This window comes from Artemia sp. Qi Xiang Cuo, chromosome 11 (genome assembly GCF_049724085.1).
Source record: "Artemia sp. Qi Xiang Cuo chromosome 11, ASM4972408v1, whole genome shotgun sequence".
Classification (NCBI taxonomy): domain Eukaryota; kingdom Metazoa; phylum Arthropoda; class Branchiopoda; order Anostraca; family Artemiidae; genus Artemia; species Artemia sp. Qi Xiang Cuo.
The window spans coordinates 26868094-27012272 of record NC_142804.1 but is presented as its reverse complement, the minus strand read 5'-3'; the positions used below and the strand labels follow the sequence as shown (position 1 = coordinate 27012272).

Genomic DNA, 144179 nt, shown 5'->3' with positions numbered 1-144179 from the left:
GGGTTTGTAGAAGTTCGAAAGATTTGTGTTCGAAAAAAATTAAATCAAGAGTAGTAATGCCTTTGGTAGTGGCGACCTTTACAATTTGATTTAGATTAAGAGCATTACAGGCAGATTCAAGTTGTAAATCATTTGCGTCACCCATGAGGGAAATTCCTTCATTTGGGTATTTTGATGGTACAAAGTCAGCACTTGTATGGGATTATTCAATAAAATTTGTTTTGTCAGTGGATCTCTGATTAGAAGAGTAATAAGAAATACACAGGACAATTAAACTGAAAGGACACGGCAAGACTTTAGGTCAAACACACACCCACATTATCTCATCAAGAGGAGCAAGACACGGAATTGAAATTTCACTTGGGTATAAGTCATTAAGGACAAAGAACAGAATTCTGCCACCTTTCTTACCCAGAGGGTAGTTTTCTGGTCTGAGTCTAATAAACTGTGAAAATGGTTTATTCTTAACATGAGAAAATTTTGAGCTTGTACTTTAGTAATAGCAATTGTTTCTGAGCTATATCATAGGTAGCGCAATCGCGCTGCCTAAGTAAAGAACGATGTTGGCAAAATGTATTTTTTTTCCTTTAGACCAGGGCACTTCGTATCGAATGAATGGTCGTAGAAACTTCGAAAAGGGCTCTTTCGATTGGAAATTGGAGTGGCTTGCGCCCTTTTAATAGTCGAAAGTAATTGGAAGGCAGCTAAAACCCCTTCCACGCCCACCATTTCCTCAAACACATTGAATCAAAATTTTGAGACAGCCATTTTGGTTAGCGTAGCTGATTTCCTGATAGAAATTATGTTTTTGAGGAGGAAACTCCCCCACAGCCCTTAGGGCAAGGGTTGTAAGTTATGCCCTGGGGGCTTATAAGGTTTTTATAGAAAGCGTTGTCGTAGAAACTTAAAAAAAGCCGGATTAATTTGAAAATTAAAGGGCTAGTGCCCTTTTTAATAGTCGAAAATGATTGGAGGGCAACTAACCCCCCTCTCACGCCCGCCTTTTCCCCAAACACATCCAATCAAAATTTTTAGATAGCCATTTTATTCAACGTAGTTGAAAGTTCTGGAAATTAGGTCTTTGAGAATGACAATTCCCCCATAGCGCTCAGGGCAAGGGCGGTAAGTTATGCCCTCAAAACCCCTTAGCTTTCCTAAGGCCAGAACATAATTTGCCCTTTACTAAAAAAATACAAATGAATGTGCATTGTCCATTTAATATATATATATACTGATATTTATTAATCAAAATGTTAATATTATTTGATTTATAAGTTATAAAAGTAAAAATATTTATACTTTTTCAGTAAAGGACAAATTATGTTCTGGCCTTGGGAAGGCATAGAGGTTTTGAGCCCTACTCATGTTAATTTCTACTCGTTTTGAGTTTGACTCGGTTATTTATAGTAATTTCTGTTCGTTTTGGGTTTCATTTATTTATCGATGCGGATTTGTGGTAGTTTCACACTTGGTAGATTATTTGATTTTATTTTTGCTCATTTTTGGGTTAATGCAGTTCTTTACTTTTCTTTGAAAAACTTATTTTGTAGAAAAAGTATTTCTAATTAATATTTTAGAAAGGTTGTCTAATTCATCAGGTTTTTCAAAGTTAAGGCTCTCAGCATTGCTCAACAAAAATGTGGGGAATTGAAAACGATTTGTGAAGCTACCGTTTATACACTTTATTTTTTTTTCATATCAGACATGAGGTCAAGAGTTCTAGTGGGATTCCTGTCAGGGGCTAAGCTCGTGTAGTCAGAACAAGGGGCTGGGAGATCATATACATATTTTTTATATGCAAGGGTATTTAATTGAGCAGGCACTAGCGGAAAATCTAGCGATGGTCTAAAAAATAATTACTATAATTAGTAGAATAAATGTAGCTTCTGGGCAGCTCAGTTTTGTGAAACCTACTACGACTCTTCATGGGCAATTTAATGTGAGCTTTTTCACAACCAAAGCACCTTCCACTTGAATTTTTTTTTAGATATCAACATGAGGATATTTACACAAATTATTTGTACAACGGCTAAAAACATAAAATTTACAAATGTGTAGATATTTACAATTACTAGACTTCTATTGTCTAAAACGCTAAAGCACACATTAGGTTGATTACACCTGAAATCACTGAGCTCATTTTTCGGAGTATTTCATTGCACTGGTAGAGAATTACCACTTCCAAGTTCGATTTCGTTATCAATTTTTGACAATAATAAAGATGTGTCATTAACACTGGATTTCAAGAATAAATTATCTTCAGTTAAAACAAGGTCAGTAGGAATAGTTTGCATAACCGTTCTAATCGCTTGAGAAAATTCTGACGAAGGAAGTTCACTAGCACTTGCTTGATTACATTTGGTGACGTTTTCTGGCTCAAAGGGTTTGACAGTAGTTTCTACGCAACTTGTAGAATTTCGATAATGGCTATCTAGAGCAGAAGTATCAGGTAAAAGAGGAACTCTAGGGGGTGTAGGGGATTTTAGTGCATGTATAGCATCAACAATTGGCAGATGAAAAACGACTTTTAACTTTTCGATTTCATTGTTCTTGAAAAAATCACTTTTCTGGCTCTTGTAAAGATCAGATAAGCTACCATAAATCAATTTGAGATTAAGAATCTGTTTCTTGAGATTGACGATTTCTGCGTCTTATTTTAAAGCAATCTTCAGAGGTCCGGGGCTCAAAGATACTGGCCTTTTTGCATTGCTTATCAATTCATGTCTACTAGAATAAGATTTATGTGGGGTAGTTTGGAATTGATGGTAAGTGGTTATTTTTGCAGAATCAATCGATACAGGAGAATCACTGATGTCATTACTCGAAACACAAGGTACGATTGGGTAGTTTACAATACCAATTGGCACGATCGCTTCAAGTTGATTATCGTTGGAAATGAGTTGATTTTTCCTCATTAGAAACAAGGTGGGATTTAATAGCCTCGATTGGTTGGACCACTTCTGGCTGATTATCGATTATATTAATCTAGTCATTTTCAATCATTGATGATCGGTATTGTACGCATAACCAATTAGGGCTTTTAAGACGATTACTTTTTGTCATGCCAGCACAAGCTGGGTGCAACCAAGCATAGCACATAGAACACTGGAATGATCCAGTTCCATATTTTCTGTACCATTGGTTACAAGGATGGGACATTCTAGCCTAAGGAACAAAAACAAGACATAGACCTTGGACTGGGAGCTTAGCTTTAACTAAAACCTGGTTGCCTAAGCCAGGATTAGCATTGGTATTTGCTAGAGAAAAGTTCACAAGTCTGATCTCGCGTCTTCACTTAAAAATCACAAGCGTCATTTCTTAAAAACACAAGACGTCTTGACGGGTCAAGATCAACCCGTCAAATAAGTAACGGCATTTTTCCTTGATTGCGTAGTCAGCTTAATTCACGGATGGTAACTGCGGAGTTTTATGGATGACTCATCTGGCTAAAAGGTATCATTCCAAGATCATTCCTTTAGGGAGAGAGACGGAATTGGGGGAGTTTGATCTTTATGGTCCCTAGGGCCAAATAGTGTGGCACTTTTATACCAAAGGGAAAGTACACTTGTCAGAAAACCGTAACGGTTGTGTAAACCGCCAGAGACGGGACAAGCAGAGAACCGTGGCCCGTAGAAGTTACGTTGGCCTCTGGGGTACCGCCAGATTACTCTGATGGCATTAGAGGTTTTCCACAATATCTGGTGGCAACCGTCGCCTTCCCTTCCAATTAAGTGGTATCGAATAAAGGAGCTATCAACAGCCCTGGTAGCAAAAGGACGAGCGTTTCCGAAGATACGGGTGGATGTAACTTAGAAGTAGTATGCTATAAGAAATTTCTTGCACGAGAAGACAGATTTGAAAGACTGCGAAGTTAAAATTAGATGAGCCAGGCTCCTACCTAGGAATGACGCATTGTATGAAAAAGGATATTTTTGATGAAACGGGGCTTGGGCCTAAGTTAATTAAACATAAAATTTGAGAAAATTATAAAAAATAGACCGTTTTCGCTAGAATAGTCAGACAATTGTAAGATTTTGGGAATAAAAAGAAATGTTGTGAAATTAATTGAGTTTGGAAATTTCAGTGGAAGAATCTCTCCGCATTGGAAAGTATTACCGGGCTTAAGAACGAATAAGAGGAAGTGAAAATTGGGTTATTATTTGAGTAAATTGGCGGACTTTGATATAATCTTCAGTGGTGAAGGCTATAAGATTATCGAAGACGGCAAATTAGGAAAAAATATCCAGTTTTGCGCGAACATTTAATAAGGAAGGTGATAGACACCTATCCTATTGAGTATTCGGCCTAAGAGGAGAGTACAGTTGGAGTACCAGTATCCGGGGTGGATGCGTGATTTGTTTTGCAGGGTAGTTCCCCTGTTTGAGTTTTAGTCCAGCTAATACACTAGTGGAATATTCGCGCGGTTATTCAAATTACCTTCTTGTCCAACCCCTGTTGTTCACTTTTCGGGGATATATTTCACCCGTGTAGAATTTGTTTGCTGTGAAAGAAATTGATATTCTCTAATGAAGTCCAGATATTCCGGTTATTTGAAAAATTGTTGAATATTATTACGCGGAGCTGATAATTCACAATAGTAATTGAAGGCCATATTTTTTGCATGTGGCAATTGTTGAACTTGCCACGATTGACTAATTAATTAAGAGATAATAGAATCAGGAAGAAGCGAACCCATTAAAATGAGAGAACAAGAAATAGAAACAGAGGAGGTAATACAGGAAGAAAAATTATTACATGAAAATAAGAGGAAAACAAAACCAACGCACCCCTCAGATGCTATGCGAAATGAAGGGGAGTTGCTGGTAAAAGAAAATACGGATATAGAACGAACAGGTATAGAAAATGAATTAAAAAGAAATAATGTCAGAAGGAATAAAAGTAGCCCAAATAGAAGGAGCAGAGTAGAATCGAGATCCAGTAGGGGTTCACGAAAAAGTAGTCATGTAGATATGACATAGGCTAATATCCATTAAATTTGATGAGAGAAATAAATAAAGAAAGAGAAAAGGAGGAGGCTGATAGAATATCCAGGGAACGAAAAGAGAAGGATGAAAGAAAAGAAAGGGAAGAAAGAGAAGAGGTAGCCGAGAGAGAGCACCGATAATATATGGAAAAAATGCAGTCTGAGAAAGAGGAAATTAGAAAGAATAAAAAAGTGGACGAAAGGGTTAGAGAAGCCTATAAAGAAACATTCATGAAAGAAAAGAAACGTAGAGATGCGTCAGAAAGAGGAAAAAAGGCCCATATTACTTACTTAGACTTAGGTCTTCCCATGCCGGCTGGCGCATGAGAGAACAACCGTGCCTCTACATGACGATCACTCTTGTGCTTTTGACCAAAGTTCTTCGAGCGACGATCTCAAAAGCACAACATCCTTCTCAAGGCATTTTCTTACTATTGTCTTCTGTCGCCCACGTCTTCAGATGCCAGAAGGAACCCAACACCACACATCGTGGGGTAAGCGGCCCTCACCCATCTGCGCCATGTGACCCCAATATTGCCATCGGTTAGTCAATATCGATTACGAGTGGCTGCTTTGTCTTTCACGTATAGAGGCGTTGGTTAGATTATCAGTCCAATGGATACCAAGGATACGCCGAAGACAGATGTTTTCAAAACCCCGGATTCGCTTTTCCAGCTGCATAGTCAACGCCCAAGATTTGCAGCCGTACATTTGTACGGAGAGGACGTTACTATTTTAAAGCCGGCGCTTGAGCTGTAGGGAGTATGCTGGATTCCTTCCCACATTTCTTAGTTTATTGAAGGCGCTTCCTGCGCATTTAATCTGTGTGGTAATTTCCCGCTCAAGGCTACCATCATATTTAATGACACTACCAAGGTACTTGAACTCTTCAACCTCCTCTAGTACATCAGATCCAATTTTAAGCGGTGAGGCATGTAGGTTATTGACGCTGTTTCGCATGACTTTTTTTTCCGTGTACTGATTGACAGACCAACTCGTCCAGCCATACTGGAGAGTACAGCTATATTATTCTTTAGCTCCTCTCTATAATGAGATAGGAGGGTTATATCATCAACAAAATCGCCGTCATAGAATGTGCGGTTTAGGTTCAGCTGAATTCCACCTCTGAAGTTACATTTTCGAAGTACGTAGTCGATGAGAATAGCAAACAACACTGGGGAGATGATACATCCTTCGCGAAAACCTGACTTCACACTGAACCCTTCGGTAGGGTCCCCAGCATCAGTCCCTACAGCACATAACTGATTCTCGTATAGCCTGACAATCATACAAACAATTTTGTTTGGGAATCCATAATACCGAAGTATTTTCATAGTGAGTCTCTGTGGACCGAATCAAACACTTTCAAAAAGTCAATGAAAGCAACAATAATCTCAGTCTGCCATTCGTTTGCTTCTTCTATGAGTACCCTCAGACTGAATATCAAATCAGCGCACGATCTCCCTGGTCGAAACCCATGTTGCTCATCTCTTGATATTTTGTCGACTTTTGACTGAATAAGGTTCTGTAGTACTTGGCAGAAAATCTTACTCCCTACAGACTGCAGATTGATACCTCGCCAGTTATTACAGTAGGTTGTTCTGCCTTTCTGAAAGAGCTTGACGATAACCCATTCCTTCCAATCGGTGGGAATATTTTCAGTTTCCCATATCTGAGAAATAACCTCGTGAAGGGGCTCGGCAATGAGTTCAGCTCCATATTTCAAGAGTTCAGGCTGTAAGCCATCAACTCCTGCAGCCTTTTCATTCTTGATCTTATGCAATATTGTCATGACTTCAAGCAGGCTTATATCTTCTTCGCTTATGTCAAGTTGGAGGAACGGTAGCTCAGCAGGAGGGGATACAGGGTTTGTAGGTGGTGGAAAGTTTAGTACCTCATTGAAGTATTCCTTCCATCTCTTATCAATGTCTTCCTTTTTTTTAAGGAGTTGGACAGCCTTACTTTCAATCATAGGTGCCAGCTTTCTTAAATCTCCAGTTATTTGCTTTGGGATACGATAGACTGTTCGACTGTCGCCCTTACTGGCGGCTGCCTCTGCTTCAGCCGCCTTTGTCTCAAGAAAGAGCCGTTTCTCAGTTCTGGTAGACCACTTAATGGCCTTGTGAGCTCCTTTATATTTATATTTCAAAAAATCTTTTTACTCGACAGTGGACTCATTCTCGCATGATTCCAACATGATTTTGGTTTCTTTTCGGTCATTCATAAATTTCAAGATTTGTTGCTGATCCACAGCTCATTTTTCTTTTTTGCATACACTATTTTCTTCGGCGGCAACCCGCACACATTGTACAATAGAATCCCATCTCTTGTTTACTGTTGCAGTTGTGTCTTCAGTTGAAAGAATTACGAACCTGTTAGCAAGATTCATACAGTACGGTTGTCAAAGATTCTTTTTCTGGAGCTTCCGGACGTCAAAGGACTTGATAGGTTTTTTACGTCTCTTCACGGTCTTCAGCTTGAGTTTGAAACTGGCAATCACCAGTTGGTATTCAGAGTATGTATCTGCGCCACGGTAAGTTCGCACATCCCCCAGCGATCGTCTATGACACTTTTTCACCAATATGTGGTCAATCTGGCTTCTTGTAACACCATCAGGAGAAGTCCAAGTATGTTTGTGTACTTCACGGTGGGTAACCATGATCCACCTACTATCAGGCTTCGGCTGGCACACTTATCCACCAAACGCACTCCAGTATCATTGATAACACCCAGACCATGGCGTCCTAGCACATCAGGCGCAAAACTGTTATCACTGCCAACTTTGGCATTAAAATCGCCGCACACAACTGATACATTGTACTCAGGTACTGTATTGAGTATGTCATTCAAATCACTATAGAAACTGTCCTTGGTGTCCCCACCAGACTCATTTGTGGGGTTATAGGCTGCAAAGACGGTAAGTTTAGACTGGGAGCTTTCAAAACGAGCCTTAAGAATTCTTTCATTCATAGGTACAAATTCCAACATCGACCTCTTTGCTTGTTTACTGACGACTAGGGCAACGCAGGCTTTACGTCTCTTCTCTTTACCTGAGAAGAACACTTCATAGTTGTCAACATATGTTGAACCAGCGCCAGTCAGCCTGGCTTCAGAAATAGCTGCTATTTCAATCTTATATGATTGGAGAATCCTAATCAGCCCTCTAGACGACCTGGTTGTGTGTCAGGATTAGCAGTCCTGAAATTCCAAAAAGCAAGACGAAAAGGTTCATTGGCCGTCAAAAATCGTGTCCGGGGACGGTCAGCAGTAGTTACCAGATAAATCAAATTAGGTCCGAGGCTTTTCGTTGTGGGTTCAAAAATCATCTAAAATTTTCACAGGGATAGGGGATTAGCCTATCGCCCAACCCTCCTCCTTTCCTGGCTTGGGACAGGCTGCTCACCGAGCCCCGAAAGGCAAGTGTCCTAACAGGCGGAGTTAAAATATAAAGCCCATATGGAGGCTTTTGAGAGAGATCAACCGCAAAATTTCAGGTTTACGGATGTATGGAGACCGACTAACCTAAGAAACGTTAACTCTAGATCAAATACTCGTTCCAAGATATTCAGCAACCAAGATCTTCTAGAAATAATCTTGTCTAAAGGCATTAATGATAGCCATAGGGAGGTTTTGATTAAAAAATAGAACAATTCAACGCAAATAGTAAGGCAGAATATATTGCTTTCAAAGACCCGGTCGGCAAACGTTCCAATGATTCAGGGTCATATTTACTGTTTAAGAAAATATAAGGAGGATAGACCGATTGTTCTTAAACGTCAACAGATTATTGAAGATCTATATATATATATATATATATATATATATATATATATATATATATATATATATATATATATATATATATATATATATATATATATATATATATGTATATATACATATATATATATATATATATATATATATATATATATATATATATATATATATATATATATATATATATATATATATATATATATATATATATATATATAGCGCAAATTATGTTCTGATCTTGAGAAGGTATAGGGGTTATTACCCCTACTCATGTTCATTTTTGCCTGTTTTGAGTTTGACTCAGCTATTTATTTTAATTTCTGTTCGTTTTGAGTTTCATTTATTTATTGATTGTTATTTGTAGTAATTTGATTCTTGGAAGATTATTTGACTTTATTTCTGGTTATTCTTGGGTTAATGAAGCTCTATACCTTTCTTTGAAAAACTTGTCTTGTGGAAAAAGTTTTTTAAATTAATTTGAATAAGGACTGGATCTCTAAAAACCAATTTAGATTTGTTCAAGGTAAATCAGCTGTACATGTCCTGGAAAAGCTCTTCACAACAGTGGAAGAAAATAATAAGATGAAGAAATTAACATTTTGCCTTCTCTTTGATATTAAAAGTGCCTTTGACAACGCATGGCATCCCCGGATTTAAAAAAAATATTAGAATTAGGCCGTCCTACTCCTCTAGTTATTTTGATTAGAAGTTATCTATCAGATCGATCAAATTCTTCTGTTGACGAAACTGATAATATAACGCATATCCTTCAAGAATCGTGCCTGCAAGAGAGTCATTCTATCTCCGTTTTTGTGGTCTATTAGTTTTGATGATTTGCTTCGTTCAGAGTTACCGGAAGATTATACAATACAAGCGTATGTTGATGATATCTATGCAACAATATCTTCTAAAGATCTGAATTTCCTACATCACACAAATAAAAGGGTATTTACACTATTAAGAAAATGGGCAGATGAAAATAAATTAAATTTTGATGTTAATAAATGCGAAGCTATTATCTTCACGAAGAAAAGAGAAATTGCACAGGTTAAACTTCGGTTTTTAAACCATAGAATACCATAAGTGATAAAGTAAGATACTTGGGCTTAATTATGGATAGAAAACTATTTTGGAATGACTATGTTGAAAGTAAAGTAAAAGCCGCCAGACCATATTCGAGAAAACTGTGAGGTTGCCGCCAGAACCACTTTGGGTCTTAAACCATTAGCCTTAAGAAATTTATATAAAGCTGCTATTGAATCCACCATTTTATAGGCAATACCTGTATGGTTGTCAGCGTTAAATAAAAAGAAAATTGTAAACAAAGTTAGTAGGGCCGTTTTTTAACTCATCAATGTGCTAAGATCTTACATCTTTTGTCAGAAAACGCTTAAAAGTGAAATCTGTTCTCTTCTCTCATCATTGTTGTATATGGCAGAAAGATGGCGACTTTCACGGATTTTGCTAACATCAGTGAGCTGTAAGATCTTAGAACAAAGATGAGTTAAAAAACAATAATCTTTGCAGAAAGGTGTAAAATCTTAGTGCTAAAAAACGGGATTAGTATTTGTCCAAAGAATTTCTATGGTTTTTTTGCAAAAAAAATTTTATATACGATTTTCAGAATTGGAATTTTGGATGGAGATTGCTGAGCAGGGTTGCCAACTTGCACACTTTTCGTGTGAAATGCACTCTTTTTTTCATTGCACTCTTCCACACCACGGACCGGATTTGCACTCTTTTTGCCCATTATTTGCTCTTTGCACTCTTTTTTGCACACTTTTATGAAATGATGATAGAAAAAGTTTTAAGCGAAATAAAAAATAAAAATTAAACAATTTAAGTGCAAAAGATAGAACAATTAGCAAGTATGATCTTTGCTATCTATGCATAGGCCGTCCTCAAGGCGTCTTTCTCGTTTTTTTCACCATTTAACAAGAAATAAGATCAAAGCATAGATAACCAGTGAAAACGTCGTAAATTCAAATCAAGTTTCATAGAAGGACGTTGAAAGCTGTTGGGCACAACCGTTCTTCTTGGAAATGGAAAAGTGGTTATGAAACATGAAGTAAGGCGATGTAGAAGCAACAACCAAAATAAACCTACTAAAGTCTAATCTCAAACTGATAAAGTTCTGCAAAGACTTTAGGCCTGTGCACCATTTTAAAGCGTGAATGACCCATATCTTCTTGTGATAGCCATTTTTTCTGAAATAAACATCTCATCTTACCAGCCAGGGGTCAAAGAATTAGATTTAGATAGGACCCATACTATCAAAATGATAAAAAAGGGTAAATTAGGAAAATCTGGGGTAGCCTAAAATGGGTGTTTAGACTTTAGACACTTTTTGCTATCTTGGAAAGCAGTTGAGTTAGGTGAATGACACTTTCAGAAATGAATCCAGGGCCAAAACTATTCGAACCAATTAAAAATGACAACAAATAATGGGCAAATATTGAACAGTTTATATTTTTGATCTATGCATAAAGTGAACATACCACTCGATGCCTTTTCTTTTGCTCTTTCCGAATATAATAATCGTTTTTGGGGCAAATTCACTTCACTCCACCCAAATATACCAATTCAGGGTACATATTTGCATATTGGGATGGGGGTGAAGTTCTTACTTACCTCTATAGTCAGAATTGCTTCCTGAATCCAAATTTAACATTCCTTTGCGTCAGAAATGAACTTTACAAGTCCTCCCCCCTCTAATGAGTAAATATATACCCTAGGGGTTGGGAGTAAAGTGAATTTACGCCAAAAGCAATTAGTATATTTGGAAAGAACATAAGAAAAGGCATCGAGTGGTATCTTTACTTTATTCATAGGCCAATAATATGAACTGCTCAATATTCACGAAAAAATGAGCAATATAGTACCAAAAATACAGGTATACTAAAAAATGATCCTTTCTGTGGATGCTTTAATTATGCGGGCCTATCTTAGGTTTCATAATATTTTTGAAGACTCGAAATTTCAGTTAGGGGAGGGGGCAAACTGTGGCCAGGTATTAAAATCATCCACATCCATTTCGCTTGCTGAATTTTAAGTAGGACTGAGTTTAAAACAGCTTTGTCTTTGCCAAGCATGGCTTATGGACAAAGCTTGGCAGAAGTACTAAGTGCTTATATTTTCAATATTAAGCAAAACTGATTGTAGAATAGGCTAATCACCCCTTTTAACGTTCCCGAGAGTTTATACAGTAAGCAAGTAATCTTGTACAAGAGACAAAGAGAAAAAAGGTGGCTAATCTTTCTTTCCAAGCCTTTTTCCTTTTTTGCATAATTATTTCAGCCTTGGTTTTTAACACTATTAATAAAAAACAGGAAGTTTTTTCAACTGAAAGTAAGGAGCAACATCAAAACTTAAAACGAACAGAAATTACTACGTTTTTGAAGAGGGTCACCCTTCCCCAACATCTCGCTCTTCACGCTAAAGTGTTTTAGTACTTATAAAAAAGCTTCTTATTGTTTTACTTAAACGACCCTTGTGTTTCAGGAGTCTTTTTTTAAAGAATTGGGACAAAATTCAAACTTTAGCGTAAAGAGTGAGGTGCTGAGGAGCAGGCAACCCCCTTCATATACGTTGCAATTTCTGTTCGGTTGAAGTTTTAATGTTGCTCCTTACTTTCAGTTGAGAAAACTAGTTTTTTTATTTAAGATAAGATAAGATCTTTATTTCAAAAAATGGTTATCACAAGCCCCGAAGGGTCGAATTCGCATTTCGGGGTCATATAATAAAAAAAAGACGTAAATAGCACAACAAATAAAAAACTGGCTAAACAATGCCAAAAACAACAATATCAGAAAGGCATAGCCATTAATTAGTCTAACAAAAAGTGTCAAATGTAAGAAAGTTAAAAAGGCACAAATTAAAACAAAACCAAAAAAAAAAAAAAAAATTGAGATAAAAATAATGTTCAAATTTAATGTCTGATCGTTTTTTAAATGACGCTAGGACTTAGCTTACTATAAAGTGTGTTATAAAGACATAGTCGGATGTGTGGCAAATGTGAGGTGCTATCTTCGGACAAACTTCCACAAGAGCAGGGCTCAGAACAATCAGACATCAATGCTGCAGTGTGAAGACCTTCCCAAAAAATTATATACTGAGTCTATAACTTAAGTCAGCTTGAAGCTTACGTCGTGGGTCGTTTTGGAATACTTTACCCAGTCCCGAAAAATACTTTTGGAGACTTAGAACTTAGTAAAAGCTTCACTCGGGGCAGAACTAAAATTAGTCGGATAATTAGACTCGTTATTGCCCCAGTAGAAAGAATTGTGTTTTCTATTCAACTGATGAAAGTTCATATCTCTTTAGTAGTTAACAAATCCATCGATAAATCAAGGCAGAAGGTATCTGTCCTTACAGCAAAATACAAAGACTCCAAAGATAAAGGATGGGAAGGCTTTCTGCAACTTTTGCCATTAAGTGATGCCAGTTCCGATGGGCAAAAACGTCTAATGCTAGGAAATTTGTAAAGCCTAGGAATACTTTTGCAAAATTTGATGACGATTGGCTTTGACACTGCCAATGTCAACACTGGACATCAAAAAGGTCTTGGTGTAGTATTAAAAGAGTATGTGACAGATTTGTTTGTGCTAGGCTGCACAAGCCATTCCTTTGCTCTCTGTTCTGCATATGCAGCTAAGAAATTGCCAGATGGAATTGACATTTTTATTCGTTACGTAGTTGCATATGTGGCAAATAGCCCAAAAAGACAGGATGAACATAAAGATCTACCAAAATATCTGTCGTGTGGAAAACCACAAGCTTTCGCAAACTTCAAGTACGCGATGGCTCACCCTTGAAGCGGATCCTTGAGCAGTGGAATCTACTCCTTTTATTCTTTCCCAACCATGGAGAAGATGACTCCGCTGGAGAGTCAAAGAAAAGGCTAATAAAATTCTTGCTTTTATGCGTGATTCCTCTGTGAAACTTACTTAGTATTTTCTTTCATTTGTCTTACGAAAGATCAATGCACTAAACAAAGAGTTTCAAGCTGAGGGAACACGAATACACAGGCTTTTGTAAAGTTCGCGACAGACGTATCTGTTGCTCCTCAAGTGCTTTGTTAAAAAGGAAGAATTAGGGTGCGTACAAGATCCATTTAAAGTTCGGTTTTGCCCAGCTCATTTTCTTGAACTTGATTGTATAAAGTTGGGACCAAACGCACCTTGCCTCATGAGACGCCAGTAAAACACGGGCCTATTGAGAGCTCAGCCGGTTCACTGCATCTAAATAAGCTGTCTGAATTGTTTTTTGAAATTGTGCTCGCAGACGAGCAAACGGGTTGACTAAAATGGCCTAACGTTGGAAAATCTCGAATGCTTAAGTCCAAATGTTGCATTATCTGGAGATGTGGACACTCTTGTACCTCTTCTTCAACAGTTTTCCGAATTTGCTGGGTGACACTGGGGCACAATGTGATAAAATGCAAATATCAAATACAATAAACACGCAATTTTGTGTGCTGTTTTGAATGATGATAAATCTGTTTTGTTTCTGCTTCCATTTTATTTTTCGCTGTACTAGGATACGGTACTTGACTTGACTACAGTAAAGTCAGCTATAGTTCAAGACTAGTTACTTGGACTTCTTATATTCCTTTCAAAACGTTTAGATAAAATGGAGAAAAAACTTTAACTAAACATTGGATGCAGGTCAACTAGAGTTCAGTTAAAGATCTAAGCAATCAAAATAAATACCCGCAAATTTCAAGTAGAGCATTACCTTTCAAGCTAAAAAAAGAATGAAAAGCATTATCTAACTTCTTATTTAGAGGGTGATTTCCTAACTTTATTTAAAATACATTTGAAAAATTTTAAGATAATATGTTTATCGATCGAAGGAGAACTGATAATGATGTGTAAATGGTCGTGATGTGTAAGAATGGTCAGAACAGTGAGAGGGGCTGCGCGCGGGGCGACAGCCGCGCGCGCGAAAGCTTTTAACTTGCACACACTTTTAACAACTTGCACACTTTTTTGGCCTTGATTTGCACACTTTTTTGACGTCCGCAGTTGGCAACCCTGTTGGTGAGAATTACTGTAACAATTTTGTTTTCGGAAAAAGCTGCAGACCAGCTACCAATGTAGTATAGGGTGCTGAGACTGTGTTGCCAGATGGGCTTGTTTTCGGCCCCGTGGGCTTGTTTTAGCCGTCAGGGGTAGGCTGAATTTTGGAATGGGCGTGGGGCATGGGGCGGGAAAGTGGGCTTTTTTTGTACAAATATGGGCTTATTATGGGCTTATTTTGACTGAAAGTTTGGAACCAGACAAAAATTCCAAAATCACGGTGGCTCAGCCGTGGTTATGCACCAAAAAGACAAGAGCCCTCCTTTAGCGCGTAGAACGCTTTCTATTCTGAAATGCTTCTCCATTAGGAATTTATTTCTGGATGGCTGAGATGGCTTGCGTTAGGAGTCTTACAAGTTACAAGGAATTTTATTGCTGCTCAGATTAAGGCAAGACTTGAATTTTATGCAAATTTATCCTTTTTTATATATTTGACAGATCTGGCCCAATCTTTTTGTGGCCTAGGCTTAGTCTAGAATTGGGGCTGCTGCGAAAAAATCATGTTTAGAAAACAATTTATACTTTGTAATATGCATATTTCCCTAATTGTAATGGTATATACCTAGAGAAGGAAACATGTTAAGAAAAAAATTCATACCTGAATTGTTTCAAGCATTACCCCCAAGTCCTTCCCCTTAATTTGCAAATACATCGCTGAAATTCATCCATTGTACCAGTAAATTTAATCAACTGTGACAAAACAAAAACCAGAAAAACAAGTTACTGTAGGGTGGCGGAATGCATTGTAAATATATAATTCGGGTTATATATTTGCACATTAGGGGAAGGAGTTAGGGATAAAGTATAGCTGAGATACATGCAGTATGTGTTATCTACAATTATTCTGCATATTATGCATTGTTTTCTTAACATATTTCCTTCTCTACATGTCCTTCTCTAGACTGTTGTAATTAACACTTTTTAACTGCAAGTTTATTATACTTTACCTCCCCCCTTAATGTGCAAATATACATGGGTGCCCATAGACTGAATTATAGGGGGACTTACCTGGTCTAATTGGCACTTCCAGTCCTGGATAATTAAAATCTCAAGACAAAATATCATAGGCAGCACGATAGTGCTGCCTAAGTAAAGAGCAATGTTGGCACAATATATTGTTTTGTTTTTTAGACCAGGGTACTTCTTATAGAAAGAAATGTGACAGGAACTTTAAAATGAGCTCACGGAGGGCAACCATTTCCCCCTCCCCCACATTAATCAAGTCCCCAAACACATCACCTCAAAATGTTCAAATCATCATTTTGTTCCGAGGAGTTTAAGGTCCGTAAATCATTATTGCTATAATGCCCCCCCCACAACCCTTCTCGCACTATTCCCAAGAGAATATACAACCATACTCAGGAATCAAATACAAGAAATACTTAGGCAGATATTGAACTAAATCAAAACAAAATATGAGCATGTGGACTTTCAAAAAGGTGACAAAGCAATATCTCAAGAAAAACTTATATTAATAAGTTAGATCTTTAAGAGCACATTGCTGGGGGATTTTGAAATAGCCAGAGGCCACTAGGTGTATACTTTTAGAGCAACAACTACGGTTCCTTTAACTAACGATGCTAAGCGTACTACGGCGAAGGTGCCCCCTCGTGTTCCCACTTTTGGGTGCCCATGCAAATATGTAGTCTGAATTATATATGGTAAAATTCTAGACAAGCTATTTTTTGCTATCTTGGGAAGAGGTTAGGTTAAAAAAAATAAAGCTTTCTGGGATATGTTCAAAGATTAAAGTGTGTCCTTGAAAGATAATTTGAAGTAGACAACCAATCTCTACACCTTTCTTAAATATAGGGAACTGACATTTGGTGACCTCTAAAAACCTTTGTTTTATAAAAGTGAAACCATGCAGAATAGGCCTAGATCTTCTGCTTAAAAAAATGTACAAAAAAAGTGTTTTCAGCTTTACAACTTTGCTCAATCCAAATTTGGGAAGTTTCAAAGATCTGGAAATACATTTCCTAAATTTAGGAAAAAGCCCTGTATAAGGCTTAAAATTTTACTCTAAGAACAGGAATTGCATTTTCAAACTAAAACCGGAGAAAAAGAAACTCAAAATTAAAGTATAATGTTGTTTTGTCAAAATTTGAAGACTTAGAAATCAGAAGGCTTTTAACATAGTAGAATGGCAATACCTTCCCAGAGCATGTTTTGGCCCTGGATTCATCACTGTAAGTTTTGTTTTCCTAACCTAACTCTTCCAAGATATAAAAAAGTAGCTTGTCTAGGATTTTACCTTACATATTTTTTGCACATTTTTATACTCATTCTTGTCTTAATAGTCTGCCCGAAAATTGAATCAACACGGACAAAATCTAAAAACAGAAAACATATTGGAAGTATAGATTTTGGGCTTGGCTAGCCTATATTTTTGCCCATTGGGGGTGGGGAGAGGGAGTGCATATGAATTAAAATCAAAATATTGTTATCAATAAGTATTTAATTTGTATGGTTTCACAAGCATTGTTTAAGGTCATTAAAGGTCAGTGCCCTTTAGAGGGAAAAGGAGGTGGAGGTAGGTATTTCAAAATATTTTTCCAAGAGATTTTTAATTATTATCTTGATGCTTTCTTGAAAGATTCATTCATCTGACTCAAATATTTCCCAAGACAGCAACAAACCACTAAACTAGAAATTTACTAAAACAGAAATCAAGGTCTATTAATCTTAAACTAGAGCTACCGAATTAGAAACATATAAATAGAACAATTCTTACTTAAAATAACGTAGAAAAATTGTAGTCAAGCAATTTTGAAGATAATTTCAGAATAACTTACTCCGTTCGTTGATCAATGAATAAATAGCCTTATTTATAAATTTCTCTCGTGTTATTACATGAATTACTTGCTTAAGCTATTGTTTTCTACAAATAAAATATATACTGATGTAACCAAGAAACAGAAATACATATGTGAAATATAAAATTTTGGAAATACAGTTGCACATTAGAAGCGTGGGATAAAATATAATGGAAGCACCTTCAAAATTTTTAACTACTTTTTTGTTTCATATTGTAAAGGAACAATTGCTGTCTTAAAATGTTTCCTTCTCAATAGCCCCAACTATAGGCTGTTTGCCCATCCTCAAATCAAGTAGTGTGTTCACCCATCCCTGTGCCGACTTTTGAATGATGTACACCTTTTTACCGTAGTTTCTTGACTTACCAAAACCACTTGTTCAATGTCCGACTGTAGAAGACTTTTATATATAGGATGTTTGAAACTATATTTAAAATTTTGAATATAAATAACAATGAAAATGAATTTTATCATATTATTAATAAAAACATGTTTTTTGTTTTAAAGATATAATTATGTGGTTTCAGTGTGTTTGTTGTCTTGCATACACATATGTCATAAACCCATACGTAGGACTATGAGAGTTAAAGGGTACATTTTTTGAGTAAAAGATGTGATATAATTTGAAAGAATAAAAGGTATTTATATGTTGTCCCTTGTTCCGTACTTCTGATATAGAATCATATATGTATTTATCAGGCATACCGTTCATTTCTTCCCAGTGGTATATCCAAGAATAGAAACTGCACCCCAACCTTCTAATGGCTGTCAGGTAGTGGTTATATGCTACAGTGTTTTCACAATTGATGATGATCAATTTTGGCTAGAATATCTTCCATATTGCCTCATCCCTGCCCATCACTAATTTCTGGTCTTCATTTATAAAATAATTAGATATTTTGATTCTTGTCAGAAGTTGGGTTATGAATGGGCTGAACACAATAAGGCTTAACTAAATTACCAATCGTGTCGATCTAGATAAAACCCGAGCCTCTTTTGGGTCTTAAATTTTTCAATGCCTTAAGGATTTAAGTGCCTTTTTTTTGTTTTTGTTTTTTATCTGTATGTATTATTTCATCTTGGGATTACAATAGTTTCTGTATTAACCCAGTTCTCACGTTTTTTCGTTTTTTTTTAGGCCGTACTTTAATAATATAGTTATCTTTAGATATCTTGTTACAGCTGAATCTAATAAATTGAAACAAAAATTTTTATGCAATAATCGACAAAAAACATTGTATGTCTTCGGCTTGTGGCGGCTAATAGTGCAATCAGGGAGATAACTCAAATTGAATTATGTAACTTAATATAAAGATTGACCTACTATTTCATAATTCCGACACATAAAACTACAGGTAAAAAGAGCCTTATTTTGACAGATCATAAACGTCGCTGTTCTTCTGTGAAAGTCGTACAGGATAGACGAAGGCTAAGCAGGAAAGGTAAAAGCAGAATTAGATTAGGGGAAAAGCTTTATCTGATTTTAGCACAAAAGAAATGATTCAGCACTATTTCATCTTGTGCAGCTCTGTAGCATGGGCTGTAATTGTAGCACTTTTAAATTTTGGCGCGGATGAAGTGACTAGGATTTTGAAAAAGGTTAAGGAATCAAGAAAAAGTTTGGACCGCATTTTTCCGTATTTGTTTTGAGATATTTGTACGAGTTTTATAAACCAGTTCGTGGTAACGAACTGTAGAGCGACCCGGCTCAATGGTAACCGAAACTCTAAAAAACGGAATCTTGATACCAATAGATACATCAAAAGAATCAGATTTTAATTCTGATTTCAAATATATAAGTTTCATCAAGTTTAACCTAACTCATCAAAAGTTACGCGCCTGAGAAAATTTGGCTGATTTTCGAAAAAAGGGGGAGAGACCCCCTAAAAGTGATAGAACCTTAATGAAAATCACACCATAATATTCAACGTATCAGAGAGCCCTACTGTAGAGGTTTCAAGCTCCTATCTACAAAAATGTGAAATTTTCCCTTTTTTGACAGAAGAAAGATCACGGATGCGTGTTTATTTGTTTTTCCTTTTCCCCAGGGGTAATCGTATTGACCCAGTGGTCATAGAAGGGCTCATTGGAACGCAAATTAAAAGTTCTAGTGCCCTTTTTAAGTGACAAAAAAAATGGAGGGCATCTAGGCCCCCTCCCACACTCATTTTTTTCCCAAAGTCACCCGATCAAAATTTTGAGATAACCATTTTGTTCAGCGTAGTTCAAAATCTAATAAATATGTCTTTTATGATGACTTAAGCCCCCACAGTTCCCAGGGGAAGGGCTACAAGTTATGAACTTTTTCCATTGTTTGCATAGAGTATTGGTTATTGGGAACTATACAGACATTTTAAGGGAGGATTTTTTCTGGTGGGGGGGGGCTGAAGGAGGGGGTTACTTGGGAGAATCTTTCCGTGGAGGAAGTTTCCTTAGGGTAAGGGACATTTCTATGAAGGGGGCACCGGATTTCCCAGCATTATTTACAAAACGATCAGAAATTAAATTTAAAAGAAACAGCTTTTTTCAACTGAAAGTAAGAAGCAACATTAGAACTTAAAAAGAACAGAAATTATTACGTATATGAAGTGGTTCGCCCCAAGTCAATACCTCGCTCTTTACGCTACAGTTTTTTTTTAGTGATTTGAAAAGAGCTATCTACTCTAGTTGAACGGCCTTTGTGATTCAGGGGCTTGTGATTTAAACAAAATTTTAACTTTAGCGTAAAGAGCGTGGTATTGACTAAGGGGAGAACCCTCTCATATACGTAAAAATATATACGTAATAAAAAAAAAATAAGAAAAACGATACGGCTCAATAGCAATCGAAACTTTTAAAAACGGAATTTTCATGTCAATAAATGTACCAAAAGAATGGGCTTATATTGCTGATTCTAAATATATAAATTTTATTAAGTTTAGTATTATTCATCAAAGGCTCCCCTACGAGTGAAAGAATTTTAATGAATATCACACCGTCAGATTCAGCGTATCAGAAAACCCTATTACATTGGTTTCAAGCTCATATCTGCAAAAATGTGCAACTTTGTATTTTTTGCCAGAAGTGATCACGGATGCGTGTTTATTATTATTTTTTTTAAGGAGTAATCGTACCGACCCCGTGGTCCTACAACATCAAGAGACCTCATTTAAACGGAAATTAAACGTTTTAGTGTCCTTTTCAGAGACAAAAAATACTGGAGGGCAACTTGGCCCCCTCCCACGCCCCTTTTTTCCCAATTTCGTCTGATTCATAAGGGAACAAATTTTTTTGTACATTCATCAGAGATATTTATTATAATTAACGGCCTTTGTGATTAAGGAGTCATTCTTAAATACTTGGAAAAAGATTTGAATTTCACGTAAAGAGCGAGGTATTGACTAGGGGACAAACCCCATAATATACGTAATAAAAATATACGAATATAGAAATTCGTTACGTAAGTTACGTCAGAACCAAATTTAGAGAAAGCCATTTAGCAAAAGAAAAGTAAAATTAATATACAAATTTTGTTTTACTTATTCAATGACGGTGAGCCAAAATAAAAGCTGCATTAACTAAAAAACGATCAGAAATTAAATTAAAAAAAGTAAAACGAACAGAAATTATTCCGTATATGAAAGGGGTTGTCCCCTCTTCAACGTCTCGCTCTTTACGCTAAAGTTTTTTATTGTTTAAGAAAAATAAAGTTGTAGAAAAGTCAAACTTTGGCGTAAAGAGCGAGGCGTTGAGGAGGGGACATCTCCTTTCATGTACGGAATAATTTCTGTTTGTTTTAAGTTTTAATGTCGCTCCTTACTTTCAGTTTAAAAAACTTGTTTTTTTTATTAAATTTAACCAGGACCACCTTTTTGCAGTGTTTGTTTCGATTGGTGCTAAGTTTGAAATAACCGGACAAAAATACTGATCTAGAACTAATCCAACTACACTTATTGGGCCATGCGCATGTCGCGGCTTGCGCCGCGACACGCGAAAATTTTTTTTTTTACTTCAGCGCGAAAATTGTTGTGAAACACACAAATTTGGGCAATTTTAGAACTTTATGAACTAACCATGATGGCAGTCTTGATCAGGGTTGCCACCAGTGACACTTTAGTTTCACTTTTGACACTTTGTTTTTTAAATGGCACTTTTCGGGACACCTGACACTATTAGGACACTTTTTAGCAAAAGTGGCACTTTTTTTTGCTAAGTAGCACTATTTTGCAAAAAAGAATTTTTTCAGCCCAAACAAACGGAAGGAAAACTGTCAATGTAGATATGCATCGATATCCTTTTTCTGTCAGTTAAGATTCTTATCTTAACTCCGCGCGCAGTAATTATTGGATGCAAGAATCTTTCTGTGCAGTGAAAAATGTAAACGTGTTTGTCTCTATCTGTGTGTGAGAAACTTTTATATTCTTATTCTTATCACTGATAAGCGAAGATAACCCAGTGATCTTTGGTACAAAATACTTTGCAATGAAGAGGACAGAGACGATTTCCAAACTCCCCAACAACCCTCAGGGCAAGGATTTTAAGTTATATCCTGGGGTATATAAGGTTTGTATAGAAGGCGTTGTCATAGAAACTTCAAAAGGGGCTCATTTGATTGGAAATTCAAAGGGCTAGTGCCCTTTTCAATAGTCGAAAGCGATTGGAAGGCAACTAGCCCCCCCCCCCCACGTCCATCATTCACCCAAACACATCCAATCAAAATTTCGGGATAGCTATCTTGTTCAGTGTGGTTGATTTCCAGATAGAAAATATATTTTTGAGGAGAACACTCCCTCACAACCCTCAGGGCAAGGGTTTTAAGTTTTGACCAGGGGGCATATACTGTTTTATACAACGGGATGTCATAGAAACTTCAATAAAAGCTCATTCGATTGGAGATTCAACGGGCTAGTGCCCTTTTTAATAGTCGAAAGTGATTAGAGGGTAACTATCTCCCCCCACGCCCATCAGTCCCCCAAACATGTTCAATAAAAACTTTTTAGATAGCCAATTTGTTTACTATTGTTGCTTCACAGACAGAAAATATGTTTCTGAGTAAGATACTCTGTCACAGACCTAAGGGCAAGGTGTTTAGGTTATGTCGTGGGGAAATATAAGGTTTTTATAAAAAGTATTGTCGTAGAAACTTCAGAAAAGGGCTCATTCGATTTGAAATTCAAAGGGCTAGTTCCCTTTTTAATAATCGAAAGTGATTAGTAATATTATTTATTGTTGTTGTTGTTTAGACCAGGGCACTTCGTATTGAAGGAGTTTTCTTGTGAACTTCGAAAGGGGCTCATTCGATTGAAAAGAGAAAGGGCTGATGCCCTTTTTAATATTTGAATGAGGTTGAAGGGCAACTTATCTCCCTTCCACTCCCACCCTCCCATTTCCCCATTATTTTTAAAAACTAAATGTTTCCTCAATATTAAATCAAAATTCACTGTGATAATGCTAATTCCAAATAAGGCATCTCAGCAGTATCCCAAGAACGACTGAGTGTATTATGTTCAAACTTTCGAGGCTACTTCTGCTCTTAAAATTCAACCAGATCAAGAGAGTGTAAGTGTATCAAAGCTATCAAAAAAATTAAACATATTTTTTTGCGAATGGTACCAAGTTTTCCATTTCAGGTCAACTAGAGGAGGTGTGAAACTAAGTTAAACAGTACTATTTGTGTCCAGATTTTTAAAATGGTGTATGTTGTTACAAATTGCTGAAAATTTTTCTCCAGCATACAAATAGCAGGCCAAACTATAAAGTCTTAAATAAAAACCGAAAAGTTTTAAAGTGTTATTTTCTTTTTCCCTGAAGAGACTATGTTATTATAAAACGAACAGAAATTAATTTAAAAAAAATTCACAAAATAAGTTTTTCAAAGAAAAGTAAGGAACTCTATTAAACAAAATATGAGCAAAAATAAAATAAAATAATCTGCCAAGATCGAAACTACCACAAATCAGCATCGATAAATAAATGAAACCCAAAACGAACAGAAATTAAAATAAACAACCGAGTCAAACTCAAAACGAGCAGAAATTAACATAAGTTGGGCGCAAAACCCCTATGCCTTCCCAAGGCCAGAACAAAATTTGCACTTTACTGAAAAAAATATAAATGTTTTTACTTTTAAAACTTTAATAAATCAAATAATTTTAACATTTTGATTGCTAAACATCATTATATGTATATTAAAGTGACAATGCACATTTATTTGTATTTTTTCAGTAAAGTGCAAATTTAGTTCTGGTCTTGGGAAGGCATAGGGGTTTTGCACCCAACTTATGTTAATTTCTGCTCGTTTTGAGTTTGACTCGGTTATTTATTTTAATTTCTGTTCGTTTTGGGTTTCATTTATTTATCGATATTGATTTATGGTGCTGATTTTTTTAATTAATGCTCTAAATGCTCGTGTTTAACTATAAATGTGCTTTCATATTGATACTTAAAATGCTAGTTGACTGTTCCTATGCCCTAGTCCCTGGAGACATCTTAAAGACAAATTTACCGGGAGTGGCGAGAGTTTTCGTGAAACTTATTCTATTCAGGTTGTGATAAACGGGTTAGATGATATAGCTATCTTATTGTTTTTCCACTAGTTTTTTCCAAATAAATTATTTGAAAGAGTTATTGTCTGAACCACTATTAGTTGTGTTTATCATAGGGTCATCAATAACTACGATCTATGTTAGTGGCACTCTCTTCAGCATTTTTGGAGAAAAGAAAAGTTTCAAGCACATGAATGCACTGTAATAATCCAGATAATCCATTTTATGGAAAAACTGGATGAAAAACTCAATTTAGACGAGTAATGCTGTCCCTTTTTTTCAATTTTCTCCAAAGAAAAAAAAACTGAAGATTTTTCCTCTTTTCTTTTTCTGTTCCTTTTTTACGCTATGAACAAAGACTGCTCAGAAAAAAAAAGAGAAGAAAGTACTCTGTGGGACGAGTTCCCATTTTATACAGTAAGCACCATTTGTGTTTTAGCGGGTTTTTAGGAGGGGAGGGCTGGAAAGTTGACAAGAGTGGAAGTGCTGCGCAAAGCCGGAAATCAGCACCGACTAAGTAAAATCAAAATTTCTTTTTTATAATTGATAAATGGTATTAGATCCAGCATTTCATGTTGGAGAATTTAAAGATGCGGAAAACCACGCGGGGGTGCTCCCAAGCGGATTGGCCAGTATTTTGAATTTGAAAAGCTTGTTGATGAATACGAGCGACGCGAAGCGTCGTGAGCGGCAAATTTTTGGAAAATGACACTTTTTATACAAAATTGACACTATTTTGCTTCCCAAAGTGGCACCAAAAAAACCGGCTGAGTGGCAACCCTGGTCTTCATTTTCAAAGGCTTTGGTAAAGTTCATTTCTGATGCAAATGAATGTTAAATTGCTGTTAGGCCTAATATAAACCTTACCCAAAATCAATTGGTTTTACCCATCGTAGGCTAGGTTCTTGCCTAGTTAATTAGGTAAAATATTTAGGTAAAATTCTAGTTTAGCTACTTTTTCTTATCTTGGAAAACGGTTAGGTTAGGAAAATGGGTAAATTTCTAGGTGGCCCTATAATAGACTAGGCTATAGCAGTCAATATATACCAAATCATATTATTGAGCTAGGACTAAAGTGAATACACCATTCAATGCCTTTTTTATGCTGATTAGGAATATAATAAGCATTTCTATTGGAAATGTATTTCAGCCCCCCCCCCCGCTATATAGGCTATACCTAACCGGTAAAATTCTACTTTAGTTACTTTTATCTATATTGGAAAGGGGTGAGGTTAGGAAACTGAAATTTTCAGGAATGGGTCTACAGGCTAAAATATGTCCAGGCAATGTAGTTTGAAGTAGCCCACTTAGGCTATCTTCTCTCCTTCTGTCTCTCGAGGATTCTGAAATTTGCCTACATGATAGGTTTATACCTTTTAAAATTTTGACGAACCAATATTTTACATTAATTTTCTGTTATAAGATTCTTTTTCTCTGGCTTTAGTTCTCAAAATGCAATTCCTATTATTTGAGTAGTATTTTAAGCCATATCAATGTTAATTTTCAAAATTTATGAAATGTATTTGCATATCTTTAAAACTCTATAAATCAGGATTGAGCAAAATTGTGAAGGTGAAAACAATTTTGTTGGACTTCATTTTAAGCAGAAGATATATTTTACAAGGTTTCACTTTTATAACACACAGATTTTTAAAGGCCATCAAAGGTCAGGACCCTCTAGAGGGAGAAGCAGTGGAGGTAGGTACTTCAAAATACCTTCCCTCAACATACTTTAGCCTGTAGATCTATCCCTGAAAATTTCATTTTCCTAAGCAAACTCCTTTCCAAGATAGCCAGAAGTAGCTAAAGTAGAATTTTACCTACCTAACCTAACCCTGAATGGTCAATATATACCAAATCATATTGTTGAGGGTCAATATATACAAAATCATATTATTGAGTTAGGACTAAAGTGAATACACCATTTGATGCCTTTTTTTATGCTGATTACAAATATAATAAGCATTTCTATCAGAAATGAATTTCAGCCCCCCCCCCCTATATATGCCAATTCAGGGTTAGGTTAGGTATAGCCTATTTAGGGGGGTGGGCTGAAATTCATTTCCGATAGAAATGCTTATTATATTCATAATCAGCATAAAAAAAGGCATCGTATGGTGTATTCACTTTAGCCCTAACTCAATAATATGATTTCGTATATATTGACCTTATTGAGTTTCAAATAAAGTGAATACACCATTTGATGCCTTTTTTATGCTGATTACAAATATAATAAGCATTTCTATTGGAAATGAATTTCCGCCCCCCCCTATATGGGCTAAACCAAACCTAACCAACCCCTTACGTGGAACTATTCGGGGGGGGGGGGCTGAAATTCATTTCCGATGGAAATGCTTCTTATATTCGTAATCAGCATAAAAAAGGCATCGGATGGTGTATTCACTTTAGTCCTAACTCAATAATATGATTTTGTATATATTGACCCCCTGAAGGGGCATATTGAGGGGGGGGGGCTGTAAGTCATTTCCGATAGAGATGCTTACTATATTTATAATCAGCATAAAAAAATGGCATCAAATGGTGCATTCACTTTAGTCCCAACTCAATAATAGGATTTTGTATATATTGACCCCTATAGCTAGGGTGAAAGTGAAAACATCATTTGATGCCTTTTTTATGCTCTTTGATAGCCCTTAAAGGGGCCCCAAAGGTATTTTATTTTTGTAACCACACAAAGAAGCTATAACATAACCTAACCTGCAAAATACTTGATTTTCAATTCAAATTGTTTTCCTACCATTTCAATTTTTTCAAATGCCATCAACAAAAATAGTGCTGAATTTTGTTTTGAAACTTTGCTCTCAACAATTCAGGGTAGGCTATATATTTACATGTTATAGTTCAGGCGCCAAGACCTAAAAATGTGACATCTCCATGACACATCTGTTTCATGCAATCTGATAACAGTTTCTAGTCATACCAAACCCACTGATTACAATTGTACCTGGGAATAGGTACCTGTGAGGGACATCCACCATATGGCTAATATGGGAGTAAACTTCATTTGTGATGCATATGGATGTTATATTTAGATTGAGGATGCAATTCTAGGTCTATCTTTACACAGTAGGGGGGTGGGGGTATATATTCTGTGAATATATAGGCTCTAAGAAATTCATAAATTTACACTGTCAAATTAGCCATCTGGTGGTATCCCACCTGTGAGGGGTGATTGACCCTTAAAAATGACCTGAAAAATTAAATATTAATATCAAGCAAATTTCACTTGAAGCACATTAAATTTTGGTCCTTTTAGCTGCAGCTCAACCTAACTGAGCAAAAATGTAAGCAAGTTAGTGATAAAAAAAAATATAAAAATAAAAAGCCTGAATGTTATCTTTAGTTGATAAATTGAATAAAGTTTTGCAATTAGTGTGTTGAGAAATCATTTATAATCATTACAATGTTTAATTATTTATAAAACACAAATGAACATTTGCAACTGAACAGGAAAAATACTGGTCAAGGGTAAAAATTAAATGTTCAAATTTAAAATTTTCAAGAAAAGTAGACAGTAGAAACTTAGCCAGTAGTGGTTTTGATAATAAAAAAACAAGAAAGAAAATGCAGTACTTACTCAGTCTGGTGAAAAAAAAATTAAAAAAGAGGTTATCCAGTCAAAGAACCATACAACATTTGATATAGATCATAAAATGAAAATATATTGATAGATAATAAAATCAAAGTAGCTAACATCATCAGAATCCAACACACATGCACCTCCACAACTACAAAGCAAGCTACAATTTTTAGTTAATGATATGACACCTTGGGCTTTGCTGAATACCCATGCAAAGTTGTAGGGGCATGGATGATTGGATGGGGTTTTAGAGCCTGAAGCAGGATATGGAGTTGGAAAAGGACATGCTTTATGTGGAACTGACAAGTGTTCTCGGCTGGTAGAATGTTTTTTAGACCTTTCTTCCTATGGAAGAGATGGACTCAAAGAACATTGAGTGACGTAAAGCCACCAGGCTTCTTAATGTACACAGCAACAACTAGCTTCCTGCACACCTGTGTCATTTCTTGTTCAAGTGAAGCTAAGTTTGTAATGTCACTTTCTATCTTCTTGCAGATGTGCCATACTTTTCCAGAAGTTTTTTTCTTCTAAAACCTAAAACCTTGTGCTCCTATTGAAAGTCCTGATTTAGAAAATGCTTCTTCAAACTGAAGTTTCAGCTCACTGGACAAATAAATTCTCCCATCAAGAAACTTGCAATATAATTTGTCAAGTAGCTCAGCTGCAATGACTTCCTCCATTTTCAGTCTTTCATCTTGTTCATTCTGTCTTTTCATTAAGAGCACCATGCACTTTAGATGGTACTTAGCCTCAAGTCTTACTAAAAGAGCATGTTTACACCTCATCCACAGCTGAAATTCCAAATCTTTCTATTTTTCTACCTGCTTCTGAATATTATTCTGCCTTTCTAGAGTTATCTGCTTTACATTCATTTTCTTTTTTTGTGCTGCCTTTTAAGTGACAAAAAAGACAGCATGACTTGTATTCAAAGTTCCCTTCATGTGAGTTACTGTCTCTATGCAGAGCTTGCCTCCTTTTAGTTGAAAAACACTGGGATTGAGTTTGGTCAGAAGACTCCTGATGACTTTTGCAGGAATAGAATTTCTGGTGGCATACACTGTGCCAGAACAGATCTGTTTTAGAAAAAATAGGCTTTTTAAAACTGGTTTTCCTAAGCAATTGCAAACATTAATCTGAGAAGTTATTATTATACTAACATTTTACTGCAATAACTGGCCAAATATCAATTTCGTCTGAAACGTCTTAGCAACAACAACTTAGTAACACGTGACCTGTGTCCTAAAGTAATCAAACACTGTATCAAGTGTGTAACATCAACAGTAACAAGTGTGTCTGAAAGACTTGTATTCAAACATTTCTCCATGCATGTTGCTGTCTCTGTAAAGTATTTGCTTTCTTTTAATTGACAAGCGATGTGATATAGTTTGATTAGAAGACTCCTTGTGACTTTTGCAGGAATAGAATTTCTGGCGGCACACTCTGTGCCAGAACAGGTCTGTTTCAAAGAAATAGGGCTTTTTTATATATTTTTTTCAATGCTCTGGAATATAATGTATAAGAGCAATTCAAGTGAAATATCTATACGTTTATGTAAAAGACCACTTTTAATTGGCTGATGCAATAGGCATAATCCTGTTCGAAATACTGTATGCTTTGGACAATGCATTAGCTTCAGGCTTGTTGAAGCTAGTTGACCCATCCTTTTGAAAGAAATTCAAAGCTAAATTACTATTAGAGCAGAATAGAGCTTTTGTCCCTTACATGATATTGCAAGGATACACTTTAATGCAACCATAGATTGTAATAATATAGATTGAATTCGATCTACTTTTGATTATTAGTGCATTTAAAATTGTTATTGGTATGTATAGTTAAAATGATTCAAGCTAATATCTATAAAGAAATTTTAGAGTAGCCTAGTTGAACTAAATGAATAAAACTTTAAGGAAGAGATCCAAAGCCTCAACAATGTCATGGGATGGTGCTTTTTAAGTATTAGCCTCATGAATTTTCCTCTTCAGTGGACCTTAAGGTTTAAAGACTTTGGGTAATTTTTAATGTTACAAAAGTAAAATCTTCAGAAATAGGTTCACACTTTAAAAATAGGGTAAAATTCTATTTTAGCTGCTTTTGGCTATCTTGGAAAGGGGTTAGGTTAGGGAAATGAAAATTTCAGGGATGGGTCTACAGGCTAAAGTATGTCCCAGGTAGGTATTTTAAGTACCTACCTCCACTCGTTCTTCCTCTAGAGGGTTCTGAAATTTGTCTACATGACAGGTCTATGACCTATTGAAATTTTGACAAAACAACACTTTACCTTAATGTTCAGTTATCAGTTCTTTTTCTCTGGCTTTAGTTCTGAAAATGGAATTTCTGTTATTTGAGTAGAATTTTAAGCTATACCAATGTTTTTTTTTCAAAATTTAGGAAATGTATTTGCATATCTATAAAACCTTATAAATTGGGATTGAGCAAAGTTGTGAAGCTGAAAACAATTTTGTTATAATTCTTTTAAGCAGAAGATCTACTTTGCTAAGTTTCACTTTTATAACACATGGATTTTAAAGGTCATCAAAGGTCGGGACCTTCTGGAGGGAGAACAAGTGGAGGCATGTACTTCAAAGTACCTTTCCAGGACATACTTTGGCCTGTAGACCCATCCCTGAAATTTTCCTGACCTAACCTCTTTCCAAGATAGCCAAAAGTAGCTAAACTACAAATTTACCATAAAAAGCACTACAACAGCCTTGTGTGTCTTGCTTGATCCTTGATATAACTTGAAATTCTGGAGTCATAATAGAAATTGTGCTTTTGAAACTTAGACCAAAGAAATCAATAGGCTAAACAGCCAAAACTAAGTTAGGTAATTTCTGTCAAAATTTACATTGTCCTGTCTTTAGATCTGGCCTACATGTCATCTAGGGTAAAAGACCTCTTTTTGGGAAAGACCACTTTTCTTTGGCATTCTGGAAAAATAACAATGAGTTTTTGGACCATCCCTTTTTACTACAGCATGATGCAATGTGAGGGTAGTAACAAGAACCCTGCCTTCTTGGTCAAATTTTTACCAATTGCATAAATTAAAAATGTGGTCTCTGTTTTGAAAAGCAATTGAAGAGAAAAATTATATTTAATATTTGTGATTTAGGAGTATAGATATATATATATATATATATATATATATATATATATATATATATATATATATATATATATATATATATATATATATATATATATATATATATATATATATATATATATATATATATATATATATATATATATATATATATATATATATATATATATATATATATATATATATATATATATATATATATATATATATATATATATATATAGGCTATGCACTCTTTCAAGCCCTTAAAAAGGGGGGGGGGAAATGGTAGCTTAAAGAAACCCCCAAGGGTATAAGCTAGCTTATATGACACCCTAAAATCATTCCTGATAATCTCATTTTCCTACCTAACTGCTATTTTACAAGATAGAAAAAAAACTCATCTATAATTATGCCTATTGATGAAAAGAAACGAATTAAGCAAAGAAAAGGATTACAAATTTTCTCTAAGAAAAAAAAATAATTTTTACCTTTTTCATCAGAACTCAATACTCAATCCAAATATAATAATTTTTTCCAATACTAATTTTCTGCAATAATATATATATATATATATATATATATATATATATATATATATATATATATATATATATATATATATATATATATATATATATATATATATATATATATATATATATATATATATATATATATAGGCTATGCACTCTTTCAAGCCCTTAAAAAAGGGGGGGGAAATGGTAGCTTAAAGAAACCCCCCAAGGGTATAGGCTAGCTTATATGACACCCTAAAATCATTCCTGATAATCTCATTTTCCTACCTAACTGCTATTTTACAAGATAGAAAAAAAAATCATCTATAATTATGCCTATTGATGAAAAGAAACGAATTAAGCAAAGAAAAGGATTAAAAATTTTCTCTTTAAGAAAAAAAAATAATTTTACCTTTTTCATCAGAACTCAATCCAAATATAATAATTTTTTCCAATACTAATTTTCTGCAATAAGTTTAAACTTTATTTATTTCATTATTTCTGTTTATTTTTAAATTGCACACATTGCAGGAGCCTTGAACAGGTAGCAATGCAAAATTGTAAAAACAACTCTCAAGATAGTTTTTTCCTAATCTTTTAGGTCATTTCTAAGGGTCAAGCACCCTTCTGAGTTACCTATTCCCGGGTATAATCGTAATCAGCGTGCTCGATATGACTAGAAACTGCTTTCAAATTGCATGAAACAGATGTTTCACGACAACCTGAAAATACGTATCTGGTCTATTGGCGCCTGTATTGTTAGGGGGGCAATTATTGAATTATAAAGAGCATAAAAAAGGGCATCCCACTTTTGACATTATGCAAAATCTTTGGTTTAGATTAATGGTTTAATGGAAACTCAAGCAAGCACCAACAACAAAAAACATATATAAGCAAGCAAGCAATTATAAGCACAGGCAATGCAACATTAATAAGCAGGTTGTCAAGCACAGCATGTAAATATTCTTCAGAAATGAACTTTACCACAACACCCCCTAATGTGCAAATATACACCCTTAATTGGTAAATATAGGGGTGGGGACAAATATCATTTCCAACAAAAATGAATGTAAAATTTGGATTCAGGATGCAATTCTGACTGTAGAGGTAAGTTTGTTTCTTAGCTGCCTGAAGTCTGTTAATATAAACATTACCCCTGATTTCTTACAGTAGGCTATACTATTCAGTCAATTATACTATAAGGTTGCATATATATTTACAAGTAGGAGCAGAATGCAAATTGGGATTTAGAAATACCAACCATTTGAAAGAAGAGGATAGAGACAAGAGCATTGGACAAAAATCTTTTACAAGTGTACCAGCGCAAGTATTATTTGTACAACTAATTTAGATGTGCCTGCCAGGCTTAGCCAGTTCTTGCCAAAGGGCAAATAATAGTCTTTTAGCTTTTTGCTGAGCACAAATTCAAACTCTTTGCTCATTGCATTACAGGAATAGGAATGGAAAATTGAAATAGCATATTTTCCATGGTATTTTTCAATGTCTATTGAGATTATTGAAAAAGACATTTGGAGGTTATGGTAAATTTTTACCAAATCATATTGTTTACTTACAAATAAAGTGAATATACCACTTGATGCCTTTTTGTATGCTCTTTACAAATATAATAATCATTTTGGTTGGAAATTAATTTCAGCCCCACCCCTATTTCTACCAATTCAGGGTATATATTTGCACATTAGGGAGGGAGGGAAGTTTAATCTTACCTCTCATTTACATCAGAAATAAAATTAAGGGAGGTGGGGGTAAAATTCGTTTCCAACCACAATTATTATTATAGTCATAAAGAGCATAAAAAAAAGGCATCAAGTGGTATATTCCCTTTATTTGTAAGTCAATAATATGATTTGGTAAAAATTTACCGAGGTTACTACCAGATTTGGCATGCACTTGAAATTCGTAATAATCAATTATGAAACCACTATTTTACTTTAAAAAATAGTTTGTCTATACCTAATAAAATAAAAAGGAACGTCTTCTGTTGTTGAAGCTTTCTGTTGTTAATCTAAAAAACCAAAAAATGCCATCTCTCACAATCTGAACTATCTACAGGAAAATCTCACCTATCTCCATAGATGGCTGGTGGGACAATAGATAGTAACATGAATGACTAATGACATGAACACTAATACTTTTAACATATCTTATTTACATAAAGTTGCATTGTTGAGTTATTGTAACCCAATTTGGTAAGCTAACCTAATAGCCTAGTATTGTGTATGTACATGACTTTATTTCTGAAAATAATTTGGTTCCTCAGAGGACTGGATAGTTCTTGTAGCAGATCATCTGCTTGCCCATGGGTAATCATCCTGTTGAGAGTTTAGGGCCACCTGTATTCGTAATGCAGTTTGCTGCCCAATAAAGTGCAATTGTTATGTTTGTAATTTGGGAGCAAAATATTTTTCAATTTTTATTATATTTTTGTTTAATTCAATAGGAACTAAATGTACAAGCTAGAAGACATAAAACACTGATACTTGACTCGCACTGGATTTCAAGAGTAGCACCAATTGTTGGAGGCAGGAGGTGGTTTCCCCCCATATTTTTTATTTCTGGCTTTTGTGTTCAGTTTGAAATTTTTTTAAAAGAAATAAGAATTCTGCTTTTTGTTGGCTAAATATGATAAATAGTTGTGAATTTTAGGATTGTTATGCAATTTTTGTTCTTAGCAAAAATATCACTACATTTGCAGAAATTTCAGTTTAAATGCTTTAAATTTTCTAATATGATCAGTTTACTCATAGGAACTAAATATCTCTAGGCATTAAAAGTGAATTTTTTAAGCATCATTGCTGATATTAAGTGAAGCATGGTTAAGTTATAGTTACTTATTTCAGTCCAAAATCCTTAAATCTCCTCTATTTACCTATGCTATGCACTAGTATTGTGTTTAGTGTAAAATTGGGACTTTTAAAGTTTTTAAACTTCAAAATGTAATGTTTACAAAATTTTTATCTGATTGTTTGGTTAAAAAATGGAAAGAGGGCTTTTTTTCTTGAAACTGCTTAATCTGATGATACAAGTGTCTTGTCATTTTGGTGCAATTTATTATTTTTGACTTGTCACATAATTGTGTTATTTTTACAGAGAACAATAACCCTTTAAGGTGTTTGAAACTGGATTTTAACTCTATTTCTCACCACCCAGAGGTTGTTTTGTTTGTCTAATCAAATTATTGTAAGCTCTTTTTTTTTATTTGTGCTTGCATTTGCTTTATGCTCTAATCTTTACTAAGGATGAACATTTCCTGTGCTGTTAAAATCTTCATTTTCATTAGTTCAGTTTACTACTTCCTAATTTTTTTTTTCCTTTGATCTTAGTTTGACGTTTTGAGTAATGATGTGAAAAAAAATGTGTGTATGAATGTATGAGAATCAGCTGAATACTATCACTGAGTATTTATACTGTTGCTAATGTAGCACCAAAACCATTCCAATTTAAAGGGAAACAATATATTTTTCTTTTGCTAAGATTTAATTGGTGCTAGAAAGATAAGCGTTCTTGAATATATTTCTCTGTTAAATTTGCATCAATTTACTTTTTTTATATTTGTCACATTTCAGATGTTACATCTGATGGATTCCATGCAATATGGCATTTATTAGAGTTGCAAATATACCTGTCACAGTCAGTTTTGATGAAATAGTTGATGTTATTTTGAAGGCTGGGGCTAGTAGAGTGCATCAAGAAAAAACAACAAATGGACTTAACCCAAAAGGTTATGCCTGCTATGCTGAGTAAGTTTTAATTTAATCAAAGTGTATACACAAGTCTACTCCTTACTAATCAGATAATTTTCTGGATGAAGGGGTGAAAACAAGAAGATTTTCATTTTTAGGTCATTATTTCTCTCATTCAATTTGGGGGAACAATTTCAAATAATATCAATGGGGATCCAGCTTAGCCCCCCCCTTCACCCTCACTGTGTACACGCTTGACTCCCAAAAAAACTTAAAAATGTTCATCCTCCCATTTCTTATAAGGTGCTCTTTTGCGACCACCCATTCCATAAAAACTTTATATGCCCAGGGGCATAACTTAAAACCCTTCCCATGGGCTCTGGGGGAATGTGTCTATTCTAAAGTCCCTCATGCATTGCCTTTGTGATGTCATTCTGACAATTTGAGTCATTAGCTATTTGTTGACTGAAATAATATTGCCTGACTTTTGTTTTGCTGAATATGATTTCATTGAATGTCTCAAGGTTACCATTGTCAAACTGTTCATTATGATGAATGGTAAGCAAGGAGCAACTTTTGTCAATATAACTGAGGTTCTAAAGAGCAGAGTTTTGATAACAATATATGCATCAAGAGACTCAGATTTTTATATTTATTCCAAGTATGTAATACTCGTTAACTATAAAGCCACAGTCTTGCTGGATTGAATGATCAAATTCAAAACATCAGAGAACACTAGAGTTGAGGTTTCAAGTTCCAAGTAAAATAGTACAAAATTTCGTATGCTTACCAAGAATGATGGACTCGGATTTTTTTTCCTTCATCAGTTTGGATTTTACTGAACTATTTATTGTGTAATATCAGTAAATCTATCATTTGAAGGGGAATTGAAAGTTCTATTGCCCTTGTTAAGTGAAAAAAGAGATTGTGCTAAAAAAAAACTGCAATTTTGTACTGCTAAACAACAGTATCCAAGCACCAGGAAATGTCAAAGTCTCTCAAATATTTGCAACTTATCACCTCCGTAGTTACCTCCATTGTATGATGAGCTAAGATTGTTTTTAAAGACACCTTCAGAAAAAAGCTGTGAAAGAAGAGGCTGTGTCCTAATTATGCACTTTTAAGGTCTAAACGTCAAATAAAACATCGTCTGACACCCCCCCCCCCCCCCCTACGCCCAAAGGCTTGGAACGATGCATATTTATGTAAAGAGGGTCATTTACCTTGAATCTGTTATACATCATGCAAAACTAGGCAAAAACCTATGCATAGCGGTGTTTTATCAATCATCTATTTTTTGTTTGACTATAATTATCTATAGTATGTCAGCTAGTAGTTTTTTGGCACAAGGATATTCTATTTCATATATATTTTCTATTTTAGGTTCAATAATCAAAATGATGCTGACTTTGGTTTGCATAGCCTGCACCAGCTCCGTATCCACACAAAAAGATTAGTTGTAACTTATGCTGAAGGTTTGAGCCCACCTGTTAGGTAACTGGCTTTGATTTTTCCGTGGGGTTCACATTCATAACACGGATGTCGCTTCTTTCCAGAATTAATTGTAATCCAGAATAACATGTATAATCCAGAATAATCCAGAATAATCCAGAAGATCATGTAATCCAGAATAACATGAATTAATTTTCGTAGAGGAGGAGGGACACAATTTTGTCAAAAAAAAAATTTTGGTTGTCATATAATAGCTAAAAAAATCATTTGCATAGGAGATATCATGACATGTCTTTGGTCTAAATACTTTTCAAAGAGGGGCGAACATTTTTAAAGTAGTAACAAAAAGAAAAAGATGTATTGGAACCTCCAGCTTGTTTGCTAGAGGACTAGAAACTTTTGTTGGGAGCTGGATAAAGACACATTCTTACCTCACTTCCTGTCAGACAGAATCGCTCTCTAGCTTGCCTATACGCATTTTACTCATTTACACTCATCTTATTAATTGGCAGGAATCTAAAGTTTATAATTAGTAATTTTTTTTAGTTTGGTTTGTTCATTTTGGACGTTTATTGTTCTCCTGGTTTTTAGCTTCTCCTCTTATTGTTCCTTTTTTCCGCGTTTTACAGTGTACTTTTGTTCAAGTTTTTAATGAAGACTAAAGGTAGAAGAGGAAACACACCAAGTTTAAAAAAAAAATGTATTAAAAAAAAACAACTTAAAGGTCAAATTCTAGCCAAGAAGCAGGTCTAAAGCCAGTGAAAAGGATGAGAAAATACATAAATAACGAGAATATTTTGTTCTTCTTCCTCTTAGTGCGTCAAGTCTTCTGGAGTCCACTTTGGTCTCCTTTTGGCTTCATGATGATTTTTTATCTGTCCAAATATTTACTACCACAAATCAAAAACAATATCTGTCATCGCCATCTAAAATTTTATTCTTGAAGCTTCCCAACAGTTATTTTTGTGCCAACATGGGCAGCGTTTCCACCAAAGTGAAAAGAAAAATATTCCAGTTTTTTAGTTTTCTAGTTTTTTAGTTTTAGTTGGTCAAATTGGTATTCCAAATCCTATATCATCCAGAGTGAGTTTAAGATATTACCTCTTTTTTGGTTACTCGTGCGTCGATTTCGTGATAATTGATCTTTAATATCGTTTTTATCATTCTTTTATTTCCTACATATTATTTATAACAATAATAAATAGTTTTAATGCTATAATAGCACACAGGTAACAGTGGACGTCATACGACAAGAAAATATAACATTCGATAAAATGGATAAATAAATGAATTATCAAAACTTCACAGGGCATTTTTTGAACTTTTGAATTTTTAAGAAGTTTGTCATTGTCGTGCTTTATAAAGTAGGTAAAAAAGTACGATAGATACGGTTTCGATGCCTTTTGGAATGGAGGACAAAGGAATTGGCATGACACAGTGAGAATTTCTCTACGTGATTTTGACCGACTGGTTTGTGGCTGTTGAAATTCCGTTAAATCTGCGATGAGCATCGGAGTTTAGGCAATTTCTCCCAGAAGGCATTGTAAGATGGTGACACCTTTCAGACGGCTTCTGAAGCCTCAGTGTCTGCAGGTTGTCCTCATGAGATGTGCAATTTCCCTGATTTATTTTTCAGAATATATTTTTATGCTGATTCTGAGAAGGCCAAATTAATTATTTTCCCACAAAAAGTTATTACCCAAGGAATATTTGCTTTCCCAAAAAGGGAAGGAATGCGGCCCTGAAAAAAGGATTATCTTGGAAAAATTTTTAGCGTGACATTCGAAATGCTCCTAAAACAGAAAACATCCAGCTGTGATTAATAAAAATGCAAAATTTTGTATTTTTCTCGAAAAGAACGGTCATGTATTTTGTTTTCATTTTTTTTTGTCAGGGGTAGCTTTATCGAGCGACAGACCGTAGAAAATTGGGAGAGAGCTCATTTGAACGAAAATTTAAAACTCTGGTGGCCTTTATGAGCAACGGATGTGATCAAGCTACAGCTAATTGGCAATTTCTTACATTTCCTGCCAGGCCTGAATATAGTCAAAGTGCTATCGATAAAAAACTCAGAGATAATTAATTGACTATCGAAAGGCCATTTAATAGCCTCCCAGTTTCTGAGAATGTACGTGTGTGGGCTGGCGCGTTCATCCCCAAACAGCTAAACAGTCCATATAGAGTTAACTGTTTCTGTAGACTGTATGTCCAGTAAAACTAATGGTCATACAATACTGCATAGTTGCGGAATTAGGGCGGGGGTCAGTACATCTCTCTTGGGGGGGCGGGGGATAAACATAAAAAATATGTTGATCTGGTGTCTTTTAAATTTTGATGAGTACTGCTTCGGATAAATACAACACAAAACTTTATTTCAGTCTGAAAACACTGTGTGTTAAAAAGAAGAAGAAAAGAACATTTGCGCAGATAGCTTAACAATCTTCAAAAGGCTCGTAGAGATTCTTCCAAATTGGTATCGAATGCCTTAAAATTAGAACTCTTATGCATTTTCAGAAGAATTCAATCTTCAACGCAGGGAAACACGGGAGACTAAATGAAGGTATTAAAATGCAGGGCTCATGAAATCTTTTAAGCTTTCGTTATTTTTGGATTTAGTATGCAATACGGGTGCTGAGGGTATATCAGCTCCCTTCTTATCGGGAAACCAGTTATATTAACGGAAACGTTAGTTTCTGAAGAGGGTTTTAATACAAGTCTGAAGAATGTATTTGAAATAGGCAAGCTGCTCAATTGGCTACTACATGAACTTCATAACTTCGTTTTGACTACCCCACTTTGTGTCAAAGAAATTTGAGTTTTTCGTTTTTTTCTATTTTACAAATTTCAAATTCTATTACAAATTCTTTCAAATTACAAATTCTATTTTATATATATATATATATATATATATATATATATATATATATATATATATATATATATATATATATATATTTTTTTATATATATATATATATATATATATATATATATATATATATATATATATATATATATATATATATATATATATATATATATATATATATATATATATATATATATATATATATATATATATATATATAAATATATAAATTAAGCAAAATACTAACCCGGAAGGTTTTCACCTAAAAGTGCAAAGTTGGCCCTTTAATCCAATATCATGATGGAACAAGACTAACACGTTTTGAGTTCATATTGGCTCACTCGAATCGCCAGAAAGGAGCCGAAAAAGATGTGAGAGCTAAATGCATAAGTTCCAACACGAATTATTTTCGTGTCCCCAGGTGGCGATAGGGAACCCTCTACAGATATGTAGGGTACCTCCCTAGGAGGCACGGACCAAGGGTGGACCTTGTCCCTGGGGGGTCCATAATAAAATCTTGGGCAGCCTTGCCAAGGGTCATAAATACAGGCAAAGGAGGACGAAGGCCCCTCAAATGTACACTCAAAAGGGTCCACAAAAGTCCCATGAGTTGCAACCCTTCTCCCATAAATGGGTTAAATTGCATGGTGATGCAGAACACCATCGCGGGAGGATCCTCTTTAGGAGGACAACTGTGGCAGGGTGTAATATCCAGATCTATGGGCAACGGCCTCTGCAAAGGGCTGCCTTGACCTTTTCGGGGTACCTGCAAGACTGGGGACCTTGCGGTCAACGCTATTCCCACTTGAGGAGTGGCGCCCCTCGAGGAAATTATAGCCTAGTAAACGACACAACATTCGCACGGGATTCTGACTAATGGACAATTCATCTGGGCTTGGTATGTTTTGTTGGGCGTCTTTTGGCTGGAAAACATATTCCTAGCTATTTTATCTACTATGGGTTACCTCCCCGTAGTAGCATAATATTTGTAGGCATGAATATATGATGGGTCGGAGATATTAGGCTTCAGACTGCTTGTGCAAGACTTCGACTCTTGTTGATAAAAGAACATCGCCAAGTGCTGAAAACCATGTTGTGACCAAGATGGCCCAGGATTGCACAAAACCTCCATTCACGGATGTCCCAGGGACTTCTTGCTGGCTGGTTCTAAGCTGGCTTTAGCACTTTGGTGTAGACTTAAGAAGATACGTGATCCCCTTCCTGCACTGGTATCTAGGATGATTGCTTTTCCCGAGGTCAAAATAATTTAAATGATTTAAAGAACACGAAAATTGGAACTTGGAATGTTACGACATTAAAAAATTACTATCGTATCGCCATTTTGACTGACAAATTCAGACGAATTCTATTCAAACTGGACTTATTAGGAGTTTCATAAACTCATATCCCAGGGGTAGGAACTATGAAGTTAGGTGATGTAGAATTTGTTGACTCAGGTAGGAAGGATGGGGTACATAGACAGGGAGTAAGGCTCATGATGAATGAGGAATCTACTAAGTCTTCTTTAGGCTGGGAAGGTATTAATAATAGAATACTAATTGCTCATTTTATGACTAGAAAGTTCAGGGTATCAATTATGGTAGTATACGCCCCTGTAGAACCGACTGACAGAGATACTAGTGACTCAGATGAATTTTACTTACAGTTACAGGAGCAAATAGACAAGGTCCCAGGTAGAAATATGATGTTATTACTGGGAGATTTTAACGCCCAGGTTGGTAGAAACAGGGATAGATGGTTTCCCAGCCTAGGTAAATTTGGTGTTGGAAAAGAAAACAGTAATGGGTACAGACTTTTGCAATTTTGTAGGTATAAAAATCTAGTTATAACCAATACGGTGTTTGGTCATAAAATGGCTCACAAGTTAACAGGGTATTCACGTGGTGGTAAGACAGCAAACCTTATTGATTATATTATAGTAAATCAAAGACCGGCAGGATCAATACAAGATAATAGGGTACATAGGAGTGCTGTTATTGATGTTAAAAGTAAAGATCACCATCTAGTAGTGTTAGGGTAATTTTAAAGCTGACATTTTAGAGGGGTAACAACCTCCCGAGAAGTTTAGATGTAGGTAGACTCCAGGATGAGAATTTGAGAGAAACTTTCCAGGAACAGTTGAATACTAAATTTGAGAGTTTAAAATTTGATAATGTAGAAGATGGTTGGAATAATTTTAGAAAAATAATTTGTGAAGTTGGAAGAAAGCTAAAACTGCAGCTAAGAATATTAGTGAAAAAGCTTTATGTTTAATAGAAAGGAGAAAGGACTTGTACAAGAATTATCTGAGTGATAGATCGTATGAAAACAAAAGAAATGTAAAGAAAGTGGAGAAAGCATTAAAATAGGAATTAAGAAGGTGTGAAGTGGAGGCCATGGATAAAATTGCCGAGGATCTGGAAGATGCAGCTAGACAGCATAATAGTAAAATATTGTACTGGCACGTTAACAAATTGAGAGGGAGTAGTCAATCCGGACTTGTCCCAGTTAAAGATAGGAATCGGGTCACAATTACCGATAAGGAAAAAACTAAAGCGAGATGGGGCGAACATTTTGAGAACTTGCTAAACCGAGATAGAGTTGCAAGAAAAAATATAGAGGAAAATGAAAAAGTTTGTGATACCTTGGATGTGAAGGAAGATTTGTTTTGTGAGGAGGAATTAGCAGCACTACTAAAAGGATTATATAATAATAAGGCTACAGGTGCTGATAGGGTGGTAAATGAGTTTCTTAAGTATGGTGGCTCTGATGTTAGAAATAAGTTATTGAAGATTATGAATATGATTTTTGAAAAAGGGGGAAGTACCTAACGATTTTAGGAAAACATTAACTAAGCCACTTTATAAGGAAGGTGATAAAAGTGCGTGTGGTAATTATCGAGGCATTAGTCTGGTCTCTGTAGGTAGCCAATTCCTTAATAATATGATACTTTAAAGACCGAGAGATGCCGCAGACAAAGTTTTAAGAAAAGAAAAGTGCGATTTTCGAAAAGGTAGAGGAAGTGTCAACCAATTTTTCACTCTTAGGCTAATAGTTGAAAAATGCCTGAATTTTCAAACACCTTTGGTCCTCAGTTTTATATATTATGAGCAAACTTTCGATTTTGTTGATAGAAGAGCTTTAGTAAAGATCTTATCCTAGTATGGTATGCCAGAGAAATACATTAAAGTGATTAATGCTATGTAAGAGAATAACACTGCTTCGGTTAAGGTAGGAAATGAGCTAAGTAGCTGGCTTTATATTAAATCAGGAGTTAAGCAGGATTGTGTTCTATCTCCCTGTATCTGGATTATTTTGATGGACTTTGTTTTAAGGAGCACAGGAAAGGCAATGGGAGACCACGGAATCAAATGGGGAGGAAAAAGCCTCCTGGACTTGGATTATGCTGATGATTTAAGCATCCTAGATGAAAATGTGAACAAAATGAATGAGGTTTTAGAGGTTTGGCGTGTTCAGGGTGCAAGAATCGGGATGAAAATTAATGTTAGGAGTACTATATCACTGAGGCTAGGAATAAATGAAGATGAAAATGTGAAGTTGGGAAATGAAAATATTGATCAGTTGGGCAGCTTCACCTACCTTGGTAGTATTATTAGTAAAGATGGTGGGAGCAGTGAAGATGTTAAAAATAGAATAGCCAAGGCTCAGGGTGTTTTTTCACAGTTAAAAAAAAGTCTGGAAGAATAGGAAGATAAGTGTGCAAACAAAGATTAGAATATTAGAAGCTACAGTGATGACAGTGGTCAAATATGGATCTGAAGTATAGACGCTCCGAAAAGTGCATGAAGATTTGCTAGATGTTTTCCAGAGAAATTGCTCAGGAATTGTTCTGGGTACCAGGCTGACTGACCGCATTTCAAACAATAGGCTATACGAAAAATGTGGTTCAATACCGCTCTCTAGGACTATAATGAAAGAAAGATTGATGTTGATAGGAACTTTGTGCGGATGAAGGTTGAAAGATTGCCGAAGATTCTTCTTTTCGGCCAACCATCTAGGGCCAAATGGAAGGCCGGTCGTCCCTGTTTGGGGTGGGAGGACGTCATAAAGAAAGATTTAAAGGAAATGGGAACTTCGTGGGTGGGTGTAAAAAGGGAGGCCTTGAATAGATTGGGATGGAGGAGGAGCGTGCGTAGCTGTGTTGGTCTCAGGCGGCTTGGTGCTGCGGTGAGTTGTTAGTAGTAGTAGTAGTATTTTCTTTAGGAAATAAAGAAGTAAGTAAAGAGCGATATGGGCACATATATATATATATATATATATATATATATATATATATATATATATATATATATATATATATATATATATATATATATATATATATATATATATATATATATATATATATATATATATATATATATATATATATATATATATATATATATATATATATATATATATATATATATATATATATATATATATATATATATATATGTATATTTAAGAATGGCACTTCGTATAGAAAGATTTGTCGTTGAAACTTCTCAAAGGTCTCATTCCCTTGGAAATTAAGAGTTCTAGTGCGCTTTTTAATAGTAGAAAGTGACTGGAAGGTAACCAGCCCATCCCCCACGCCCTTCATTTCCCCAAATACATCCAATCACAATTTATAGATAGCCGTTTTGTTCAGTGTAGTTGAAAGGTCTAGTAATTAAGTCTTTGAGGATGACAACTCCTCCCCCCCCCCCCAACAGCCCTCAGGGTAAGGGTTGTAAGTTATACTCGAGAGTATATAAGTTCTTATGGAAACTGTGGTCGTATAAACTTCGGAGAGGGCTTATTGGATTGGAGATCAGAAGGTCTAATGCCCATTTTAATAGTCAAAGTGATCGTAGGGAAAGTAGCCCCCCCCTCCTCACGTCCTATTTTCCCCAAATGCATCTGATAGAAATTTTGAGGTAGCCTTTCGTTCAAAAACAGTGCAATGATCACATAACTTAGAAAAGAAACAAATTAGGCTTCAATTTAACCGGTTTGCTAAATTCTTTATTGGTGTTCCTCCATGGTTCCGTAACTCAAACATTTGTTAAAAACACCATGTCTTTGATATATCCGAGAAGATGGAAGAATTATCGGCTCAATTAGAAAACCGTTGTAAGAAAATATAAGATTTTCTGCTTAACCATTTTCTATATTTTCTCATTTTCTTTGCTGAAAACCTATTTTATGACAAATATTTTCTTTTTTACTTAATATTGAAAATAAACATTAAAATTATTGTAACATTTTGAACTGATGTGCTTTCAGCAATTAAAATCATTATGCATCAAATATTCATTTTAATTTATTAGCTCTTTTTAAAGTTGTTAAAGACGAATATAGTTTCACTACAAACAAGTGTTGGGATACTGCCTCCTTTCCTAACTGTAAATAAAAACCAAAAGCCTACTGCGTCATTGGCGCTTAACTGAAAACGAATTATATTACAAATATTTTATTTTACAGTTCTTACAGCATTGAAAAAAAAAATACAATTACAGTCAGATAAATTCTTGAACTGATAGATCTTTCAACAATTAATATCATTATGCATCAAATATTCAGTTTGATGTTATTTATACTTTCCAAGACTGTTAAAGACCCATTTAGTTTTCAGTAAAGCGGCAATGTCGCAGTAGGTTTTAGACTTTTATAGAGAGAGAAGGTGATACTCAAACTCTTGTTTGTGGTGATTTTTGTTCGTTTGAAGCTTGTTTTGCATATTCAATTTAAGTTTCACTCGTTTTAAGATTTATTTACTAATTTACATCAATATCTATTGTATGTTTGTTTACATTGATTGTTTATTTAATTTCTGTTCGTTTTAAGTTTCATTTATAATTCAATAGGAAAATATTTTTTTTTCGGTTTAAGCTTGATTTTCATATTCAATATGAGCATTACTCGCTTTAAGATTTATTTATTCATTTATATTAATACTTATTGTATGTTTTTGCTATGATTTTTTATTTAATATCTGTTCGTTTTGGGTTTCATTTATTCTTTAATAGTAATTTCTGGTCGTTTGAGTTTGAATTTTAAAAGGTTTTTTGTATCTGGTGAACTTAAGTTCAAAATGGCCTTTACTTTTCTTTGAAAAACTTATTTTTCGGAAAGTTTTTTTTTTAGTTAATTTTTGTTCGTTTTTGATTGCAAAAAAATTTAAGTTTTCAAAAATTCCTTATTTCAAAATTAAACTTTAAAAAAAAACAACAAATATTCACCAAAGTATCAAAACTGGTATCAAAGTAACAATATCAAAGTGGAAAAATGGGTTTGTGTCAACCTCGGAGTTTTTATTATCTGATGTTTGAACTACTTGTAACAAAATTGCTATCTCAAAATATTTATCGGATGGGTTTGGAGAAAAAGGGCGTGTGGGGACTAATTAAGCTTCGGTCTCTTTTGACTCTTTAAAAGTGAACTAGAACTATCTATTTTCAATCAAATGAGCCCTCTCTGAAGTTTATACGCGTATCCCTTCTATAAGAACAATATATATCCCCAAACTATAACTTTCTAGTGCCCTTTTTAATAGTCAAAAGTGATTGGAGGGCAACTAGCCCCCCCCCCACGCCGATCCTTCCCCCAAACACATCCAATCAAAATTTTGAAATAGCCATTTTGTTCAGCGTATTGATTTTCAGATAAAAAATTGTTTTTGAAGAGGAGACTCCCCAACAACCCTCAGGGCAAAGTTTTTAAGTTATACCAGGGGGCATATAAGGTTTTTATTGAAGGCGGTGTCGTAGAAACTTCAAAAAAGGCTCATTCGATTGGAAATTCAAAGGGCTAGTGCCCTTTTTAATAGTCGAAAATGATTTGAGGGCGACTAACCCCCTTCTCACGCCCACCTTTTCCCCAAACACATCCAATCAGGATTTTTAGACAGCCATTTTATTAAACGTAATTTTAAGTTCTGGAAATTAGGTCTTGGAGGGTGACAACTCCCCCACAACCCTCAGGGCAAGTGTTGTTAGTTATGCCCTGGGGGCATATAAGGTTTTGTATAGACAACATTGTCGTATAATCTTCAGAGAGGGCTAATTTGGTTGGAATTTGAAAGTTCTAGTTCAGTTTTTAAGCGTCAAAATAAAGTGGAGGGTAACCAGCTGCCCCCCCCCCCTAAACCCTGTTTTCCCAAATGCATCCAATAAAAATTTTAAGATAGCTATTTTGTTAAAAATAGTTCAAAGATCATATAACAAAAGTTACGGTATTGGCACAACCCGCCAGGGCCCAGGGGCAGGCGTTGTAAGTTATTCCCTGGGGGCATGTGTGGTTCTTATGGAAGGGGTGCTCGTATAAACTTCGGAGAATGTTCAATTGATTTGAAATTGAAAGTTCTAGTTCCCTTTTTAAGAGTCAAAAGAGATCGGAGGGCAACTATCCCCTCCCCTCCTCCACGCCCCATGCCCCAAATCAGATAAAAATTTTGAGCTAGATATTTTGTTAAAAATAGTTCACAGTTCTGATAACGAAAAACTCCGGTGTCGACCCCCCCCCCCCTCTCAGGGTCGGGGCAGTCATCGTAAGTATTGCTCTGGGGGCATACATGGTTCTTATGGAAGGTATTCTTGTATAAACTTCAGAAAGGGTTCATTTGAATGGAAATTAAAAGTTGTAGTTCATTTTCTCAAAGTGAAAAAAGATCAGAGGGCAACTAGCCCCTCCCGCCCTCCACGCCTTTGGGTGTATTGTATGGATAAACCCATCCAATAAAAATTTCAGGTGACGATTTTTTAAAAAAATAGTTCAACCATCAGATATTAAAACTCCAGGGTCGACACAACCCCCCAGGACCCAGGGATAGGCGTTGTAAGTTATACTTTGGGGATATATATGGCTCTTATAGAAGGGGTACTCGTATAAACTTCAGAGAGGGCTCATTTGATTGAAAATAGAAAGTTCTAGTTCACTTTTAAAGAGTCAAAAGAGACCGAAGCTTAATCTAGTCCTCTCACCCCTTTTTCCGCAAACCCATCCGATAATAATTTTGAGATAACAATTTTGTTAAAAATAGTTCAAACATCAGATACTAAAAACTCCGAGGCTGACACAAACCCATTTTTTCACTTTGATATTTTTACTTTGATATCAGCTTTGTTACTTTGATGAATATTTGATTTTTTTTCTTGTTTGATTTTGAAATAAGGAATTTTTAAAAACTTGAATTTTTTTGTAATCAAAAACAAACAAAAATTAATTAAAAAACTTTCCGAAAAATAAGGTTTTCAAAGAAACGTAAAGGACATTTTAAACTTAAGCTCAGCAGATACAAATCTCTTTTAAAACTCAAGGTCAAAACGACCAGAAATTACTATTAAAGAATAAATGAAACCCAAAATGAACAGAAATTAAATAAACAATCATAGCAAAAACATACAACAGGTAATAATATAAATGAATAAATAGATCTTAAAGCGAGTAATGCTTAGATTGAATATGAATATCAAGCTTAAAACAAAACAAAAATAGTTTCCTGTTGAAGTATAAATGAAATTAAAAACGAACAGAAATTAAATAAACAATCAATGCAAACAAACATACAATAGATATTAACGTAAATTAATAAATAAATCTTAAAATGAGTGACTGAAAACCATTTGGCGCTTTACTGAAAACCAGTTTTATGACAAATTTTCTTTTGTACTTAACATTGAAAATAAATATTAAAATTATAGTAACATTTTGAACTCATGAGCTTTCAGCAATTAATATCATTATACATCAAATATTCAGTTTAATTTATTAGCTCTTTTTAAAGTTGTTAAAGAAGAATATAGCTTGCCTAAAAACAAGTGTTTGGATACTGCCTCCTTTCCTAACTGTAAATAAAAACCAAAAGCCTTCTGCGTCATTGGCGCTTAACTGAAAACTGATTATATTAAAAATACTTTCTTTTCCAGTTCTTACAGCATTGAAAATAAAAATACAATTACAGTGAAATAAATTCTTGAACTGATGGATCTTTCAATAATTAATATCATTATACATCTAATATTCAATTTGATGCCTTTTATACTTTCCAAGACTGTTCAAGGCACACAGAGTTTTCAGTAAAGCGCCAATGACGCAGTAGGTTTTAGACTTATACAGTGAGAGACGCAGGTAATACCCAATCTCTTGTGTGTGATGCTTTTTGTTCATTTCAAGCTTGATTTACATATTCAATTTAAGTTTCACTCGTTTTAAGATTTATTTATTAATTTACATTAATATCTATTGTATGTTTGTTTGCATTGATGGTTTATTTAATTTCTGTTCGTTTTTAGTTTCATTTATACTTCAACAGGAAAATATTTTTTTTTGTTGTAAGCTTGATATTCATATTCAATCTAAGCGTTACTCGCTTTAAGATCTATTTATTCATTTATATTATTATTTGTTTTATGTTTTTGCTATGATTGTTTATTTAATTTCTGTTCGTTTTGGGTTTCATTTATTCTTTAATAGTAATTTTCTGGTCGCTTTGAGCTTGAATTTTAAAAGGAATTTGTATCTGCTGAGCTTAAGTTTAAAATGGCCTTTACTTTTCTTTGAAAAACTTATTTTTCGGAAAGTTTTTTTAATTAATAATAATAAAACATTGAAGCCTTATGGCTTTTGCTATAGACAACTTAATTACATACTCCTTATGAACCAACCAAGCCTTTTTTACGGAGAAATGAATGGATCGAAAAAATAGCTGCAAAATACAGTAGTTATGGTGTTTTAGTTGTTGATGCAGAAAGAACAGGATCGTTTTGATTAGACCATTTTTCAGATTTTTAATGCCACAATAATTTATTATTTATCGCAAAGTATGTATTTTAACCTTATTTTAAGTATGGTTGTAATTTTAAGTATTTTAGCATTTTCAGTTTGAGAGAATTTCTGGGAGTAATTGGATACAAAATTCTTTATCTAGTTCTTATTAGTGCTGGGAGTAATTGGATAGAAAATTCTTTATCTAGTTCTTAATAGTGTATGTTGATGTGTCTTAACGTCCCTTCGAAATTTCTTGGAACTTTTAACTTTCTTCCCATACAAAACTTTACCTTATTAAAGTCTTTGGGGTGGGGGACAGCGTAGTTTGTATAAAGAAGAAAAACTTTAGCGTAGACTGTAGGAAAGAGGAGAGGGTGAGGTCTTTGAACTATTTAAAAAAAAAATCTATCTCAAAGGTCTTATCGGATGGGTTTGAGGAAAAAGGGCGTGGAGCGGGGGGGGGGACTAGGTGCCCTCCAATCTCTTTTATTTCTTAAAAAGTGAACTAGAACTTTCAATTTCCGATCAAATGATCCCTCTTTAAAGTTAATACGAGTATCCCTTCCATAAGACCCATATATGCCCCCGGGGCATAACCTACAACGCTTGCCCCCGGGCCCTAGTGGGTTGTGTCAACACCGGAATTTTTGTTATATGATCTTTGAACTTTTCAACAAAATATCTATCTTAAAAATTTTTATTGGATGCATTTGGGAAAAAAGTGTATTTTTGGGGGGAGGGGGAAGCTGGTTACCCTCCGATATCTTTTGACGCTTAAAAAGTGAACTATAACTTTCAATTTCCAATCAAATGAGTCCTCTCTGAAGTTTATATGAGCATTCCTTCCATAAGAACCATATATGCCCCCAGGGCATAACTTATAACCCTTGCCCCTGAAGACTGTGGGGGGAATGTCCTGCTCAAAGATATAATTTCCAGAACTTTCAACTACGTTGAACAAAATGGGTGTATCAAAATTTTGTTTATATGTGTCTGGGGAAATGGTGGGCGTGGATGGGGTGTGAGTTGCCTTAGAAACACTTTCGACTATGAAAACGAGAACTAGCCATTTAAATTTCCAATCGAATGAGCCCTTTCTGAAGTTTCTACGACAACGTTATCTATACAAAACCTTATACGCCCTCAGGGCATAACTTACAGCCCTTGCCCTGAGAGCTGTGGGGGAGTTGTCATCCTCAAAGACCTAATTTCCAGAACTTAAAACTACGTTTAATAAATTGACGGTCTCAAAATTTCGATTGGATGTGTTTGGGGAAAAGTTGGGCGAGAGAGGGGGGTTTGTTGCTCTCAAATCACTTTCGACTATTAAAAAGGGCACTAGTCCTTTGAATTTCCAATCGAATGAGCCCCTTTTGAAGTTTATACGACAATGCCGTCAATAAAAACCTTATATGCCCCTTGGGCATAACTTAAAACCCTTGCCCTGATATTTGTCAGGGAGTGTCCTCCTAGAAAACATATATTCTTTATAGAAATAGACTACGCTGACAAAATCACTATCGCAAAATTTTTTATTGGATGTGTTTTGGGGAATGATTAGCGTGGGGGGGGGGCTAGTTGCCCTCCAATCACTTTCGACTATTAAAAAGGGCACTAGAACTTTCGATTTCCTATCGAATGAGCTCCTTTTTGAAGTTTCTACGAGAACGCCTTCTATAAAAGCCTTATATGCCCCCAGGGCATAACTTAAAACCCTTGCCCTGTAGGTTGTGGGGGAGTGTCCTCCTCAAAAACATACTTTCTATCTGGAAATCAACTACGCTGAACCAAATAGGTATCTTAAAATTTTGATTGGATGTGTTTGGGGGAATGATGGGCGTGGGGGGGTTTGCCCTCCAATCACTTTCGACTATTAAAAAGGGCACTAGCCCTTTGAATTTCCAATTGAATGAGCCTTTTTTGAAGTTTCTACGACAACACCTTCTATAAAAACCTTATATGCCCCCAGGGCATAACTTAAAACCCTTGCCCTGAGGGTTTTGGGGGAGTGTCCTCCTCAAAAACATATTTTCTATGTGGAAATCAACTACGCTGAACAAAATGGCTATCTAAAAATTTTGATTGGATGTGCTTGGGGAAATGATGGGCGGGGGGGGGGCAACTGGGGCTAGTTGCCCTCCAATCACTTTCGACTATTAAAAAGGGCACTAGCCCTTTGAATTTCCAATCGAATGAGCCTGTTTTGCAGTTGCTACGACAAATCCTTCTATAAAAACCTTATATGCCCCCAGGGCATAACTTAAAACCCTTGCCATGAGGGTTTTGGGGGAGTCTCCTCCTCAAAAGTATATTTTCTATCTGAAAATCAACTACGCTGAACAAAACGGCTATCTCAAAATTTTGATTGGATGTGTTTGGGGGAATGATGGGCGTGGGGGAGGGCGCGAGGTGCCCTCCAATCACTTTCGACTATTAAAAAGGGCACCAGAACTCTCGATTTCCTATCGAATGAGCTCCCTTTGAAGTTTCTACGACGATCCCCTCCATATGAAGTGCCTCTGGGGAAAAAAATAATAATAACAAATAATATAACATTAGTCGTATGGCCTTTACTATAGGCAACGCTACAGTGTTGCCTCTGATACGGTGGAATAGACATTTAGTCCCCGGTCTGAGCAGTCTTTTATGTTTTTTTGTTTTTGTTTTTTTCGTCAGTGGTTGTTGTCACTGTTGTATAGCTATGATTTTTCGTGCTTTTTTCTTTTCTTTTTATTACTCTTTTAGTGCATTATTGTTTTAATGTAGCGAAAAAGGGTAACAAATGTGTATGTGTGTATGTATATATATATATATATATATATATATATATATATATATATATATATATATATATATATATATATATATATATATATATATATATATATATATATATATATATATATATATATATATATATATATATATATATATATATATATATATATATATATATATATATATATATATATATATATATATATATTATATATATATATATATATATATATATATATATATATATATATATATATATATATATATATATATATATATATATATATATATATATATAGTAAGCCTGTATATGTATATAGTAAAGAGAAGAAAGCCCCAAGGTTGCCGAGTTGTCAACGTCGCCGTGACGTTACTAGTGATCAATAGCAAAAAAAGCATCTAATGTCTCATCTCGTTGTTTTTCAATGTATATCTAATGAGCCATAGAATTTATTCCGTGAGGCAGATGATTAATTTGCCATTTTAGGACCGATGTAGGAATTTATTAGACTTTCTGTTTAACCTTTCTTATATATGGCTGGGTAGATCGTTAGGTCCAGTATTTTAGTGTTAATTTAAGTTTCCACTTGTTTGTCTTTTTTCTCGTTAAACATGTTGGCACTGTATTTCATTAACTATTTGTGTTTCTTTTCTCTTTTTTTTTCTCTTTTTGTTTTTACTCCTCTAGTGCATTTTTAATGTATCGAAAGAGGGCAAAAATAAATTATTATTGTTATTATTATTATAACAAGGCCTTTTGGATTGACACAACCCCCCAAGTCTGGGGGCAAGGGTTGTAAGTTATGCCCCGGGATCATATAAGGTCCTTATGGAAGGGGTCGTAGTGTGAACTTTAGAAGAGGCACGTTTGATTAGAAATTTAAAGTTCTAGTTCCCTTTTAAGAGTAAAATGGGATGGAGGTCAACTACCTCCCCTCCCTGACACTCTCTTTTTCCCAAGCGTATCCGATCGAAATTGTTTGATAGCCATTTTGTTCATGATAGCCCAAAGAGCATATAACAATGCCTTAAGGGTGGACACAACCCCCCAGAGCCCTGGGGCAAGGTTTGTAAGCTGTGCCCCAGGGTATATAAGGTTTTATGGAGGGGGTGGTCATTTAAACTTTGGAAGGGATGGGGTTCATTTGATTGGAAGTTGGAAGTTCTAGTGCCCTTTTAAGAGTCAAAAGTGGATGGAGGTTAACCAGCCCATCCCCCACAAGTCTATCATTCTTCAAAACACATCTGATCAAAATTTTAAGAGAGCTATTTTGTTCAGCATTGTTAAAAGGTCCTAATAACAAAAATGTGACCTAATGACCATTTTTGGGGTGGAACTTGTTGCCATCCCTGCCCTCCTGAACAAAAATTACAGGACTAGCCAAGTCGGATCTGTGTGCCCTTATTTTCTTCAGGAAATAAAGAAGTAAGTAAAGTGCGATATGGGCTCAATATCTGTTTTTTTTTTTTTTTTTTTTTTTTTTTTTTTAGACCAGGGCACTTCGTATAGAAGGAGTTGTCGTAGAAACTTCAAAAGGGGCTTATTTTATTGGAAATTGAAAGTTCTAGTACCGTTTTTAATAATAGAAAGTGACTGGAAGGTAATCAGCCCCCCCCCGCGCCCTTCATTTCCCCAAAAACATCCAATAAAATTTTTTAGATAGTCGTTTTGCTCAGCGTAGTTGAAAGGTTCAGTAATTATGTCTTTTGGGATGACAACCCCCCCCACAACCCTCAGAGTAAGGGTTTTAAGTCATGCATCAGGGGTATACAAGGTTTTTATGGAAAGTGTGGTCGTATAGAATTCGGATTGGGCTCATTTGACTGGAGATCAGAAGGTCTAGTGCCCTTTTTGATAGTCAGAGTGATCGTAGGGCAACTAGCCCCCCCCCCTAACGTCCTATTTCCCCCAAATGCATCCAATAGAAATTTTGAGGTAGCCATTCGTTCAAAAACAGTCCAAAGATCATATAACAAGGCCTTTGGGGTTGTCATCCCCGCCCCCAACCAGAGTCTGGGCGCAATGGCTGTAAGTTATGCCCCGGGGTCATATACAGTTCTAGGGAATGGGCGGTTGTGAAGAGACTTATTTGATTGGAAATTTAAATTCCTAGTTCCCTTTTAAAAGTCAAAAGTGATGAAGGGCAACTAGCCCCCCTCCCTGACACCCTCTTTGACCCAAACGCATCTGATCGAAATGATGAGGTAGCTATTTTATTCACAATAGTCCAAGGAGTATATAACAATGCTTTAAGGGTGGACACAGCCCCCCAGAGCCCCGACGCAAGGGTTGTAAGCTATGATCTTGGGCATATAAGGTTTATGGAACGAGTGGTCATATAAAATTAGGATGGGATGAGGCTCAGTTGATTGAAAGTTGGAAGTTCTAGTGCCCTTTTAAGAGTCAAACGTGAATGAAGGGTAACCAGCCCCTCCTCCACAAGCCTATCTTTCCCCAAAATACATCAAATCAAAATGTTAAAAGAGCTACTTTGTTCAGCATTGTTAAAAGGTCCAGAAATTATGTTTTTGGGGATGTCAACCTTCCCACACAAGGGCTGGAAGTTAGGCAATTGGTTCATTGTTTACGTATAGTATATGTTATTGAGAATGGTATGCATGTTTGAACTCACTTTCCAAAAAGAACAAGATCATTCAGGTGAGCCTTTCGGAGAATGTTGAGAGGAGTGTTGAACTAAATCAAAAGACGCTATGTGCTTCTACATTGTCAAAAAAGTGTATCTCAAGAATTTCTTTGGGTATTAAGTTGGAACTTTCAGAGAATGCTTAAGGGGGAAGATCATTAGACCCAAAGGCAATATGTCGACGCTACTGCTAACAGTGCTATCACTGTACATTTATTACTACTACTACTACTTCTATTGCAACTAATTGTAAAGGCATTATGTTAATACTACTGGTGCTACCTGTACCACCGCTACTAGTAATACCAATACTGCTATTGTGACTACTGTTAAAACTGTACCTGGGGAGTATGAAGGTGAAATTTTCAAGGATTTTTTTTTGGGGAGGGGGGGAGAGGGTCGGGGGGGGGGGGGGTAAGGCGAACTTAATCACAACGTGCCGTCTGTATACAGGTTGTCAAAAGGGCATAATAACAATATCTTAGGAACTGTTTGGTGTGTGAATTTGAAACTAACAGGGCTAGTTGTGGGGGATGTTGAACTAACCAAATGAAAATATTTGCATCCTAATTCTACTTCTTCTACTCATACTACAGCTACTGTTATTACTAATTCTACTACTGCTACTGCCACTAAACTTAAGGTTACTAGTATGAATTCTATTGCTATTACAACTACTACTACTGCTACTAAAACTAAGGGTATTAAGGTGAAAATTTTGGAAAATATTGAAACTGTATGGAACTAAATCGAAATACAATATACAGGTTGTCAAGAGGGCTTATCAGAAATGCTTCAGGAACGGTTGATTGTATTAAGTTTAAACTTTCAGCGCGTGTTGAAGGGGATGATGAAGAAACCAAAGGTGCTAGGCGTATAATGCTAGTAATGCTACTATAACTATTGCTACTACGCAAGTTAAGAGTATTAAAGTGAAACTTTCATGGAATATTTAGGTGGATGGTGAACTAAGTCAAAAAGTTCTAGTTCGCTTTTTAAGAGTCAAAAGAGATTAGGAGGCAAGCATCCCTCTTCCCAATCCCATTCATTATCCAAACACGTCCAGTCAAAATTTTGAGACAGCCTTTTAGTTCAGAATAGTAGAACGGCCCAGTATCTATGTCTCTAGGGATATTGGTTATGTCAACCCCCCACAATTATGTAATCAGCCCGTTTTGCTTTAAAACTAAACGTTGCTTTAAAACTAAATCAAAGGCACTGTGTGCATGGTGGCCAATAAGACACCTCAGCAATATATCGAGAACGACGGGGGGTATTAAGTCGAAACTTCCGGGGCACTACTATTACTACTTCTGATCTTACAGTTTGAATAAATCAAAAGAGTGTAATTGTATCCAGGTTTTCAAAGAGTATAGATATAATTTTTTGGAAATGATATTATGTTTTACTTTTCAGGTCAGCTTGAGGAGGTATAAAATCAAATAAACAATACTATTTGTGTCAGGATTAAACATTGGTGAAAAAGCTTCTCCAACATACAAATAGCAAGCCAAACTATGAATTGTTACAGAAAAAAGCCGAAAAGATATAAAAAAAAAATTCCACGAAAAAGACTATGTCAATTAAAAACGAACATCAATTAATTTAAAAAACATTTCCCACAAAACAAGTTTTTCAAAAAAAGGTAAAGAGATCCATTAAACCGAAAATGAGCAGCAATAAAGTCAAATAATCTTCAAGCATAAAACTACCACAATCCACCATGAATAAACAAATGAAACCCCAGGTGAACAGAAATTACAATAAATAACCTAGTCAAACTCAGATTGAGCAAAAATTAACACGAGTTGGGCTGACAACCCCCATGCCTTCTCAAGACCAGAACATTTGAAAAAAAAATACATTTTAAATTTTTTCACTTTTTTGACTTCAATAAATACAAAATTATTAAAACTTTAAGTAAGGAAGATCAGTGTGTGTATATTGAACTGGCAATCCACGGTCATTTGTTTGTTTTTTTTTCTGTTTTTTTCAGTAAAGTGCAAATTATGTTCTGGTCTTGAGAAGGCATGGGGTTTGTCAGCTTTACTCAGGTAATTTTATGCTTGGAAGATTATTTTACTTTATTTCTGCTCATTTTTAGTTTAATAGAGCTCTTTACTTTTCTTTGAAAATTTTTTTTTTATGGAAAAAGTTTTTTAAAATAATTCCTTAAAATAAGGATTAGTGATACAGAATGTTAGAAAGCATTTGGCTATTAAATACTAAATGATCTTCCCAAAATCTGAATGCATTGGAATTATACTGAAATGTGCTTAAAGCAGATTTTTAACGTTCAAATTCCATTGGATTCCATTAATTCAAATCTTGTCTTTTGCTCCTTACAAACGAATGGCACTTTTCTATCAAAAGCAGCAGCATATCTCCTTTTTCAATATTCTCTATTGTTTGTTCTATGGAGACTAATCGATTGACTTCTGAACAGTTCAATCATAGTTAGTTTCGTTTTGTGATGAGTCTTATTCCGTCTTTAGTTGTTGCAATTTCTTGCGGTTTTGAATGCTCTTTTATTCAACACTCAGTGCCTTATCAAATCATTTTCTTTGTTCTAGCTCCAAGGAGTCAGATGCTGATAATATTGATGAAGTTCGTGCTCATCTTGATGAAGTAGCAATTTGCTCCAAGTTTGGCATACAGTATCCTTTTAATCCCAAATTATTTTATCTTTACCCCCCACCCAATCCAGATATCCTTTTAAACATAATTGGCGCACTAACAAAATATCCAAAGCTCTATAACCAAGTATTACATCTTATGAATAAGATGTCTTTACCTCCGCCCTTCAGTAAGTGTGAGAACGCACAAAGTCTTTTGAAAATGTTTGACTCTTATATTTCCTTAATTAATTTACCTGAAATAGTTCCTGCAACTTCAGAGAATGAAAGTGAGCTATCTAGTGAAGAAGATGAATCATCAAAAAGGAAACTAGTCAGTGAAAACGTCGTACCTGAAACTCATTTTCTGCTTAAGCCTAAAATGAAATTAAAACCTGTCGCTCCCGTTGTCGCGATGAAAAGAAGAAAGAAAGAGCCGGATGTGACAGAGGTGTTTGATCCAGTATCATTAAAAAAACGTACTTTTGAAATTAAAGCTATTAGTTTGCCGGAAGAACCAGTTGAAAGTGTAACCTCTTTTACTGACAAAATCTGTGAGACAGTTGGCTCCCTGCCAGAAAATAAAGAAGTGCAATCTGAAGGATTTGGAAAAATACCAGCCGTGAAGAAAAAGGTGGATGAATTAAAGGAAGAAGAAGAACATGAAGAAATTACTGCGTTTGTCACTCTTAAAGAATTGAGCAGTAATAGGGTCAAGCCGTCAGGTCAGCATATAACTATGTATTTATACTAAATCCTTACTATCTTCGATGTCCATTTCACAATATTTAAGAGTTAAAACTTAAAAGTTTAAGGATACTATTGACCCTTGCTTAAATAATTTAAAATAGGGGATAGTTTGTCCTCTGGAGTAATTTTGTTGAGTAGAGAACCTGTTTACTGCAAAAACTCGCTGAATCTGTTTATACAAAAAGTTTGCACCTAAAAATTTGCATATATTATTAGTTTATTTGGATGTTTATCCAGATTCGTTTTTTTGTCTCCTTCCCTTCTTCACTTCCAAAAATTAAGCTGTTGCAAAACGAAAAAAAAAAAAAATATCCAATGGGGATCCCCTGTCATCAAACATTTCCGTTTTAATTTTTTGTTATCTTCATTGTTAAAGTGTTGTTATAATAAGAGAGGATTATTATTCCAGTATTCACGAATGTACAGTTGTAATAGCAACAAAGTATTCGTAGTTTGCATCATTGTGATTTTCGTAGTGGTAATTGAAATTGTGCTTGGTTTCTTTCTCATCTCCCCTTTGTTATTTCCATATATTAAACTTTTATAAGCGAAAAGATAAGTACCTGATAAAGATTTGCTGCCATTTTAATTTTTACCTTATTTTATATATGCTTCTTCTTCTCTTTATCGTGATAATAAGAGACGCTTCAGGTTGGCTTGGTGCTGGAAATGGTTGTCAGTTGCAGTAGATCGCAATAATAAGGATTATAAAGGTTGTAAGGGCTTACACTTTCAAAACTGTATGATTTTCAATCATATTTACACACGTAGGGGAAGGGTGATTCTCCTGAACTCCCCCCCCCCCCCCCCTTCCAGGAACATTGAAGGACTAGTGAAGCCGTGGCAATAAAATACACTTTGGGGTGTTGGCTTAATCTTCAACAATGGAACATGAAAATTGCTGTATTATCAGTAGAAAAAAAAAAATCAAGAATGCCATTCGGAATGAATTACTTTGGAATCAATCAATGCCATTAGAATCAATTTATGTATACCAGGTTAAAAACACGGGACATAAGTCCCTCCGGGGGATTCAAAAATGGAGGAATTATCACTATTTTAAATCCAATTAAAAGAAATAACGAAGAAAGACAGAAACTATGGAGGTAAAAACAACAATAAAGCAGCAGAATAATAAAAACAAAAGCTGCTGATCACTCCTTACTCTTCCCACACCCCCACCTAAAAAAGGACAGCAATATTTTTTTTCAGCAAAGTTCAATTCAATTAAAAAACAATTCAGTTCAGTTAAAATTTTTGCTTAACAAAGGTAAAAACAATCTTCAATGCCATTTTGCACATGATAATTTTCCAAAATCTGCTAGCTAGTGTCTTTTTGCTTAATATTTTTTCTTTCCTTTGCAGACTTTGATCTTCTTTCTGTATTTAAGAACTGGGAACCAGGACAGCCGAGTTCACGTTTATATGTTAAGAATCTAGCAAAATCTGTGGAGGATTCACATCTGAAGCTTATATTTGGAAGATATGTCATTTGGACTTCAGAGGAGGAATGCCAAATGTATGGTTTTTTTAGTTTTGTTTTTTTAAGGAGGGCTTGTGGCGCCACCAATAACGATTATTTGCCTTAGTCTTGGCGATTTGGCGATTGGCGATAAAACATTTGAAACTCCTTTTAAAGGTTTCTCAAGTGACCCTTTGGGCGTTACTTCAACTAGGATGAAGTTTAACATAGCTACTTATCAGCGGATACAAAAATAGATCCTCCAAAATCATCGATAACGCATAGGGCGTAAAAAAGACGTTTTTAGGGGGACAGGTAGCAAGCCTGTCTCCAAACCTTGTGGAATCGAACCTGGGCCTCGTTTTGCCAAGTACAGCATCAATCCATTGTGTCATTACAGGGTATATGGACGGATTAAACTTTTTAGTATATATTCTTGTCTACAAGTTTCCTAATGAAGATTGTCGACAAGAGCAAGGTCATAACGGGCTATTTTTGTAAGCCTCAATTCCCACTTTTTGCTGTACTATTACAAATTTCTTCAAAAGAAGGTTATGCCGATTCTTGTAGAAAGCCAACATTGTTGCCTCGTCGAAGCTGACTGAAAGGACATCTACTGGTCAGACATAAAGACGTCAGTTTTACCAGAACTTAAACGCCCTTACATCTATTAAAAAAAAGACATGTTTAGTGGAGCTACACGAATTGTTAATGGCCTGCAAAAAAAAGGCAAATATACTTTGTCATCGGCCTGACCATGGAGCTATATAATAGGTTTTCTTTGTTAAAATATTATATAAAGGGAGTTCACTGTAGAGAATGACTAGTCAGTATGTTAGAAACCATTTATAGAAAGAAGAAGCTGCTTTTCACTTTTTATCTGCCATGGGGAATATGACAAAAACTTTCTAAGGTCCAGACTCTAGAATCTAGAGGTCCTATAGACTAGATTATATACAAAGTTTGAAGTATGCAATCCTTCAACTTTGTGTAATTCTTCAACCTTAAAAGCATAAGTCTCCATTCGGTGAGGGAGTTATTCTCTATATAAGAGAAAGATATAGGAAGCGGACTTAGGATTTGTTTGGAAAAAAAAATCTTCGTTAATGGAAGCCACTCAACTTTAGCCATAAAATTTAAAGGTGCTGTTGTGCCCAACCTTAGATACTTGTAATTATTAAAAGAGTTTTTATTGAGAAGAGGTTTCAGACCAAGCCTGCTTCTTTTTCTTTAAAGATTCCAAATGTCTAATATTTTACACGGATGCCGTTTGAAATTGTGAAGCTTTCCTCTGTTGTCCCTAAAGCGAGGGTGGAGACTGTACCCTATATTTTAATGCACTAAACTGTATCTCAAACAATTTTATTTTTTCCACTTAATTTTATTTAGTTTTGGGTGGGCAGTAATTGTTTCTGTCCAATTTGGTGCCAATTTACTTCCAGGTCTGAAGGCTTAAAACATTTGATGGAATTTTCTCAAAAAAAAAGTTTGGACAAAGAAAACTTCAGTTACCATGTATATCCCACAGATCTATTCGTGCATCTAAATCTGAGTGTATTAAAGTTGTTAGTAGTGCAAAGTTAGATTCTAGTAACCATTTGCATACTATTCCCACTGACAGGTGGGTCTCTCATTATTTTGCTATTTTTACTAATGTAAATTATAGGGTTATTTCCTTTTTTGAGAAACTATTAGATAAAGTTCATCCTCGGCAACTTGTTACATTATTGTGTGTTACTGACGCTATAAAAAATTTAAAATCAAACTCTTTGGACATTGATGGTATTTCAAGAAAATACGTGAATACTGACTCAGTTCCGCTCATGCGACACTTGCAGCTCCTACTGCAGATGTGTGTGACGTCTTATGTTGTTCCGGATAGTTTTCTTTGCTGTACGGTAACGTAAGTCTTGAAACGTTGAAAGGACCCTAATCTCTGCAATTCATACCGACCTATAACACTATAGTACGTACAATTAGTAAAGTTTTCGAGTATATCCTTATGCCTTCGCTAACTTGTGTTGCAAAAAATGATGAAAATTAGCTTGGTTTTAAGCGAAGCATTGGCTGTGCTCATGCTCATGGGGACTAGTAAAATTTTTAAATATTCTCCTGAATATGGTAGTGAGATTCATCTCTGTTCACTAGACCTTTCAAAGGCTTTTGACAGTGGTGTACATACCCAAGCTTTATTTTCTCTTTTTTTTCTAATGGAGTGAATTCTTCAGTTATTTTTGTTTTGAGGTATTAGTGTGAACATGCGTATTTGTGGCTGAAAGTAAAGCCAGGTGAAAGTATCTCTGTTTGATGTGGTGGCTCTAAAAGAATTGATACTGTCCGTGATTCATTTAGTCAAAATGGTTTAACTTTAAGTATGGAAAAGTGTGAGTATTTATGTTTTAATTCCCGTGTATCGTCATCCCCGCTGGAATGTTCTGATTTCACTATTTCCATTGTTTGCTCTTTGAAATGGCTTGGTATTTCTATATGCTCTGGAATTATGAGTTTGCGTAATAAGCTTGTGGATTATTCTAGAAAAAAGATCCAAGTTGGATATTCTAAAATTGTAGCAAATAGGGCAAAATTTAACCGGAAAGCTTTATGCAAATTATATTCAGCTTTATACGATCATTTAGTGCTTTTTCCTGTTGATGTTTTAGTATGCTATAATGCCATGATGTTAGGCGCCTGCGCTCTTATTACTTTTCATATCTTAATTCCTTTCTTTATTTGCCTTCACGTACTCGGAACCAAAAACTTATTCATAATTATAGCGTATCTGATGTGACCAATAAGCTTGAGCTACTTCACGTTAACCTGCTAAAGTCAGCCCCTGGCAAGGTCAGACCTCACCACGGGCTCGTCCGTCTTTTTGTTCATTTGTAGAGTTTGTGTTTTGAGTTGTTTTGTCTTTTTTCCTTTCTTCTCTCTATGTAGTCAGCTTTTCTCTTATATTATTTGCGAGTTACAAGTGAATATTATTATCATTGTTTATATGCAAGAAAGGTCATACCACAAGTAGTTTATTTGTCCTGAAAAGTTGGTGCTTTTCTGAAAGCGAGGTTGACGCTCAATAGCCATAATATATACAGTATTGTTTGTGAAATCTAGTCTTGAACTACTAAATCTTATCCACAATTTTCTTATTGTCTCTAGGGACGGAGAAGAGGAAGGAGACAACTTTATATGTCCTCCGTTGGATGTGTGTTCGCAGGTCCAATTCCTAAGACGGAGGACGGATCTGAAGATTACTTGTGGGGATTGGAGGGGGGTTGAAAACAGGAGTACAATAAACTTTTAGGTAATAATATTTCAGTTCTTTGGATATGGCCCGTGAGACCATTGTTGGTGGGGGGGGGGTCCCTATACCCCATCCCCTATACTAAGGGGTACGAAGTGTCGTGCCCCTCTCATTCAGCCTTAATCTAAAGTGGCAAAAATCATGATTCCAAAATTATCTAGAATTATTAGTCTCCGACATAGTGCAAAAAAAAAAAAAAAAAAAAAAAAAAAAAAAAAATGACTCACCAAAACTACAAAATACGGTTTTGTTGGTTGTTCTGCATCAACATCATTACTCGAGGCTAATTGCGAACAAAATCACGCCAAAGAAAAGAAATTATGTAAGATGAAATGTTATTAGAGAAATATATAATGACTAATGATTCACCGACGTGTATCTTTTCTCAGGTTTGATATCCGTCATATGAAAGAAGGAAGAATGAAAGGACAAGCTTTCGTTTCATTACCCAGTATTGAAAGAGCAGCAGTGGCCCTAGAAGAAACAAATGGATATATGCTCCATGGAAAGCCTATGGTTGTGCAGTTTGCTAGAGCCGCTGCCGCCAAGCAGAAGGAATCATAGAGCACGGAGAATAGATGTATTTAAAAGCGAAAAATCATGTAAAATCTAAATAGTTCAACATAGTTATTTGTTCTTGAATTTGACTAATTGAAATCGATTGAAATTTCACGTGCGATAAGTTTAACCAATTGTTTTATACCAAGTTTATAATAGAATAAAAATATGTTTCTTATTTAATCCGTGCGATGCTTCCTGTCATGAACTATTTTTTAAAGGCTTAAATTTCGGAGAACTTTATTTGTCCAACACCAAAGTATTGAGCTGCTCGAGAACTGAACAGCAGTTGTACCTTGATGTAATTGAACTTGACTTACTGGACAATTAGCAACTTAAGATTCGAAGTAGTTCCGTGGGCATCCTTGAAAGGTGACCAATTCCAGTAATAAAATCTGTTTCCACCCTCTGTACAAAACGTAATGGATTAAGAGGAGAAAAATGAAAGGCAAAGTTGAAACAATAATCATAAGAACATTCACAAAAAAGACACAAATCTCACTCAGTTGCTTACGTTACACAGCTCAGTGGAAATTTCACTAGATTTTCATGACGCTAACAAAATCATTTCACCAACTTGTCTATTTTCGAAGACGCAAAAGTTCGAACTATAACGGTCATGAGGCTACATTGGCGCTTGAAGAATATGCTTACCAAAATGAAAGAACAAAAATCGGATTATCAAACGCTCAAAATTCGTGAAAAAAACAACCCAGAGTGCGACAAGGAAAAGATATGAGTGACAAGAAAAAAGCATTATACATCCTTCCCAAGGTTATCTCATGAAGCTAGCCTTGCAGCCCATAACTCAGAAATTATTGCTGCCCTACCGCTGATAGTCCCTTGAGAAGACTAAGCGAAGCTGAAAAAGAGAAACCCCTGTTTTGCTCAAGTGACTTTAAAGCCGGTCTCAACGATACCGGTTTAACTTTAAGTATGGAAAAGTGTGAGTATTTATGTTTTAATTCCCGTGTATCGTCATCCCCGCTGGAATGTTCTGATTTCACTATTTCCATTGTTTGCTCTTTGAAATGGCTTGGTATTTCTATATGCTCTGGAATTATGAGTTTGCGTAATAAGCTTGTGGATTATTCTAGAAAAAAGATCCAAGTTGGATATTCTAAAATTGTAGCAAATAGGGCAAAATTTAACCGGAAAGCTTTATGCAAATTATATTCAGCTTTATACGATCATTTAGTGCTTTTTCCTGTTGATGTTTTAGTATGCTATAATGCCATGATGTTAGGCGCCTGCGCTCTTATTACTTTTCATATCTTAATTCCTTTCTTTATTTGCCTTCACGTACTCGGAACCAAAAACTTATTCATAATTATAGTGTATCTGATGTGACCAATAAGCTTGAGCTACTTCACGTTAACCTGCTAAAGTCAGCCCCTGGCAAGGTCAGACCTCACCACGGGCTCGTCCGTCTTTTTGTTCATTTGTAGAGTTTGTGTTTTGAGTTGTTTTGTCTTTTTTCCTTTCTTCTCTCTATGTAGTCAGCTTTTCTCTTATATTATTTGCGAGTTACAAGTGAATATTATTATCATTGTTTATATGCAAGAAAGGTCATACCACAAGTAGTTTATTTGTCCTGAAAAGTTGGTGCTTTTCTGAAAGCGAGGTTGACGCTCAATAGCCATAATATATACAGTATTGTTTGTGAAATCTAGTCTTGAACTACTAAATCTTATCCACAATTTTCTTATTGTCTCTAGGGACGGAGAAGAGGAAGGAGACAACTTTATATGTCCTCCGTTGGATGTGTGTTCGCAGGTCCAATTCCTAAGACGGAGGACGGATCTGAAGATTACTTGTGGGGATTGGAGGGGGGTTGAAAACAGGAGTAGAATAAACTTTTAGGTAATAATATTTCAGTTCTTTGGATATGGCCCTTGAGACCATTGTTGGTGGGGGGGGGTCCCTATACCCCATCCCCTATACTAAGGGGTACGAAGTGTCGTGCCCCTCTCATTCAGCCTTAATCTAAAGTGGCAAAAATCATGATTCCAAAATTATCTAGAATTATTAGTCTCCGACATAGTGCAAAAAAAAAAAAAAAAAAAAAAAAAAAAAAAAAAAAAAAATGACTCACCAAAACTACAAAATACGGTTTTGTTGGTTGTTCTGCATCAACATCATTACTCGAGGCTAATTGCGAACAAAATCACGCCAAAGAAAAGAAATTATGTAAGATGAAATGTTATTAGAGAAATATATAATGACTAATGATTCACCGACGTGTATCTTTTCTCAGGTTTGATATCCGTCATATGAAAGAAGGAAGAATGAAAGGACAAGCTTTCGTTTCATTACCCAGTATTGAAAGAGCAGCAGTGGCCCTAGAAGAAACAAATGGATATATGCTCCATGGAAAGCCTATGGTTGTGCAGTTTGCTAGAGCCGCTGCCGCCAAGCAGAAGGAATCATAGAGCACGGAGAATAGATGTATTTAAAAGCGAAAAATCATGTAAAATCTAAATAGTTCAACATAGTTATTTGTTCTTGAATTTGACTAATTGAAATCGATTGAAATTTCACGTGCGATAAGTTTAACCAATTGTTTTATACCAAGTTTATAATAGAATAAAAATATGTTTCTTATTTAATCCGTGCGATGCTTCCTGTCATGAACTATTTTTTAAAGGCTCAAATTTCGGAGAACTTTATTTGTCCAACACCAAAGTATTCAGCTGCTCGAGAACTGAACAGCAGTTGTACCTTGATGTAATTGAACTTGACTTACTGGACAATTAGCAACTTAAGATTCGAAGTAGTTCCGTGGGCATCCTTGAAAGGTGACCAATTCCAGTAATAAAATCTGTTTCCACCCTCTGTACAAAACGTAATGGATTAAGAGGAGAAAAATGAAAGGCAAAGTTGAAACAATAATCATAAGAACATTCACAAAAAAGACACAAATCTCACTCAGTTGCTTACGTTACACAGCTCAGTGGAAATTTCACTAGATTTTCATGACGCTAACAAAATCATTTCACCAACTTGTCTATTTTCGAAGACGCAAAAGTTCGAACTATAACGGTCATGAGGCTACATTGGCGCTTGAAGAATATGCTTACCAAAATGAAAGAACAAAAATCGGATTATCAAACGCTCAAAATTCGTGAAAAAAACAACCCAGAGTGCGACAAGGAAAAGATATGAGTGACAAGAAAAAGCATTATACATCCTTCCCAAGGTTATCTCATGAAGCTAGCCTTGCAGCCCATAACTCAGAAATTATTGCTGCCCTACCGCTGATAGTCCCTTGAGAAGACTAAGCGAAGCTGAAAAAGAGAAACCCCTGTTTTGCTCAAGTGACTTTAAAGCCGGTCTCAACGATACCAGACCTGATTATTTGAAGATCATCAGAAAGTAACAGTATGGTATCTGCATACGAGGTGGCTAGCTTCGATTAAGGTTCTACAAGGTAGGAGTGTGCTCCGTAACAGTTGGAATAACATTATTGATTAAAATGGAGCTGAGATCGAGCCTTGCTTCACGCCTCACCGAATGACGATATTAATGCTAAGGCGACTTCTTAGCAACACCCGCAAGAAGGTTTTACCACACCGATTATGGAGCAGATCGCAGAAGAGAGGGTAGATCCCACTTTTTACCTCAAAAACGACAGTCTGCGGGCGTGCTTCATGGTATGAAACTTGTTGTCTCCACAACCGTGCTTTGCATTTGATTCTTGGAAAATCAGTTCTTCAAAAACCATATCAATACAAGAAAACAGACCGAGTTTGTCTATAGAGGTCGCAGAGCTTAGAGTTTTTACCCTTATTAAGGCACAAGTAACGAGGCGTCTGGAGAGAGCAATGGGGACATTGTGCTTAGTAATACAAGCAAGAAATAGCAGCGACAAACGGGTTTCAGAATTCGTTTGGATATAGTGTGGTTCAGCATTACTTAAATATCTAAGCAGCATTACTTAAAGTTCTATGCGTATTAAATTATCAAAACTTAAATGCTTAACATTTAAGCTATGCGGCAAAACTCAACCAATTAAGTAACTATTGACCAGATAAACCTATTCTTTTCATGCCGTTTATGACAACAAATGGCAAACAAAGATTGATGCTTGTGAAATGAAACTAAAAAAAAAAAATTATACTTTTGGTAACAATATTTACTTGAAAAGAATTTTCTTTTCGTAATGATTCTGAATACGAAAATTTTAGTGCTTTAAGCTAACCGTCAAAAGTCATTAGCGTAAGAAAATTTACATAGTTGTAGAAAATTGAGAATATTCCCCCAAAAAAGAGGTAACCGTAGACTAGAAATTACAAACCTCAATAAAAAATCGTGTTTTCCCAGAAGAAGATGATCACGGATGCGCGGATTTTTTTTTTTTTCATCTGGCGTGATCACATCAAACGAAAGAAGGCTAATTCGAACGAAAATTTGACGTTTTATTGCTTTTTTTTTCAAGTAACGAGAAGGAAAATGGAATCTCCCAGTTTCTGATTCCAAAGTGCCGCGTGCTGAAAAGTTTGTGCTTATGCATATAAATAAAAGAAATTAATAAAAGTAAAGTGCAACTTTGAAAATTAACTTATACAGATTATTCTGTATATGAGGGCCCCCCACCCAATTCTGTTCTTTACGCTAATTCTCTACTGCTGCTTTAGTAACAACATTTTGTGTGCAACAAGTATACCGAGCTGGTAAATGCAAATGCTTCATCTACTGATTGCTTTTCAAAACATTTGAACTGAAAATGCTATTGCTTAAATGAGCCCTTCCATGTTTTGAGTATTATGAGAAAATTTTTTATTTCAGTTTCCTTATGCTAGAACATTTGCTGTTGAATTATCACGAGGGGATAAGCGTAAATAGCGTTGTTTGTACGGGGCAGCCCACCTCACATAAATACACATTTCTGTTCGTTACGAATATTAATATCCCTCTTAACTTTCATTTGAAGATACTCCTTTTTTCTTAGCATAATTTTTCTGCCTTTCACTACCAAATCTAAGTTTTATCCTAAATACGAGGGGGACTACTATTTCCTCAACTACCGACATTTATATTTGAGCATATAAGCCTAGGGTTTTATCAGTACATAAAGAAAGATGTTAAGAAAACAATTCTCACTTCAGAATACGCAGAATAATCCTAGTTAACACATCTTGCAGGGTGAGAACCTTTATCTTAACTTCTTTAACTGTTGTACAATTTTTTTAGCAAAATTCCGAAGATAAACATGGATTCAACTGCATTTTTCCGTTTTAAAAAATCGAGATATGTAATTAAAGACCATTAGTGCCATCTAATAATTTCTCACAAAAACATTAATAGACAAATACTATAAATTAAGTTAGGTTAGTTGCCGTTGTACCCGCCGGGAGTGTTACTCCCTTAAACTGCAGGGATCTGGTAGCAGGAAACTATGCTTCCTTCGCTTATTGGTATCTGTTTCTTATGATATGTATAGTGAATAATGAATAATGGACTTGTTTTTCGCCGGTTTTAATTTTTTTGCAGTTTAACCGTGATAATGGAGTGAATGAAAACGAAATACTGAAATTTGGAAAGGAGTTTTTTCTGGACTTGCCGAGTGTAATCGAAGCTAAAAAACTCCTCTAATATGCGGCTGTACCTGGGACTGAGCTTCCGAGAAGACAGGGGCCGAAGGCTTTGGAAAGCCATCTGAAGGATATGTTAAGTATATTCGAGAAATTTGACGATGAAGACATAGACCTACCGATGTTTGTAATTCGTTCTCCAAATGATGTACCTGGCATCCCTGCTTTGGTTTATTCGAGTTTGAACGAGAAATTGAGTAGAATGGAACACTTCCTAAAGACTGTTTCAAGTAAGTTCGATTCGTACGATAATCACTTTCCACCACTGCCTGCCTGTGCGACGCCGTCAACTGACTCTCACGCCAATGTTTTTGTCTCTAAAGTGCCGCAAACACTAAATGACCCGATAAAATGCAAAGAAGTGCTCGATAAAGTGAGCTGTCATGATGCGGTTACCAAGCTGAGTTTGCGAGGTGACAAATTGATAATTAATGTTGAAATATCTGCTCCTGTAGAATTCAAACACTCCATTTCAGTGATTTTAGCAGAATCTCCATCCAAGGTGATCACTAAGTGGTTTTTTGAGGTAGTCAGAGAAGTATTAAAGAAATTAAACCTCTGAGTTTCGGACGGTTAATATAGCGTCGTGATATCTCGGTAGCTTAGTCGCACATGGATAATAAAACTTGATATGTGAGATTCCAATTCAGTAGTTAAGGCTATGCACAATGGTGTTCAATTTTGGTATGAATACCTACTAGAGGAAAAATATCTGTCGGCCCCTTGGTGCTGTCTAAAATGCCATTCGCCAGACCATAGAGTAGCTGATTGTGTAAGTTTGGTTGCGAAGTGTGCACGCTGTGCGGGCCCTCATATCTTCACCAAGGATTATCCCTGCCAGCTTGGTGCAAGGTGTGCCAATTGTGGGGAACATCATGCCTCCTTTAGTCTTAGATACAAAGTGCTGAGAGATATCATTGCCAAGAAGAAATGATTGTGCCTGTTTCGATTGTTTCGCTTAATATAAATGGTACTCGTTTAAAGGAGCATTTAATTTAATTGATGAATTGTGTGACCAGTTTGACATAGTATGCCTTCAAGAACACCTCCTGACTTCTACTAGTATTAACGTGTTAAAAAGAAGTCGTATTCATTCTGTTTTTACAACTAATGCTGAGGTCGCTTTTGCTAGGCCTTCTGGAAGCCTCGTGTGCTTTGTTAAGAATAACCCGAGTTTGCTCTCTCCATTGTGTTTTCACAGTGATAAATTCATCCTTGCAGTTCGGTTTGGTAATACTGTGCTGATAAATATGTATCTACCGTGTAACAAAAAAACTATTTCCGCTTTAAATGCGTATAAAAAATCCATGGCAAAAATTAAGGCTATTCTCTCGTCTGTTGTATCGACTGGTTATGATTTCATAGTGGTTGGTGACTTCAACACAGATATTACAAGTCAGTCAGTTCGATCCGATATAGTCCTTGATGCTTTTTCTGCTTATAGAACAGTCGAGAAAAGTGTTGATTATTCATATATTCACCAATCTGGAAGTTTGTCTAATATTGACCATGTAATTTCCTCGCCAAATATTAATGTATCGACTGTTCTTGTTCATGAAGACTATCGTGATATTGACCACCTCTCGATTTCTATCTGTGCTTCACTAGTCGCTTCCCTTTCTACTAGACCATTTACACAAAGTTCTAAGTGGTTTTACAGGAATAACTGCAGTAGAGGTAATTTCGCACTTTATATTACTACGTTGTCCGCGTTATTGGGCTCTATAAAAGTTCCTGACCATTTGCTTCAAGTTACTGACCGTTTCTCAAATGATAAGAAGTCTCTAAATGAATATTATGATAAAATAATTTGGTGCTTAAAACAAGCAGAGGCGACTGCTGTTCCTCTAGAAAAGATTAAAGTTAAAACTAGAAAACCAGAATGGGTTTTGGACCCAGAATTAAAAGTTGTAAAGAATAAAGCTAAGTTTTGGCTACGAATATGGGTGTCTTGCGGTCGGCCAAATCGAGGAGTTGTCTTCGATCTGAAGCAAAGTACCAAGCGTGCTTATAAAAACGTTTACGGCAGTCTAGGGTATCTGGTTTTGATTTTCCTGCGTCGAGAAAGGAGTGGTCTCATGTTTTGAATTCGGATAAGCTTAGTATGGATTTTTCTGAAAGTCCTATAGCAGTTCATACTTGGGTGTCGTATTATAATGATATTTTCCGCAAGGTGAACCGAGAAGTTAAAAAGCTTTTTAGTAACCTTCTTGAGTCGTGTTTGCCTAATCGTATTTCTCAGAGTAATGTATGACCAGTTTCTACTGTTGATATTGGTCAAGCTATTAAGAACATGCAATCTAGCTCTGTTGATCTAGACGGAATTTCGTCTTATCATCTAAAAGTAGTTTGTCCAACTTTGATAGATCACCTTCAGCTAATGTTTCAGATGTGTTTATCTAGTTCTATGGTTCACGACAGTTTTCTATGTGGCACAGTCACCTTGGTTTTGAAGCGTGGAAAGCTTTCCTCAGAGTGTAGCTCGTATCGAACTGTTACTGTTTTGTGCACTCTTAGCTAAATTTTTGTATATATTCTTCTCCCTTTCATTTCAGAAAATGTTAATTTTGATGAAAACCAGCTTGGCTTTCAAAAAAGGCTGGGATGTCAGCACGCCCATCGTGTTCTAGCTTCCCTCATGTTGCAATCTGTTAATGATAAATCTCCTCTTCATATCTGTGCTCTTGATCTTTCGACAGCTTTTGATAGTATAGTCCACTCATATGCACTCTATTCCTTTTTTTCCAACAATGTTAACCTTTCTATTGTTGTTTTGTCACGGTACTGGTATTCTAACTCTTTTATTCGGGTAAAATATGATGGAGTAGTTTCTGATTCCAAGGTGTTTATTAGACGTGGGGTCCGTCAAGGTGGTGTGCTTCCTTCAACTATTTTCATGTATTGCTCCTATCCATTCATCCTTGCCATCGACTTTCATTTCTCATGGAATTGATGTCTCGTATCTTGCTTAGGCGGACGATATTCTCCTTGTAAATCGCTCTAAGGTAGGGCTCTCACATTCTGTCAGCTGGATCACAGACCAGGTCAGACGGATTTGGCTTATGTTGAACATTGATAAATGTGAATATACTTCATTTAATTCGAGTACAAGTCTCCCTCTTAACTGTGGTTTTTTCTCTATTCCCTGTGTCTCTTCTTTGCGGTTGCTTGGTCTTCACATTACTAATAATCTCAAAACACTTCGGGCTCTGACAGTTTCTAATGCCAAAAAAAAATTCAGATCGGATATTCAAAAATTGTTGCAAATAGAGGGAGGTGCAATAGAACAGCGCTTGGAAAATTGTATTCTTCATTTTGCGATCTTTCTATTCTTTTTTTATCTGGTTTTCTTCAAATTCTGAAGCCTAAATATCTTACCTCTCTCCGGATGTGTTATTTTAAATTTTCTCGGTACCTTTTGTGCCTCCCTCCGTGGTTCCGGAACCGGCATCTAATATCGCGATTCGGCCTCCCTGATTTACGGGAAAAAGTGATAGTGCTTGCGGGAAAGTTGTCGTTATCTGCAGGTCTTACTGCGCACCAAAATTTACGTCGTTTTATGTAAATAATTGTTAAGTGTGCGAGTTTGCTTTTTTGTTGTTTTTTTTATTTTTTTTTTGTTCTTTATGTACTCCGCTTCTTTTTTATAGTGGGTAATAAATAAATTATTATATTAGGGTTGGGTGTTTTTTATAAATGATTTTCAAGACTTAGAGAATAGACGCAAATATTTAAGAATGTGATAGAAAAACTGGAAATACAAGGAAAATAGTGGTGATTAAGGTTCTCCCCCTGTCGAATATGTTGGCTAGGATTATTCTGCATATTATGAAGTAAGAATTGTTTTCTTAACATGTTTCCTTATGTACTGGTAAATTCTTAGGCTCATATCATACTTGAGTTTAACCATTGAACAAAAATACTTCGAAAAAAGAGTTCATTTAGGTGCACTTTATTTTCAAAATAAAACAGAATTTTCCCTAACAAGTTGGAATCGAACCCCCGCTATTTAAAAACTATTGTTCCTGAAACAAGAAAAGAGCTTTCGTCCCACCAGCACCCATATTCCGTACTTCATCCTATATTCCCTCCAAATAAACAGGATCAGAGGTGGAATCCGTATTCACCTGAAGCACTTCTGTAGTGCAATCCCTTAGATTACTTTTAAAGAGCAACTAGGTCTTTAAACTTTCGTTCGAATGACACTTTTTTTTGGCAACACACGACCACTGGATCAATGCTTAAGAAATGCTTTATTTTGTATTTTTCCCAGAACGGATGCGTGTTTGTTTGTGCTTAATAATTAATATACATAATTAAGCACATAGTTAATATATATATATATATATATATATATATATATATATATATATATATATATATATATATATATATATATATATATATATATATATATATATATATATATATATATATATATATATATATATATATATATATATATATATATATATATATATATATATGTATATATAATTACCGTGAATGTTCGTAATTTATAAATTTCGACATTCAATAGTGAATGTCCGAAATACCTTTTTTTCTCCTTTGATTTAGTCAGCGTTGCCAGTCAACTTTTTCAATTTAATGTAAGTTTTGATGATGACAGGTTAGGTTAGATTAGTTTTTTAGCCCAATCCTGATATTTATAACCAAATTTAACCTAAACTATCATAATCTTACCTATCTTTAGCTTTTACCATCGTAGCTTGCATAAAACTGAAAAAGCTGACTTGCAAAGCTGATTGAATCAACACAGAGAAAAAGGAATTTCGGACATTCACCGGTGAATATAGATATATATTATAATTATATATATATATATATATATATATATATATATATATATATATATATATATATATATATATATATATATATATATATATATATATATTGCCAGGACTAAACGTATTGATCCGTTAGTTTACTTTGAATAACCTTTAACTTTTATAGTTACTAAATCTGAAGGCGTCAAAATATATCGGTTTTCGGTATTCAAAATTAAATACAAAAATATCAATATTGCTCAGTAACGTCCAACCAACACTAACAGCATTGCTCAATAACGCCTAGTGCTAGAAATTCTTAACTTTGATTTTTATAAAACTTGTTTCAATGCTTTACTTTGAACAAACTACTTTAAAAAGGCTTACTTTTTACAATAACAAAATATTGGTATTGCTCGATACTGCTCAACACTTGCAGCATGGCTCAATAAAACTGAACTCCATGAATTCCAATCCTATTCTTCATAAGTAGGCCATTGTTTTACTTTATTTTTTGTAACCATTTTACTTCTTTTCATTTTTGTACTTTTACTTTACTTGACATAGGTTTATCATTATTTTTGAAAATATTTGTCTTAGTACTTTACTATCCATCAAAAACCAAACAGAGAACATTGGAATATCGACTGCCTTTTCTATTTTAGCATAAGTATCGTTTTAACAAAACTATACAATTTCATGAACTGTAATAAGATTTTCTTGTGATAATCAATTTTATTTGATTGTGTTCATTTTGTTCAGTTGAATCTGAGCATCGAAAAAGAGTCAGTTTGACAGCAGGATTATGAGTTTGTTTTCTTTTGCTATTCTGTTTATTCTTTAAATGTCTAGGATACAAAAGAATTTCAGTTTGAGGGGGAGAACCATCCTGTTACGAAAAAGGTATATTTTATCTGTTCATTATAAAATTAAAACATGATTTCTATGTAGGGAGGGTAGATGTAGAGTATGGTCTATAGAAATCGAAAGATCTTAGTAAAACCCTACTTTAGGGGCTTTAAGATATTGGAAAGTTGTTGACCTAAGACATGTGAATGAGGCTGCCAGGAATGAAAATAGAGCCTTACATCTCCCCCTCGAATGTGTTTTCAAATTCCTATGTCTATTCCTTACAGGCAACGCTATAACATTGCCTATAGTAAAGGCCATCAGACTTCAATGTTTTCTTATTTATTTATTTTTTTCAAGAGGCACTTCATAAAGATTTAAATTCCGGAGGAGGCTCATTGGACTGAAAATCAGAGGTTCTTGTGCCCCTTTTAAGAGTCAAAATGGTCGGAGGGCAACTAGCCCCCCCCCCCGCCCTACCCTCTTTTCCCCAAATCCATCCGATCCGAATTTTTAGGTGGTTATTTTGTTCAAGTCCAAAAATCAGATAACAATAAGTGCAGGATCGGCACAACCTCCCAGAGCCTATGGGCAAGTGCTGTAAGTTATATCTCAGGGACATACAAGGTTTTTGTGGAAGGGTGGTCGTATAAACTTTGTTGGAGGCTCACTTGATTGACAATTGGAAGTTCTAGTACCCTTTAAGATTCAAAAGTGATCGAAGGGCGACTAGACCCCCCCCCCCATACCCTCTTTCCCCCAAATGCATCCGATCGGAGTGTTGAGACAGCCATTATATAGCTTTTATGGAACAAGTGGTCGTATAAGCGAAGTGAGCGAGCCCAATGTATTATTCACTTTTTATTTTCACCCAGGCACTTCGTATAAGAGGAGCTGTCGCAGAAACTTCAGAAGGAGCTCATTCGGTTGGAACTAAAAGCTCTAGTTCCCTTTTTAGTTTTTAGATTCTAGAGTAGAAACTAAGAGGAGCAGGGCCGATGCCCCTCGTGCCTTCTGAAGACCAGAACATAATTTGCACTTGACTGAAACAAAATGCACTCTAAATGTTTTCTCTTTTCTCTTACTTTAATAAATCCAAAATTATTGAGATTTTCAGGAATGAATATCAGCATATACATTAAACTGTCAATCCACAAAATTTTCTTTCATTAATCTTGGTTGTGATGGTGATTTTTTTTTCTTTTTTTTCGATATAATGTGAAATAACAACATAGCTCGAAATAAGGATTGTTTTCAGTAAAGTGCAACTTATGTTCTGATCTTCAGAAGGCTCCGAAGACTCGTTTATTTACTGTAATTTCTGTTCGTTTTGGGTTTAATTTATTAATTGATGGTGATTTATGGTAGTTTTACGCTCGAAAAATGAATTGAATCTATTTCTGATCTTTGGTTTAATGTAGGTCTTTACTTTTCTTTGAAAATCTTCTTTTGTGGAAAAAGTTTTCTAAAATTGATATTCATGAGAGAAAAAATCCTCCCAGGTTTCAGAAAAATTTAAGCACGCGACATTCATAGCCTGGCTGATCTCCAGTGGAATGACCTGTGGACGCTAATCAGCATTTAATTTAACATTAAAGCGCTATGATCGCCCTTAAAGCGACATATTGGAATCAGTTTTCTTTGTAATATTTGAGATTAATCATGTAATAGTTTATCAATAATCATTTAATAATTTACTAAACGATTGTCTTTTTTTTCAGACAAAAAGTCTGATAATTTTTTTTTTCAGATTCACTGATAAGTTGATTATTTGAATACCATGGGACGAGACCAGGCCCATTTATAATTTAAAAAAAATTGGATAATCCATTTTTTAAAATTGTGATATTGAGATATCTGGTAGTATTCTACGATGTCTTAACATTTATATATTTACGTTGAATTGTACATATACTGCGTACCTATAAGTTGAAAATAACAAAATATCAATGAAATAATCTACCTCTCGTCGGCATACTACCTTTTCATCCACACCCTGCAGTCGCCAAATTTCAATTTCATTGCAACTTTCCCACCTTTCGAAATCATATCTTGAGCATTGGAAATCTTTGAATTAGAGTCGATTTCTACAACTTTCATCGCAGTTTGCTTATAAAATAAAGATACACCTCTTTTAAAGGAATTTTTAAACTCCTACAGTACGCCAAATTCAGAATGGTATATATATCCTGTAGTTTGGAAGATAGCAAGTCAAACTACCTGTATCTAAAGTGTGAAGTCTTAGATGCTGTTAAATGGCTTACTATCTATGCTATTTAATATAAATTTTTAGTATCAAATATTTAAACCACGAGATTCATGTGCATGGAAAACAATTAAGAAGTTTATTCTTGAAAGCAAAATCAAATTGATTAGCCTTACAAAGAAGTGACATTTGTCGGTAAAACTAAAGTCGGTTCTCTGGTACCCGAGTCGAGCCTCTTTGGATCTAAATTAAGGGCAGCAAGATTGCTAATTTCGGCATTACAGAAATATAAAAGTATCTATAAAACATGGATGCCAACTTCTAATTTTGATGCTCAGGAAAATCAGCAAAGTAATGCAGATGGGCTGCAAGTGCACATGTATATACAGCGTACAAATGAGGTCATTAACAGCTAAAATTGTTACGCTATAAAGACAGAGGTCGAATTGTTTTGCAGAAGAAAACAAGGGGCAAACCTCCGTTGATGTATTACCCCTCCCCCAAGAAGCAAAAAATGTAATGTTGTAAGAATTAAACATTGTCTTTGCCAGACAGTATCGATAGAAGCTGCAGCTAATATACAGGGAGAACCATAATTTAAAATAGTTTATTTGTTGGTTATCAAAGGATATTAGAGTTATCGAGCTGCTTTCCTGGCTTTAAATGTCTGTGGATCCCAAAGTTAGCAAGCAGTTACCCGTTTAGATCTAAAGGGGCACCAACCCGGGAACTGAAGGTCTGATTAGCGAAAACCGATGTTTACTCGATTGTGTTTATACCTTATGAAAATACATAATTATCGTATAAATACTTTCAAAATGTGTAGTTTTTGCGTAAATTCCCCTCTTCAGAGTTGACTAGAATTTCCACAGGACAAAAACTTCATATACTTGCAATTTAATTAATTAATGAATCTTTAAAGTTGAATCAAGGTATCCAAGCATAAAAAGGAAAAAATAGGACAACTGTGTTAAACACCAAGAACTTTTAGGAGGTCTTCCGCACATTGACCTAATTTTTGCAGGTCACTAACTTCTTTCAGCTTGTTAAGCAACGGAGTGAACTCAAGACTCAACACAACCAGCTTCATTCTTCCCTCTTGCAACATTGTTCCAAGCGCAACTAAAATCCTAAACTGACTTTCTTGATCACTACAATTTGCGAGTAACGATCGGCTTACATCAAGCACTGATGCTTTAGTTTCCATACTAAAATCATGTTGAATGTTAAGCACTGAAATATTGAGCAATACTGTTGATAAAGCTATATTAAGCTGTTTCCTTTGGCTATCACTTAAGTTTTTGCAGTTTTCAATGATGTCAATAACAGTAAGAAGAATTCTGTCTACTTCGGGCAAAATGATTTTTTTTCCAATTGTACTCGTGAGAAGATTAGCAATGATGCGAGTACTAAGCATGATGTTCACAGCACCAGCGGATGAAATGAAATATTTATTCAGTAATTCAATCAGACCTGACGGTGTTAATGTATCGACAAGTTTTCGGGTAAAATTCTCTTCGATTACCGCAAGTCGAAGCAAATCTAGGACAGGAAAAATGTACTCTGAAAAGAAAAGCAAATTAGTCTCTTAAAAATATTTTAAACAGAAAATGCAATTTAAGACTACCACTTAGTCTTCCGCAGCTTTGTTTGATTACTTTTGTTAAATCATTTTTTTCCTTTTTTGATCTTAATGCTTGAACACACTTTTTTTGGCACAGAAAAGAAAAGAAAAACGATCAAGTAAAGATTCCAGGCTTTCGATATATAGACGTCAGTACTATCCTAAAAATCCTGGTCAGCCAAATCATTTGTTTCCTTAGGGTCACCAACAGTGAAAGCAATACCATAGGACATAAACACGGCATAATAAATACCATAATAACTGGTTTATTGAAAGTTTCGATTTGATTCCATGTTACCATTGGTTTCTAAGTGTTATCTCTTGTCCATTATAATGTTTCTTATTTTTGACTTGATTATTTTTTTTATTTTAAAGTTGAATTGAATTTTAAGATTTCATTGCCGCTTACAGCTAAATACTAATAGATGCACTGTGATGCTTCCATAGCAGAGCAGAACTATTTTTGGGTGATTTTTTTTTGTGTTCCAAGTTATTATCAAGCAAAGTAAAGAATGTTGCCTAAAAATAGTCTTATTCGGGGGGGGGAACTTAGTTTAGATTATGCCCTTTTCCTTTTCCTAAATAACCAAAAATATCCCTTGCTGATTTATGATTTTTTGAATCGGGGTAGTGATGACAATCTTCCCGTGGTGCCCCGCACAAATAAGGGCTTACTACTGCTAATGTCGGCCGCTATCCTACCCAGCGTCCGACGATGAGGCAGGGTATTTTGAGGAATATGTTGCCGAGATTGGATGGACTAAAGTCAGTAATGACGCCAAATTTACACCAAGATTTATGAAGTGCCGACCGTCGCGGAACAAAACATCTACTGAGGAGCAACCCGGGATGCGAGAAAGAAGTTTTTTGCTAGTACGGGTTCTGAAGATACATGTATAGCTTACTGCTGACAGCTGGCGAGTGCTTGGCGACTCTCACCTCTTTTTAAGGGACGAGTGCTGCCTGACTATGAGGGCTCAAGCTGGCTGGCGAGGCATTCAGAATGGGAGAAAGACAATGGTTAAAACCTTAATGCTAACAAAGAGAAAGAGGTATGGAAAGGATTATGAAGATCTATCTCAAGTAATACGCCTGAGAATCAATAGCCCAGAGTTATTGGTGCAGTATTATTATCTTTTTTGGTGTGGTGGCAATGGGCTTTTCTGGCCTGACCCTTAACTTAGTTTTGTAAGTCCACACACAACAATGATAATCTATTTTATTAAACATTACGAATTGGATTTAATTACATAGCGTTCACGCGCATACCCAGGCCCGGATTTACCAATAGGCTCCCTAGGCTCGGGACTAGGGGCGCAGAATGCCTAGGAGCGCAAAAAACTATCAATGAGCAATTTTTTTCTTAACAAAAACTGGACTGATCTGATTTATCGTCAAAGTGTTAGTCTTTTGCCTTTGGGACAAAAAATTCTTTTTTTTCCAACGATTTATCCAGTCCATGTTTGTAATTTTCAAAGCTATGGTAGGTATTGATGACCTTATCCATGTAAAAATCCAAACCCAATCATCATCGCTATCATTTTCAATTTTTTTTTGCTTCGTTACACCTCGGCTTATCTTTCGTCATTATGAAATACATATCGCCGAACCTATGTTTATTTTTAACAAAGGTATGGTAGGCATTGATGACCTTATCCATGCCAAAATCTAAAACCTAATCATCGTCGCTATAATTTTCAATTTTGCAACGTTTTGATTCTCGCTGTCCAGGTTGATTTTCATTGAGTCGCTGGTCTTCCTTTTCTTTTTGACTCCCTCACTTGTTCGTTGTCGTATGTTTTCTAACTGCGAGTGTCTCTGCTCTTTATTTTTATTTTTAAAACGCTCCAATTGTCGTTTTCGCATGTATTCTAACCGCCTGTGTTTTGCTCTTCATTTTCATTTTTGACACGTTAGTTCAGGTGTTGGTTCCAAAAAATCATCCTTCATGGTAACTGCAACTGCAAATTTTCTGTTTTTGGGCCTTCCAACAGAAACTACATTATATATATAACTGTTGCGTTGAAAACTCAACAATTTTATTTATGCTATGCATAACATCATATAAAAAAACGCTTATATGATGCCACATATGATGTCATAAGAAATGCTTATATGATGTACGAACATAGTACATGACGTCATTCGCAAAAAAACATAATTAAGGCTCTTAACGATTTTTCTCAGACTTCTGACCTATCTAGATCATTTTTTTATGCGAGAATATCCCAAGATGTCAATTTTCCCGAGAAAATATGGAGCCGTTTTCGGAAAAAAATAAACAATTATTACTCACATATAAAGATAGTATGCACACACACATATATATATATATATATATATATATATATATATATATATATATATATATATATATGCATATTAGGACTTATTTTCCCCATTTCATATTGCTCTTTAGGCTTTTCATTATTTTTGCCTCTTTAGAATTAACGTTACTTCTTAAATCCCAAGACTTCTTAATTCCACACAAAGAAAATTATGTGGAATGCATAGTTTTCTCGAACTGTGTTATTGGCAGTAATGTCTTCGGGAAATTAGACATAAGGCATGTAAAAATACTTTCAAACTACATCTCTTTTTTCTAGTCCCCCAAAAACTTACAAGGAAGAGGGATAAATAATTTTTTTTAAGAGCTATAAAATAACTATGCAATTGAGGATATAGAATTTCCAATTAGTAATTACTAGGCTTACTTCTGGACATGTAAAAAAATAAATGGATAAATTGTCACGTCTTTATACAATAAATTAAAGATAGGCGTAGAGTAAAATATCCTTCTGCAAAAAACTATTTTGGAAATTGCTTGGATTAATTAAGAAGTCTATTGATATCCCTCTACCATGCACAGTTCCCATGTCTATATCATCATCGTCGTCGTCCTTAAAAAAAAAAAAAAAAAAAAAAAAAAAACCCTTCATAAACAGTACGAGAATTTTAGTCTGTTAATCATCCACAAGTTGAAACAATATATAACAACTAATTAAATTTTACAAATTTATGATTGTGCTAACCATCCAAGATCTAAAGAACGGTAGTCACTCTCTCCATTCCATCCTTTTCAAAGACAACATACCGTTTCAAGCAATCAAACATACCTGTTTTATTGGTGTTATATTGATCTAGCCTAATCTGGGATGTCCGGCATTTTTCTTATGCCCGAGATACATCATAGTCACATCTATTGATAAAAAAAAGAAAATTTCATGAATGACATGGCATTTTTTTTATTTTAGCGTCACACTTGTATTTGAAAAGCGGAAAATTAAAATTGCAAGAAATTTGCTTAAAGAGTTTGCACCATCGCTAATTTTTGTCCCACTGTTCTCTACTAATACTACGTCTTATTAACTTTCGTCAGATTCCTCTTTTTCGTCAGTGTTCTATTTTTCCATCTTTTCTAGTTTTAAAAAGTATGCCTTAAACCTTGACTCTGATTGGTTAGTCGAGAAATTTAGGCATGAAAGTTGAACAATGTTCAACTCGAGAAAATACGAATGGCGAGCATAACTGGCGATGTAATGGTGCGTAATTTTGGTTTTATCGACATTTGTGACTATGATGTGGATCAGGCATTACTCGTCTCGTTTAAAAAATTCTTTTGATAAAAAGTAGATTCTATTTTATCAAAAAGCTCCATGTTGAATTTTCTTTTTTGTTCTCATAAAATACTTTGAATGAAAAACATGGGAAAATCGCGAAACAGGCGAAAGATTTCTTTAAAGCTCCACTATTAGTGACTTAAGTTAACTTATATGCATAACATATTCATTATTATTCGCGTGCATTCCGATGATTCCATCGCTTTTCAACTTTCTACAAATGGAAAATAAATGAATATCTTCTAGGCAAAATTTTTTCAATTGAAATCGAATTTAGATCCTTATAATCCAGAAATCCGCTGGTAAGAGTTTTGCTCGAGAATTCAAAGCACGTTTGACTTATTGTTACGCGAAAGAACCAAGGCAATTACATATTTCAGCGGCACCCCTCCACTATTTGTCTAATTTTCTCTCTGGTTAGAATTGTTAAGCCAATTGAAAAATCCATAGACATTAAGGCACTACTACTCATGAAGAAGAAGCAGAAAAATCAAAAACAGATGCGAGAAAAATAATGAGCTGCCAGATCATCATAATGAAAAGATGTGATATGTTTCTTATAATTAGTCAAAAACTGTGATGTCTGTGACCTTCGGGAGCATGTCTCTGCCACACACAGAGCCACTCTAACTTTTTGTTTCTGGGAGATCACGAGTGAAGTTTAGCACCTTTTGTTAACTCCCTTTACTACTCTCGAAGCAGAGTGTTTTTGCATAACGTTAATGCACAAAGGAAGGAAGCAATAGACTCAAAATCCCACGAAAATTACACTTATCTTTCCGAGCAGAGGTAACTTCTGAAAAATTTCAATGAACAAACAGTAAATACGGTGTCGTACACTAATTTGTAAGTCATAGCACTAAGAATCAGAGTGAAACCCATGTTTGACATTTGCATATAGTTTCATTTAGAAACACTTAGCACGTCAGAAACAGCACATTACGACCAATAGCCAAAGGACCTAAGATAGGTATATATCACCTTTAGATTGTTTTTGTCGGAAAATGTCATTGCTTCAGTAATTAACACCAAAATTTACAGAATTTTTTTCTGTGGGTGAAGTAACGAAGTGCTTTCAGTTACAAAGTAGAAATCTGCGCAAACACATCATGAATATTACAAATAAATTTCGCCTTGTTTCAGAATACCGCCAACGTTTCTGCTGAAAAAGATTCAACAGAAAAATATCAACGACAATAAAATTTCTGTTATCCTACTTTTGATATTAATTTTGGTCTGGAGTTTAGAAGAAATACTAGTAGTTAGAACAATCAATAACCTATGACGTTATTTAAAGCTTCTGATAAAGACATATGATAACGCATAAAGCTTCCGTATGATAAACGTATGATAAAGCTTCCTTTGTTGGATGTCAGCTAGATTAATTCTAAAACATTTCCTTTAGTTTCCTGGGAAATGCAGTTTTATGTATGAAAAATTATTATTTTCTCAATGATTGCCTACAACAGCTTACCACTGGGCCAATGCATCGTTGTTGCAAAAATGGCTAAGAGACGATCAACATTCGCCTCGCTTGTTCCCAGCATTAATCCTTCCAAAGAGTCAAGGGCATCAGAGCTGACAGATAGTTCAGAGGGTAATTTGGTATTGAAATCCTTCAGTTTAGCTATAATAAAGATATATATTAATCAGGGCTGGAGAGTATTGGCATTTTGGTTACACCATCTCTAGAGTAATTTATTCTTTTCTAGTATTATCCTGCATCTTTAATAAGAAAGAAGTTTAGGCAAGATTGCACGGCTCATCAGTCAATTTATCAAATGCTAATAACTTACAAGAATTCAAATTGTTTTAATCGTTTACTTATGGTAAAGTTAATCTAAATTAATTTTAGGGGTTACCTAAAACAAATTGCAAACTTTTAATTTTTGAATCATCCGAACCATAAAAAAATTCTCTACAACACATAAAAAATCAGCCAAAATCAGTAGAGGTGAAATTGAAGTTTTTTCGTCTTTTCTAGTAAAAAATAACGACTTAAATAAAATTAGCTTGCAATTTTATAAAGTCGGTGATAGTAAATTCTGGTACGTAGATCACGAATATGGACACTGTTCTGCATTCCTTAGCCGTTTGCCCTCCTCCTACACACACACAAGCACGCGCGACATAAAGCGTGCATTAATATACGGTGGATATTTGGTGAAAAATTCAACAAAAATTAGTAAGAGTACAATATATCCTTCATGTTTCAAGGAAGAATTCCTAGTTTGGTTGATTGGTCCTTTCAAAAGTTAAACTACAAAAACTGTTTTAGGTAGGTCATTTTTTTCTGGTACCCTGATTCTGTCCTTTCGACAATGTATTATGATCTTCTTCATTCAGGATTCGAAAAGATAAGATTTATGTTCTTTAGTTTACGTCGTGGCATCTTAAGCAACCTAAGCCAGATTGGAGTGGAACCATGCAATCAGCCATGGTCGGAGACCATCCCGGTAAAGCCAACATTTTTCTTTCTTCTTATGTTCGGTAATGGTGCTCGTCCAAAGTCTGCTCCCATGCATTCATGGCGCATGCAGAGCTGACTTCACGTGCCTCTGGATATCCGGCTAGCCACCGGAGAACTCACTGCACCTAGGGACGGGTAGGCTAGCAACCCTCCTCCTGACCTTACTTGCTACGAAAGGAAATGAATATACAGCCTCGGATGCCCCATCTACTATCCCAATTGGACCCATGCCTGCCCAAAGACGTATCCTTTTGAGCATCGTTGACCAAGGTAGAATTAATTTCACTACTTGGAATGCCCTAACGCTGAACCAGCATGGTTCTAAGCTTCTCTTAGCAAATGAACTAAGAAGATACAAAGTGACGGTCGCAGGAATAACAGAAACTCACCTTACGGGAAGCGGCGAAGAAGATATTGGAGAAGGGCGGTCAGTGCTTTGGTCTGGTGGACCCCAAAGAAGAGGGTGAGTCGGTCTTGTTCACAGCAATTTAGTTCGATAGGACTTATTGTTATTTACGCTTATCTCACTACGTCTATTGAGAATGTTAATCGACGGCATGCACGGGACTATAACTGTTCTTACCTGCTATGGCCCGACAAACGAGGCCTAAGATGAAGATCAAAACGACTTCTATAGCGGTACTGTCCTCCGAGCTCTTTTCCATACCTCCAAACGACTACCTTCTAGTCCTAGGAGATTTCAACGCTAGTGTGGCCAACAGCCCTGGTCTATACGAAGCAGCTGTTGGACACGTGGAAGTTGACGATTTGAAAGATAATGATGAGCGGCTGCTCAATTGCTGCATCACCCACGCTCTATCAGTCACAAATATCTGGTTTGTGAGAAGACATTACGAAGCACACATGGTACAGCAATGATGGCAGGACAAAAAATTGCTTGATTACATCATTGTTCGACAACGTTGGCTTTCGTCTGTCCAGAGCTGCCGCTCATATAGAGGTAGCGAGCTCTGCAATGCCGACCATCGTCTCGTCTCTGCAAGGAAAAAACTCCGGCTGAGGGCCAATAAGAGTAGCTCCTCATCCACTAAGAACACAGACACCTCTCGACTGAAGCAAGATCCCTCGGTTCGCGGCCGGAATATGATTGAAGTCTCTAACCGCTTCGAGGCTATTCAGCTGTGTTCAGAAAGCGAGTCAGCATGGACCAATTTCAAAGACAATGTTCTCAGAGCAGCTACCGAAGTTTTGGGCTCGAAGCCCCGAAAGAAGAAAGAGTGGATTAACAACCAGACGTTTGAAATAATTGAGCAGAGACGACGAGCGAGATTACGAGGAAATATGACACTCTACAGACGGCTCAACAAACAAAGCAGCTCCTTGCTTCATAAGGACAAGAAAGACTTAATCGCGGGTAAAGCCACTGAGCTCAAGCAAGCTGCCCAAAAGAAAGACATAGGCACAACATTCAAGATCCTGCACGAGCTGACTGGCCAACATGCCATGAAATCCATAAGCCTGAAAGCAGTGAATGGAGAAACTATATACGATCAGTCTCAATGTGTTGGTCTCTGGGGAGAAACACTTTAATAAGCTGCTAAACTCAGATCCACCCGACTGCATTGACCCAGATCTTGTTGCCGCTTCTGCAGAAGCTACCCCTGCCCACGACGACGCCAAATTTTCTCCTGATGGGATTAAAATCAGCCGTGAGGAAAATGAAAAAAAATAAAGCAGCTGACACCTGTGGCATTGCTCTAGAGATACTTAATACGGGCAGCCCTGAAATAATACTTTGGCGGAAGATAGTGTGCAGCATAATCTGGCTCACTGAAGCTATACCGTCAGACTGGAAGAAAGGAATCATCATGACAGTGTTTAAGCGCAAGGGCAGTAAGACGAATTGCAGCAACTATCGTGGTATTACCCTACTCTCTGTTCCTGGAAAGCTATTTGCAATGCTCCTGTTGAAACGTACAATAAGTTTCCTACATGCTTTGCGTCACCCCGAACAAGACGGATGCATGCCAGGAAGATCGACAACTGAACAGATTCATACAATCAGACGGGTCATTGAGAAGACACTGGAATTCAATAAGAAAGCTTACATAGCTTTCATTGACTTTCGTTCTGCCTTTGACACTGTTGACAGGCAGTCCCTTTGGCTAATCCTGAAAGCTGCGGGCCTACCAGCAAAGGTAGTCAGCCTTTTTAAAGAACCCTACAGCAGCACAGAAAGCGCCGTCCTTGTTAACGGGAAGATTTCTTCTTCCTTTCCGATCAAAAATGGTGTACGGCAAGGATGCGCTGCTGCACCTGCGCTGTTTAACTGCGTCATCGACCACATTTTGAACGAGACACACCGTGTCCACTCTTTTCGCATAAGTTATATCGGTAGGACTTTGTCTGATGTTGATTATGCCGACGATGTAGCCGGCTTTAGCAAAAGTCTCGACTAACTTAAGTCTGCACTCGAGACTCTCTCCTCTCCTGCCTCCGGAGTTGGGCTGCAAATCAACTGGAGAAAAACGAAGATCATGCCCATAGAAAGGCCGCATCGGCATCACCCTTAACCGTTCCCATCAACGGTCATGCTGTTGACGTGGTAAGGCAGTTCACTTATCTCGGATCAATTATATCATCAAATGGTACAATTGAAACCAAAATCTCAGCCGGATGAGTCAAGGTAAATTCTGTATTTGAATAGCTCCAGAGAGCAGTCTTGCACAGATCGAATATCAGTCACCGTACACAAACCAATATCTACAACGCCACAGTCTCAAGCATCATGCTGTACTCTTCTGAGACATGGCCGATAACTCAGACACAGCTAAGAAAGATCGATGTCATAAAAACTAGACACCTGCGTCGAATTGAAGGCCTCAAATGGTATGACCAGATCCGTAATAATAAGATCCTGAGGACCTTCAAGTTAGCGAACCTCTCCACCCAAATAGAAGATCGTTTTCTAATATTGTATGGTCGCTATATCCGCCTCCTACCAGCAACCCTTGCAAAGATCATATTGGAAGTTAATCCCGCGATTGTCTCGAAATATCCTCGAAGAAAGATATGCACCAGATGTGCTGATGCTATAAATCGATGCTTCTTTAACTCCACCATCGACCCAAATTAGGCCCAATCTTTAGTCCTGGGCACGGCTGCTTGGAGAAGACTGACAGCACGGTCAACCAGTTCTCTCTACGCTGGTGATCCTGCTGAGTAAGAGCGTTAAGTCAAGTAAGTCAAGTCTATGTTCGATCTTCCTTCAAGCTACGAGATTTGTACCCTTTCTACACTGACATTCATTGCCCATCAGGCCGAACGGTACGGATTTACTCCGGTCGTAACCTTTGACCAGCTGTTGTGATGGAAGTCCATGAAGATTATTGCTGCAGAAGGACCTGGAAGTAGCGTTACAAAAGTATTGGTTAGACTAGAGGATTCCACACCCTCTGAGTTTTGTCAGTGCCATTAGATCTTTTATGGGTGGGTCTGGACTGAAAGAAATTTTTGAATTGATGTACGCTCTAAGTGATAAGACTAATCCTTGAACACTGCGAGCCCATACCATTGTATGGCAGCATTTCACTTTATTCTGATAAAAGAACTGGTAGACGAGGATTCAGGTGCAGAACTTCAATTGAATACAGAACTTGCATTGAATACGGTTGAGCCTAGTGAAGTCAAAGATCTATATGAGAAAGTAATGGGTAGACAAGCTTCTCTTGATCAATCTCCCAGTCTTCAAGTCTCATAAGGGTCAAAGCTTCTCTTTCGGCTTTTAAATCAGAACGAAGTCACAGGACTTGAACAGGAAAGCTGTGGATCCAGTACATGGACATGGTTGCAATTCTTCTAAATTTCCTCATAGCTGAGCGTACAGGTCAATGGAAACTTCATTTGTATTTTCGACGCAACATTTTTAAATTGGGTGTTGTTTTCTTAGACCACACTGCCCTTCTAAGACGAACAAATAAACTTTCAAATGGGGATAAATCCATTTATTTAGACAGTCAAAAAACAAGCTCAAAAGTCCAGATATTTCGATCACATATACAGCGACCGTCTTCAATAGAAATACTAAAATAATAAAATTGAAACTAGCATATTTATATGCAACAAAATAAATAACTTTTCGGGTCATTCACAAAATAATGAACTTCTGGATTATTCACTAGATTATTTTCAGAGAGAGTTCTTTGACAAAGTTCATAAAGAAGAAAATTTACATCAAGAACTTTGATTGAAATTTGTTAATGATTTGGTCATAGAACAAGAATTGATGAGAAGTCTGAAAACGGCAACCGGATTGACTAGAAATTAAGGAATGACGGAAATACAGAGAATTCAGTGGGTAACGGGACGTCCAGCATGTACTCACGCTAAGCTTCTGATGCAAGACATGACAGATGTTTCGTATCACACAAGCGACCAGCATAAACAGTCTGGTCTTTCAAGGCAGCAGAGGGACTGCAAAGTCACACAAATAGTTATTGACTTTGTCGAGCCGTCGTCTCCTTTCGGTGGTGATCCGCTATCACTTTGAAGCCTTACTACTGGCATGACTGCAGCAGAAAACTTGAACGCAGACAAAGCAGTAGAAGTCGGGAAGAAGATTCTTGACGGAATGGTAGGGATATCTAGTATTTTTTCAAACGGAAGGATCAGGCAGTCCTTATGACGGCAAAGAAAAAAATGGGGGAGAAATTCACCGTTTAGACCTTTCATTGCTGTTTCAGCGTCTTATAATTGTATCTAAAGGACTGAATATGGACGGGGAATCTTCATTTAAATATGAGATTTGCTCCTATCCTGCGTCACTTTTTGACGATTCTGGCACGTTCCGAAATCCAAATAAACCAGAGCTGGCAAAAGATATCAAGCGACATTCATAAATTGATACTATTTAGGACAGGCTTAGTCTGACTTGGACCTACGTCTTAGACGAGGGCGCTTTGCTTCACAGGATTCCCTTATACCAATACTTGAACCACGTTTCGGCCAAATGTCTAGACGCCATTATTGTCTTTGATGGCTACGACATCGCTGCTTCGGCAAAAGATGTGACTCATCTTAAGTAAAACCGTGTCACTGGACGGGAAGTACTGTTTAGCCCAGAAATGAGACTGACCCACCAAAAAAGAGGAATTTCGTTCGTGCAAAAAGAATAAAGCCCGTTTCATCAATGTACTTTCTGATTATTTACGAGGCAAAGGTCGGAGAACCATCCAAGCTAAAGCTGATACTTATTGTTCTTACAGTGGTTGAGTGTTCGAAGACTTGGGATACTGTAGTTACCGATGACGATACTGACTTGCTGGTGTTGTTACTTTGTCATTGTAGTCCTGAGCACCACAAGGTCTACCTGCACGGTGAGCCTAAAACAACCACTTCAGGTGCAACTTGGGACATTGAAGCCAAAGAAGATTTGGGACTGAAACTTGCAAACTGCTTCCTTTTGCTCACGTAATTCTTGGGTGCGACACAACTTCCCGTCTACATGGACTTGGCAAAGGGATTGCACTTAAACGACTGAGCGACAAGGAAGAGTTTATGGAAAATACTTCAACTTTTTCTCGAACTGATGCTTCGAAAGAAAAGATTAAAGTAGTTAGAGAGGCTGCACTTTCTATATTGTACGGTGAAAAATCTACTGACAATCTTATCGACACCGAGTCTTTCAGCAGAAAGTAGCAACGTCTACAACTGTCGTCCATCCCCTAGATCTACCTCCTACTTCAGCAGCTTTGAAACTTTACTTTTTCCGTACCTATCTTCAAGTACATAATTGGATTGGGTTTCAGAGCACTGCGCGGCACCAAAGAAAATTCTCACCGTCGTGAAGTGTGGTTGTAAGGGATCCTGTGATAGTGACCTGTGAAGCTGTCATCGAAATGACAACGAATGCAATATTGCTTGCAAATCTTGCAAGGAAATAGTTCCTCTAATGATCAGGCTCAAACCGAAGACGAAGAAGGCATGCGAATAATTAAATAAATATGACGAATCTCTAATCCTTTTGCAATTTCATATTACCTGTATTTTTAAAATCAATAATTTACCTAGTTGTCAGAAGTTGCTTATTGGATTCCAAATATTTGGGATGGTCAAGTTTATTGTGGAGAATGGGGTAAATTAACGTGGAAACGACTTCTTCTCTGTATTAGCAGTCCAATTTTTTCTGTATGGATTCAACTTCGCGTAATATTGTTTTCAGACCTATACCGACGCTTGATTTATGGGCGGGAGGGGGAGGGGGACTGAAAATGAGCGTTCAAAACAAAAACAAAAGAAATATTCGTGATCTAGGTGCGCAAAATAATAATGGGAGCAATACACACATCTCATTACTTCTTGTTCCCACTCCGTTATAAAACTCCTACTCAGATATTCCTTATTGATGACTCCCACTCCGTAGTTCTGCTTGTAACTAATAGTACAAATTCTCTGCTCTACAGTCCCTCCCTACTTGGAATGCTAGTAAGATTTAAAAAAAGGCCCTAAGTTTAAAAGTTTAACTCAGAGTATGACTCAGATCGCAGGACCACCATATACATTTGCTATGAATGACTCATCGAATGAATGAATTATCCTGGCTCTCTGTTTTCTGTTAAGTTTAGATTCCAGTTGTTATTTAGCAACCGTTCTACTACTACTACTAACATCTCACCACACCACCAAGCCCCCTGAGGCCAACAAAGCGACGTAGGCTCCTCCTCCATCCCAATATATTCAAAGCCTCCCTTTTTACACCTGCCCACGAAGTTCCAATTTCCTTTAAATCTTTTTTTATGACGTCCACCAACCCCCGACGAGGACGACCTGCTTTCCGTTTAGCCCTAGACGGTTGGCCAGAAAGGACATTCTTAGGCAATCTCTCATCCTTCGTCCGCGCAACGTGCCCTAGCCATTTCAACCTTTCTTTCATAATAACCCTAGAGAGCGGTACTGAACCCACTTTTTCCTACAGCCTACTGTTTGAAATACAGTCAGTCACCCGGGTACTAAGAACAATCCTTAAGCAATTTCTCTGGAAAACATCTAGCAAATCTTCATCCGCTTTTCGGAGCGCCCATGCCTCAGAGTCATATTTGACCACTGTCATCACTGTAGCTTCTAATATTCTAATCTTAGTTTGCAGACTTATCTTCCTATTCTCCCAAACTTTTTTTAACTGTAAAAAAAACAAAAAAAAACACCCTGACCATTGGCTATTCTACTTTTAACATCTTCGCTGCTCCCACCCCCTTTACTAATAATACTACCAAGGTAAGTGAAACTGCCCACCTGATCAATATTTTCAATACCCAACTTTCATCTTCACTTGTTCCTAGCCTTAGTGACTTAGTCTTCTTAAAATTAATTTTCAAACCTATTCTAGCACCCTGAACTCGCAAAATCTCTAAAAGTTCATTCATTTTGCTCACACTTTCATCTACGATCCTTAAATCGTCAGCATAATCTAAGTCCAGGAGACTTTTTCCTTCCCATTTTACTCCGTGGGCTCCCATTGCCTTTCCTGTGCTCCTTAAGACAAAGTCCATAAAAATAAGCCATATAAAGGGGGATAGAACACAACCCTGCTTAACTCCTGATTTAATGCAAAACCAGCTGGAAAAGAAAGACACCACGCTGATACAGTTTTGATTTGAATCCAATAATATCAGAAAAAAAAATAAAATCAAATTAACTCTTAAATAAGCAAGGTTGTCAGAATTCAATTACTTTTGCTAGAAATACTAGTTTAATAGCTCATTTAGATATGAAACAGTAATGTGAAAAGGGGTTGAATGGTCTATTTTATCTTTTCAAACAAACTTAGCTTAATATAGCATAAGAAAAATAGCAAGAGATAATATTATACTAGTTGATTACGGAAAATCTTATGAAAACTGGTACAGGTAGAATCATACCATATCTGCAAAAAGGGAAAAGATGGCAAAAAAAATCCACTGAAACTGATGGAAAATAAACAAATTAAACTGCAGTAAATATAAAAAATTTCTTTCTTTTCAAAAACCATTTGCCTTTTAGTATTAAAGGAGAATTTAAATTTTCGGTTTTTTTCACAGCTATTACACCTTGTTTTTTTTCATAATTGCTTTTCTACGTTATTCCTTAGAAAGACGACTATGTTGGTAGTGTCCAAGCAACAAGTAAGATTTTCAAAAAAATCAATAAAAAAACTTTCTCATACATAGCAATCTTGCAATCAAAATTCTGCTACTATAAATCTTTCTAGTGGCAATTACGTTACACTGACCATTTTAATTCGCTTATTTAGATTTAAGTTATAAAAGCAATCTGTTCTTCCTTGTTCAAACAATACGATTAATATGAAGGAGACCAAATAAACAAGAGGGAAAGAAAATCGAAGAACGTATAACATTCTTGCGATCATATCTCGTATAAATACATATTCCCAGAATGATATATACCAGATTAACATACACTCACAGGTTTACAGAGAAACTGGAGATAATACTTAATCAGTAAAAAAGAATATTTTTTTTCTCATGTCGTTTCAAAATCCCCATAGATTTTTCATAAAATATTAGCATTTCTTAAATGCGTTTAAAATGATATTCAAGTCTGCAGCTTTTATCGAACCCCCCCCCCCCTCACTATCATTTTTTTTAGGAACGATATTATCTGCAAAGGAATATACGTTTGAAAATGGACACTTTGGAAATTTATTCAAAAGATAATAATCCAGTTTCATGTTCCATAGCTCCCAAGTCTTTCTACGTCCACCAAGATGATTTTAATTCAAAAATCAAAGGATGTATGATAGACTTTCTATCAACAGGTGAAGTTACATCATTTTTATACAATTCTGAAAAAGAGTTATGCCAGCTTTGCCTCTCACTGAGACTATCAGTCTTGGCTTTACTCCAATTAGCCATGGCTCTCAAGTCTTTCATCACTTGCACCAAGTCGATAATCATTTAAACTTACCTACGATTCCCTTGATATTTGCTTGTTCGATGCGAACAGGATTTGTTTGAGGGAAGTATTTAGATGCAGAAGTAGTTGTAGCAGCACTTCCAGATGGAACATAGCGACCAGCACCTGTCCAAGAAAGAAAAATGAGTTGATACCTAACTGTACAATTCAGATTATTCTGATAAATCAAAGCGTATACAAGGAGAGGCTCTATTTTGAGATGAAAATTGGAGATTTTAGACCAACTAGGATTTTAGGAAAAATATAATCTTCAACCAAAAGCTTTCCTCATCTTAGAGCTCAATCTTCTGACCGGGCCACAAAATTAACTCCATATTGTCCCCACTCAAGGGATCTATTATTAGAAACAAAAAAAGTTCACCCTCATCCCTCCCTTTTACTAAGTGCGTGTTTTAATCGTGACTTTCTGTTCTTGTTTGTATTTACTCAAAATGGATTTGGTTTTTCCTTCACTTTTTTTAAGATGTGTTCGATTCTTCTGCAAATTGTGGAAAAATTCCTTCAAATCACAAAAGAAAAACTTAAGGAGAAATGAGCAACATAAAAAATGATTAATCGGTTCTTTAGCAGGTCTCTTGGCTACCAAAAAGCTCACTTTGCAGGCTTTCGCCTCTACGACACCTCACGCCTTCAGTCACACTAAATGGACTTCACTTGGGTCCAATGTGCTTGGGATTTTGACCCTTACAAGTAGCCTTCGATTTGATCGTGTGGCGCTCGGGAACTGGCGCTCGCCAATGAGAGCTCGCAAGATTTTTGCGGACCTTTTTCGCATCCCTTTGGCTCATTACGGTTGGTACCTCTGGTCATCAGTATTTGACATAAACCTCGCTTCACTCTGGCCTCCTTTACATACATCCGAACAAAAGTTTCATACAACTGATACAGAAATTTTACTTCGAAAAAGTCAAAAGACACCTGAGACACTTAATTTTTTGAAACTAAGCAAAGTATATTTTTAAACACTTTTCTCTGCATTTAGTGAAATTTTTTGGTATTTTCAGCGAAGATCTTGCTTGATTTTTTTTTAGATTTCTGAAATAAATTAATTCCCTATAGGGTTTTAAAATGATGTGCGCTATATAGGTATTGCAATATACTTGCGATGACTTTCCATGCGAAGTAAAAGGTGCAGTTTTGGAGGAATATCTCCTAAATAGTATCCCTAATTCGGACTGTAATTTATTTGTGATAACTCTCCATGCAATGAGATATTCTGTAAAGTGAGGAGGTTGGGGAGATTTTTTTCCGATTTTACCAGCCAATTACTTTTGTGATTTCAAAATAGTTTGCACTGTATTTTTGATGTCTTTCTACATGATGAAAACTTTGTTTACAGTATGGTGCTAGTCAAAGAACTGAATTTTATTCTAACAATATGTCACCTTGTTGCGGCTTTTCACAACCTGCGGCTTTAGTTTACCCTGACCTTTGCACCTCGCAAGTGGGCCACCAGTCACTCGATGTTTCTCTGTTACTTTGTCAAGCAAAAAGACGACGATTTCACTGGTTTTTGGCCCCTTTGCTACACTCCCTCTGCCTTTACCAGCTCTCTCCACTCACTTAGCTTTTAATTATAACCACAACTTAGGTTATAACAGCAAAAAATTATTCGTCTCATTCAGGAGCATTCAGCAAATTCTAATAAAATCACCATTACTACACAGACCTGATCATTATTGTGTTAGGGGTTTTCTAGCTTCTGGTACTTAAAAACCATTATATAAGAGTGGGGTTAAATTAACAGTTGTTTACCCAGGAGTCTCAAACCATGTTGGTTTAAAGTCTTCCGCAGAACCGCAAATTAAACAGAGAAAAGGAATAGCTTTTTGAATCGGGAAGGAACGATATTGCCTAAGCTCGAAAATATCGATAAAGGTGGTTGATCGTCCCAGTATGGAGGCACTTTTTGTCACCTTCAGTAACGGACATAAATCATTTCTCTCATGCTTGAGACGTTGGCCTTAGTGCGGATCCTCTGATAATTAATTTTAAAGAAAAATTAGTGTGTGTATGACAGCCGTATAAATACAGCGCGGTAGATCAATTATTTATTTATTATTAGTAATATTATATTATAGTATATATTATACATTATATGTAGTATAACATTATGTAGTAATATTAGCAAATTTTTTAGGTTATAGGTGAAGGTTAGTAGTCCTTAAGTGATGTTCTTATTTTTCATTCTTATTCCACTGAAAAATACATTCTAAAAAATTATCCAATATAAGGTATACTGATTCAAAGAGCAGTGAGCAACCCTATGAGAAACAGGAACATAATACAGAGTACGCCAAAAAGAGTCAACACAATGATTACCTGTATGTACAGTCAACTTACCAGTAAATGGATCTACGTAAGAGCTGCTGGAGCTAGATTGACGTTTCGTAGCATTCCAATTGCTGTTTTTAATAATAAAATTAGCTACTTCATCCAAAAAATTTTGGCTTAGTTCATTGTCATTTAAGAATTTCTGAGCTGCCATATAGGGATCGTCTCCCTCATTGAATGGAAGTTGAATAGGGGGAAGGCCTTCTTGTACATCTACATCAAACACATAGTCGTAGCGCTGGAAAACAAATAGTCATAACTGCAACAATCATAGTTAATATGATATTTGATCACACCTTTTGGTTGCAGTAACCCAAAAGACTTAATGTTATATGAAATAGATTTTACAGAAGAGTGGAAAAACCGACAAATGATTTTCACTTTTTTCTACTTTTATTAAGGACATATTGTTTTAAAACAGAATACCGAGGGGCAGGGCCGTATCCAAGTTTTTTGTTCAGGGGGGTTTTTATTAATTTTTGACTTTTTTCTTGGGGGAGGGGGGGGGGGTTACTAAATTTTGACTCAGTTTTCGACTAATTTTACTGATTTTTACCTAGGTTTTACTAATTTTCGACTTATTTTCGAGTCGGTCAAAAATTTCGGGGGGGGGGTCAAACCGGGTAACCCCCCCCCCCCTGGATACGGCCTTGCTGAGGGGTTAGGTTCTAGATCCTAGTCTGCATACGTTACAGTCGTATTTTACTAGGTTGCATCTGATACTGCTGCCGTGGAAACAGAAGTTTCAAATTCCGCCTCTGAATCGGCATGCAGCCGCATTACAGCTGAGTCTTTTCTGAAGACATGCTGGTGCGGCGACCCCTATCTCTCTCCCATTTTTTTAAGTACATCTGGCATTGAAGAGTCTTAAAACAGGGATTTCCTGTTTTAAAAAGACGGAATATTTAGCGAATATCAAATTATTCAATCAATTGCAGTGGTGAAACGACACTGCTTCATGTCCATCTTTTTACTTCGTTTATATTTTCAAGCCGATCCCCCTCTATCGAGCCAAAGAATCTTTGGAACACCATAACTCATTTTTGGAAAAAGGTCAAATGGGGCCGTTTCAATTTGGCTATGGCACTATGCTGACGGCGTCCTCAACAAAGGATAGGAATTTAACCCCCTTGGGCAAAACGCAAAATGATACTCAGTCAAGAGGCATTCAATAAATAGCTAATTAGTTTCACAGCTGTTACGCGTTCTTTGTTTAATTCAGAGTATGCCTAAACAAACACGCAAATCCAATCGCATACTTTCGAATAAAGTAAAATTTCTAACTACAAAAAATTATTGAAGGCCATTCAATAAAAAAAAACACAAAAAACATACGATCCTACTTTTCTAGATAGTAAATGTCATCTAGACACATTTCAAGAAGCTAAATGTTGAACTTGCTAATGATAAATGCTAAAGCACTTGCTAGAGTATTTACGGCTATGTAATCATAAGAATTAAAGACTAAAAATTCGGCTGAAATTGAGCCAAAAGGTTTAGGCTACCTGGTATGCCCGACTCTTACTTGAGGTTCACATATATCTTCACGCTTGAGTAATTTTTCTTTGTCACGGTAATTTAGTGGCCAACTTAAACAATTTGGTTACTTAATAAGCATTTATCACGATATAAAATTCAGATTTTGACGGGCAACTGTATAATGTTTCAGCCCAACAACAAAAGCCGTATAGTTTAATGTTTGGGTTCCTTCTAATCAATAGAAGCGGCCATGAAAGAAATCATGTATGAAGGAGAAAAAGAGGATTTATTTAGAGGAGGGGGAGTGTAAAACACAAAAAATTTGCTTAATTTCTGTTACGTGTATTAATTTTTTCATTTTCATTGATATTTCATGCATTTTTTAGAAATGGTAACACCAAAAAAAAAAAAAAAAAAAAATGTTTTCAAAAAAAGATTGAAGATTAAATTATCGCGTTTTCAGTACAAAAAATACCTGGATTACAATAAGTTTACTACTGTAGGTCATCTGGAGAAAGTTAGAAATCCATGACTCGATCTTCCTGAGGTTGCACGATTCATAAAATACGCGAAACAACGGAAAAACCTTTCCTGTTACCTGAGAAAACAGGGTATTATAGAAATCTCCCTTACCCCATACACAATTCCTCAGCTCTTGTCTTCTCAAAGAAAAACCAAACGGGAAACATGTTTCAGGCTGTCTGGATTTTACAGCAAATCCTCCCACTCGCCCCAATCAGTACAGATGAAAACAAATCTATTCTGTGTTGCTTAGGTTTGTGCATATTCAAGACAAAGGGAACACCCGGTAAAGTAGTTTGGATTAAACTTAGCAGGCGAAATTCACTGAAATTAATGGTTGCATCTTTTTTTCTTAAATAAACAAAGTAAAAGAATACAGGGGAGAAAATTCAAAAGAAAATTTTTTGTTCGGTTTAATGTTAATTCAGTGACGCTTATTTTAGAAATATCATCGTCAAATGGGCGTCAACAAAACTATTTGGCATCCAAGAGCAAAAAAGGTAGTTTTTTAAAAATTAATCCTTATTTTTTTTAGGAATTTAAGCTCCTACTTTTGTGACTGTATGAGGTTAATGGTCACAAGGTGAAACCTCAAAAAAATTTGACCATTAACTTGGCCAGACTCGGTTCTCAAAGGCTCAATTCGTAACGTTATATTTCATAAGAGAAAATGGGTTACATATGGAGCCTTGTGGTGTGGGATAGTTATAGTCACCTCTAACTGAATACTTAATGTAGCTAAAGCTTATGCTCTTTTTTTTAAAGCCGTCTGAAACAAATTTACTACACAGACTAGAATTATAAATCGAAAATCCACGCTTTTGTTCACTAGCCCTTTTTTCTAAGAGAAAAATTGTACTAGCACAAGAGTGCATGAGAGATAGCTATTTGTGGATGCCATAGCACAATTTGGGACCATCTTCACATAGGTTTATCCTGGTTAAACTATCCGTGTATTTATTTGACCGAAGATTAAAGATACGTAAAACTTTGCAACAAAACAAGCTAAAAGATGAGTGCTTCACCAAATTTTCCTATTTGACACAACTGTACTGTGAATTATATTACTAAAAAAGGGAAATGTATAATATCAGAAAGTGTTGAGGTGTACAGTGAAGGATGATTCCTTTTACATTTTTTTTCGCGAAGAAAGGCTCAAACAACTAACCCAAACTTGGATATAAATGTCTAGGAACATTTGAAACAAATGTCTAAGTAAACTTATGCAAGGTAAATAAAATTTTCACAAATTTGGACTAAGTTTATTCCTGAAAATTTCACTCACCTGCCTCAGCTACTTTCTTTACAATGTCAAAGAAACCTTATCTTTAAACTGATTGTTTAAGTCACTATTTTATGAAGATATCCCATTTTTCCATTTTATCGATTGTAGAGCATATGTGCTGCCTAAGTAAAGAGCGCTGTGGGCATAATTTATAATTTATTTTTATTTGCTTTTTTTCGTAGACCAGTGCACTTCGTATCGAAGGAGTTGTCATAGAAACTTCGAGAAGGACTCATTCGATTAGAAATTGAAAGGGCTAGTACCCTTTTTAATAGTCGAAAGTGATTGGAGGGCAACTACCCCCCCCCCCACGCCCATTATTTCCCTTGACACATCCAATCAAAATTTTGAGATAGCCATTTAGTTCAACGTAGTTCAAAGGTCCAGAAATTATGTCTTTGAGGATGACAAACCCCCCGTAGCCCTCAGGTTAAGGGTTGTTGTTATGCCCTGGGGGCATATAAGGTTATTATAGAAAGGGTGGTCATATAAACTTCGGAGGAAGCTCAATGTATTGGTAATCAGAAGCTCTAGTGCCCTTTTTAAGATTCAAAGTGATCAGAGGGTGGCTACCCCCCCCCCCCCACACACAGACACATACACCTCGTGTTTTCCCTTAATGCATCCGGTAGAAATTTTAAGATAGCCATCTGTCCAAAAACAGTCCAAAGATCATAGCAAGGGCTTTGGGGTTGACAAAATCCCACCGAGTCTGGGGGAAAGGGTTGTAAGTTATGCCCCAGTAGAATATAAGGTTTTTATGGAAGGGGTGGTCGTGGAACTTTAGAAGTCTCATTTGATTGGAAATGTATAGTTCTAGTTCCCTTCTAAGAATTAAACATAATAGAGAGCAACTAGTCCCCTCCCCCTCCCTGACATCCTCTTTTCCCGAAACGCATTCAACTGAAATTGTGAGACAGCCATTTTGTTACCAATAGTCCAAAAACCATATAACATTGTCTTTAGGGTAGACACAATCTCTCAGAGCTCATGGACAAGGGTTGTAAGTTATGCCCAGGGGCATGTAAAGTTGTTATGGAACGGGTATCGTATAAACTTTGGATCGGATGGAGCTCATTTGATTGGAAGTCGGAAGTTTTAGTGCCCTTTTTAAGAGTCAAAAGTGGATGGAGGGCAATCAGTCCCCCCACGTCTCATTCCCCAAAACACATCTGATCAAAATTTTAAGGGAGCTAATTTGTTCAGCATTGTTGAAAGGTCCAGGAATGATGTCTTTGGGGATGTCAACCTCCTCACAGTCCTCAGGACAAAGACTGCGAGTTAGGTAATTCGTCCATAGTTCATATATAGTATATGTTTTTGAGAAAAGTAGGCACGCTTGAATTTTTCTGTTCAAAAAGAGAAAAAACGTTTAGGTGGAGCCTTTCAGAGAATGTTGAGGGGAGTGTTGAACTAAATCAAAACACGTTAGGCCTATGTGTACACGGATTGTCAAAAGGGTGTAACACAGGAATAACTGAGTATATTTATATGGAAAACTCAGGAAATGATAAGGGAGATGGTCAAAAAGGTAATATTTGCATGCTACCAATGCTACTACAACTACCACCACTACTGCTACCCAACTATTCCATCTACAATATTAAGAGGAAATTCGAACTACATCAAAAGACGCTATGTGCATGCACATTGTAGATGGAGTGTACTTCAACAATTGAGTTGGATAATAAATTGGGATTTTCGGAGACTAGTACGAGGGGAATACCATCTAACCAAAAGATAATGTTCAAACATAAATGCTAAAACTACTGTTGCTGCTACATTTACTGCTACTACTTCTATTGCAAATACTTGTAAGGCTAAGAGCATTGAGATGAAAATTTCAAGAAGCATATGAACATACAGGTTATCAAAAGGACATATGAGCAATGTCATAGCAATGGCTAATTGCAATAAGTTGAAACTTCCCGGACTTGATGAGGGGAATGTTCTACTGACCAAAAGGCAACATGTTAATACTACTGCTGCTAGTAGTAGAACCGCTATTCAATACTACTACTAGTAATATCCATACTACTACTTTGACTACTAGTACAACTGTGCCTAAGGGTGTGAAGGTGAAATTATCAAGAAATTTTAAGGGGAGAAGGTGGACTGAAGCACAACACGCCGTCTTTATACAGGTTGTCAAAAGGGTGTAACAGCAATATCTTAGGAACAGTTTGGTGTGTGAAGTTTAAACTAACAAGGCTTGTTGTGAGGGATATTGAACAGAACACAAGAAAATATTTGCATCCTAATGCTACTGCATCTACTCATACTACTACTACTGTTACTGTTACTAGTACTTCTATTACTACTACTGCCAATAAAGCTTAGACTACTACTATGTACTACTACTACTACTATTACTGCTATTAAAACTCAGGGTATTAAGGCGAAAAATTTGGGATATATAAAAACTGTATGAAACTAATTCGAAACAAACCATGTCCCCACAGGTTGTCAAGTGGACGCATCAGAAATGCTTTAGGAATGGTTGATGGTATTAAGCTGAAACTTTCAGCGTGTGTTGAAGGGAATGTTGAAGAAACCAAAGGTGCTAAGGACATACTGATATTAATACTGCTACAACTATTTAATACTGCTATGCTATTAATATCGTAAATATCATTCAAACTTGTAAAAGAGCTAATTCAATTCAAAATTAGAAGTTCTGGTGCCCTTTTAAGAGTAAAAAGAGATTAGAAGGCAAGCAACCCTTCTCACAAGCCCATTCATTTTCCAAACGCATCCAGTCAAAATTTTTATACAGCCATTTTGTTGACCATAGTAGAACGGTTCAGCAATTATGTCCTTAGGGATATTGGGCATGTCCACCCCCACAATTATGCAATTACACCATTATGCTTTAAAACTGAACGTTGCTTTAAACTAAATGAAAAGGCATTGTGTTTATGGTTGGAAATAAGAAACCTCAGCAATATATCGAGAACGACTAGAGGTATTAAGTCGAAACTTTCAAGGCTACAACTATTACTACTTCTACTCTTACAATTTAAATAAATAAAAAGAGTGTAAGTGTATCCAGATTGTCAAAGAGCATAGATAAAATATTTTGGGGATGATGTTAAGTTTTATTTTTTAGGTCAACTTAAGGAGTTATAAAATTAAATTAGAAGATACTGTTTGCGTCAGGATTAAAAATTGTTGAAAAGGTTTCTCCAACATACAATTAGCAACCGAAACTATGGATTCTTATAGAAAAAACGAAAAGATCTAAAAAATAAAAAATATGAAAAAGACTGTGTCAATAAAAAACGAACAAAATATAATTTAAAAATTTTTTTCCACAAAACAAGCTTTTCGAAGAAAAGTGAAGAGCTCCACTAAGCCAAAAATGAGCAGAAATAGAGTCAAATAATATTCCAAGCGTAAAACTAACACATATCATTATCAATAACTAAATGGAACTCAAAACGAATATAAATTACAATAAACAGCCGAGTCAAACTAAAACCGAGCATAAATTAATATGATTAAGGCTGAAACCCCATGCCTTGTCAAGACCAGAACATAACTTGCGTTTTACTGAAAACAAAATACGTTCTAAATGTTTTCGCTTTTTTTTACTGTCATAAATAAAAAATGATCAAAACTTTAGAGTATATGTCAATTAAACTGACAATCTGCGGTCATTTGTTTGTTTCTTTTTTCAGTAAAGCGCAAGTTATGTTCTGGTCTTGAGAAGGCATGGGGGTTATAAGCCCTGCTCATGTTAATTTTTGCTCGTTTTGAGTTTGACTCGGCTATTTCTTGTAATTTCTGTTCATTTTGAGTTTCATTTACTTACTGATAGTGATGTGTGGTAGTTTTACACTTGGATGATTACTTGACTCTATTTCTGCTCATTTTTGGCTTAATCGAGCTCTTTACTTTTCTTTGAAAAACTTGTTTTGTGGAAAGTTTTTTTTTTTAATTAATAACAATAACAAGACTATAATAAGCAGTATCAGAAGCAAAAAAAAAAATAATAAATAAAAAATGAAATGAAAGAAGGAAAATAAAACAAAGGAAATCTTACTTTCCCCATATATTCTTTGCCGCTTGAAGATTGTTTGTTTTTATCATTGACTCCAACAACATTCCCAATTTTTTCCCATTCTTGTTTTGACGCCGACCAGGAGTAACAAATTCTTTCGTTGTTTTCATTAATAATTTTAAACTGACCATCTTTCGTTCCGGGTTCTAAAAGTGAATCTGGGCCAGGTAAGCTGAAAATAAGAAATTATATCAGCTTCTATAGTTTCACAATGCTGCTGAACGTTTTCACTGATACAGAAAAAATATCTCCCTCACAACAGATGAAGCAAAACACAGAACAGTTCATATAAGAAATTCTGTTCAATCCATTCAACGAAAACTGAAAATCCAAAAAAAAAGAATTGAGCAAAAACACAAAAAAAGACTAGTTTTTAGTAAATTCCGACGTGGAAACACCTTTCAAACTAATTTCAGCCATTCCTAGCTCTACGAAATAGAACTAGAACATTCCTAAAAAATATACACCTAGGCCTCCTGTACTAAAGCATATGACTTTAACTGATCCCGTGTATTTTATCTCTCGAGTATTAAATTTACCTATTACTTCCGACCCGTCTTCCTCCCTAATATACTATTATATTAAGACTAAAAATAATTTCCTTTTCAATTTAAATATTTTATCATATCAAATTTCAATTTCATATCGGCCAGTGTACTATATTGATTATAAACACTATACGTTAATCGTATTGAATCAGACCGTCCTCGTTCCCCTTTAAAATATTAATACCATTTATTATGAACAGACTTTGGTTAAAGGGCTTATTTCCTTGGCTATTTAGTCAAATTTTTAAAACACTTTAAAAGTAAATTACTTGAGTCGAACACTGGAAACAACTCGTGCTTAAAATTTTGACTGCTTTTCTTAAATTTATCTTAAATATGGGTTTGCCCATGAGCCTTGGACGATCATTTTTGTTTAATTCTCATCATGCTAATTCCCATCACAAATGCAACAAAATCAGTCTTATTTGAGGGATTTAGCATCCTCTGTATAAACTAGATTGATTGACATAGGTAATCCTCAAGTGCTTGCATTTGGCAATTCCTTAACTATCTTGAAGATAATTCTTTGTATCAAATAATTATCTTTCCAACTACACATAGGGAAGGTCAGAAACCCTACTTTACCCTGTTTTTACCACTTATGATTTATTTATTACAAATATTTTCCCACTAGGTCTGTCTGGTGTTACTGACCATAGTAATTTTAGGTTGAATTCCTGAAAAAAAAAACATTTGCAAGACATGTGTATACACAGTATAGTCTAACCCATTGAGACTTAGCATTAAGTGATTGTTCTTTGACCTGCTTTACTCTTGATTTTCTTCCTTAGCCTCCTTGATCTTGTTTATTCGGCTTAATATTTCTTTCTATTATATCTTCGAGATCATTGTCCATTATTATGAAGGTTCTTGCATCCGAAGCCTCCTCTCCGTATAAGTAGATTATCAATTTTTAGTAAATGACTGTCTTCTAATAAAAAAAATATCTACCTTTTAAAAAAAAGATGAGTCTATGAGGTTGGAATGATGAATTTTCAACTTCCCAACAGCTTGTGCCTAGAGAGCCATCTTGACCATTCTATCTTGCAAAGTCATCTTTCTTAGCATAATCCAAAACTCTTCAGCGTTGCTTTTTTTTGTATGCAAAGATTAAGAGGGAGCCGTGAGCCCGTGATGCCTTTCCTTATTTTTTGAGTTAACGATTGCTTCCTTATATTCAATTATCTAATCGTGGTAAGCAAACTTTTAATATGGTGCTGCGATCAATACAGACGGTTCTGGAAGATCATGATTTATGATCCTACCTAACGAAAGCAAGGGCACATCCCAACTATCCCAAATAAAATCACAGATTTGAGGAAATTATCAGCCATGAACGAGGGCTTTTTTCCTGATTTCAAACCAAAAACTGCAGAATCATAGATCAATATTTGGCTCTCAACGAGACTAATCAACACACTTTTTGCAGTGGTTTGTCATTACTAATGACATTTGGGTTCAACATTATACGCCAAGATCAAAGAACAACATTCGAAAGAACTGACAGGGAAGGAAAACGGGTTTTAAATGGAAAAGCAGTGTGGTCTAAGAAATTATTTATGACAGGGAAGGAGAAACTGATGTCAAAAATAGGGAGAACCAGCAAAAAACGTTTACTGTAAAGACTGAAGAAATAACCCACGAGCAAGATAGATGAGTACCATTACCACAAGTGCGTAATTTAAGAGGATATTTTGTAAAGAAATAATAAGAATTTAATGCCATTGCTTTGCTTCTTCTTTGATACCCTACGGTCTCTCATGTTCTGTTTTACAGGAAAACAGTGAAAAAGTTCCCGTAGTTTCTCGCAGGTGGACGCATCTGAGGTTATTACGATTTCCCTATACTTTCCTATTTATTCATATAATCCACCTGTATTTTACCTTTTACATATTCACTTCATATTCACCCTCCCCCCTCCGCCCTAGACATGCCTGAATCAGTCTCTCGAATGAAAACACAGATAGCACGGGGTAACTTTACAGACTTGGGGAGCAGGTCAGTAGCAAAAGAAACGGTAACTCCGGAAGCACACCTTATGACAGCTAACATCTGGGTTTGATCAGACCCAGAATCTTTTGCAACACATAGGTGAACAAGAGCTCAAATAGCCAAAAACTACAAATTTTAGAACTAATATTCTAAAATAGTCAAAATATGTTCTATTATACATCCATTTAAGCTGCTACTAAATGAATTTGAGAGTTAGACAACAGTTTTGTATTTTTCTAACTTCTGCAACAAAATTTCTTCCTACTTTTGTTTGAAATTTTACTAATCATAGGCAGCGCAATCGCGCTGCCTAAGTAAAGAACGATGTTGGCACAATGTATGATTTATTTATTTTTTATTTTATTTTTTTTGGGGGGGGGGGGTTAGACCACGGCACTTCTTATCGAAGTAGTGGTCGTAGAAACTTCGAAAAGGGCTCATTCGATTAAAAATTGGAGTGGCTAGTGCTCTTTTTAATAGTCGAAAGTGATTCGAAGGCCATTAACACCCCTTCCACGCCCACCATTTTCCAAAACACAACCAATAAAAATTTTAAGATAGTCATTTTGTTCAACTTAGTTGATTTCCAGATAGAAATTGTGTTTCTGAGGAGGATACTCTCCCACAGCCCTCAGGGCAAGGGTTGTAAGTTACGCCCTGGGGGCATATAAGGTTCTTATAGAAAGCATTGTCGTGAAAACTTCAAAAAAGGCTAATTCGATTGGAAATTCAAAGGGCTAGTCCCCTTTTTAATAATCGAAAGTGATTGGAGGGCAAATAACCCCCCTATCGCGCCCACCTTTTTCCCAAAGACATCCAATCGAAATTTTGAGATAGCCATTTTGTTCTTCAATGTAGTTCGAAGTACTGTGAACTAAGTCTTTTAGGAAAACAACGCCCTCAGAGTCCTTGGGGCAAGGGCTATAAATTGTGTTCTGGGGGCATTTAGCGTTTTAATTGAATGTTTTATCATAAAAACAGAGAAAGGGGTGCATACGATTTGAGATCTAAAGGGCTGCAGCCCTTTTTGGTAGTCAAAAGTGTTTGGAGGATAACTAACCCCCCTCTCAAGCTCACCATTTCCCGAAACACATCCAATCAAAACTTTGAGATATCTATTTTGTTCAATGTCGATGAAAGTTCTGAAAATTAGGTCTTTGACGATGACACTCCCCCAAGAGCCCTCAGGGCTAAGGTTGTAAGTTATGCCCTGGGGGCATATAAGGTTTTTTTATAGAAAATGTTGGAGTTGAAACTTCAAAAAAGGCACATTCAATTGTAAATTGAGAAGGCTAGTGCCCTTATTAATAGACTAGTCGAAACTGATTGGAGGGCAACTAACTTCCCTCTCAAGTCTACCATTTCCGCAAACACATCCAATCAAAATTTTGAGATGGACATTTTGTTCAACGTAGTTGAAAGTTCTGGAAATTAGGTCTTTGCCAGCGTTGTCGTAGAAACTTAAAAAAGGACTCATTCAATTGGGAGTTGAGAGGGTTGGTGCCCTTATTAATAGTCAAAAGCGATCGAAGGGGGAATGCCCCCCCCCACACCCATCATTTACCCAAACACTTCCGATAAACAGTTTGATATAGCAATTTTGTTGAACGTAGTAGAAGGGTCCGGAAATTATATTTTTCATTATGATAACCCCCAACGACCCCCAGGGCTAAGGTTGAAATTTATACCCTAGTGGTATATAATATCATATAGAAACTGTTGTCGTAAAAACTTCAAAAAGGGCTCTTTCGATTGGAAATTGAGAGGGCTATTGCCATTTTTAATAGTCGAAAGTAATCAGAGGGAGAATCGTTATAGGCCCTTGGGGTATATAACGTTTTTATAGAAAATTTTGTTGTAGAAGCTTCAAAAAGGGCTCATTCGATTGGAAATTGCGAGGATTAGTGCCTTTTCTATCAGTCGAAAGTGATCAGAGCACACATGTCTCCCTCCACGCCTATCGTTTCCCCAAACACTTCCAATCAGAATTTTGATATAACCATTTTGTTAAGCCTATCAGAAAGGTCTGGAAATTGTGTCTTTGAGGATGACGAATTCCCCCAGCCCTCAGGGAAAGGTTTGTAAGTTGTGGCCTGGGGACATATAAGGATTATTATAGAAAGTGTGGTCATATAAACTTCAAAGGTGGCTCATTGAAATGTTATTAAGACGTTCTATTGCTCTCTTCCAGAATGAAAGTGATCAGAGGGCAGCTCCCCTCACACCCCTACACACACGTCCTGTTGTCCCGAAATGCGTCTAATAGAAATTTTGAGATAGCCATTGCTACCCTCTCCAACCCTACACACACGTCCTATTGTCCCGAAATGTGTCAAATAGAAATTTTGAGATAGCCATTCTATTCAAAATAGTCTAAAAATCATATAACAAGGCTTATGGGGTCGAAACAAAACCAAGAGATTAGGGGCAAGGGTTGAAAGTTATGCCCAGGGGGTATTAAAGATTTTTATAGAAGGGATGGTTGTTTAACTTCAGAAGAGGCTCAGACTTGCTCCCTGAAAAAGACTATGTGAATACAAAACGAATATAAATTAATCAAAAAATCTTTTTGCACAAAATAAGTTTTATTAAAAAAGTATAGAACTCCAAAAACCCAAAAATGAACAAAAATAGAATCAAATAATCTACCAAGCATACAACTACCGCAAATCAGTATCAAAAAATAAATGAAACACAAAACAAACAGAAATTAAAATAAGTCAAACTCAAAACGAGCAGAAATTAATCTGAGTAGGGTTCTAAATCCTATGCTTTCTAAAAGCCAGAATATAATTTGTACTTTACTGAGAAAAAATTCTTTTAAATGTTTTCACTTATAACTTTAAGAAAACAAAAATTAATTAAGATTTTTAGGAATAAATATCAGCATATGTATATTAAACTGACAATGCACATTTTTTCACTAAATACATCGGCACTCTTTTTAATACAGTACAAACTATATTCTGGGTTTTAGTAAGCTTGAGCTCTCGAACCACGCTCGGGTTAATTTCTGCTCGTTTTGAATTTAACTTAATTTAATTTCTGTTTTTTGTGGTTTCATTTATTTATTGATACTGATTTGTGGTAGTTGTATGCTTGGTAGATTATTTGATTCTATTTTCTTTTTTCATTTTTGGTTTTCAGAAGTTCTTTATTTTTTTTGAAAAACTTATTTTGTGCAAAAAGTTTTTTGATTAATAATAATAAAAGAAAGATATGTTACAAAACAGGCGTGGAAAACTAAATCATGCTTTTTTAAGTTATGATAACAATATGATTAAATTATCTTCCTTCGGTTGACTGTACTCCCCGTTTTTTTTTTTTTTTTTTTTTTTTTTTTTTTTTTTTTTTTTACAGCCATTTCATTGGCTCTTTATGTAGCCTTTGATAAAACTTCAGTTTAGTTAACGCGTCCCGATTTGGCTTTCTAACTCACTTTTTAATATCAATCTCGTCATTTTGTTGCTGAACAGCCGCTTCCACTTTGATTACTTCATCTTGAAACGCCATCTGAACGTCTTCTGGAGCTTGTCTACTTACATCTTTGCTGAATATTCTGAGTACACCATCACTTAAAAAAAAAAAAAAAAAAAAAAATCAAAAAGATATTCTAAGCCAAAGAACAAAACTATACTTAAGATTAACCAGTTGATTCCTGAAATCTTTCTAGAACACAGCAAATGTAGGCCATTGGAAATTGCAATCGTTCATTTATACCCTTATAGACAGGACAATTTCTCCTCTTTACTTTGGATTGACAGGGCTTGTTTTTTGGGGTGCCCCCCTCAACTCCACGACACTGAAGTTTTACTTGTTTATAACAATGTATCAAGAGTAAAAAGGCTTAACAAAGTAAGACTAAAATACTCCTGTGGGACATTTTTAACACAAGGTCAAGCAAGTAGGCTGCTATGCACTCGAGTGATGATAGATGAACATAATAGGTCTATATGAGCTATTACCACTGCTAATAAATATTACTGTACCTAGATCCTGTAACAATGTCATCATTTGGAAAAGCCCCAACAGTCCAAACACTTATTGCAGGATGATGAATTATTTGTATACATTCGGCTTGTCTATTTAAATCTTTTCGTTGAAACTGCCAAATTCTTACAGATCTGTCTTCACCGCAGCTTGCGAATCCATTTGATAAACGAGTTAAACTAGAAATATCAAATTTGTTACAAAAATTAGTACATTCTAATAAAAAATGCACTCAATTAACCTATTTGGATGGAATCTGATGATGGTTTTGAACAGTGTCCTTAGTAGCGCACTAACTTGTTAAGGCCTAACCATAAAATATTCATATTTTTATTGCCCAAAAATAGCCTATTGAAACACTAATCTAAAAAAGAAAACCTCTCAGATTAAAAAAGAGAATGAAGTGAAAATTGTAAATGCCGAAATAACTTTTGGAGCAAAATAATAAAATGAAAGCTAAAAACCTTAAATCAGATATATTAGGGAGAACAGAAAGTAGTTCTTTGACACTGGCGCTTAACCAAATAGTCTGATAGCTACTATAAATAAAAAATTACCGAAAAAATTTTTTAAATACTAATAAAAAAGAAAGGTGACAGGCACGGATTCTTTGAGACGAACTGAACATTTCAGGCACTTTCAGAAAATTCCACCCAGATATCTACCGAAAGAGGTTGTTGGATCTCAGCTAGACTAAGTCACAAGCAACATAGTCCATATTCAATTCAGCCTCTGTATAAGAGGGGGGGGGTCCTAAATCATTGCCGTAAGCGAAGTTTGCTGAAGCAGACGTAATATATCAACCAAACTTGATGGCAACTCAGAGCTAGACTCACAGTTATTTCGTGGTCTGCAACGGGTTCAACCTCTGCGGAGGGGGATCTCTTTTTATCGAAGTGTTCATTAGACAAGTCCTACTGAACCGCTATAGTTATGACATACGATGTCAGTTATCAATCAGAGCTCTGTGATTCTTGTCATCTGCATCCATGAGAATGAATTTTTAAGAGATTAGCAACAAGGAACTATGTTACACCTTTAGAGGGTTCAGGTCCGATTCGACTGGCATTGTCACTTGAGTTGCTCCGCAACCATGACTCCCGGGTCACACTTGCTGCAACATTTCATGGGGCCTTGGCACCGGAGGCTTCACCAAGAGGAAACTACGCATAAAGCGTAGGTAAAATTTCACCTACAGACCAGAGGTTTGTACCACCAGTAAGGTAAAATACTAAATGAAACTATGACTTGTGTTGCTTACCTGTAGATGTAATTTTCATGGCTGTAATATGTGGCGATACAAGTTCCCTTGATAGACCAGTGCTTAATTGATGCATCATTAGATGCTGATAAAAATTCATTAGAACTGAGAACAAGCAAAGACCTCACAGCATCAGTATGACCTAAACATAACGACAAAATCGCAATCAGTAAAGCTTTGCAAGGTTTATAGAGATAGCTACATCATAAGCATTTAAAATAAACGCACCTGCAAACAGTGGGTGGAGAGTCTATGCAATGGGTTCAACTAATCATTCCCAAACATGGGTTCAAAGCACATCCCCCCCCCCCAAAAAAAAAATCATGGCTTAGAAATGCACTTTTTTCTTGGTCTGGCTCCCTTCTCCTCCCAGAAGAAATCCCCGCCCAGGGTATGGGCTTTGGAGCATTTATGAATGTAAATTCCATTAAGGTTTTTCAGATCAGACAGATAACGAAAATAACAATTAATTCTAATTCAAAGCATTAAAGGTTCTCCAGACTCTCCACTACAATAAGCTTATGTCCAATAATGTTGAATTTCCAAAATTAACGGATGTTAATCTCGTGATCTTGTCTTTAGGGAAAAGCACTTAACATGTTTGAAAATCTAAAATGATTTATTTCTTGGTTGAGAAAATTACATGAGCATATAGGTGTATCTAACCATAAGTTCAGAAATTTCTTTTCTCCTGGATATCCAATTATGATAACGAAGGAATCAAGTCAAACGTGTGCTGAGGATCGGCAATGTGAATTGAAATAATGTCTTTTGATTAGGAACAGTAACCCAAACAGTTTAAGACAACATAAATGGTAAAAACGTTCTTAATTCTACCCCCAATCCCTTAGTTATGTCGATGTTAATAACCTGATGTTGACTAGGGATTGTTGAATTGGGATTGTTCCCAATTCCTTTCCAAATGGTATAAAGAGTTTCAAACTCTTGAATTTTTCTGAATAAATTAATTAGGGTTAGTTTGATTATTATGTAAGGCGATTTGCACTGGCTGGATTTTCAGAGGATAGCCAGGGATGGGTATTTGAGTTTTTTCTTGTTTATTGTCTATTGTTTTGTTTTTCTGTTCTTTCTCCCTACATTTCCGGGTCATAGAAACTTACAGGGCGTTATTTGATTTTGAATGTTTTCTATCAAACAGGAACTTAATAGAAAATTAAAAATTCCCAACAGTCAAAAACTCCACTGATTGACATTTCAGCCAGCATTTCAGAGAAAAAAAGTAATGATATTCGACGTCAGACATTCTGCTGAAACTTGAAAAAAAGAAAAAGTGGACGGATTCCTTTATGTAATTAATTAAAAAAAAATTTTTTTAACAGAAAATAAAGAGCGACATTAAAACTTCAAACGAACAGAATTGATTTTCATCAAGATTCTATCACTTTTAGGGAGTGTTTCCCACTTTTTTCCAAAATAAGGCAAATTTTTCAGGCTCGTAACTTTTGATGGGTAAAACTAAACTTGACAAAACTGATATTTTAAATGCGCATAAAAATCCACTTCTTTTGATGTATCTCCTGGTATCAAAATTCCGTTTTTAAGAGTTTTAGTTACTATTGAGCCGGGTCAATCCTTACTTACAGTTCGTTACCACGAACTGTTTGATATTGACCTTCCTAAAACAGCTCTGTCAAATGTAGACATTCTATTTACCTTAGTTTTTTGTCTTTTTATCGTGAAATTAGAAATAATTTTATCATTTTGAAGTCCTCGTTCCTTTCAACCGTAAATTGAAATTTTTCGAAAGGCATGTTTATTGGAAAAGACCCGTTCCCAAAGCAAGCGGCACATGGACTTTCACTTACAGGATTCTCTCTTGATTAAAGAGATGACCATGTTGTAGGGAACACCCAAAATGTCGATTTTGGATTCAATCCTTCTTGGATTCTGTCGTATTGAATACAAACACAGCTTCTGCAAAAACAAGCTTTCAGCGACTGCAACTTGAAGCTACTATGTAGCATGGATGCCAGCTAGTATAGCAAAAAGTGGACCAACAAAATATGAGATAAATGGCGATTTCTTGGAAAACTGCGTCGATAACCATTTATGGTTATTTAAGTCCAAAGCTATTTTTACAACTGTTTTCAGATGGTCATATGTTTTTAAAACTCAGTAAATGTGTGAAAGGAAAAGTAAATCTTATGAAATTTAGACTTATAAGCTAGTTTAATTACATACCAAAATGTTCCTTTCAGGGAGCCCTCTCCATTCTTATCTAATTAATTTGCAGCAGTAAGGGTTCTTTGGGTTTATTTCGATTGTTCCCAAGATTCTTCAAAAGGAAGCTTGGAGACCAAACTCACTTAAAAACCAAAACTGGTCCAAACTTTCAGCCAAAAATTCCTAATTGTCGATCCATAATGTAAAAATTCTCGCAAGGTAATTATGGTCTGACGAACATATTCAATCCTTTTGCTGAAATCTTGGCGGCTTGATTTTACATTAAATCGCATAAAGATATTAGATCGTAAGAAATATATCGTACGAGTGGGGTTGTGTGTACGCAACTTGCTACAAAGAAAGGAAAAAAAAGACCAGGGAAGAATTTGCAGAGTTACAATACTTTAAAAGATTCAAATTTAAGCAAGATAATGGAACTAGAAGTAAAGTCTGAGCTATTGAAACACACAGCAAGGGCTATAGGATTACTTACCTTCATACTTTTGTACACAGGCAGTCTTTTTTCCAAAGAAATATCTTTTTATCGGCGGATCCTGTCAGTACATACATAGAATCAACATCTTCAACTGCAGCAACGCACCAAACAGCAGCTGAATGGCCCTTCAATTCATAAATGCACTGATTTTCCTCCCATACTTTAGCAGTTTTGTCCCATGATCCTGTTATAAGAAGTTTATTTGTAGCCAAATACCCAATACATGAAACTGGAAAAATAAAATATTTCATTCAATCATTTTTGCATAGTAAAAACACTTACACATAAAAGAAATTTGTACACAAGTAAACTTTGAAATATCCATATGAACAAGCAAAAGCAACAATCTAAAAGCTTTCTACAATTCATTTTATCTTTAGTCCTAGGACTTAGTATCCTGGTTGAACTTCCTGAAGTAAGGATGCTAGGACTGCTTTGAAAAAAAAAAAAATTTGGTTTTATTGGTCGCATGTTGTTGTGAGTCTTTTTTCTTTTATATATTTTTGTCTTGCTGAGGACGGCCCTTGGACATAGGACCGAATTATTCATTCAAAATATCTCCACTGTCTTGCAAAAAGATTCGCCTATTGTTCTTCGTGCTTTTGTTGTTTGTTATGGAAAGGCAGTGTGGTCTTCGTCGCTAGTTTCTTTTAAGGAATATTTAGGTGGATATAGAACTAAATCAAACGAATTATGATCAGGTAGATTATCAGAAGGGCGACAAAGCAATATCTCAAGAACGGCTTACATTATTAAGTTAGACCTTTCAGGGTAAGTTGTGGCATATTTTTGACTAGCCAGAAGACACTAGGGCATATAAGCAATATCATTAGGTAGCACTGCTCTATCATAGCTAGTAATATCATTGAGACTTTTAAAGGAGCCAATTCGATTGGATATTAAAAGTTCTAATGTCCTATTAAAGAGTCAAAAGGGATTGGAGGGGCAAGCAGCCATCCTCCTTAGCCCATAATTTTCCAAACATTTCCAATCAAAATTTTGAGACTTCCATTTTGTTCAGCATGGTTGAATGGACCAGTAACTATGTCTCTAGAGATATTGGGTATGTCAACCCCCTATAGTTATGCAATTTACCCATTGTGATTTACAACTAAATGCTGCTTTAAAACCAAATCAAAAGGCACTGTGTGTATGCTGGTTACCAATAAGACATCTCAGCAATATCCCAAGAACGACTGAGGGTATTAAGTTGAAACTTACAGAGCTACTACTATTACTACTTCTGTTCTTACAATCTTTATTAAATCAAAAGAGTGTAAGTGTATCCAGGTTATCAAAGAGCATACATAGAATTTTTACGAAATAATATAAAGTTTTATTTTACAGGTCAAATAGAGGAGGTATCAAACTAAATCAAACGAGGAGGAATTAACATTAGTAGGGTAGACAATCCCCATGGCTTCTCGGGAACAGAACATAATTTGCACTTTACTGAAAAACAAACTTTTTAAATATTTCACTTTTTTAACTTCAACAAATCAAAAATTAAAAAGACTTTAAGGAATACATATCAGCATAAATATATTAAACTGACGGTGCATATTCTTTTGTAAATTATTTTTAGTAAAGTGCAAATTATGCTCTGGTTTTGACAAGGCATGGGAGTTGTCAGCCTTACTCATGTCAATTTCTGCTTGTTTTGAGTTTGACTAGGTTATTTATCGTAATTTCTGTTTGTTTTTGGTTTCATTTATTTGTTGCTGCTGATTTGTGGTATTTTTACGCTTAGTAGATTATTTGATTTTTATTTCTGCTTATTTTTGGCTTAATGAAGTTCTTTTTTTTCTTTCAAAACTGATTTTGTGGAAACAATTTCTTCAATTAATGAAATTAGAATACATGCAATTTATATATAAAATCGTTTTAATGCCTACTATTTTCTAAAAGCTCTTTGGATATTTGTTACTAAATTATCTTCTCCTTCAACCGTAAAAAGTGGCACTGCTCAACCATTTATGAGAAGATTCACACCCTTGATAGCCGATCTGTTTTCCACTGAAGTCTTAACTTTCGAGAGGAAATAAATTTAAACTTATTAACCAGTAACACTGACGGCAAAATTATAAAGCATTAGAATTACGCAAATTCAACAGATAGAAAAAAAAGACCCGAACACAGGACCAAAAATAAAATAAACAATCAAGATTTTGTCCGCAGTTTTTCAATGTACAGCCGAAGAATGCTTGGATCCAAATCGAGCAGGTGGTTGGTGGTAGCGAGAGGGTTGAAATAACTTGCTTGGACAAAAACATTACGAGAAGTTGAATCCTTACGAGAAGTGGACCTTGAAGTTCGGTAGAAAGTGCGTTCGAACAGAAATTCAAAGCGCTAGTATTCTTTTTAAGTGTCCAAAATGATTGGAGGGCAACTTGCCTCCCACATCCATTTTTTCCCCAAACTTATCTGATAAAAATTTTGAGACAGTCATTAGGTTCAGCACAGTTGAAACATTCAATAATTATGTCTTTAGGGGTAACATGCACCGCAAAGCCCTTGGGGAGAGGCCTGTAATTTACAAAATTTGCCCACTGTTTACGGAGTATTGGTTTTTGAAAAGCATACAGACATTTGGGGGGGGGGGGGGTCCATATGAAGCATTTTCCGTGGGGAGGGAGAATTTTCCGGGGGTGAACTCTCCAGGGAAAATTTTACATTGGAGGATTTGACAGAATTCCTATGCGAAATTCTTTTTATTTGTCTTACTTTCTTTTTGCCAACTCAATTTTGCAGATGGAGATGTTCCGGGGGAATTATCCGGAGGTTATTTTCAGCGTTTTTGAATTTTCTGGGAAAAATTTCCATGGAAGGGGGTATTTCTGGAATGATCGGGGAAGTGATCAGAAATTAAAGTCTTTTTTCAAATGAAAGTATGTTAAGGATAATTCTTCAGGCTGAATCGTTTGCAAGAAATTTTATGGCGGGGGGGGGGGGAGTTTCAGCGAGGATGGAATTGTCTGGAGGGAATTTTACAGGGGAGTTTTACGGGGAAGATGGTGTATTCTACGAGGGAAGAAATTTATAAGGAGGAGTTTTTCTCCCTTTTCGGAGGAGGGGACAACCCACCTCATATACAAAATAATTTCTGTTCGTTTTAATGTTGATCCTTACTTTCAGTTGGAAAAACTTCTTTTTTATTTAATTTAGTACAGAGAACGGTGAACGAAATTAATAACTATGAGCAGAAAGCAGCCGACCCTTTTGAGCTTTTTCAAGCATAAAAAGCAAAGAGTAAACGAAAACAAGGAAATAAAAGATCAATTAAAATTATTATGCATTCATTTTGATATACTGAAGCCGTTAAAAAGTCAAATATAAATTTGACTTCCATTTCATTGCAGGCCGAGTCTCGATTTAACCCTTTCCGACGAAGTGGTTCCAACGTTAAACCACCTTTTCATTTTTTTTTACCATGATCCGTATGTGGTAAAAATAAGAAACCACTGGTCTAGCATATGCCTAGCAACGCTGTCTGACGGGAAAAATTTTATAGGCAGTCTAATTGACACCTAGTGAGGTGACCCCTAGTATTTCGATTGGACCACGTGCTGTTTTTTAATAAAAAGTAAGAAAGTTTAAAATGCTTGGTAATAGTAGTATCTTTAATATTGTTTTCCTGTCAATTTGTTCTTTCTGTAGTAGAGTACAAGTTAGTAGCATCACAATTTCAGATATGAAGCACGATAAGGAGATATTGGACATGAATGGCAGGTCATCCCCAATGACCACCTTGCAACATATGTTCAAAAGTTTTTTTTTTTTTTTTTTTTTGGCGTGGTTTGAGCTTCAGCAGCTCGACAAAAAAAAATGAAACTCGAGCAATTTACACAAAACTGAGTCTAGCATCTAAAATCTTAAATTAAATTTGCTCTTTTTCAGGTAAATCGTTATGGCACGCCGTCTTTTGCGTGCACAGATATCTCAAAGTTATTGACATTTTTAATTGACATTATTTAGCATTATAAACCGACTGTTGATCAGAAAAAAAAAATACAAAAAATAATGCAAAGTAACAAAACCTTCAAAGTTTTGCATGAAACTCAAGCGATTTCCATAGAACTCGGTCTAGCATCTAAAATCTTAAATTAAATTTTCTCCTTTTCAGGTAAATCGTTATGGCACGCCGTCCTTTGTGGACACAGGATATCTCAAAGTTATTTGATGAATTACCTTCAAATCCAGAATCCGAACTTGACATGTCATCAGAGGATGATGCTGATTATTGGCTACTGGACCTTCCGGTTTCAAATACCGAATCATTGAGAAACTTATTTGCTGGAAAGCTATCATCCAGTGATGACGAAACAGACAATCAAGTGGATGGAGCAACGGAACCAAACGACCAGCCAGAAGCAAGAAGCAACGAAGATTCTCTTCCTCTTGGATATATAAAGAAAAAGTGGAATAAGACATTCGAAGTCAAAGATGTCGAGCCCTTCACTGAGTCCATGGGGCCTATTGGGATACAAACTTTACATATCCCAGTTGATTTTTTCCTCGAGCTGTTTGATCTTGATCAGATTGACCACATCGTATTTCAAACAAACTTACAAGCTACTCAGAAAAGTATTTCGTTCACCCCAATTAATCGAGATGAAATGAAAGTTTTTTTTTTAGCAATAAATATGCTTATAGGTGTCAAGGCAGTACCATCTTATCGAGATTTTAGGTGAAGTCACGATGAACTCAGAGATACTTACATCTCTGGGCTGATGAGTATAAGCCGTTTCAACTGGATTCTTGCTCACGCTCATCTCAATGACAGTTTGATCTTACCACGGAAAGGAAGTGATAACTATGACAAACTCTACAAGATCAGACCTCTGAGTGACAAACTACGCTCAAGCTTTAAAAGGACTTACAAGCCTACCAAAGAGCAGGCCATCGACAAAAGCATGTTCAAATTCAAAGGACGCATTACTTTCAAACAGTATATGCCTATGAAGCCCATAAAACGAGGCAACAAGATCTGGGTCAGAGCACACATGCACGGTTTTGTTTGTGATTTTCAAGTATACACCGGGGAGTTAGCTGACACTACCGAGTTCGGACTTGTAGAACGAGTAGTTATAGATCTTACCAAGGGATTGGAAGGCAAAAACTATAACATTTATTTTGACAATTTCTTCAGTTCAATAAACCTCATGAAAAAATTTAAGAACAACGATCTCTACCGTTGTAGTACAGTTCGTGCAAACCGTAAAGGTCTACCCAAACTAAAAGCCGAAAAAGAGCTAAAACAAGGTGATTCGGACTACGCTGTGAGTTCAGATGGAATCCACTGTGTACGCTGGAAGGACGAACGATGTATACAACTTCTTTTGACGATCCATAAATGATGAGAATTGACACAGATCGGTAGGAAGGAGAAAGGTGGATCTGTTACCCAAGTTCCATGCCCAAACGCGGTCGTCGAGTACAACAAGCTTATGGGCTGCGTCGACAAATCTGATGTGTTGAAGTCTCTCTATGGGATTGACAGAAAAAGCAGAGAGTGGTGGCACCACCTACTGTGGCATTTCATCGACATTACAACGATCAATGCCTTTGTCTTGGTCAAGTTGTCCACTATACCAGATGCTAACAAGATGAGGTTGAAGGACTTTAGATGTCGCATTGTCACTGGTTTGGTTGGAAGTTGTTCGTGCAAGGGTGAGAGAGGTCGGCCATCCAGAAAATTGGAAGTTATCCCCAAATTCAAGCCTTACGTTCCTCCAGAAAAGAGATTGGATCAATCAAAGCACTTACCTGTTCAGGGTACTTCAAGAAGATGTGCTCAATGTAGTACAAAGATTGAGCCCCATCGCACAAAATGGCAGTGCTCAGTTTGTAAAGTTCCATTGTGCATGAATTACACGAAGAACTGCTTTAGTTTCTTTCACCAGAAGTGAGTTTTTTTCTGCACATGTGTCAAAGTGGTCTCTACCCAAACTCAAAGCCGAACACCACTAACCAGACACCACCTTATATTTCATTTCATAGTTATTATAATTTTTTTTTAGTTCAATATTTGTCGGTTTGTAAGCCCAGGGACATAGGAAACGTAAAAAAAACGGAATTTTCTGACGATTTCATAATTCGTGCCTGAAAGGGTTAAGGTACGTTTTTGTCGCCTTACCTCAAAGGAAATGGGGAAATGATGCTCCTTAGTAGGCAATATTTTAGAGCACGAGTAAGGGAAAAAATAAAAGAAAAAGGAGAGGAAGTAGTGAAAGAGCAATAATATAACCAATAAAAACTACCATTCCAGAGTGCGTATACATGTACGCGAAAGGCATAACAAAAAAGCTTTTAGGTGAGATTAGGACTTTTTTCACTATTATCTTGGGCACTTTGAGCTAGAATTATTAGTTAAAATCTTAACTGAATGGTAACTTTTGTCCAGAATGATAATTTAAAGGCAGCAAATAAATGCTGTTGAATTAGTGCAGTAGCGAAAGCAGATAAACATAGTTTTAGACCTAAAGTAGTTTATATAAGAGGAATTAGCAATCCATACCTCAAGGCTGATTGCAATTTGATTTTCCTATGAGCTTATAGCTCTTACTGATTTTATTACGTTTTAGTTTTTGGAGAAGGGTTGCAATCTGTAAATTTCCCCTTATTTTCACTGAACGTCGACTTCTGCTGGATTTGTCGCTAAATATTTTTTTCTCAAATAGCTAAAAGCGTTTATATAGGTAAAAGCCCGGAAGGGATGGGGGGGGGGTAGCTTCTGTGCCCTACAAGATGTATCCTACCAAAATTTTATAAACGAGTGGCCTGTCTAGTGCCTGTGTGTATTTGTTTACAAAATTTACCATCAATTAGGTTGTTTAAAAATGAACGAATAAATTAAATTTCGCTCCAGCTTCTGCCAGGACAACTGCTCGACCACCAGAACTGAAACAGATGATGTGGGCGTGTATCCATTACCCCAAAAATACCGCCAAACTTTAGTCTTAAAGTTTTCTTTGCTTGAATATTCCACGTCAGCATACAAGGTATTTTGTTTCAGTTCCTGCCACTTTGATGAAGACAGGATCTGCAGGCAAAATTCCTTTCGTGCATAATGAAATAGGCCTAAGGCGATAGAAAAACGTAAAAACTATAATTACATAACATGAGGTTGGCACCCACCACAACGACAGCATGGTAAAACTTAAACAGAGTGACATAAGGGTCTGTTTTTTCGGTTGCTAGTCAAAGTGCAAGCCAGAGAAAGACAGAGGTCGCAGAAATCGAGACATATTCGATTACTCATACTGTTAACCACATTTCTAGCAACGCAGGGCTTAGCATTTTGATGATGAAAGTCCTAACACAAACCAAAAGACAAATTTCCTTGAGCTGCTTGAGCTGATGGGTTTAAAGGATCATCAGCAATGAAAGAGGTTGAAACATAGATATGGCCGTTACAAATCCCCAAAATTACAAAATCAGATTGTTGAAAAGGTTTCTTTTTCAATCCGAATGTCTATCACTAAGCAAATTGGCCTCTTTTTGGTCACTTTTTGTTGATGAATCCCAAAGCCATTTCTAAAAACAAAATAGCTAAGCTTTGTCTTAGACTTGATAATTTCCAATAGGAAATACTCCTTGAACTCTACCATATGGAAAAACTAGATACCCACTCATTAAACCATAGTCATTGATGAACTTATTTTTCAGAAAAAACAAGTCAGGGTTGATGCGTTTCTCAGTATTATGATCAATTTTTGCTGTTGAGTGAGCAGTCAATAGATTACAGGCCAAAGTCAGGCAGAAGAATGAACCACAAGCAGTCTACATCCATTGCCACTTAAAGAAGATGAATTTAGTCCTGATCCAAACGATAAAGGGAAACCAACAAATTCTTGAATTTTTTCAAGTGGTGCAGTTACTTTACGTGTTCTTAACACAAAGTTCTATGCACCATAAACCATAGCCATTAATGAACTGATTCTTCAGAAAAAAACAAATCAGGGTTGATGCGTTACTCAGTATTATGATAAACTTTCGTTGATGAGTGAGGAGTCAATGAATTACATGCCAAAGTAAGGCAGAAGAATGAACCACAAGCAGTCTACATCCATTGCCACTTAAAGAAGATAAATTTAGTCCTGATCCAAACGATCAACCAAACCAACAAATTGACTAATTTTTTTAAGTGGAGCAGTTACTTTATGCGTTCTTAACAGAAAGTTCTATGCGCCTTGAGTTGTTTATCAGAGCTAAAAAAGAACTTTAGCTGAAGACTCTAAAGTTGAAGAGGCTAGTAGACAGTCGATGGTGCTACTGGTATATGTCTGTTTGCAAGATAAAACTACAAATGAATCAATCGCTCAAGTTCTTGATGTGCTTTCTGAACAACTAACCATTTCTGTAACAGCAGCTGAGGCTAAAGGTTTAAGCGATCAAATTTTTACCATACCGTTTTAGTGTTGCTTGGTTGTGATGGACAAACTACTTTGAAAGATACTTTCGGCTTCATGTGAGCCACAAGATCCGAAAACTGACGACTTGAAACCTCTTCAACTGATCCAAGCAATTAAGAAAAGCTTGCTGGACTGTCAAACAGACAATGTTGGCTTGCTTCAGTCAGTTAAGCAAACGCAACAGTGTATTATATGAGAATACCAGCCGACGAACACCTCTCAGCGACCAAGGCAAGACATGCCTCCTCAGAGCCTTTTGGACTACTTTGCTCTTTACTCAGCAAGAAGAAAGAATGCTGACAGTAGTGCAGACCATCAGAGTGACGAAGTTGGTCAACTTCATTCTTCATCGACTCATCGGCGAAATTGACGCGCGTTTCACGGGAAATAGTGACCTTTGCAAAAGTTTGTCTGCGCTGAGCCCATAATCACTGGATCTTCAATCGATGCCAATTTACAGGTCCAGTATTATCAAACTTAGGTCCATGCTTTCCAAGTTTCCAAATGCCTTCAGCAAACTTATTAAAACTACTTATATGACTCTTAATCTTCCGGTGACTTCTGTGACGAATGAGAGATTGTTAAGCACTGTGAAACATGTAAAAATATATGTACATACGGCTTATGGTAACAAAGGGCTCAGGACTCTGCCTGTCGTAGCCAATAGAGAAGAGATAAATGGCCCCAAAAACACAGGTAATTGGCCGTTATTCTACTCTAAATTAGGAAATGCTACCCCCTTGTTTAATTTGTTTCCCTACTAATTAATCCATTTATCTTTTTTGAAGTTTACAGAAATAGAGTTTCATGGGAATTAAAAAACAGCATGGATTTTATCTGTGTTTAGAGTACCAGGCTGTCACTAAACAGAGATAGAACTGGGATTTCCACCGCTAATGAGACGTTTTGATGAAATGATGGGTATGTGGCTAAACATTCCTCCCCCAGGTTTTGATGAAATGACAAGCCTGTAGCCGTTCTTGAGATATCGCAAATACACCTTAAAAGTCTAGGTGCGCATAGTGTCTTTTGATTAAGTTCAATATTCCCCTTAAGATTCCCTGTAAGTTTCAAATTAATATCCTTAGTCATTCCTGAGATAGTGCATATACGCCCTTTTGACAGCCTGGATGCATACAACGTCTTTTGATTGGGCTGAACATCCCCCTCAACATTCCCTGAATATTTCAACTCAATACCTTTAACTGTTTACGAAACATTGCAGATACGCCCTTTTGACAACCTGGATTCACATCGTGTCTTTTTGTTTATTTCAATATCTCCCTCAGTATTCCCTGAGAGTTTCAACCAAATGCCTTAAACCATTCCTGAGATATTGCAAATACGCCCCCAGATACCTGAGACCATTCCTGAGATACTGCAAATACGCCCCCAGATACAATTCCAAAAATATAACCTATAGGTAAACAATGAGCATTTAGAGCCCCTGTCCCAGGGACTGTTGGGGATCAAGTCATAACTGAAGACTCAATTATTTTATTTAACCTTTCGACTATCTTGAACAAAATGGGTATCTCAAAATTTGATTAGGATTGGAGGGGGGCAACTAAGAAGGGCATGGGAGGGCGGGGGGTGCCCTCCAATCCCTTTTGACTCTTAAAAAGGGCATTAGAACTTTCAATTTCTAATCGAATAAGTCCCCTCGGATGCTTATACGACAAGTCCTTATACGACTGAGCTGCCTAGGATATGTCCTTTGCCAGCCTTGTACGGTTTTATTGGTAGCCTATATTCATTTGCCACACTTTTAAATGCATTATTTTATTTTAGTGAAGAAAAAGTCATGCTAATTAATCCATTTTATTGGTCCCAGGATCTTTTTGCTGGCTTAATTTATAATTCTGCAGCAAAAGCAGCAGAAAGCCAAGTTTCAAATCTATAAAGATGAGTTTAACTTATGGTTAGTGTTCTAATTGTGTATATTTTTTTTTTAGAATAATAACAATAAGAAATGTATTTGCAACCCACATAAGACACACAAAAGTTATGACACCCACGAAATAATTGAGAAAAAAATAAACTGAAATATATTTCGATAAATAAAAACAACAAATTAAATCATGATTTTGCAAAAATCGGAAGAATGCTGAAACTGAAAACTTTCTGTGGAGCATGGTCAACTTTGCTTTTACATCTGGATTATAAAATTTAGGAATTATTTTACCCCAAAGGGCGGAAGGTAAAGTAAAATTTCACAATATCTGGAGTAAAATAACCAAATTTACTTAGTATTATTCTTTCTTAAAAAGGAAAACAAAAAAATAGTTAGAGGACAGAAAGATTCTAAAAAATAGAGTGCATCCTACCCATGGCACGTCTACTAAAAAATCGCGAATTGGGACATACCAGAGGAGTATCACTTTTATTAACGATAAAAAAATACCAATCTTAGATAAAAGACGGAAAAACTTTTGAACCATGACCAAAAGATCTTGCTTATTTTGTATAGCAGTAGAAGATCATAAGCATAAAGCAAATAAGAACATCCATAAGCTCAATAAAATAAGTTAGTCTAATATTATCTAAAATATCCAAAAGACATATTTTCAACACACTAGGTGACACAAGTCCTCCCTCACCCCAGAACAAGCACAGACGAAGAAAGGTCCTAATTTATCAGTACGGAGGAAAGAATTATCATTCCAAAACGGAAGAAGCAGAATAATAAAAAAAAGGTTGCCACTGCCAAAGGTAATAGAAGAATCCAATGCACATACATAAATAGAAGTCTCCTCAGCCAGGCTCTTTCTTATGGCAGAAGAAAGAGTTAGGTGTACATGCTGATAACCAATACCAAATTAAAATTAAATCAATTTGACCCAAATTTATAATTACATTTAAATGAGGCAGCAAAATATATTGAACAATTTTACTTATCTAATGAAATCTAATAGAATTTTATGAAATATATGTACATATTGCTATTATAAAATTTGGCAAGAATCTTGGATGATTGCAAGGATCATGCTTAAAATCAGTTTGATTAGTGTGGAATGACCAATCAACCTCCCTGCTATGATTGGTAACTAGAATACAGGCAGCCACTCTGATGGTTTAATCAATTTAGGAGCAATAACATTCGACTGTTAACAGAGCCAACAAAATACAGCCGCGGACACAAGAAATTATTATTGTAAAAAAAAAACTACAAAAAAAATTACTATATCCCATTAATGAAGTTAGTGCAATGGCTATCAATACTGCTAAAACTTTTTTACCAAATCAAGCATATTTTCTACTTTGAATTACCGTTTTGTATAAATTACTAAACAAAAATATCCTCCACACAAAGATGCTTCATTGTCATATTTTCCAGTCCTCAACTTTACCCCATTAATCTGCTTGATTCCTCCACTCATAACTTATATCACGTATCTTGTTGTTACCAAGAATTACCTTTAACACATTTTGTGACAAGAACACATGGCAAACCAATTCAACAAGGGTTACTTCCTATGCTGAAACCAATACAAAATGTAGTCCTACTCATTCTTACCATTTTCAGAGTGTGCTTTAAATGTTTGAAAAGGTATTTCTTCTGACTCTGTAAATATCCTCACAAATCCATCCTGACAAGCAGTTGCCACATTGTCACTTGAAGTCCAAACCACAGCTCCTATGTATTTTTGGTGCAGCTCAGATTGGAAAGTGCGGTTGATGGAATTATCACTAAAAAAAATTGAGTTAAAAGCTATAGTTTTTGAACTCAGTCATATTGATTAACATAAGAGGTTATCACAAAACAAATACAGCCTTCCACAGGCGCTAGGAGCTTACACTTGTCCAAAGAGCCCATTGTCATGGGTGTTGTCAATATAGATTTATATGAAGCAGGCAAATGTAAGCATTAGCTTTCAAATGAGCTCTGAATCAGCTCTCTGTGATGTTTCAGTGCCCCACTAGTGCTTGAGAAATTAAAAAAGAAAAGAAAAAAGAGACATCAGCATTTCAACCTATTTTATAAATCACCATTGGTTGTTCCTTTGAAGTTGAGGTAAGAGTATTATAATCATCCCTCAGTGAGCTGTGGTCTCTGGCTCAGGATTGTCTGATGTGGAGATTAGCCATTGCTGTCCTATATACCACTAGGCATTGGAGCATCTAGGTCTAAGTAAGTAAGTCAACCTATTTTCAAAATAACTGAAAAATTGTTTTTGCAGTTAACTTTTACTGTGAGCATAAATAACAGTTATTATTCCTGAATTAATTTCAAATGTTTTGCTTTTCATTATGCAGTTTTGCTCAACACAGGTTTGGAACCACCTAGTGGTGGAACTTTATACTTTATGATAAGAACCTACCTCTAAAGAAAATGGAGCCATTAGAATTCTACATAGTTTCCAAACTTTTTCTTTGCTTGTAATACTCATTATATAACCTGTCATGATTTCCAGTTCAAACTAACCAAAAACAGAAAACTATCAGATCTTGTGCACTCATGTCTAACAAGCAATGTGGTTTGTGAAAAAAAAGGAAATGTCTTTACATATATTCATAATTTGCAATGTATCTCTAATAAAATTTGCGTTGTCTCTAATTTCACTCTTGTATCTTAAGTTACAAATTTTGAGCATATATTCAGCAATCACCTCAGTTTGTCATTTACAATCAGTTGTTGGCCTAATAATAGGACAAGTCCCCTGCAGTGCTATACTACCGTGGAGTGCAAAAGGTTGATATGATTCTCTACCAAAATAAATGTAGTGAGATGTTAAATTAAATTAAACTTACATTCCAACTTTTACACTATGATTTAAATGAAAACATTAGATTTGATATATATTTTACCAAAACTGTTCAAACCATAAAGCGTTGGAGGTTAGCCTGCCTCCTGGCTATTGAAGTAAAAAAAACACCCACAAACTTTGTTGGAGCCATAATCCCAGCATAAGCACAGCTAAAATACATTGAAATATGTATTATATATTGCATCATTGTGATAGGCTAAGGTCTGGTTTTCTATTTCAGCTTTTAAGGAGGACAAAAAGTAGTATGCCAATTGCATCAGTGACCTTAAAGCTTGGGAATCTGAACATGTCTCTGCTAAGGCTCTTGAAGACTTGAACTTGAAGCAGAAAAGTACAGAAATGTTTAGAGCAGTTACAATAAAGTGAGTATTGGTATTCCCAAAGAGCAATAGTTTTACCATAATTCTGATCTGTGTTGTTCTACAAATTTAGATTTATAAATTGGATGTGACACAATGTTAAAAATAGGCTTGACCCTCTTTTACATAAGCATAACATACTTATTATTTCTGAAAGTGCCATTGTGCATGTAATACAGCTTTTGAAGTGTCTTAAAATTCCCAGTCTAGATGGCATCACAGCCCAGCACCTTCAAAAGCAAAAGTGCACTACTAATGGATTATCTAAGTCTTTTAACAGAAATTCGTAATGACACAGGTTGAATACCTAATTTATTTTGTTCTGGTGCATTAACACATTTTTTTTTTAAGGGTGACAAATTTTTGTTACAGTTGCCACCCTTTTACTGTTTCTAGTGTCTTAAGTAAGATTCCGGAGAGTTTTATCCTGCCTGAACTAACATGTGAGTACCTGCTAGATTATAGATGGTTTAGTTTCTGTAATCCCCTAAATTATAGATTTGCTCAATGCCTACTCTAGCACATCTGAAGAAAAGCTGAGAACTCTGGTAGTCCAATATACTTAGGAAGTGGGAATATACACACAGCATTTGAGCCAGTAGATAAATTAAAGGGTTTAGTCAGCTTGATTTTGGTGTTATACCTCATATGTTATGTTGTTTTCCTACTGGTACATCCATAGTCATGCTAGGCTGAAATTTCAGGAGGATCTTTTCATTAGACCTGTCTACTTTATTACTAAACCTAGACAAGGTTCAAACCTCAGTAATATTATGTCTAACATGCTTAAAACCAATATGATGAAAATCCTTAAATTTGCTCCAAGCTGCAATTTAAGGTAATGACCAGGATAATTAAAGATAGATTTTATATTGCAATGTTAGTTTGATTTACAAAGACAATGTACTGCTTATTAATTTGAACTTTAATACTAGAAAAACTGATAATACCACTAATACTACAAAGACTGAGTCTCTTGTTTATATGCTTAAGTGAACCCCCATCTTTATAATGTTGTAGATGTAAGTAGGCCTACATGATCTATAGTCTATTTTGCTGGAATATTTTGGCCTTATTTTGTCACATTCTCTAGTATTAAGTGTTTCTCTTTTCTTCTATGTGTTTTTGTTTACAGGTTGTGACCTGGGCTTTATATTAAATTGCCCAACTTGATACCTGGCTTCAAAAGATTACATGGTGTCATGATGGATATTGGAACTCCCTATCATGAGCTGAATTGGGACACTCCCAACCTCAAGGAAGCATGGTCAAAGTTCAAAAACCATGCCCAACTGATTTTCAATGGTTCTTTGAGCAGAAAAAAGGAAAAAGTGCAATTTGCCTACCTTCTCATCTAGCTGGGAGAGAAGGGAAGAGACATTTTCAGTATGATGCTCACAGAAGCAGAAAAAGACAAAATTGAAACCTACCTGACAAAGCTTGGCAAACATTTTAATCCAAAGGCAAATGCTATCTTTTTTTGCTATGTCTTTCACAAGTGTGACCAGTTGAATGGAGAGGCAATAGAACAATATGTCACTCAGTTAAAGATCCTGGTGTGTGATTGTGCATACCCAGCAACAATCAGTGATGAAATGGTGTAAGATAGACTTATCTGTGGAGCTAAACCTGAAAAAATACAAGAAAAACTTCCGCACTCAGGACCAAACCTTACCTTATCTGAATTGGTACAAATAGCACGCGCATATACAGAGACCCAGGCACAACTTAGAACAATGTTGGCAGAACCCGCTAACCACAGTGAACCAATAAAGCAAGAAATTGATGCCATCAGGAGAAACTCAAGACGCCCTATAAGGTAGATGCAGTCAAGGCTTGTAAGTTCAGAGTGCTTCTTTTGTGGGGATGAATAGAGCCTAAGTCATAATTGCCTGGAAAGAGGCAAAGTTTGCAGCAAATGTGGGAAATCCAACCACTTTGCCTGTGTTTGTTGGAGTGGTTCAAAAACCATAAACAACATCAGATCCCAAGGCAGCAACAGAGGCAATGATGAACTGTTCATCCATGACGTTCTGATGAATAGCAGTGACAATCAGCCATATGCTCCTGTGTGTCTCAAGAACCAGTTCCATGTGCATTTCAAAATCAACACTGGAGCTCAAGCAAGCATTATCACTCAACAGCATGCAGCAAAACTCACACCAGCTGCCAAGGTTCAACCCACATCCTTAAAAGTTTATGTGGACAAAAGACTCCAATACTGGGAACAATCCAGATCCAATGCTCCTACAAGGGCAGTAAAGAACAATCCATAGACTTCTATGCTGTTGAGACAGCACCCACACCAATACTTGGATTTGCTGCAAGCCAAAAGGTGAATTTAATCAAGTTGATCTTCACTGTGCAAGACAAATTCAACAAACTGTTTGAAGAATTTGATTATCTGTTTGAAGGGGTTGGAAAGCTAGAAGGAGACTGCAAAATACAGCTAAAATAAGAAGCACATCCCTCTATCAAGCCCATAAAGTAGATACCCGCAGCAATCCAATCACAGTTCAAAAAGGAACTTGGTAGAATGGAAATGCTGGGAATTATGGAAAAAGTGACCAAGCCCATGGAGTGGGTAAACTCTGCAGTAGTGGTGCAAAAAGTGGATGGTACACTTCAAGTGTGTATTGACCCCCGCAATTTAAACAAGGCCATAAAATGACCTCATCGCCCCATGACCACATTTGAAGAAGGTGTGCAGAAACACACTGGTGCTACATCATTCTCAAAGCTTGACGCAAGGAATGGGTACTGGTCACTGTGCCTTCAACCCAAATCAGCCAAACTAATGACATTCAACATGCCATATGGCCATTATAAGTTCAAAAGAATGCCTTTCAGTCTAGTCTCAGCACAAGACAAGTTTCAGAGACAGATAGAAGAGGCTTTCAAAACGCTTGAAAAATTTTCAGTCATTGTAGATGATATGATTGAATCAGGAACATCTGCTGCTGAGCACTGCAAAAGCCTCAGAAACACCCTCATTCAAGCCAGAGAAAAAAGTGTTAAATTCAATAAAGACAAGTGCATCTTAAAGGCCACTGCTATCCCTTACTTTGGTAACATAATGTCTGACAAAGGAATACACCCCAACCCAAACAAGGTCCAAGCCATCTGAGAAACGCCTTCTCCAACTAGTCACAAGCAGCTACAAACGCTCCTGGGTATGATGAATTATCTGTCTTGCTACAAACCCAACCTGAACAAGCGTCTTCAAACACTTGGCAAACAAGAACTGTTTGAGGGGATGGCAACACATGAAACCACTCTCCAGAAGATTAAAGACTCCATTTGTCAAAATGTGGCATTCTTTGACCCTGCTGAACAGTCCATCAAGTTGCAAGTCAACACTTCAATGTCCAGTTGGGGAGCAGTGCTGATTCAGAAGTTCTCAGCAGTATCATTTGCATCTAAATTACTGACTATTGGGGTGTAAGTACGGGTTTCGCGACTTATTGATGCAAAAATGGCGCAAAAAGGTTGCTATGCCACTTACTCGAAGGGGAGAACCCCTTGTCGGCCCAAATGTTAGTGAGATTCCCGCTCTTACCCCAACGGTTCTGAAAAATATCGGGTTTGGTACTACCCTATTTACAGTATACCCTGTCCCAGGGTATGATATCGTGATCGAGTGGTCAAATAGCCACTTTCTAAAGCCAAATATACCCGCCTTGGGTTACGGCTAGAAAATCTCTTAACTATCTCCTTGGAGGAAACAAACCTCCCTGTCAATATAATAATGACGGTACCTCGTAGATCTATTCCTACCCTGCCTGGGTTACGGAAACTAGTACACAGTTTGTAGAAAATACCTTACTTGTATTCTTCCAAAAGGGTCACGTATAACAATAGAAATATCCTTCCCCAATCGGGGTCAAAACGCAGACTAAAAAATAATAATAATTTTTACACAAATGTTCATATGGGTGGACCTCCGCTTGGCCCAGCCAATCAGCTACATCCTCATTCAAACCCAATTCTAACTCTTAGATTTATCTTTCAATCACTCCCAAACCAGGAAGTAAAAAATAAACTTGGTTCACAGCTTACCTATAGCAAAACCACTATCACTTAGTAACGGAATTTAACCTGTCGTTTGAAATTAAACTATACGCAAATGCAATTAAGAAAACGAAAACAGGTCATTTATCTGAAAGGAAAAGAAAGAGGGGTTGGAACCCCAACACCTCCCTCCGTAAGATAAATGACCGCCCACGCGCTACCTTGGTCCACCCTTACAAACATAAACACTTAACTTCAACTTTACAAAATCCATTTGCCTTCTCTCTTCCACCGTTTGGCTCTGGATCGGTCGCCCTCGACACGTTCCTACTGTAGGACCACCATGGTCTAAATCGCATAGCATCCGCACTAAAATTTGAAAGTTGAAATCTTCAAGATTCGTAGATAATGATTGTGCGCAACACACTTCAAAACAACAAATTTTCTCGCTCTCACGAATTTACATTTGAGAGGAGCAGAGAATCAGTTCTGGCACATATGGTGATGTCAGCCATTATGAAAAATTAACTGCACTAGCCTCTTATAGTTCATCCGTTGAAGCAACCCTCCATATCCCTCAAAAAGTAATTTGGCTATTGGCTTAACTTCTGATATTACAAGGCCGACAACACCCGGGCCTGGGAAAAAGGTGGGGGTAATGAAACTGAACTAAAAATTTTTTGTAAACCACTGCTTGTCTTTTTTCTGGGTTTCTTCCCCTGGAATAATCAAACAAAGAATATACGTTGCTGCTAATTGAAAATGAAACTTGGATACATCTCCCACTGAATACAATTTGCTGGAATTACTTGTCGATTCCCATGAAGAATAACAGCTATGAATAGAGTTACTAGGCAAAGGTTTGGGTGAAGTTTGAAGTGACTGAGAGATAGTATTCCCCAAGGACTCCAGATCAGAGAGGCAAAATCTCGGTAAGGGAATCAATACTTGTCCGTCAGTTGTGCATTGAGAAAAAGGACTATCTTTTGCGACTCCCTGCAGGGGATCTTCACCAAAGGATTCTTCCCCCTCACAAAGGAACAAACCCTCTTTTGAGTTGATCCGATCAATATCAGATTCCTTTCCAATTTTTTCCAATCTGACTCAACATTCCATATCTCCCAACATTCCCCCAACCCGTTGTAGGTCATTCATCTCTATTTTGTAACCATCTCCTTTTATTCCCCATGGGTCTTTGGCCTCTTTTTCCCCCTTATTGTCTATGTTTTCGAGGCACAGCCCATCCAACATTTTATTTTTCTCCATATTATTTATGTTTTCAAGGCACATCCCGTCCAACATTTTATTTTTTTTATTTTTTTCTATTTACATATATCTTTATTCCAATCTGGACATGCCGTCAGCGTTCCCGTTATCTGTCCCCGGTCTTGATTTTATTTCGAATTCGTTATCTGGCTACATTATATTTAGCCATTTCAATGGGTTGTGATCTGTCACTATTGTAAATTTTCGTCCATATACATAATAGTCGAGTTTTTTGACTGCGTATATTATCGCAAGACATTCTTTTTCAATCGTGCTATAATTTAATTCTGCTTTTGACAATTTTATGGATATAAATATGATTGGATGTTCCCCATCTTCAAAATTTTGGGATAAAACTGCCCCTAATCCGTAATCTGAAATTTCAGTTTGTAGCACAAATGGTAAGGAAAAATCTGGATTTCTCAGTATCCTTTCGCTACAAAGAGCATCTTTCAGCGTGTCGAATGCATTTTGTTCAATTTCCGACCATTTAACGGGGTCTACGACCCCTTTCCTTGTTAACTCCGTCAAAGGTGTAGCAATCGTTTTAAAATTTGGTATGAATTTTTGGTAATACCCTGCCAACCCCAAAAATGACCGAATTTTTTTCTTTGTATTTGGAACTTCTGCGTTTTTAAATTTTTCTGTTTTTTCCCTTAATGGGATTATGATCTCGTGTCCTATTTCGTGTCCCAGGTGTTCTGTATATGACTGTACCAATTTATATTTTTCTACATTCAGAGTTAATCCTGCTCTCCTCGGCCCGGCCAATACTTGTTCCATATGAGTTATATGCTCATTGAACGAGTTTCAAAATGATATAATGTCATGCAAGTAGGCTCTTGTATATGGTAAAGATTTTAAGATACAATCTACTAGTCTTTGGAATGTTGCTGTTGCCCCTTTTAGTCGCAAAGGCATATACCTAAACTGGTATAATCCAAAAGGCGCAATAAAAGCTGTTTTTGCTGAATCTTCTGGGTGCATCTTTACTTGCCAATATCCCCTTCTCAAGTCTAAAATTGATATAAATTTTGCGGAGCCAACTGACTCTAGAATTTCATCCATTCTTGGAATTGGGTACGTGTCTGATTCGGAAATATCATTCAGTTCTCTATAGTCTACGTAAAACCAAATGGAGCCATCCTTCTTTGGGACTAATACGACTGGCGCTGCATATTCTGAATTTGATGGCTCTATAATCCCTAAATCAGGCATTCGGTCTATTTCTTTTTTCATTTCTTTCCTTTTAGCTTCTGGTATTCTGTACAGGTATTATTTTATTGGTTTGTTGTTTTTTACTGGTATTTTATGTACCACATCTTTTGTTTTTCCGATTCGGTCTGTTAATACGTCTGCAAATTCCGTGAATAAATGTTTTAATTGGTCTTTCTGAGCTTGGCTCAGATGTGTTTCCGACGAAACTCTTTCAATGGCATTTATCTGTGTTTCCGCCGGGTCTATTGTACCCAAAGGCACTTACCTAGTCATTTTCTGAGGTCGAAATCATGAGGCAGCGCTTCTACGGATCTTTGTGGTTTCCCCTTTCATTCTCCCTTTTAAATTTCCTCAGTAAATTCACATGATAAAATTCTTTCTTTTTACTTGCTCTGTCTAATTCTATCATACAATTTACATCATTCATTTTCTTTTTCACCTTAAATGGTCCTTTCCATCTTACTTCCAATTTATTATGTACGTCTGGTAGCAATATGAGGACTTCATCCCCTTCCGTAAATTCGTGCATTCGGGCGGATTTATCGTACCATATTTTGTTTTTTGCGTATTCTCCCTGCGCTTACTTGGCAATTTCATGGTATTTATGAAGTTTTTCTCGCAGCGATAGCAAGTGGGTTATCACGGTTTCTTCATTTTGCTCCTTGTTCTCCCATGATTCCTTTAAAATGTCTATCACCCCCCTCAGGTTTGTCCCATATAGTAATTCAAAAGGTGAAAAACCTTTAGCTTGGTGTAGTTTCCCTATATACAAAAAGAACATAAGGGAGCATTTTGTCCCATTGATTTACATCGTATTTTACACAACGTCTCAACTTGCTCATTAGAGCTCTGGTAAATCTCTTTGTCACTCCATTTGCCTGAGTATGGAACGGAGTAGTTAACACTTGCTCATTGCCTAGGATTTCATATGATTTTCGGATGTATGTCGATATAAATTTGGTTCCATTATCTCTTAAAATTTCCTTCAGGATCCCGTGACGTGAGACATATTTCGCTAATTCTTCTGCTATATTTGGTGATTTTACTGTTCGTATTGGGATAGCTTCCGGGTAGCTCGGATCCAGATCATTAATAACTAGAATGAATCTGTTTCCTGTATTAGATTCTGGAAGTGCGCCTACAATTTTTATTGAAATTATCTCAAACGGTTTGCCAAAAATGAGTATTTTTTGCACTGGAACTTGCTCATTTGGTTTTTTGTATACGACTAATTGACAATCTTTGCATCTTTTACAAAAGTTGATAATATCTTTTTTTAATCCTTTCCACCAAAAATGCTGCAAGACTCTCTCTCTGCTTCTTTGGGATCCTAGGTGTCCCCCCGTTGGGCTTGAGTGAGCCAACTTTATTACCGCTTTCTTTAGTTCATGTGGTACCAAAAATTATAAATTTCTAGGGTTTTCCCCAGCCTCCAGTATTTTGTAAAGCAAATAATCATTACTGGAAAACTGTTAAGACTGTTGATTCTTTTGATTAGTTAATGCTACTTTTGTTTTTATGCACCCTCTATCATTTGTTTGTATTTCTACCAATTTTTCGGCGGTTACCCCTAGTATTTCTGTTAGTTAATCTTTGGTTTCCTCTGCTTCTCTTTCTATGGTCAATAATTTCTCTTGTTTATGGTTATATTCCTTTTTGTCTGCCCTTTTTTGGCATTTCAGTTTTTTTAGTTTCGCATTTTTTATGAACATCTCGTCGTTGAATTGAAATGGGTTTTGTATATTCTGATCATCATTTTCATTAGTGGGCGGCACAGCCTCCCTTTTATTTTTTTCTTGACTTCGTGTCACCGCATTTACTCTTTTTATCATGGAGGTTGCTTTTAGTGCAAGAAAGTTTTCGATATTTCCGAAATTTCCCCCTAATAAAACGTCTACTGCAAGAGTAGGTACAACCCCTACTTTTAATTCTTTTTTAACCGTATTTCCCTCTTTATTGGCTAATTCTATTATGACCTGAGCTGTCGGACATTTATGTTCTGCTCCATAGTAGCATAGCAATGCCACTTTATTTTTGTCATTTATGTCAGTTTTCTTAATCAAGTCTTCCCGTACATAGGTTTGGTCGCTGCAGGAATCAATAGCTATTTCTACCAATTTACCATTTAGTTCGCCACGTACTTTGTGTGATTCTGCAAATGCGCAAGTTTTCATATTATCAGGGCTTTTAACCCATGCGGTTCTCTTATACGTTTGAGACTTTTTTCCAATTCTCTCGGGATCGATCGTTTCTCGGATTGTCCTGTCTTCCGTTTGCCCTATCGTCCCTTGTTCAGGAATTATTGTCGTAATTTTTTTTCGCGCTACAGCAATCTGAGGCATAATGTCCTCGTTTATTACAGATATAACAGGTAACGTCATACTGTTCCTGTTTTTGGCCGTATTTTCTACCGTCTTTATTTGGGTAATTGGTGCTATATTGGCCGCCCAAGTTAGAGAGGTAGCATGTTACTTCTCCTTGTGTTTGCCACATTTGGCTAGCATTCTTTTTATTTTCCGTCTATGGGTATTCTTTCCTATCATTTCCTCCTAACTTTGGTCTTTGTGAGAACACCTCCTTTCAAATTTAAGGGTGACTGACTGCCTTCTTGGATCTATTTTTAATTTTGTGCTGGTTTTTCTCTTTTAAGCAAATTTTTAGACTCTTATAGGTATTATATATCACTTGTCCAATTTCTGTTTTATCCACTCTTTAATTTCTCTAATCTTTTATTTCTTCCAGGTTTTGTAGCATTGTATAGTTTTATAACTCTAGCCATTTTAAACACATATCTTTCAATTCGTACCCGTGTTCTTTATAAGTTTCGTTGTCTCGTTTTCTTTTTCCTCTACACCTTCTTTGAAAGTGCTCGGGGAAGAGTTGAAATTTTTCAAAAATGGTTTGCTTTAGTTTTTCAAAATCTTTTGAGTAGGCCTAGTCCATTGGTAATACTTTATATGCAATTTGTGCTTTGTAGTTAAGGAGGGGCCGTATTCTTGTCACCCAATTTTCTCTTGGTAATCTGCTTAATTCCACTGTTTTTTCAAAATTGTATATGTATAAATGTACATCTTCATTTTCTTTCATTGGTTGAGTTTACTCCCTGCATTATCTCTATTGTAGACGATTTCTGAGGCTCCTGGTAATTCCTCCCTGCAATCATTTCCATTATGTATTTTCTTTCCTCTCTGTCTGCCTCCTCCTTTTTTTCTTTGGCTACTCTATCTCTTTCTCTTTGTTCTTTATCTTCCTCCTCCTTTCGTTCTCTGGCTATTCTAACGCATCTTCCTTTTGTTCTCTTTCTTGTCTATCTTTCTCTCTTTCTTTTCCATCTTCCTCCTCCTTTCGTCCTCTTTCTTGTCTATTTTTCTCTCTTTCTTTTCTATCTTCCTCCTCTTTTTGTAATCTGGCTAATCTTTCATTCTCTATGAAATTTAAAAGTTGTTGTGTCATATTCATTTGAGTGCTTTTTCGTGAGCTCCTTCTGGAAATTGAACTTCTACTACTCCTGCTACTTGGCCTTCTCTGAATTTCATTGTCTTTATATTCTCTTAATTCGTTGTCTGACTCTGTTCGTTGTATTATATTTTCTTCTGCCCGAAACTCTCCTACTTTTTGTATCTTCTCTGAAGGGTGAGTTTGTTTTCTTTTACCCGTTCTTTCATGTAATGATTATTCCTCATGTATTATCACCACTGTTTCTTTTGTTTGGGTTTCTCTATCTGTGAGTAATTCTTTCTGCATTTGTTTTAGACTTTTCTCTTCTTCTCTGGTTTGTACTGGGGATTGCTCTATTACTGATTTTGTTTTGAAGATTTCCTCTTCAAACGTCCCAGAAATGTCTATTTCACCTGTTGAGTGATATATGGTTCTATGTGATGGTGTTTTTTTTAGGGTATTTCCAGCGGGAGTCGCATACAATTGTGTGTCTGAATCCGATTTTTGTTTTACCGTGGTAGACCTTGTTTGAATTCTTCGTTTGTCCGCCATTATTTCAAGGTTTACTTAACGTCTTCCATCCAAATGAAAATCCTTTTATCAATGTCTCTTTTTATCCTTTCGTGAAAAATTGTTTCCCTTTAATTTGCTGATTCTACGTGGGTCCTGTGTGGGCGGTGCAGCCTCCCTTGTCTTACAAATTAATTATTCGCGTGATCTATTGATTCTTAAATTTTGTTACATATTATTATCCGACTAGGCACAGCTCAGATAAAATATTTCTTTTTTATATATAGCCTCTGTAACCACAATAGGCTACTTTTGTAGGCTAAATTACTTGTCTCTTCAGAAACGCGGAGTTCTTTTATTATCAACGCTGTTAATAATTCCTGTTCTTGCTGCCACCCCTTATTGGGGTGTAAGTACGGGTGTCACCACTTATTGATGCAAAAATGGCGCAAAAAAGGCTGCTATGCCACTTACTCAAAGGGGAGAACCCCTTGCCGGCCCAAATGTTAGTGAGATTCCCGCTCCTACCCCAACGGTTCTGCAAATATCGGGTTTGGTACTACCCTATTTACAGTATACCCTGTCCCAGGGTATGATAACGTGATCAAGTGGTCAAATGGCCACTTTCTAAAGCCAAATGTACCCGCCTTGGGTTACAGCTAGAAAATCTCTTAATTCTCTCCCTGGAGGTAACAAACCTCCCTGTCAATATAATAATGACAGTACCTTGTAGCTCTATTCCTACCCTGCCTGGGTTATGGAAAATAGTACACAGTTTGTAGAAAATACCTTACTTGTATTCTTCCAAAAGAGTCACATATAACAATAGAAATATCCTTTCCCAATTGGGGTCAAAATGCAGACTAAAAAATAATAATAATCTTTACACAACTGTTCATATGGGTGGACCTCCACTTGGCACAGCCAATCAGCTACATCCCCATTCAAACCCAATTCTAACTCTTAGATGTATCTTTCAATGACTCCCAAACCAGGAAGTAAAAAATAAACTTGGTTCACAGCTTACCTATTGCAAAACCACTATCGCTTAGTAATGGAATTTAACCTGTCTTTTGAAATTATACTATAAGCAAATGTAACTAAGAAAACGAAAACAGGTCATTTATCTGAAAGGAAAGGAAACAGGGGTTGGAACCCCAACACTGACTGATACCAAGAAAAAATACTCCCAAATTGAGAAGGAGCTCTACACAATAGTGTTTGGCTGTAACCATTTCCATCAATACCTGTATGGATGTCCATTTATCATCATCACCAATCACAAGCCCCTAGAAACGCTCCTAAACAGACCCAACAGCAAATCATCCCCAAGGTTACAAAGGATGCTCCTCATGATCCAGCAGTACAACTACAACACCATATTCCGACCAGGCAAAGACATTCCCCTAGCTGACACTCTCTCCCACTTACACATCAAGACAAAAGACCAAGAAATGCAGACCACCCTCAAATGCCATGTCCACTCAGTGATGAGATTACTTCTGATCAGCAGTGAAAAGCTTTCACAGTTAAAGCAAGAAATCTATGTTGATCCAGAGCTTACTGCCATGTGGGAATGCATTGAAAAGAGCTGGCCAGCAACCAGCTGCAGCAGCCAAATTCTGTTTTGTCAGAGACCAACTAACTGTAGTAGAAGACATCATAATGAAAGATGATTGGTTGGTCATACCACAGACAATGCAAAAATTGATCTTGACCAATCTCCATGCCTCAAACCTTGGCATGGATAAAACAAAGCAAAGAGCCTGCTCCATAGTAAACTGGCCTGGCATGAACCATTCTGTCAAGGAATTCATCAAAAACTGTGATGCTTGCTGTACATACCAAAGATGCAACCAAAAAGAGCCACTTCTGCAGCATGAGATCCCTACCTACCCATGGGAACATGTGGGAGTTGACCTCTTTGACAAGAACAACAAGTTTCACATGGTAACAGTGGACTACTACAGTACATTCATCAAAATCAACAATCTGGGCCTAACTGCACTATCTGTCCATGTAATAGATTACCTGAAGTGCCACTTTGCAAGACATGGCATTTTACACCTTATGATGACAGATAATGGATCCCAATTTAGCACCAAAACAGTTAAGAAATTTGGAGAGGACTGAGGCATAAAGATAATGACTTCTAGCCCATACCACCCATGGTCAAATGGCCTTGCAGAAATGGCTGTTGGAATTGCAAAAGCTCTGATTAAGAAAACTTGCAAGTCTAAAGAAGAATTGTTGCTTGGCTTGCTTGAATATAAGAATGTGCTGATAGATGGCCTGGCATTTCCAGCTCAGCTTCTCATGAGTAGGAATCTGAGGGTCTACCCTAACATGCACTGTTGAGCACCTCAGACCAAGAATTATCCCCTATGCACAATTCCAGCATTCCAGAGAAAAAGAAAGGACAAACCAGAAATTATATTATGACAGTCACACCAAAACCCAAAAAGACTTGCAAGTCAGCCAGTCTGTGTGACTCCAGGTTGAAAACAGTACCTGGGAAAAGGCAACTGTTATCAAGAAGTCAGAGAAACCAAGGTTGTATACAATCAAAATGCCAAGCAAGAAAAGATACCACCACAACAGGAGACATTTACAAGAGACTATGGAAGACTATACCACTCTGTCTAGTCTGACAGATACAAGAGCATAAAAACAAGAAAGCCAGCCCCCTTGTACAACCCTCTGTTGCCACTCCACAGCAAGCACACTCACTTGAGCCAACACATTGTCATGTCCCACCAATGGAGATGGAATGCATCCCCTGTCATCCAGGTCCAAGAGGCTAGAGACATGACAGAACAACAGCTCATCCCAACCACCAGAAGTGGATGCCAAGCCACCCTCAAGACTCAATCTCTGAGTACATTGTTCCTTTTTGTGAAAGAAAGCAGATGTCATATTCTCTAGTATTAAGTGTTTCTCTTTTCTTATATGTGTTTTTGTTTACAGGTTGTGACCTAGGTTTTATATTCTGGCTGACTTCTGGCTTATAGGCTGACTTCAAAAAGATTACAATTTATCGTCCAGATTAGCATAGTAGGCTATCTGTCTGCTTACAGTTGAACATGCTGCAGTAGATTTCATACTATTATTCTAAATAAATATTCTTGAAAAATAGGCTATTCTAAAATAAAATAATTTTTAGCTGACAAAATAATTTTGCTAGCCTAGGATGAAATTCTCCTGGAATAATTGCTTCTAGAGGATGTTACATTTTTAGCCCTAAAAGGGCTCAAAACAGCTCAGAGGCTATTAACCAAAAGTTTAGGAATGTGTTGAACTGTTTTACCTATTGAGGTCAAATTAAGGGCTCAAAATGTTGTTACCCCCTGAAGCAATTATTGAATGATGCAAGAGGATAAAAAAGACATCAAGTGATATGGCCTGTTAAAATTTCCTCACAGAATAGCTAAATTTTGTTGAAAACTGCAAATTTATCCTTTTTTATATTTAAAGTGTGTTTTTTTCCAAGGGAGGAATCTTGGTGCAGTTACCCTTATTTGTACTGCAGATATATAGCCTAGCTTGATGTTTTGCTCTTAAGAGCTAGGGCCATGTGGCTGATTTTGGGAACCAATTCAGCAAGGGTGTACATGGGCACCCATATGGGGGGGGGGGCTCTTGCCCCCCTGGCTGAATGATGCTGCCTTATTTTTATATTTTTGTCCTGAGATTTCCATTATATAGCATTAAAAGTAGCAATTAGATGAAGTTTGCCCCCCCCTGGAATTCAGCATATGGGTGCCCATGAGGGTGTATTCCACATTGAGTGATTATAATTAATAATGCTAAGAGATGGGGCTTAGTGACATTTTTTTGTGATTAATCATCATTAATTACATTCTAGACAAGGAATGTACTAGGGCTTTAGAGCTTTAGGCATGTAATTAATTGTATTTAATGATTATTGTAAATTAATGATGATTAATCACCAAAAAACATCACTAAGCCCTGCCTGTTCGCATCATTAATTATAATCACTCAATGTGGAATACACCCTTGCTGAAATTGGTTCCCAAAATCAGCTATGTGTGCCTAGCCCTTTATACCAAAAAGAACAGCCTATCCAAATTTATCAGGGGCAAGCATCATTTGAAGAGAGAGGAGATAGAGCTAGATACCTTAAAGACTATCTATCAATAAAATTTGTAAGTTTGCAGGTGACACAATAATTTAGCTAGGATGAAAGTGAATACATCATTTGGTGCCTTTTTTATGCTCTTTCATGATTCAAAAATTCCTTCTGTTGCAAATCGCATCTTGAGCCCTTAAAGGGGCCCCAAAGGTATTTCATTTTTGTAACCACACAGAGAAGTTATCCACAGTAGGCCTAGTTAAGTTATTGAAAAGTGGTTAAAAACATATCACTAGTTTATAAATAAGTTGTTCATAAGTAATAGGCCTATATTCCAAGAATAGTTATTTATAACAATTCAAACCTCATTTATTGGGCAGCACAAATATAAACTATTTTCCTATTGTTTCAAGTTTTTCAACCATAGTTTACAAAAATAGCACTGAATTTTGCAATTCGAAACTTTGCCATTGGCAATTCAGGGTATATTCCACTTCAGAGTATAGCCTATATTTGCACATTAGGGGGTAGGGTGGGTAAACTTCATGGTAACTTTGTAGTGGACCATAGCCTATAATTTAGCTAGGATGAAAGTGAAAACATCATTTTATGCTTTTTTATGCTCTTTCATGATTCCAATAAGATACCTTCAAGGCCCTTTTAAGGGCTCAAGATACAATTTGTGACAGAATCAATTATTGAATTACTAAAGAGCATAAAAAAGGCATCAAATGATGTATTCACTTTCATCCTAGCTAAATTATTGAACCACCTGCAAATTTACCTAAAATTTAGGCTCTGGATCCATTATTGATTTTTTTTTTCATTTAAATAGACTAGCTCTACTCGCTTAGTTCTATTTAGATAAAGCTAAGGTTAGGCCCACTGCTTATTTGAAAGTATAGCCTACCCTAATTTCCATATCCTCATATATTTATCCCGTGATCCAGAGGCAAATGATTCATCATTCCCCAGCCTCTGAACATCAACACTGCGAACGTCACCCGAGTGGCCTTGACAATGAGCCCTTAATTTATAAGATTCCATCTTGAAGTGTGTCATGCAAGTCAAATTTCAAATCTGACGCTAGAGGAAAGTTACTCCTAATCAGGGTTTCCACTCTCAAATATTAAAATTCGGGGACAAGTCTTAAGAATTCGGGGAGTTTTCGGGTACAAGATTCGGGGATTTTTCGGAGAAAAAAACAAAATGAAATTTTATTGTCAAAATTTAGGAGCCAAAATGTTTTAGCTTCGTTTTCAGGCTCAAGTAGGCCTTGGATCCGCATAGTAAATCAAACGTTTCGCAGAGTAGGTTTTAGAGCCAGAGCAGTGGATTGGAACCCATAGCTGAAAAGGCTTATTGCTGATATTGCGGCAAAAATTTCAAAATTATTTTCAAATTAAAAAAAAGTGAACACATGTGAAATGTAAATACCAGTATCAATTTTTCATTAAGTCATTAATCTCAGTAATTCATTATTAAAATACTCCCCACGGAAAGTATACCACCTGTGGAAAGTACCTCCGTGGAAAGTACCCCCGCTAAAAATACCCTCGGAAAATAGCCAACCCCCCCCCCCTGCGGAAAATGCCCATTGGGAACATACATTTTTTTTCATTGGTTGTTTCTACTATGCTTTCCTTTATTTTGGTTACCTCATAATCACTATATAATCACCGATTAACCCCCAACCCTCCCGTCAGTCCTGCGGCCATCCATGTTCCAAATATAATACTTAGTGCACTCTCATTTTTATATCAGCCCTTCTAAGGCCTGGACATGATATCTATAAGCTACAAATTATAAAAAAAATCACTTATTCTTTTTCTTCACATTAACATTATTTGACACTAATAACCAACAGTTCGTGATAAATAAGGTCGAAAATAATGTAAAAGTTCACAAGAAAACAATATGAGCCTAATAAACAAATTTTTACTTTCAGCTGTAATGTAAATTTTCTTATGAATAATATTTTTGGGGTTACTTCCGTTTAAAACCTCTATTCTCCGACCTTGTACATAGTGTATAGTAAATTTTTTCTCATTAGGAGGGGGAGGGGTTGGTTCATTTCTTATAATAAGAAGAATGGATTTAGAGATTTGTCTTAAGAAGAAATAAATTATACCACAATTTCTTTAAATTCTTTTGTTTCTATCTCAGAATTAGTCTTCATAGAGAGTTACTAATTTTTCAAGCATTAGAAATTGTGAGTATAGGCCTAAATATTTAAACAGATTTATTTGGCTATCCCGAATTTGAGCAGACTATATTTTACGTAAGAAATTTTTCGCCTCACTAACAGCTTTGCAAAACTGTAAAAAGATCCTAAAACTGCACTTTAAAATTTTACACCCACTGAAAGTATTACACGGGTGAAAGGACTAAAATGATAACTGTGTGGGGAGTGCTGGACGAATACGTTTGAGGATAAAAGGTGGTATGACAAGTACAATTCTCAGATAAAAAAAAGAAAAGAACTTAAATTTTACACACCGAATGAAACAAAAACTTAAATGGTAAGAATTCCTGGCAAAAAGGTCAATTCCTTCAATATATTATGCGTTCAATCATTAAGTATTAAAC

At 36.1% G+C, this 144179-nt stretch overlaps 2 protein-coding genes across 4 annotated transcripts; one reads left to right on the top strand and one right to left on the bottom strand.

Moving 5' to 3' along the window:
• Positions 1-24973: 24973 nt before the first annotated feature.
• On the top strand, positions 24974-63477 carry LOC148946822 (RNA-binding region-containing protein 3). Of its 3 annotated transcripts, none has more exons than XM_089096626.1 (6): positions 24974-24989; positions 34973-35146; positions 36473-36583; positions 57162-57928; positions 59319-59472; positions 63106-63477. In XM_089096626.1, the coding sequence occupies exons 2-6, from the start codon at positions 35001-35003 to the stop codon at positions 63278-63280; spliced, it is 1353 nt and encodes a 450-aa protein (XP_088952752.1). In that variant the 5' UTR covers positions 24974-24989; positions 34973-35000; the 3' UTR covers positions 63281-63477. The 3 variants fall into 3 exon arrangements, with proteins under 3 accessions (XP_088952752.1, XP_088952751.1, XP_088952750.1); XM_089096625.1 differs by lacking the exon at positions 24974-24989 and adding an exon at positions 24990-25105; XM_089096624.1 differs by lacking the exon at positions 24974-24989 and adding an exon at positions 31648-32492.
• A 14123-nt stretch (positions 63478-77600) lies between these two features.
• LOC148946821 (uncharacterized) lies at positions 77601-142656 on the bottom strand. Its single transcript, XM_089096436.1, has 12 exons — positions 142501-142656; positions 125444-125616; positions 113518-113741; positions 112659-112767; positions 110833-110974; positions 109571-109750; positions 109021-109155; positions 103024-103213; positions 95702-95930; positions 93350-93463; positions 83432-83584; positions 77601-78276 (listed from the first exon to the last, which is right to left on the bottom strand). The coding sequence occupies exons 1-12, from the start codon at positions 142650-142652 to the stop codon at positions 77684-77686; spliced, it is 2394 nt and encodes a 797-aa protein (XP_088952562.1). The 5' UTR covers positions 142653-142656; the 3' UTR covers positions 77601-77683.
• Between the last annotated feature and the right edge of the window lie 1523 nt (positions 142657-144179).

Excerpts from the sequence above, each read along its gene's own strand:
- LOC148946822 (XM_089096626.1), top strand. The coding sequence starts at position 35,001 with ATGGCATTTATTAGAGTTGCAAATATACCTGTCACAGTCAGTTTTGAT. Across the intron at positions 35,147-36,472 it reads GGTTATGCCTGCTATGCTGA|GTTCAATAATCAAAATGATG; the intron begins GTAAGTTTTAAT and ends TTTCTATTTTAG. Across the intron at positions 57,929-59,318 it reads TAATAGGGTCAAGCCGTCAG|ACTTTGATCTTCTTTCTGTA; the intron begins GTCAGCATATAA and ends TTTCCTTTGCAG.
- LOC148946821 (XM_089096436.1), bottom strand. The coding sequence starts at position 142,652 with ATGACACACTTCAAGATGGAATCTTATAAATTAAGGGCTCATTGTCAA. Across the intron at positions 109,156-109,570 it reads GACATTGTTACAGGATCTAG|TGATGGTGTACTCAGAATAT; the intron begins GTACAGTAATAT and ends TTTTTTTTTAAG. Across the intron at positions 83,585-93,349 it reads AAATATCAAGGGAATCGTAG|CTAAACTGAAGGATTTCAAT; the intron begins GTAAGTTTAAAT and ends TCTTTATTATAG.